The sequence below is a fragment of the Suncus etruscus genome, chromosome 12, assembly GCF_024139225.1.
Source record: "Suncus etruscus isolate mSunEtr1 chromosome 12, mSunEtr1.pri.cur, whole genome shotgun sequence".
Taxonomy (NCBI): Eukaryota; Metazoa; Chordata; class Mammalia; order Eulipotyphla; family Soricidae; genus Suncus; species Suncus etruscus.
In genome coordinates, this window is record NC_064859.1 from 36,564,269 (window position 1) to 36,708,447 (window position 144,179).

A 144,179-nucleotide genomic window follows, 5' to 3' on the forward strand; every position below is an offset into this window, starting at 1 on the left:
AACATCTGGCAGAAAACATAAAAACTCTCTTTAGACACAAATGTACACCTGAGATCAACCAGGTTACTCAAGATAGTTTCATATTAGTGATGAGAATTCATAAATTGAAATTATAAAATAAGAAAACAAAAGTTTAACAACTCAGAGTTAAAAGACATAACTAAAATCTTGGTTACCCTACTGAAAACTTTAGATGACTTAATTGATACACGAAATCAAACCAAAAGTATTATTTATGTGTTGAGTAAAATGGGATCATTCATTGACATTTTTATTAGTAAAATAATCAGTAATTTTATAATTTAGCATGGAAGAACATATTGTTTGGATTTATTAACTATATCAATTCTGGTTTGTGATGTCAGGCTGGGAATATATACACCCACCCAGTGGTTCCCGACTGTGAGAAACTGTGTTACCTGTGTGTGTTTTTCCATTGTCCTATCTCCTGAACCTCTTGGGAGTGGGCCGAAAAGGGCCCAGAAAAATAGCTCTCCCAGAAGCTCCAGAAAAGCCCCGCCGCTGAGCTTCACATAGCAGTGAAGCACTCTTTCTAACCAATGAACCCCACCACAACACGCAGAAAAAAATCACACTACAAGCGTGACAATGGGGAAACCTCGCAGGCAAACACCATGCACAGAGAAAGAAGATGATAGTGTGGATGAACTAAAAAATTCCAACGATCTGATTAACCTCTCGAATAAGGAGTTTAGAATAGAAATATGGAAGATGTTTGTAGAACTCAAAGAAAGCATAGATCGATCTGAACAGAACACAAAGAAAGAAATCAGAAAACTTCAAACTGAAATAACAGATCTGAAAAACATGGTAGCTCAACTGAAAACCTCAGTTGATGGCCTTGCCAGCAGGGTAACAGCAGCAGAGGACAGAATCGGCGTGCTGGAAGATGAGATGCAGAAAAACTCAACACAGCAGAAGAAATTGGAAAATATCCTTAAGTCAAACAAACAGGCAATGTAAAAAGTATTTAAGGAATGTGAACAGATGAAAATAGAAGTCTTTGATAAACTCAACAAAAACAACATAAGAATCGTTGGAGTCGCAGAGGCCCAGGTAGGAGTTCTCCAGAAAGAATCAACTGTCAAAGACATCATCAAAGAGATACTCCCAGAGTTAAAGACCACATGCAATCCAATCCTGCATGCCCAAAGAGTACCAGCTAAAAGAGACCCAAAGAAAAACAGCCCAAGATACATCCTCATTATGATGACAAATATCACAGATAGAGATAGAATACTAAAAGCAGCAATATCAAAAAAGAAAATTACATTCAAAGGAGCATCCTTGAGACTTACAGCAGACATGTCACAAGAAACTTTCAAGGCCAGAAGACAGTGGTGGGATACTGTGACAAGACTGAATAAAATGAATGCCTCACCAAGAATACTGCACCCAGCCTGACTCACGTTCAGGTTTGAAGGAAGGATACATAGTTTCATGGATAAACAACAGCTCAGAAATTTCACAGATGAAAACACACACTTAAAGGAAAAACTGAAAAGTCTACTTTAAGACAAGAGAGACCAACAAACAGCAAATTTATCTACAAAGATGACATTAAATCCTATGTCAACCATCTCCCTCAATGTCAATGGACTAAATTCACCAACTAAAAGACACAGAGTGGCAAAATGGATCAAAAAGATGTATCTAACCTTCTGCTGCCTACAAGAAATACACCTGAATAGTCAGAACAAACATAGACTCAAAATCAAAGGCTGGAGGAAAATCATCCAAGCAAACAACACCCTTAAAAAAGCTGGGGTGGCCATATTAATATCTGATGACACCAACTTTATACTCAGAAAAGTGGTAAGGGACATAGATGGACATTACATACTAATCAAGGGATATGTGCAACAGGAAGAAATCAGACTATTAAACATATATGCACCAAAGAAAGACCAGCAAATTATCTAATACAATTACTGAAAAATCTGAAAGCAGACATCAATAATAACACAATAATTGTGGGAGACTCAACAAGGCCCTGTCAACACTTGATAGGTCAACCAGACTGAAACCTAACAAAAACATACTAGCCCTGAAAAGAGTAATGGAAGAAAGAGGACTAGTAGATATATATAGGACACTCCACCCAAAAAAACCTGGATACACATTCTTCTCCAATGTGCATGGGTCATTCTCCAGGATAGACTGCATGCTGACACATAAAACATACCTCCATAAAATCAAGAGGATAGAAATCTTGCAGGCTACCCTCCCTAACACAAGGCTCTGAAGTTAGATGTGAACTACAAAGGGACACAGAAGAAAAACTTTAACAATTGGAAATTAAACAGCTTGCTACTGAACAACCAGTGGGTCCAAGATGAAATCAAGAAAAAATCAAAACTTTCCTGAAAACAAATGATAATGAAGACACAAACTGCCAGAATCTATGGGACACAGCAAAAGCAGTACAGAGAGGAAAATTTATAGCTTTGCAAGCACACATCAGGAAGGAAGAACGGGCCTACCTGAATAGCTAAATGATGCAGCACATAGAATAAGAAAGTGCTCAACAAAAGGACCCGAAAATAGGGAGACAGAAGAAAATAACAAAGCTGAAAGCAGAAATCAATGAAGTGGAAACCCAATGAACAAACCGAAAGATCGATGAAAGCAGAAGTTGTTTCTTTGAAAAAATAAACAAGATTGATAGACCATTGGCAAAACTCACAAAGAAAGAGAGAAACCTGATAACCCGTATTAGAAATGAAAAGGGGGATATCACGATAGATATTGCAGAGATCCAAAGGGTAATCAGAGACTATTTTAAGAAACTTTATGCTACTAAACATGAGAACCTGGAAGAAATGGATAAATTATTGGACACTTATAATCTTCCACAGTTAAGTAAGGAGGATGTAGCATATCTAAACACCCCCATAACTATTGAGGAAATTGAAACTGTAATAAAACATCTGCCCAAAAAGAAAAGCCCAGGCCCAGATAGATTTACTAATGAATCCTTTCAAACCTTTCAAGAGAAGCTACTATCAATCCTAAAATTAACACACAGAAATCAATGGCCTTTTTATACACCAATAAAGATAGGGAAGAGATTGACATCAAGAAAGCAATCCCATTCAAATTAGTGCCACACAAACTCAAATATCTTGGAGTCAACTTGACCAAAGACGTGAAGGACCTATACCAAGAAAACTATAAAGCCCTACTCTAAGAAATAAGAGAGGACACACGGAAATGGAAACACATACCATGCTCATGATTTGGTAGGGTTAACATCATTAGAATGGCAATAATCCCCAAAGCATTGTACAGATTTAATGCAATTCCTCTAAAAATACCCATGACATTTCTCAAAGAAGTGGATCAAACACTTAGGAAGTTCATCTGGAACAATAGACACCCTCGAATAACTAAAGCACTTCTAGGGAAAAGGAAAAAGGGAGGCATTACTTTCCCCAACTTTAAACTATACTACAAAGCAAGAGTTATCAAAACAGTATGGTATTGGAATAAAGACAGACCCTCAGATTAGTGGAATAGGCTTGAGTTCTCAGACAATGTTCCCCAGACATACAATCACCTAATCTTTGACAAAGGAGCAAGAAATCCTAAGTGGAGCAGGGAAAACCTATTCAACAAGTGGTGCTGGCAGAACTGGTTAGCCACTTGCAAAAAAGCTAACATAGACCCCCAGTTATCATCATGTACAAAGGTAAAATTAAAGATTAAAGACCTTGATATCAGACCTGATACCATAAGGTATATAGAACAACACGGAGGTAAAACACTCCATGACAATGAGACTACAGGCATCTTTAAGGAGGAAACTGTACTTTCCAAACAATGGAAGCAGAGATAAACAGATGAGAATATATTAAGCTGAGAATCTTCTGCACCTCAAAAGAAATAGTGCCCAGGATACAAGAGCCACCCACTGAGTGGGAGAAACTATTCACCCAATACCCATCAGAAGGGGCTAATCTCCAAAATATACAGGGCACTGACAGAAGTTTATAAGAAAAAAAAATCTAATCCCATCAAAAAATGGGGAGAAGAAATGAACAGACACTTTGATAAAAAAAAAAGTAATACAAATGGCCAAAAGGCACATGAAAAAATGCTCCTCATCACTAATCATTAGGGAGATGCAAATCAAAACAACAATGAGATACCATCTCACATCACAGAGACTGGCATACATCACAAAGAAAGAGAACAATCAGTGCTGGCAGGGATGTGGAGAGAAAGGAGTCCACTGCTGGTGGGAATGCCATCTAGTCCAACCTCTATGGAAAGCGATATGGAGATTCCTCCAAAATCTGGAAATTGAGTTCCCATTTGAACCAGCTATTCCACTCCTAGGGATATATGCTGGGAACACAAAAATACAATACAAAAACCCCTTCCCCACATCTATATTTATTGCAGCACTATTTACAATAGTCAGGCTCTGGAAAAACTAAGATGCCCTTCAAAAGACGAATGGCTAAAGAAACTGTGGTACATATACACAATGGAATATTATGCAGTCGTCAGGAGAGATGAAGTCATGAAATTTTTATATACATGGATGTACATGGAGTCTATCATGCTGAGTGAAATAAGTCAGAGGGAGAGAGAGAGATGCAGAATAGTGTCACTCATCTATGATTTTTAAGAAAAACAAAAGTCATTTTTGCAACAATCCTTAGAGACAATGAGAGGAGGGCTGGAACTTCAAGCTCACTTCATCAAGCTCACCACAAAGAGTGGTGAGTGCAGTTATAGAAATAACTACACTGAGAACTACCATAACCATGTGAATGAATGAGGGAACTGGAAAGCCTGTCTGGAGTACAGGTGGGGGTGGGGTGGAATGGAGGGAGATTTGAGACATTGGTGGTGGGAATGTTGCACTGGTGAAGGGGGATGTTCTTTACAAGACTAAAACCTAATCACAATCATATTTGTAATCAAGATGTTTAAATAAAGAAAAAAACTATACCAATTCTAAAAATTTGAGTCAAAGATGGTCAAGCAGGTTATTTCAAAAATGTCATAAAGATTTTAGAAACTTTAAATCCAAATCCTGGTAATTATATTTTTATAAAACAATATTCAAAATAGATAAGATTAAAATATCAATAGTAAAACAAAGTGACTCCTATAACTTATTAATTAAAATATAACAGTAATATTTGCCAATCAAGCAGTTCTAAAATTTTTATAAAAGAATATCTAAATGCATTCTATATGGGGTTGAAGAAAACAGGTAAAATTTTAATTTGTTATTACTTAGTAGAAGTAATTTCAGATAATCTTGACTTTAATTAATGAATACTCACAGAACTATAAAGGAACAGTCCATAATGAATCAAAGGTAAATTTATTAAGAAACCATAATATGATAATATTTGTATTACCTAATACTAGAACTTCAAAATAGTTAAAATAAATCCTGACAGAATTAGAGAAATAAGCATTTCTTTGGGCAGATTTTGACAAGTTCATTTCTTTTAGTAACTTAGAGAATAGTCAAAATTCAATAAAACATAGAAAACTACAGTTGATTTAACTGCCATTTCAGATTAGAACATAGAAAAACTATAAAATACATATTAGACCATAAGTAGATAATTGAATTTAAAATACAGAATATTTTAGATTTTCTTTATAAATACATAAACAAAATATAGAATTGATAAAAATGGATAGTTAAAATATCCACAAATACCTGAAAAGTAACGATACATTTAATACTATGTTTTATTAAGAACACAAAATTAAATTAATACAAGAAAGAAAAAAGAAAATAATAAATAGAAAAGGTAATCAGTGAAACAGAAAATACACAATAAATAAGGAAGTAAAAAAGAATTATTGGATGATGTAATTCAAGTAGAATATAATTCCTAAAGCAAATTAGCTTGCAAAGAAAAAGAAAATGAATTCCTTGAGTTGGTGGTAAACCTATAATTATTTCATCATATGGTGGCTATCAGAGGGCTTGGGGAGATGGCCGGGGACAAAGAATAAAGGGAGCTTCTTGCTGCTTGGATGACACAAGAATTTTAGTGGTTAGAGTGAAGGTAATTACGTATTTATGGGATCTAAATTAAGCCCCTGAAATCCCATAATATTTGTGCATAAATTTGTTAATAAAAATAATAAAAGCAATTAGAGTGTCAGACACACATTGATTTTCAAGAGTAATGTACTGATATGTTTTAACATTGGGGTCGGAATAATACTGTAGTGGATAGGGCACTTGCTTTGCACAAGGAGAATCCAGGTTAATTCCCAGCACCAGATTTGGTTCCCCAAGTACTGACAGAAGTGATCCCTGACACAGCTAGGAATAAGCCTTGCATATTAACTACCTGCTATAATCCAAACTTCTCCCAAATTAAACATTAAAACCAATTTAATAAGTAAAACCACAAAAGTAGCAAAAATTAAAATCATAAAACTGCAGATTTTAAAGATAATTAAAGAACATTAAGAAAATAAATATTAATCATAAATTTAACTATTTTAAATTTTTCTTCTATTTTTTTGTTCGATTTTTGTTTTGATCTCACGCGATGATGCTCAGGCTTACTCTTGGCTCAAGGATCACTCCTCATGATGCTCAGGGGACCATGTGGATGCTGGAAATTGAGTTCAAGTCAACTTTGAGCAAGGTAAGAGTCCTGCCAGCTAGACTATTGCTCTAGCTACTACAAAATAAATTTCTTATAAAACACAATTTGCCAAAAGTGACACTAAAGAAATATAAAATGTGTTGCTCCACAGTTCCACTAAAACAGAGGTTTATTGAAATCTTTCCCACAAAGAAAATTCCAGAAACAACTGGTTTTACTTGTAAAGTCTACCAAATACTTTAAAAATAAATTATAATGCTCTTACAAATTTTTTTCTAAAATTAAAGAAAGGAAAGTTATTTTTAATCTTATTTTTAATCCAATATAATTTAAATTTAAAATTTGTAAGAATAAAATTAGGGAGTGAATTACCCCATTTGAGATATAACGATTTTCACAAATTTTTTGTTTGTTTTGTTTTTGGTTTGGCATTTTGGGGGTCACACCAGCAGTACTCAAGGGTTACTCCTAGCTATATGCTCAGAAATTGCTCCTGGCAGGCCCATTGATCCATATGGATCTATATGGGATGCCGGGACTCAAACCACTGTCCTTCTGCGTGCAAGGCAAACACACTCCCTCCATGCTAACTCTCTGGCCCCAATTTTCACAAAATATCTATTAGTGAAGGGTTTTTGGCAATTCCATTACCATTTAGCTGTAACAAATGATATAAAGTAAATGATTTTGTGCCTGCCAAAGGGGCAGGTTTAGGAGGGTGGGAAACTGGGAACAAAGGTGGAGATAATGTTACACTGGTGGTAGTATTGGTATTAGAATATTAAATGTCAGAAGCTATGCTGTGAACAGTTTTATAAACACTGATATTTAAATAAAGTAATAAAACTTTAAAAATTGCAATATTGTAGCAAAAAAAATAAATTAAATATAGGGCCGGAGTGGTGGTGGAAGCAGTGAAGGGTTTGTTTGCCTTGCATGTGCTAACCTAGGACAAACCTCTGTTCAATCCCCAGTGTCCCATATGGTCCCCCAACCCAGGAGCAATTTCTGAGTGCATACATAGCCAGGTGTAATCTCTGAGTGTTATCGTACATGGCGCAAAAACCAATAAATAAATAAATATAAATAAATATAAATCTGTAAAATTTATTATGGTAAACAAATAGTAAAGAAGGCAATGTTCTCTTCCCAATAAATTCACATGGAAAAATGACAATAAAATATTCATTTCCAATAGAAATTAAAATTCCCAATAGAAATTCCCAATAGAAAGATAAGTGAAATATCTCAATCTGATAGAAAATTTCCACTGTAAACTCAAAACAGGCACAAGATGATTAGATTATATTAAAATGTAGGACTGAAAATATTGTACAGAAGAAAGGACTTGCATGCAAGAGACACAACTTTGAACCCTAGCACCTCAAATAGTCCCCTAAGCTCCAACAAGTGAGAACCCTGAGCATAGAGTTATAACTAAGCCTTGATCACTGCCAGGTATGGCCCCCAAACAAACAAACAAAAGAACATATTGCAATTTTTCTATCCAATACTGTAATTAAGGCAAATACTTTTCTTACTTCATTTTACTGGAGATTCAATAGAGTGAAATAGCTTAAGAGAATGAAATAATAGGCATAGAATTGGAAAGAAGTTGGTAAAATGGTCTTTACTCACACAATAAAATAAAAGCAATAGAAAAATTGTCAGGAATATATTACATGTCATGCTACTTATATACTGCATACTTAGTAGGGCCACAGACCAGTATATATCCATTATTGATCAAGAATGCCATTGACTCATAATTGATTGGTCAGTATATTAAAAATTCTACAAAGAAGCTACTAAGCAAGTTTAACAAGGCCTGAAGATATAATTTTAAAAATCAATTGCAGTTTTATATATATATATATATATGCAGTAAATAATGAAAAATTCAATTTAAAAAAAGCAATGCATTTTACAATAACAATACAAGTAATCTCCATGGATTGCTTCCAAAATGAACTATCTTCCACAAGCCTTTGTTTCAGTCTAACACAGAAAGCTAATATCTAACGAAGTCTGCCTAATGTTACACAAGAAAGTCTGGAAGTACAAATATAAATAAAACATGTAATATGAAATAAGAGGTTATTTTTAAAATTTTGCTCAATGTATTTTCTGATTTCTATAAACAGCCTTTAACATATTATTATAAAAATGATCAAGAAATTTTAGTATTTACAAAGGAGCTAATTTGCCACACACACACACACACACACACACACACACACACACACAAACTCTAAAGATTTTGTACCTCAGCTTAGAAATTCAAATATCTCTTAGGCCAAGGGAATTCCCTTTCTAATATCCCCAATATTTACTATGCCTATGCAAAAAAATTACGAATTAATTTTTTGTTATTATTGTTTTTCTGTGCTTTTTGTGTGCTTTATTTTGTTTTTATTTTGGACCATTGTTATTGTTTGGTTGTTGTCTTTATTACTGTGGTGCTTTTTGAGTTCTTTAGTTTGATATTTTTCGTATGTTTTTTGTTTTACTTCCTTTTTCCCTTTCTTCTCTTAAATTGTTATTTATAACCTCTAGAAGGACTCCTCCTATTTCTTTCTTGTTTGATTTTTACCCTCCCTCTATTTTCTTTCTTTTTTCTTCCCTCCAAATAGAATCACATAACGTGAACCATCGTGTTCTGCCTCACAAAATGAGGGGAAAATAATGGAGGATACCAAGACCAAACAGGTGTATGAATATTGAGTAGAAATAAAATATGATCATACTTAAACACCAAATCCAAAGCTAACAACAGAATCGAAACCCAAACTACAACAAAGCAGTGAGTGTCAGAGACAGTGTCCAGATCCTGTGAATTTGACCACAGGATTAAAAAATAAGTTGCACACAATGCTAAGAAATAGACACCATTAAAAAGTTTGTATTCCCATGAAAATTTCATGTTAGTAGTAGACTATAGAAATTTAGAAAATAAATCAAGGAAAACATGATCAAATAATCATAAATTCTAAAGAAAACAAAATACAGATTGGGGGTTGAGGGTTAGTTAAAGGCTAGCGGAGATGCATGTAATTCAAAATCTAATGACATGAATAAGCTGGTAATTTAAGAAACTTGGAAATGAGTCCATAAGATAGTAAAAAGACTATGGGCCATGCCTTGCATAAATCTAACCAGATTGGATCCTTCAGCATCACAGGGGACCCCTGAATCAAATTGGGAGGTCCAAATTTTGCCAGTGCGGCCCTGGTATTTTTCCAAAGTCATTTCTTTGTTCCCATTCTTGTACTTTAGGCTTATCAAAGTTGAACTTACTTAGGACCTTTGAAGATATTTTCACTTGAAATCCTCATTTTCAAGATTCTTTGGGGGTATGTAGTTTGACAAGAAGACCCAAAGTTTTGGGGGTTCTTCTTTGTGGTGCTCAGATGGTCTTGGGGACCTACCTAGATTTTTCTGTCTGTTGAGCTAAAAGTTCAATGATAAGTCTTAAGCTGCTCAGTAACTATGGTGCTGGAAAAATAAAGCCACTATAGCAATCCCACCATGTTTCCAAGCCTGGGTGAACAGGTCTGAAGCAGGGTAGCTGCAAAGAATTAATAAACCAAGCCAGTCATGAGAGAATCATGAAGTCAGTTGGCTTCTTCTAGTCTTCCCACTCACATGTCAAGCCAAACCGAAACCTCTCTTTATTCTACCAGTACCAATTCAACTGGGAGGAGGGATGTTAAGTGAGTGACAAAAGTACCTATCCAGTTGACTTTTACAAGTCTAAGGACTTGGCAAAAAGAAAAAACTTGGGAAGGCCTTTGCCCTGGAAAAAGGAAGAGTGTAAACTAACACTGACATGTAGCTTAGCCACAGTGGTTATGAAATGTAACTATAAAATTTAATATATATATATATATATATGGAAGTGGGGTCAGAAGTAGAAAGAATCAATATGATCCAGAGGCTGAGAGCTAGCAGAAATATAAATAAGTGTAGCAAGACAGGAAAAGGGAAATATAAAGAATAAGTAAGCTTTTGGCTTGTGTGCTCTGAGATCACAGTGATAAAAATGACGATGTAAGAAAATGGTGACTTTAGAATAGAATCAAATGAAATTTAAGATGCCTCTTATACATCAAAGGTAGATAAGAGACAAACACTTTATAGATGAGAATTTGGCAACCATAAATGTATTAATGGTAAATAAAGTCTGGATTTGGGCAGGAATAATAATACACAGAGTAATCTGCTTTGCCTTAACTTCCCTCACATGCAGTTGATCCCAGTTTAATCCCCAGCAACATATATGGTATGATCCCCTTTGCACTGTCTTGAGAACAGAGCAAAAAGGAAACTTGTACTGCTGGATATGCTTGCACACACACACATACACACACACACACACACACACACACACAAATCAAAACAAAGCATCCAACTTGGTTAAAAGCTCAAATGAGAGTTGTGTGGATAATATAAGCAAGGAGTGCAAAGTCAAGCTCTTGCATCCTAACATACAATACTACACTAGGACAGATATAGCAGAGAAACATGGGGAAAGAGCAGTCCTGGGAGCCAGAGGAGGTTATAAGTACAATCAAAATCAAAAGATCCGCAAAAGTTTTTGAGATTTAGAAGGAGTGAAGATTATCTGGGCCAAACTCTTTTTTCAAGTATTGAATAAAGGGAATGATGTCTTACTTGAAATAAACAATATGCTGTGATAAGTCTCATATAAACCTAAATCAAAATGGCTATTTTTCCTCTTTCTCTCTTCATCTTCTCTCATTTTCCTTCATCCATCCTATCCTCCTTCCCAACTCGGGATCTCAAATCAAATATCTCTGAATCAGATCCTTAGACTTAAACTGACTCATTCTATAGAAACAAGAAAATACTAAAGAAGAAATAGAATATATTCTATCAGTATTAAAAACTCAGCTTATAAAAAAAAAAAACTAAAAGATTTTAGCTTCCTGGCAGCAGAAAAGATGGACATATTTGGGTTAAAGTCATCCTATCCAGTCCCCTATGAGTCCCACCAAGGCCAATACCTGAGAACAGACTCAAGTATAAGCCTGAAGAAATACTTATATGACCCATAAAATGAAAAAGACCTAATGGATTGCAAAATATGTTATTTTCTAAAAGAAAACATACCAGTTATTCAAGAGCTCTTTTGATGTTGTTGTTGCAATCCTTAAGTCCAACAGTATTATTTACATGTGCTTATTTTAGAGAAAGTAAATCAAATAATTGTAAGAGACTTCAAGATTAATTTCTCTAATGGTAAAACAAATATTGTTCATCTAGTTGAAAATTTAGAATATTTTATCTAAAATGTGACCAAAAGTTCTGTGTTTTCTGGTATAAGATTGTAATAAAGTTTATAGTCAGTTCAACTTTTTAAAATAATTTTAGTAGATGTACAATGACCTGAACTCATGTATTTGTCACATACAGAACATAGAACTCTGCACAAATAATGCATCTCCCACAGAAACAGTTTCTTTGTGAAAGGAAATCTTGCAAACAAATGTAAACATATTGCTTACCTTCCAGTTCCAATTTATTTCCCTTAACAAGTAAATTGCCATTGGTTTTAACTAATGGAAAACTGGTTTGTTTTTAAAAAACATCCTCATTACCAGCTAATATAACAGAAATGACCAGGAAGAACATGATTTAATACAGATTAAATGTGAATACAACTCAGAAGCATTCTTCTTGTTGAATTAGATAATCAAAACTATTAAACAGTATTTCAAAATGCTTTTCATAATCCTGGGACCATTAATGTCATGTTCAAATCAATGTAGATTATTTTTGTTGTTGTTGTTGCTTTTACTATTCATAGGGATACAATGAGTCACTGGCTTATTTCTAGTGCAAGATGCATTTGAATAATACATGACATGCCCTTTAGCTAGAATCATGATGCCAGATTTAAAACAAGGTAAGAAGTTTCCTCCATGTACACTTGCAGTGTTCAGCTGTTCATAATCTATAGCGTTAACAATTTATCATCAAACCAGCGACTTGCTGCCAACTTATCAAAGTGGCCACTGGATGCATATGATCAAGTCTGAGCATCTGGCTCTCCTCTGTTCCTGACATTAGCACAGACAACAGAATCAGTGGACTATTGAATGCAATTACAGTAAGCGAGACAGACAATAAAGATTGATAGTGCCTTCTCTTTTTATCACACACAAAACTACTGGGGGTTAAAGCTTTGCCTTGAGCTGCCTTCATTTAACAATGATTGAAAATATGCAATTGTGTTGGTAAAACACTGTAGCCTGTACCACTTCATTTACTGGACACATTATCAAATTAAATGAAAAGTGAACAGCCAAAAGCAACAGTTATTATATATTAATGATGAATATTTACTTAGCATTGTTCACAAATCATACAGAGAACAGAATCCCTCTTGTTATCTTCTTTGCAGGTTACAGTTGAGTAGGTTTAACATTTCTATGTTTATGTTAAGTCTTCTGTCAACAAATCTCTAAATACAGACTTGCACGATTGGTTTTGTGACTATCCATGTGATTACAATGTGTAATTAATAAAAAGCTCTAGTTGTAGATGAATCCTAATTATTGAAGCACTCCCCCACCACCACCTTATAGCAATTTGCGTACTCTAGCTATTTTAATATCAGGGGAATTTAGCACAGGGTGTGTATTGTGAGCTGAAGGTTAGGACCTTTGGCTACATTGAACCTTTCAAGTATGGAATATGAATATAGAGACAAAGAATCTACTTACATTTTGTATTTTTTCTCCAAAGAATATTAATGACTTAGTAATCAGTTGGGTGATAAAATCTGGCCTCCAAAATAAGAAATACATAACAGACAGAAGGCAAAGAAGGGCAGTATAAAATTATTAAGCAGACAAGGAAAATAGATCCTGTTCTATATTTTATATGAAAGGAAACCACATTACAAGCAATATATTACAAGCAAATATCAATAGATCTATAAGTAAAAGTAACTAATTGTTAACTGGACCAACATTTTGTATGCACAATACCTTATCAGAAAGATAAGCCATAAGTTACAGCAAGCCAAGTTGATTTTTCAAAGTTACCTAGATTAATTTAAAGTTCAATAAAAGGCACAGATCTGGCCTTTCCTTTCCAAAATAGATACAGGGAAAGAAGGTGCTCTTTTTCTTAGAAGGAGGGTGGACACATGGATTACTCCTGGCTCTGAACTCAGGGATCAATCCTGGCAGTATATGGAGTGTTGGGATTACACCTGGGTTTCAGACTCCCCCTCCACTATACTATTAACTCAAGGACCAAATGTGTTCTTATATAATAACTAATCACATCTCTTTTCTAATTGTTTAGTAACATAAAAAACTCTATGTATAGTCCCACCTAAATGAAATATCGGAACTGGAGCCATAGCACAGTAAGTAGGACTTTGCCTTGCAAGCAGCCAACCTGGGTTCGATCCCCAGCATCCCATATGGTAACATGAGCCTGACAGGAGTAATTTCTGAGTGCAGAGCCAGGAGTAACCCCTGATCCCAGCCAGATGTGGCCCCAAAACAAACAAACAAAAAGCAATATAAAGAGAAAAAGGGGTGGAAAACAAACCATGAGTTTTCTCAAACAAACTGATGTTATACTATATGCAATTAAAATCACACTCAAAAATGTTGAGTTCAGAATTTTGTCTCCTTTCACATGAAGTTAATAAAAATAGAAGCATAAGGATGAATCTCAAGTGTGGAAAACTCACCAAAGAATAAGCAAATTCAAATGAGACTCTGGAAGTCAAAGGGGGGTATTAATATCAGTGTATATCAAGTGTAAAGGAAATAATTGTGTTCTTTATGATTTACCTTGAAACAAAATCTAACTGAAAATACTATTTCTGGAAAATCCCAATTATATGATATATGTTGCCTTTATATCCTTTAAAGATATATTTCTAAAGCTCCTAGAAACAATAAACCAAGACAGCAAAGTGGTCAGCTACAGATTCCTATACAGAAGACAATTGCATTCCTTTATACAAATAATAACTCAGAGGAAAAAGAGATCAGAGTCTATCATGGGGCTGGAATAATAGCACAATGGTAGAGTGCCTTGCACACTGCCGATCCAGGATGTACCCAGGTCTAACCTCAGCATCCCATATGGTCTTCAGAGCCTGCCAGGAGCAATTTCTTTTTCTTTTATTTTTTTCATATTTTATTTTATTTTATTTTTATTTATTTATTTTTGGTTTTTGGGCCACACCCGGCGATGCTCAGGGGTTACTCCTGGCTATCTGCTCAGAAATAGCTCCTGGCAGGCACGGGGAACCATATGGGACACCGGGATTCGAACCAAGCACCTTTGGTCCTGGATCGGCTGCTTGCAAGGCAAACACCTCTGTGCTATCTCTCCGACAAAGATGCAAAGAAAGAGGACAAGGTGAAGTTACAGTAGAAGACAATAACCCATAAACAGAATCTCAAAAGAAATACCCTTGCTGACACCTTAATTCTGAATTTTCAGTCAAAAACATTAAGAAAAACAAAACATAAACCCATTCACAATTACTTTGTCTCTCAAGTCCCCAGACTGTAGTACATTACCTTTCTTAGTAGTACACAAAGCAATCCAAAGCCACAAAATTTATGTAACTCCTTTCACATTGAAGGCTATAGTATTGTTGACACAGTTGATCATAATACATTATTTCATTAAGGATGAGTCAAAGGATCACAGCAAAGATGATGTTAGAATGACAGTTGTCTGCATAGGCCCAGCAAAATATAGGGGACATGGAAAGGAAAAGCCTTGGCCTAAATACAAGGAGACCTTACCCCTGAAGTTCTCCAGCATAAGATCAACTCCAGGCTCCAGTCATTGTCTGTAGTGCCAACACATCCCTATCCTCCACATAGTTACTGCTGTTGGTGTTAGGCCTCTGTAAACAAAGATCCCGGAATATATCCACATCCCACATCGAAGCCAGGAAGATGTGAAGTGTCCTCCACTTTCAAACTACAATTAGGGTGATGCAGAGAGCTCAGTCCTGAAAGCAGATCCTGAAATTGCCAGGAACAATTTCTGAGCACACAGCCAGGAGTAACTCCTGAGGGTTACTATTTAAGTTAATGTCCATACTAACTTAGTACCTAACAAGAGATGTAAGAAATCTATAACAAGAAAACATAAAAAAAAAACTTTAAAAGTATTGGAAAAAAGATATTTAAGACCTAAGGATATGGAAAAATATTTTTTATAAACTAGAAGTATCAATAATATCAAAATGACCATCTTGCCTAAACTATTACATAGATTCAATGCAATGGCTATCCAAATTCAGAAAACATTCCTCAAGAAATTAGAACAATCAATTATAAAGATTGTGTGGAACTATAAAAGACCTACAATGGTCAAATACATTTTGGATAAAACAATGGAAGCTATCTCTTTACCTAATTTGAAACTGCTATAAAGCCATAGTGATCAAAAGAGTAGAATGAGTCAGAATAGAATTTCCAGTCCCCACGTATATGGTCAACTAATCTTTGACAAATAAGCCAAGAATTTGAAATGGAATAAAGACAGTATCTTCAACAAATGCTATTGGAAAAATTGGATCACCATGTGTAAGAATTTAAGATTGATCCATATCTCATACCTTACACAAAAGTCAATTCAAAGTGGATCAAAGACCTTCAGAGATTAAATCTGAATCCATAAAGTTCAGGAGAAAAATATAAGCAGAATATTCCAAGAGTTGAACCTCAAAGAAGCCTTTGATAATAGGATTCCAATGGCATGAACTATAAAATAAAATCTGAATAAATTGGCTAAATCCAAATAAAATGTTTCTGTATGGTAAATGAAACATGGGATAAAATTAGGAAACAACTGATTAGGAGAAAATATTTTCATTCAACACATCAAATAAAGATTTGATATATAAGATATACAATGTACTCACAAAGTTTAACCTTGCAAAACCTAAAAAGAAATAAATCAAAAAATGGTGAGAGGATATGAGGAAGACTAACAGATAGCCAACATACACATGAAAAAATGCTCATCATAAGTTATCATTAGGGAAATCTAAATCAAGACAACAATGAGATATCATGTTATATGAGTGAGGATAGCACACATCAAAAATAAGGGGAACAATCTCTGTTGGCAGGGATGCGGTAAGAAAGAAACTCTCATTGACTGGTGGTGGGAATGCTGCCTGGTCCTACCTCTGAAAAACAGTTTGGAGGGTTCTCAGTAAACTCATAATTAAGTAGCCGTAAGACTCAGCAAACACACTTTAGGGTATCTATCCTCAGGACAAAAAAACACCTGTATAAAAGGGTATGTGCACATCATCAGTCATTGCAACACAATAGCTAAGAGTTGGAATCAACCTAGGTTTTCAAAAACTGGTGAGTGGATCATAATAATATGGCACATATCTACAGTGGATTACTATATAGCTATAAATAATGATGCAATCATGAAATTTGCTGCAACTTGGATGGAACTGGAAAATATTATGTTAAATGAAGTAAGCCAGAAGAAGGATAAATACAGAATGATAACACTTATGTATTGTATTTAGAATAACTGCATGAAGAGATGCAATGGTTTGGGAGTTGTCTTGAACACAGAATATAGCAAAGAAAAGGAAAGAAATTTAGTGGAGGAGGAGAAACACAAATATGAAAAGATCGGGGTCAGGAGCCAATTGAAATCAGGTATATTAGGGGTGTTAAAAATGGACAGAACTAAATATCCTAAACGAAGTCAACACAATAAAATCAAGATATTCAAATTCTAACGATAAAGACTTAAAATGGGCCTATTATCCTGGCAGGCTGGGGAACAGAGTGTGATGGTATGCGATGCACTCAGGGTATATTGGTGGAGGGAGTTCGACACTGATGGTGGGATTGGCCCTGACTCATAGTATGTCTGAACGACTTTTAAATAACAACGGTTGCAATAAAATTAAAAAATACTTTCTCAGTGTCTATTTCTCTTTTTTTCTCTATTTCTCTATCTCTATATCTCTCTCAATCTCTTTCCTTTTTAGCTAATTTCAAACTAAAGCAGTTACAACATCTACTTTGTCAACCTTGTAAAATTCTGCTCTCTGGATTCTATGATTATGAAGAAGCTTAAATCAAAAAAGTATAAAAATCCTAGGGAGCTGAGCACTACTCATGACTAGGGTGGTTGGTTGCCTTACAAGAGCTGATGTGCCTTCAATTCTAGAATCCTTTATGGCAGGGGTCTCAAACTCGCGGCCCACAGGCCGTTTGCCGCCCTCTGTACAACGTTTTGTGGCCCGCTGCCGGCCTTCAACTATTGCAGTATTCGTGATTATTCGCTTACCGAATAATCGCAATAAAAATCGCATTAGTAAGAAAAAATCGCATTAAACATTCGCATACCCTGAGCAGTTCCGTTCGGGGTATGCGAATGTTTAATGCGATTTTTTGCCTTTTTTTTTTTCTTACTAATGCGATTTTTTATTGTGAATATTCGGTAAGCGAAATTCCTTATGCGGCCCTGCCTCACCCCGACTTTACCTCCTGCAGCCCCAAGGTAAATTGAGTTTGAGATCCCTGCTTTATGGTCTTTTGAGCATCACCAGAAGTAACCCGTGGTTGCAGATCTAGGAAAAACCCTTTAACAATGCTAGGTGTGCCTCCCATAGTGTAAAAATCTTCGCATGGTAAATAAAATATAAAAATATATAGAAAACAAAAAGTGTTCATGGAACATCAACTGTTAATACTACATTAGTATGTTTAAACAATTCAAACACTGTACTTTTGCACTTATTTCAGTTTTCTCTATCCCAAACATCTCTCATAATAAAGTATTGAATTTTTATATAGATATTCATAGACAGACCTTTCATGGAAGATTCCTTAAGACTCCTTAAAGAAAATCCAACTTTGTTATGCTAAAAACTTCTATTCCAAGTAATTGAATCTTGAGCATCTTAAGAATAAAATTCAAGCCAAAGTAGCTGGATTTTATTATTTTGAGTATCTGACACTTTGCTTAAAAAAGGAAACTATTAGTAATAATTATGATTTTTTTTAAAGATGTGAGTAATCTGTCTGGTCCAGTGACCCCTACTGTGTCATTTAAAATAATAATCATAAGAATAAAAAATTAAATGTCTCCAGCTCATCTCTAAAAGCAGGAAGCACCTGTATCTAGTATTACAATCTATAAAAACCTCTGATTACTATGAATATTAAATAAATATGATATAATAAATACTGTCTTAGTCTGCATGGTTGCTAGAGCAAGATACTAGATAGACAGGGTAACTTATTCAACATGAATTCATTGCTAACAATTCTGGAGTTCGGACACACATAGAGGATGGTGAACACATTTGATATCTGAAAAAGCCTCCCCTCCTCAGAGACAAAATTCATACACTCAAGTTTTTGCTAGGTCTTCTTGGTGGTACTTGAAAAATATTAAATTACTTTTGAGTACTTAAATTAAATTAAAATTCTAATGAGTGACTTACTCAATGGCAGATTTATTAAACCCAATATTGAGCCTAATTCAAAAACTTGTTCTTCTAACCCTCAGGATAAAAGTGTTTACCTTGATATCATGCAGGAAAGTTGACGAATTCTGAATATTTTTCTTTAAGGTCAGGAGAGAAATGATGAGATAGTACAGTAAGTAAGGCACTTGCTTTGCATGCAGATCATCACTGTATCCCTTGTAGTCCCCAAGTCTGCTAGAAGTGATTCCCTGAGTGCAGAATCAGAATTAAGTCCTGGGCACAGCTAGCAAAGTTAAGAAACAAAAATAAATGCATAAAAACAAAATGTTAGGCAAGATTTGTCAGTTGATTCAAATAACTATATTTTCTTTCTCCCATACCTCTTACAACACAGCCACCTATGATAATAAATTACTTACATCAATGACAATAAAATGCAGAAAAGAATGAAACTTGATGAAACAAATATTTTCATAAGCAAAACAAAAAGCATTTAAATTGGTACTACAGTGTAGGGTCTGGTGTTGGCATGCTATATTTGTAAGGCACTGCTATTGACAGTATTGCAAGTAACTAAAAATTTAAAAATCACTAAAAATTATTTGATAAGAAGTTTAAGAAAACAATTGCATTATGATGAGGTACTTAAAGTGAGTACTAATGCAATATGACTGGCATCTTTAGAAACAACTATGAGGTACCACCTCACACCACAGAGACTGGCACACGTCACAAAGAATGGAAACAAGCATTGCTGACAGGGATGTGGAGAGAAAGAACTCTTATCCACTGCTGGTGGAAATGCCGTCTAGTTCAACCTTTATGGAAAGCAATATGGAGAATCCTCCAAAAACTGGAAATTGAGCTCCCATACGATCCACATATACCACTCCTAGGAATATATCCTAGGAACACAAATATACAATACAAAAATACCTCCCTTACACCTATATTCATTACAGCACTATTTACCATACAAACTCTGGAAACAACCAAGATGCCCTTTAACTGATGAATGTTTAAAGAAACTGTGATACATATACACAATGAAGTATTTTGCAGCCGTCAGGAGAGATGAAGTCATGAAATTTTCCTATACATGGATGTACATGGAATCTATTATGCTGAGTGAAATAAGTCAGAGAGAGAGAGAGAAAAAATGCAGAATGGTTTCACTCATCTTTGGGTTCTTGCATTAATTTTCAGAGACAAAAGAGAGGAGGGCTGGAAGTTACAGCTCACTTCGTGAACCTCACCACAAAGAGTGATGAGTTTAGTTAGAGAAATAACTGCATTGCAAATTATCCTAACAACAAGAATGTATGAGGGTAATAGAAAGTCTGTCTGGAGTACAGGCGGGGGTATGGGGTGGGGAGGAGATATATTTGGGAAATTGGTGATGGGAATGTTGCACTGGTGATGGGGGATGTTCTCTTACATGACTGAAACCCAACCACAATTATGTTTGTAATCAAGGTTATTTAAAATAAAACAATAATTAAAATAATTTGGAAAAAGGTGCATCCAAAAATAAATAAAAAAAGAAAATTGGACAGTCTGAGTACACGGAGGCATAGTCAAGAAAATTGGCATCTGCAAGCCCAGGAAAAACACCATAGAAGAAATCAACCCTGTCAACACTTTGATCTCAGAATTCTAGCTTCTAGAACTGTGATATAATAACTGTCTCTGGTTTATACTACCCAAGTCTACAGATGTTTCCTATGAGATTTTTAGTAAACTGAAAGAGCAATGTCTGGTAAAAGCAAAACAAAACAAAAGAACAAAACAAAACAAAGCTAAACCTAAAACAAAAACAAACAAAACAGAGAAAAAACAGGGAAGGACAGAATATAGAATTCCTTGACATTATTATCACAACTCATTGCTTCTATACTAACTTCTGATAAATCACACAATTTTAATTAGATATTAAAAAGTTGTTTAATAAATATAAAGATAATTCTGGATCAAAAATATTTTATATTTTCACTTGAAAGTATTTTAATTGATGTAACCAGATGTTTTTCTAAAATCACTTGATTTAAACATTGTGTGGTACAAGGTTGATCATAATAGTTGTTGTTTTTTTTTTTCACAGAAATAAAGTTGTTCATGTTTGAATTTCAATGAATTTCAATGATACAATGTACAAAATCCTTCACCAGTGCATATTCCCAGACACCAATGTCCTGTTTACCCTCTACCTACACCCCACCTGCCTCTGGGGCAGACATTTTTCTCTGTCTTTGTTTCTCTCTGTCTTTCTCTGTTTCTCTCCTCCTTTTTATTTTTCTTTCAGACACTATGGCTTATTTAAGGGTTATCATGCATATCACTTTATCTCCTTTCAGCATCCAGTTCTTGTCCAGATTGATCATTTCCAACGATCATTGTTATAGTGGTCCCTTCTCTGTCTTAAATGCACTCCCCTGATATTTGGGGCAGACTTCCTACCATGGGCTGGTCTCTCTTGTCTATGAACATTATTAAGCAGGCACAAATAAATTACTTTTATATTTTTATTACAAAAATGGTAAATAAAATGATCAAAAAGTAGATCAATTAAAGAATAGATCAACACAAATAGATCAATTAAAATATAACAGTAAAGTCAATTTGTAATCATTGTTATATCTTATAACTGTGTCACTAAAGTCACTGAAGATTTATTGAGTTGGGTGGTGCTAATTGAGCCTTCTGTGTTAGTGTTTTTGTTCACTGAGCTTTGGTGACCTTCTCTATATATTTACCCAGCAAATTTGCTAGGCTGTTTGTTAAAATTGAAATTTTGAAAACTTTTTATATTTCCTATTCATAGGCAAAATTCTGTCTCCCCCTTCTCTATTCCTCCTCTTTATATTTTATTTACCATCTCTATTATAATTGACCTCTTCTTTGAAGCTAGATGAGACAAACAATATACTCAATTTTATATAAATGAATTAAGTATAAAAATGGCACAAAGATATTACTAGAAAGATTCTGCTTCATGTCAATTCAGGTTAGATATGTTTGGGTAGTACAAATAGTTTCAGTTACCCACCCACTCACATTACCTCTTCATAGCAAAGACATGCCATCAATGGACTGGGAACAAAACCAAACACTGACCAGAGATGGAAGGAAGGCATTAGGATCATAGTCACACTCCTCTAGGAGTTGAAGATAATGGTTTTAAAAATAGGAGGGAACAGCCTTCCCTTAGGTTTTATTAGAAACCTCTCTCTTCTGTTTGGATCTTAATGACCTGAACCCTTCACTAGACTTTTGCCATCACTTTTGGTCTAACATGAAGACAAAATGGCAAATAATACAAAAAATACGTATAATTTCAACATAAAATAAAATCTATCTAGTAGTTTGTGTATGCATGTCTGTGTATCAATTTGGCATGCACAGATTGGACTAAATGGCAGAAATTTCCCAAGGGATGATAACCTCCAGATACGGTATAAAAGCTTTATTCCCCACACTCTGAAAATTATTTAATTTACACAGTGTTTGATATGACTCTCTGAGGAGAAGGGTTTTTTCCAAGTCCCCTAATTTGTTGGTATGTACACGCATGTGAAGGTATAGAGCCTGCATGAACAAATGCACATGACATTGTTAAGAATCTAAGCATAAGCTTCTAAATGCGAAATCAGGCTTGCAAATTGTCTAAGGCTAAGGAAAATGATGAAATGCCCATATAATTTCTTGTTAAAGAAAAATAGACAGAGGCTTGGTTGTTCAACTCTATAGTCCCCAACCCCCAAATGCTTTTCATTTCCTCAAGGAATAGAACTCTTTCATTTGTGTAGCAAGTACGTTCATTTCTCAAAGCAGAAGATGGTCATAATTATTGATGCAATTTATTTAAGCAGGAGAAGTCATGCAATGATTATGAATCATCTTCACCAACATTGGGTAATGCTGTATTATTATGAGCCAAAGAGATCATTTCTAGCATTCTTTTAATCCTCTATTTCTTCCACTGGCTTAACTTCTGCTTTTCTACTACACGGTACTCAAAACAGAATCACAGTGAAACAGAACTGTGAGTCTTTAATTTGTATTTTGCCGAATTTAATCATAAAAAGTCTTGGCTTTAAAAAATAATTTGTAGGTCTCATTAAAGTCTTCATACAAATTCCCCCTAGACAGAATTTCTTTGCAGAAGGCTCCACAGAAGGGCTAACTCCACCATTAATGCAAACCTTGATACATACAGGGCCTACACTGGAGATAGTCTTATCTTGGCTAAATCAATTTAAGACCAATTAAGTATAAGACAATAATTTCAATATTAACTTACGCTTCTTGCTTCTTTAACAGAGTAAGACAAAAGTACATGAACTTTCTTTCACCCTTCACTTAGGTTCCCTCTAGTTCTCTCCCTATGAGGTGCCCTCCACACAGGTAAAGGGACCTCTTTCCTCTTACCAGCTTAGTTATATATTGACATAAACTTGCATTCTTGGGCATTGTTAGCTAATGCATAATTCAAAATCTTTTGCAAGTGGCCTGCACTTTTACCTTATCCTATGCCTTCTGAGTGAAAGATAAGAGGAAATGTTTCATAAGTAAACAGACAAAAGGATCTCTGAACATTAACACAGCCTTAGCGTATGCACCCATATTAGCACTGTCTTTTTTTTCCAATCTCAGATAGGAAGTCTTGTGGCACCTACACATTCCTAGAAGGATGTTCAGTGGCATCATCACAGAGATGGTTTGAGAGTTTGCACTGAAGGGGAACTGGAATACCTTTGGGATAGGAAACTTTCTAAAAGTTAAAATTAAAAAATATATATATTATTTGTTAAGAGCCACATTCTAGAAAAGTAGCCAGGTGTTTTCAGCAAAGTAATAGTTTCATTTTTCTGTAATTCAATTTTTTTAAAAAAGAGAAAGAGAGAAAAAATATCAGCTATAGAGGCCGGAGCAGTGGTGCAAGCCATAAGGTGTCTACCTTGCTCGCGCTAGCCTACTATGGACCACAGTTCGATCCCTTGACGTCCCATATGGTCCCCCAAGTCAGGAGCTATTTCTGAGCACATAGCCAGGAGTAACCCCTGAACATCACCAGGTGTGGCCCAAAAACAAAAATTAAAAAAAAATCAGCTATAGAACATTTTTTCCCAGTGGGGCAAGGAAAGCAAAGTGAGTGTGGTGAAAAAGGATAAAGGACAGTGAATGGGAAGAAGGAAAAGACTTCCTTTCATGTGGAGGCAAGAGTCAAAAGGAATGGAAAGGGAATATAGGGAAAAGAGAAAGAGCATGCAAGGTTAGGGTGCTACTAACTGGGCAATAGGAAGGAATAATGGAGTCTGGGAATCTTCAGGTTCTACTGCACTGGATTAATTCAGTTAGAATCAAATCAGTAAAAATTACTCTATTGCTTTTTTCTCAAACTGAATTGACTGCCTTCTGACTGAACTGATTATATTAATTACTATTTTTAAATGATGTATGAAAAGAAATAATGAGTAGATAAACCCACCTGCAAATATAAAGATCCAGGTAAACTGTATGATCTAATCTGAGCACATTTATGTATAAGCATAAATACACATACTTATATACATATAAATGCATATGTATTTCTGTGCTGCAATGCTGCCTTTTGTCAAAATTTGTCAACACTGTTCCCTCTGGATATTTACAAGCACACTGTGCATATATATATATATATAAATTTTATGTATATGCTATATGTACTTGTGTATATAGGCAATATGTATGTAATCATATGATTAAATACATATATGTACATATAAGCACACACATAGTATATGTTGTCTTGTTTTTATCTGGTCCAAAAATCAATTGTCCCTTTTGGAAAACAGATTATCATTGGTAGAGTAAACACATGTCACATAAATGCACTGGTGTCATTTTCTAGCAACCTTTTTAAAAGTAAAGTCCATCTCAAGGCATATTAATGCAGCATACATTCTCCAATTTTTATTATTAAACATGGGGTACTAGTAAAAATGTTTTTACATGCATTTTAAGTCAACCAAGCAATAATCTTTCTTTTGTTCTAAACATAAGGGCATAAATAATTAAAAAATTAGAGACATTTAGAATAATGGTTGTCCATACACAAAGTATTTATTTCAACTTTCATCACTCATGGTTTATTGCATTGATTTTCTTCATCAGTTTACATAGTATTAGACTTTCACTGAAGTCATCAATAAGAAATGAATTTTGGTAACTTTCAAATCCACTATATTATTTTCTCTTTTATTCGTAGTGAATTTTTCTTCTCTCAATGGTATTACTGCAATAATTCAGTCATTATTTCTTTATGTTTTCCTTTCTTTCTTTAGTATTTTATTTCCCTTTACAGCACATCTTATGATCACAAAGAAAACAGAGACACTTATTTCTTTTAACAGTTGAAATTGCTGCAAATGATTTAGCTGTCATTTAATTTGATTCCTCTCTTCTGTCTGTGGAGAAATATGTTTAATGTACTGGAAATTATGTTAATAAGAAAAAGCATTATCTCATTTAATGAAATAAATATACAAATATTTCAAAATAAAATAAAGAGGCAATCTTCACGAGAAATGTCTCTTATGGTTTTCATAAAATAAAGGGATGAAGAAAAATTATGAATACATTAAAATACTGACAAAAGTTGTATCTATTTTCAAAAGGGAAAGGGAAACTTGGTAACTGAATTATCCACAATTTAATAATAAAAGATTTTAAATACAGACATATAACAAAGATCAAATTATTAATTTAATTTCCAAATGCCACAAAATACATTTTGTTTAGAAATAGACGTCACATATTTTTAAAAAATATATCTTATATTTCCACCATTATTCAATTGGTCTTTCAATGATTGCTATTGCTGAAATTAATAATTATCAGCAATCTCATTGAAAATATGACCCAGCCCATGTAACTGTAAGAAAGGTTAAAATTCCTTTGATTTTGCTAATCAAAACAGTCAATGAACTCATTCCAAAGCTTTTATATATTTAATTTTATCTGATACACAAAAAGGTTAAATAAATATTGCTAGTAATCTGAGCAAAACTTGAAGCAATTATGTAATAAAAGCATGACCACAGTAACAGAAACACATAATTAGCAATTTAATTACTGGCATGAAGACAAGCTAAAGATGTCAATAAAAAAAATTCTTTAGTGACAAGCTGGTTTTATTCTTTACTGCAATTTGTGAGACATAGTCACCACCTGATGAGTAAAACCGTTTTTATACAAAATATCTACCTCGCCACAAACTGAAATACCCAATTTAAAATATTTCTGATTTCATACTATTGTACAGTGAATCATTACACTTTCTCCAATTTAGATGAGCACTTTCTCTTCTCTGAAAATATAATATTCCCAGTCAGCACATAAAGAACATTCATTTTTTAAATGAGTTAAAGTAGCAGGTGTTCTTTGTTTCAATTTCAGTTTTTCCAGCTTCACTGTGTTTGACAGAAATGCTTGCCTGTCGATGACATTCCCAAAATCTTATCTTTTCACATCTTCTAAGCTTTAGCTGAAGAACATACATAAAACAGGCATTGTTTTAAAAGGAAATAAACACAAATTATATGGAAATAGCTAAACTAAGTGGACCATTCTAGAATAGTTTTCACGGTATCTTTTTATCCCCATCTTTGCCATTTAAAGTGAGAAGTGGGAGGTTAAGAAGGCAGAATATTAAATTCAGCTTATTGTGTAATGATCCACTTGATTTTTTTTTTAGGATAGTCCCAAGTTTCATGTTTTAAGCTGTCCTGAACTACTTATCATTAAGTATTCAATGAATGCTTACTATCTTATATGTCACTGGTATTTAGACCAGTAGCAGAAAACAGATAACTCAGATAGACCCATATTGAAAATTTTCCTTCTTGTGTTTAAAAAAAGTGAATCATCTTGGCTGCTGTTCAACAGTCACTTGTATAAGCTGAATGTATGGGGTGAAACATGAAAGTCGGACTTGCTAGGAAGTGTGATCTATAAATACCATTAAAGCATAAAGGAATACACTTGAAAAATAAACTCCAGCTGCTATAAAATAAAAAAAAATAGTAACCCTGATATTGATTTTTTAATTAGCCTACTGATTCAAATTGCTTTGATAAAATATTCAAATCAGACAGTCCAGTCATGAGAAAAGTGTATATAATAAACACTCAAAGTTGCTAAGGAAATTGATAATGTTCTGAAATGAGTAACTTACTTGCCATAATGCATTGCAGAAAAGAAGCAAATAGTTAAGAAGTGACTTTTAGAAACCATCTGGGTGCTATTTTGACACCAGAATCTTTAATTGCATACACATATTTAGATTATTTGTCCTTCACCTCCATAAGAAGTTTCCTTTCCAGTGATCACTATTCATTATGTATTACAATAAGCTGCTGTTCCTTTTTAAACCATAAAGCTAAAGTTACTTGGAGTTTTAAATTGCAAGCATCTAAGCTTGAAAGTTTCTTTCCTTTTAGTTCTTAATAGTCCAGATGCAAGTTGCCATTAAAAAAAAAAAACCACAATAATTAGGCTCACACTCCATACCCATGTTCTCCTTGAACAATATCTCACTTATTTCTCTGTTTCTTTGCTTGTTCTCTCTCTTAGACATGTACTTCTTTCTATCTATCCTCTCACAATTTTTCTAAATAAGTATCGAGAAAGACTATATTGTTTTGTACACACACTAAAAAAACCCACAATAATTTACAAACTCCTATAGGTGGCTTTTTATGTGAGTCATTGTGTAAAATGGTTAAGAAATGGTAGCTACACTCGGGATGCTTAAATTCTCATTATGAAGATGTGCTCAAAGAAAATAATGCCTTATAATTTAAGTGTCATTATAATAAATGTCAAAAAGCTGATACAATAAAAAAAAAGTTTCATTGAATAGAGAGTGCAAAATATCTCTGTGGGTGGTCTCCTTATAGGTAAAAATTATGGGAAAAATTATGTAATTGTAATTATAGAAAGCTTTAAAAATGCAGCATCTCATTTTAAATTAGGAGCTAAGTTGATCTTTGTGTAAGTGAATAAGCCAATACACAAAAGATCAAATAATATACCAGGCAAAATGTATTAGAATGGGGACTAAATTATAGTTCTGTTGCCTCTTAAATTCAAAGCATAAAGAAAAAAAGCATCTGAGAAGAAACAATTTTGGATATATGTCAAGTATGGTGGAAGGGAAGATAGTCATAAAAGGGGTCAGATGTAGTTGGGTTAGCCATAGCTTTGGTAAATGCAAACTAGTCTTTGAACCATATTTATGAGTAATTCCTAATTTCCCTGTATTAACCTCTTTTTTTTATTTATTTAAACACCTTAATTACATACATGATTGTGTTTGGGTTTCAGTCATGTAAAGAACACCACCCATCACCAGTGCAACATTCCCATCACCAATGTCCCAAGTCTCCCTTCGCCCCACCCGACCCCCGCCTGTACTCTAGACAGGCTCTCCATTTTCCTCATACATTCTCATTATTAGGACAGTTCAAAATGTAGTTATTTCCCTAACTAAACTCATCACTCTTTGTGGTGAGCTTCCTGAGGTGAGCTGGAACTTCCAGCTCTTTTCTCTTTTGTGTCTGAAAATTATTATTACAAGGGTGTCTTTCAATTTTCTTAAAACCCATAGATGAGTGAGACCATTCTGCGTTTTTCTCTCTCTCTCTGACTTATTTCACTCAGCATAATAGATTCCGTGTACATCCATGTATAGGAAAATTTCATGACTTCATCTCTCCTGACAGCTGCATAATATTCCATTGTGTATATGTACCACAGTTTCTTTAGCCATTCGTCTGTTGAAGGGCATCTTGGTTGTTTCCAGAGTCTTGCTATGGTAAATAGTGCTGCAATGAATATAGGTGTAAGGAAGGGGTTTTTGTATTGTATTTTTGTGTTCCTAGGGTATATTCCTAAATCCTAAATGGAGCAGGGAAAGCCTCTTCAACAAGTGGTGTTGGCACAATTGGATAGCCACTTGCAAAAAATTGAACTTAGACCCCCAGCTAACATCATGTACGAGGTAAAATCCAAATGGATTAAAGACCTCAATATCAGCCCCAAAACCATAAGATATATAGAACAGCACATAGGCAAAACACTCCAGGACATTACAGGCATCTTCAAGGAGGAAACTGCACTCTCCAAGCAAGTGAAAGCAGAGATTAACAGATGGGAATATATTAAGCTGAGAAGCTTCTGCACCTCAAAGGAAATAGTGCCCAGGATACAAGAGCCCCCCACTGAGTGGGAGAAACTATTCACCCAATACCCATCAGATAAGGGGCTAATCTCCAAAATATACAAGGCACTGACAGAACTTTACAAGAAAAAAAAACATCTAACCCCATCAAAAAATGGGGAGAAGAAATGAACAGACACTTTGACAAAGAAGAAATACACATGGCCAAAAGACACATGAAAAAATGTTCCACATCACTAATCATCAGGGAGATGCAAATCAAAACAACGATGAGATACCACCTCACACCCCAGAGAATGGCACACATCACAAAGAATGAGAATAAACAGTGTTGGCGGGGATGTGGAGAGAAAGGAACTATTATCCACTGCTGGTGGGAATGCCGTCTAGTTCAACCTTTATGGAAAGCGATATGGAGATTCCTCCAAAAACTGGAAATCGAGCTCCCATAAGATCCAACTATACCACTCCTAGGAATATAACCTCTTTTTTTAGCCTTGATGGCTGAATTATGTGAAGGCCACTAGGGGAGAAACAGGATATATAATTGGAAATATGGTGTGTTTGGTTAGGGAAAGAGAGATGGAGATAATAAATTTATGCTTAAAATGTATTGTTTTAACTACTATATACTTGCTTGACTCACAGATAAAAAAATTTTTGTGGGAAACATTGATATCTATATTCAAATAGACTTCTAAAAGTAAAGAGAATATCACTGCTCATCTGAATATAAGGAAACATCGAGTATTAATACTAAAATAGAGCCACCAAATTTCCTGATTTTTAAATCACTTTTTTCCTTTGGAAATTAAGTTGTTTTGAAAATGAACTTTCAACATTTATAGCAATGTATTTACAACTTGAGTAACATTTGAGAATGGAGAGTTAAAACTGGGCAGGCACTTGCCTTGCGTGCAGCCAACCCAGGTTCAATCCCAGATAGCTCATAAGGCTTCCAGAGCTGCCCAAGGAAATATCCTAGAAAGGAGAACTAGGAGCAAGATCTACCCATGGCTGCATAAGGCTCAAAAACAAAATGAAACAAAAAGATATTAGTCACTTCACCTAAAAACATAATAAATGTAAAATAATGTGTTGCTATTTTTCTCCTTCAGCTCATAATAGATATTCAAACAAGACATATCACTTTCATTTTTGATAAACTAATCTTTCTTCAGCTGAATCAAGGACACATTTTTGTGTACCAACTAAAGTGAGCCAAACTCAGTATCCCTTATTTCTGACATTTTTTTTAAAAAAGTAGGATTATTAAGATTAACCTCAATAGTAATATCAAAGACAAAAATGAAAGATGCAAACTTGACACATTTAAATGTAGGGGAAAAGTAATATAGTTGCTTCTTTAAAACACTATTTTGGAAGTAAAATATAGATAAAATAAAAAGGGCTTGCATACTTGTGGGTTGTGTGAAAAGAGGTGCTATGGAGAAAGGTGTTTTATATATTTATATATATACATACATATGTATGTATATATAATTGAATATAATCCAACAAAGATTTGGCATGCTACATATTTAAAAGGTTGGGAATACTTGCAGAAATTGATTCATTCACACTGTTATGAATCACGTAGCATACCCTGCAAAAAGTTTAGCATCTTAGTTACTGCCTTACACTTCCTAAGAAAGGCTGTTAATCAAAGTGAAGATTCATAGATCAGCCTTGGAAATAGAACAAACAGAAGAGAACAGCACATGGAGTGACTCTTAGCGAAGTTTGGAACTTTTTTTTTATGTTTTTATTTGAGGGGAAATTGGTTTAATGATTGTATATAAGGTTCTCAAACTGAAGACATTATTATAGTCACACACAAAAAGCAAGTCCTAATACTAAAAAAAAAAAAAATGATTTTGACTATGCCTATTCAAACAGGATACTACTCAGGTCATTTAAATTCCAAATGATAAGATTATAGAATAAAGGGGGCATTACACTAAATAATCAATGTTAAACTATTTAAGCATTTCTACTTGCACAAATATTGAAAATATAAAAATGGAAATGACTTTCTTTAAATAAAAACATTATGCAACAACTTAATTTATTTTTAAAAATACATTCTTCCAATTTCATAGTAGACATGTTTTTAAAGTGGCTGAAACCGCCAATGAAGAAGAAGTGAAAAAGATGTGCATGTATAAGTATCCTGGAATGAAGAAAAAGATGGGAGAGTTTGAGCTCGCCATTGTGGCTGGAGAGTTTACAGATTCTGAAATCATTTTTTAAAAAAAGAAACAAGAAAAAAAATAAAAATATGTGAAAACCGCACATATATAAACACAAAACTTAAAAATAAATTTAGTATAATTTGTTATTTTTCTTTTTTTTTTTTTTGTTTTTGTTTTTTGGGCCACACCCGATGACGCCCAGGGGTTACTCCTGGATATGCACTCAGAAATCGCTCCTGGTTTGGGGGACAATATGGGACGCCGGGAGATTGAACCCAGGTCCGTCCTGGTCAGCTGTGTGCAAGGCAGTCGTCGCCCTACCCCTGCGCTATCGCTCTGACCCCGTAATTTGCTATTTTTCTTAAATTTTTCAAGCGATGGCAATTGTACAAGTACTTTCAAATTTAAAAAAATATATATACACTTATCAGTTAAGCAAAATGTGCAAGTGAAATATATTATCCATTGTTATATTGATAAATTATATTTGGGTTTTTTGCTTTGTTTTGTTTGGCAAATCCTGTGACGCACAGGGCTTACTCCTGGCTATGCTCTCAGAAATCGCTCCTGGCTTGGGAGACCATATGGGAAACCGGGGGATCAAACCACGGTTCATTGTAGGCTAGCACCGCAAGGCAGACATACGCCTTACCACTCTGTGTCATTGCTCCAGTCCCAATAAATTATATTTGAGAGTTTTTTAAATAAACACATAAGTATCTTTTTAAAATACACGAAATAATTATGTATTTAGTTTGTAGGAGATGGACAGATACAAATATAAAGGCTTATAAAATCCCAGCCAATAATACTGTTTGAGCCCACTAATTATACCTTACACATAATTCCACGTTTGCAGCCCCTATTCATAAAGTTAAACTTTCTGTTATGGTACCCAATTGCCAAAAATATTCTCCCACTATTGTTGTCTTGTAACAATGAGTCATATTAACATTATAATCTTTTAGGAAAAGTAAGACGGGGAAAGAAAGTAAAGAGGAGTTCATTTCCAAGTATCTGCAATGTTAAAGAGTATACAAATAATCCTAGCAATTAATTTAGAAGTCATGTGCAGAGGGTTTTTAAATGTAAAATATACTTGCAGATATAGTACCTAATCTATTCCTTTGGTAGATGTAAGCAAAAGTAAAGAGAAACAAATCTTTGTTTTGTCATTTGCTCTAAAGCAGGAATTTTTAGATTAATTCTTTATCTTAAAACAAATTAATTCATGAATTCAATATGTTGATATATTTTCTATTTATTTTTCCTAACCACCCTAGCCTACCAATATCACTATTTTATAGCTAATACTAGGGAAGAAGTTAGGTAAGAAACTTGCTAACTTTATGCATTTCAACTCACAGTGTTCTTATTATCTACTAAAGCAAAGGAAGAGGAAGACTCCAGGAGACATGGACAAATAATCCTTGGCCAGAGTTTTGCTCTCAAGCCTCAGTCAAGTGATTTCTCTTTCTTTATAAAGGTTACAGTAGAGAAGTTCATAGCACAGATTCTCTTTTTCTCCATATGTATAATTTATTTTCATTTGTTATCTGTGGTTATTTGTGACTAGAGATGTGGCTGCAAAATGCTTCCAGTAGTCTGAGGATAAACTTGTATTTGATTTTAAACAGTGGCTCTCAACCCAGATGCACAATCAAAAATCAACTAGGGAGCTTTAAAAAAAAATCCTTGCCCAGTCCCTGTCCCCAGAGATGCTGACTTAATGGGGTGGGGTGGGGCCCAGCACTGGTATTTTTTCAAATGCTCCCCAAGTGACTCTAATGTGCAGTCAGGGTTGAGACTCACTGATTTTACAGTCATGGGTACTGCAGCCAAGGTAGATTTGAACAGGAAGGAGCATGAATTTCTAACCTACTATGGATTTATGTACTTAGGCAAATGGATCTTAGTTGTAAGCAATAAAATGGGGATAATAAGATGCTACATACCAAAGGTAAGTAATTAAATTAGAAGTTTTTCTTTCCCTTCCAGATCTAGGTTGACCTGATGCTCAAACACTCATTTTGGTATCTTTGAAGAGAAGAACTAGGACATGAATGCAAAAATCAAGTTGGATATTGTTAACACCAATTTTTTAAATATAAAAGAAGCAATAAAAGGTTCCTAATATAGACAGGGAATAAATTTATTTGATATATTCATATTAAAACCTGACTAAGAATAATTTTTGAATCAGTTTCTCAACTTCAAGTTGATGTTTATTTTAATACAATTTAAGACCATCAATGGAAATGGGTATTGTTAAAAAATGGATAGATTCATCTTCCAACAGATTAGGATGATCAAGCTGCCCCACACTCAGGTTTCAGCCTTTACCTGAGAAATTGCTGTTATTGAAAACAAACAACCCTGAGAGACATATGTCACAACTTGATCATTTGACATCTCAAGAAAACATTACCAAAACATGATATCAAACCATCATTTTCTTTTAATTTTCAAAGAAAATTATTTCAAATAGAATGATATTCCAAAGGCTTTTAACCTTGCTGAAACTTTTCAGACTACTGGTGGATATAGTTTATGTGTAGCATTGTGGATGCCTTAAAAGAAAATAAATTAGAGCAAAATTTTATTAAAAATTGAGGTTCTTTTTTAACTTCACTGATAGGACTGGGTTACATGATAATTAAATTACATGAAAGTTTATTATAGCCAGATATTAAGTATACCTTGGTCCATATCTATATCTTTGATATACCTGAGGTTTTCACCAAAAAAAAAAGACTACATTAAAAATGATGAGGAGCACAAACACAATATATGTAGTTTTAAAAATCTGTTAAATAGATCATTCTGGTCTTCAAAAGTTTTTTTTTTTTTTGGTTTTTGGGTCACACCTGGCGTTGCTCAGGGGTTACTCCTGGCTGTCTGCTCAGAAATAGCTCCTGGCAGGCACGGGGGACCATATGGGACACCGGGATTCGAACCACCCACCTTTGGTCCTGGATCGGCTGCTTGCAAGACAAACGCCGCTGTGCTATCTCTCTGGGCCCATGGTCTTCAAAAGTTTTACAGTACTTGTTTCTATCACATAAAAAACATATCACTAGTCAATCATAAATATCAGTTTTCTAGTTAAAAAGAAAATGCTGCTCACCATAGTGAGGAGGTAATGGTAGGAGAAACTCTTTACTATGCATAAAATATCTTACATTCTATACACTTGCCATATGTCTTTTCAATGGAAAATGATAAAAACAATAATGTTGATAAAATGCTAACAATTCTGGGATACTGTGAAGTGGATGTGAATTCTCTAAACACTACTCTAGAAATTCTTGTTCTCGGACACCAGGCGGGGAAAATCCGCGAAAGTACACCGGCCCAGTGGGGCTCAGCTGTGAAAGACTGTGAGTGTGACCTGTCTATGTCTGTCTACTGTCCTCTTGCGTGAAACTCTTGCGAGTGGGGCAAAAAGAGCCTCCAGAAACCTCGCTCGCCCAGACGCCATTTTCAGGGAGGGACTTCAGAGCATAAAAGCCGGCTATCCTTTGCAAAAGCTGGCTCCCTGTGTGTGACACCAGGCGGGGAAAATCCGCGAAAGTACACCGGCCCAGTGGGGCTCAGCTGTGAAAGACTGTGAGTGTGACCTGTCTATGTCTGTCTACTGTCCTCTTGCGTGAAACTCTTGCGAGTGGGGCAAAAAGAGCCTCCAGAAACCTCGCTCGCCCAGACGCCATTTTCAGGGAGGGACTTCAGAGCATAAAAACCGGCTATCCTTTGCAAAAGCTGGCTCCCTGTGTGTGACACCAGGCGGGGAAAATCCGCGAAAGTACACCGGCCCAGTGGGGCTCAGCTGTGAAAGACTATGAGTGTGACCTGTCTATGTCTGTCTACTGTCCTCTTGCGTGAAACTCTTGCGAGTGGGGCAAAAAGAGCCTCCAGAAACCTCGCTCGCCCAGACGCCATTTTCAGGGAGGGACTTCAGAGCATAAAAGCCGGCTATCCTTTGCAAAAGCTGGCTCCCTGTGTGTGACACCAGGCGGGGAAAATCCGCGAAAGTACACCGGCCCAGTGGGGCTCAGCTGTGAAAGACTGTGAGTGTGACCTGTCTATGTCTGTCTACTGTCCTCTTGCGTGAAACTCTTGCGAGTGGGGCAAAAAGAGCCTCCAGAAACCTCGCTCGCCCAGACGCCATTTTCAGGGAGGGACTTCAGAGCATAAAAACCGGCTATCCTTTGCAAAAGCTGGCTCCCTGTGTGTGACACCAGGCGGGGAAAATCCGCGAAAGTACACCGGCCCAGTGGGGCTCAGCTGTGAAAGACTGTGAGTGTGACCTGTCTATGTCTGTCTACTGTCCTCTTGCGTGAAACTCTTGCGAGTGGGGCAAAAAGAGCCTCCAGAAACCTCGCTCGCCCAGACGCCATTTTCAGGGAGGGACTTCAGAGCATAAAAGCCGGCTATCCTTTGCAAAAGCTGGCTCCCTGTGTGTGACACCAGGCGGGGAAAATCCGCGAAAGTACACCGGCCCAGTGGGGCTCAGCTGTGAAAGACTGTGAGTGTGACCTGTCTATGTCTGTCTACTGTCCTCTTGCGTGAAACTCTTGCGAGTGGGGCAAAAAGAGCCTCCAGAAACCTCGCTCGCCCAGACGCCATTTTCAGGGAGGGACTTCAGAGCATAAAAACCGGCTATCCTTTGCAAAAGCTGGCTCCCTGTGTGTGACACCAGGCGGGGAAAATCCGCGAAAGTACACCGGCCCAGTGGGGCTCAGCTGTGAAAGACTGTGAGTGTGACCTGTCTATGTCTGTCTACTGTCCTCTTGCGTGAAACTCTTGCGAGTGGGGCAAAAAGAGCCTCCAGAAACCTCGCTCGCCCAGACGCCATTTTCAGGGAGGGACTTCAGAGCATAAAAACCGGCTATCCTTTGCAAAAGCTGGCTCCCTGTGTGTGACACCAGGCGGGGAAAATCCGCGAAAGTACACCGGCCCAGTGGGGCTCAGCTGTGAAAGACTGTGAGTGTGACCTGTCTATGTCTGTCTACTGTCCTCTTGCGTGAAACTCTTGCGAGTGGGGCAAAAAGAGCCTCCAGAAACCTCGCTCGCCCAGACGCCATTTTCAGGGAGGGACTTCAGAGCATAAAAACCGGCTATCCTTTGCAAAAGCTGGCTCCCTGTGTGTGACACCAGGCGGGGAAAATCCGCGAAAGTACACCGGCCCAGTGGGGCTCAGCTGTGAAAGACTGTGAGTGTGACCTGTCTATGTCTGTCTACTGTCCTCTTGCGTGAAACTCTTGCGAGTGGGGCAAAAAGAGCCTCCAGAAACCTCGCTCGCCCAGACGCCATTTTCAGGGAGGGACTTCAGAGCATAAAAGCCGGCTATCCTTTGCAAAAGCTGGCTCCCTGTGTGTGACACCAGGCGGGGAAAATCCGCGAAAGTACACCGGCCCAGTGGGGCTCAGCTGTGAAAGACTGTGAGTGTGACCTGTCTATGTCTGTCTACTGTCCTCTTGCGTGAAACTCTTGCGAGTGGGGCAAAAAGAGCCTCCAGAAACCTCGCTCGCCCAGACGCCATTTTCAGGGAGGGACTTCAGAGCATAAAAACCGGCTATCCTTTGCAAAAGCTGGCTCCCTGTGTGTGACACCAGGCGGGGAAAATCCGCGAAAGTACACCGGCCCAGTGGGGCTCAGCTGTGAAAGACTGTGAGTGTGACCTGTCTATGTCTGTCTACTGTCCTCTTGCGTGAAACTCTTGCGAGTGGGGCAAAAAGAGGCTCAGAGGAGCACGGCCGCTCCGCTTCGCTACGCGGCCGTGCACTCTTTCTAAGGAAAGAACTCCATTGCAACAAGAAGGAAAAATCACACTAAGAACGGCGCTATATCACAGAAGCAAACATTTCTCTCTGGACTGTCTTCTCTGTTACATGCTCGGGCCTAAGATTTGACCCAGTGTGAGGCTTCATCCATGGAGGACTCCCCTCCCTTAGAGGCAAGTCAGCCCATCCAGAAAGGGAGGAGCCAGAGGAGTGTGCTGCCTACATCATATAGACAATGAATACCACTACAACACGTAGAAAAACCCACAATACAAATGTGACAATGGGGAAACAGCGCAGGCCAGCATCAGACATAGAGAATGAAGATGACAATTCTGAGGACCAGATAATGACTGAACAACTAATCAACCTCTCAGATAAGGACTTTAGACTAGCAATATGGAAGGTGCTCAACAGACTCCAAGAAACCATGGATCGAGTTGAACAGAACACTAATAAGAACCAAGAAAATATGAAGGCAGAAATGACAAAACTCCAAACTGAAATAACATGTCAACTAACAGGCCTGAAAAACTCAGTAAACGAAGTGAATGACAAAATGGATAAGCTCTGGGACAGGGTATCAGAAGCTGAGAATAGACTTGGTGCTGTGGAAGATGAGATACATAACAATTCCATACAGCAGGAGAGATTGGACAAAAAACTTAAAGCAAATGAGCAGACAATGGAAAAATTAGTCAAAGAATGGGAACAGACGAAAATAGAAGTCTATGATAAGATCAACAGAAACAACTTAAGAATCATTGGAGTCCCAGAGACCCAGGAAAAAAATTTCCAGGAAGAATCAATGGTCAAGAACATCATTAAAGAGAAACTTCCAGAGCTAAAGAATATATGTGATCAAATCCTGCATGCCCGAAGAGTACCAACCAAAAGAGACCCCAGAAAAACCACCCCAAGACACATCCTAGTCACAATGACAAATCCCACAGATAGAGACAGAATTCTGAAAACAGCAAGATCAAAAGGGGAAATCATGTTCAAGCAAGCTTCCCTGAGATTTACAGCAGACCTGTCACCAGAAACGCTCAATGCCAGAAAGCAGTGGTGGGATATTGTGACAAGACTGAATGAAATGAATGCTTCACCCAGAATACTATACCCAGCAAAACTCACTTTCCGGTTTGATGGAAGAATACATGGTTTCACAGACAAAAAACAGCTCAGAAACTTCACAGACACAAAACCAGTCTTAAGAGAAAAACTGAAAGACCTAATCTAAGACAAGACTACCCAAAAGACACACCAAATTTTGAAATAAAGATGGCGTTAAATCCCAGGACAATTCTTTCTCTCAACGTCAATGGACTAAATGCACCAGTTAAGAGACACAGAGTGGCTAAATGGATCAAAAAACTCAATCCAACCTTCTGCTGCCTACAAGAAACGCACCTGAATAGTCAGAACAAACATAGACTCAAAATAAAAGGCTGGAGAAAAGTTATCCAAGCAAACAACACCCATAAAAAAGCTGGAGTGGCCATACTAATATCAGATAATGCAAACTTTATACTCAGGAAGGTTGTAAGGGACAAAGACGGACATTTTATATTAATCAAGGGGTACGTAGAGCAGGAAGAATTCACTCTCCTAAACATATATGCACCGAATGAGGGGCCCGCAAAATATTTAATACAACTGCTGACAAATCTGAAAAATAATATCAACAACAACACAATAATTGTGGGGGACCTAAACACGGCTTTGTCAACACTGGACAGGTCAACCAGACTGAAACCCAACAAGAATATACTAGACCTGAGGAGAGAAATGGAAGAAAGAGGCCTAGTGGATATATATAGGACACTCCATCTCCAGAAACCTGGATACACATTCTTCTCCAATGTACATGGGACATTCTCCAGGATAGACTACATGCTGGCACATAAAACATACCTCCATAAGATCAAGAGGATAGAAATTTTGCAGACTACCTTCGCTGACCACAAGGCTCTGAAATTATTTGTGAACTCCAAAGGGACTCAGAAGAAACACTTTAACACCTGGAAGTTAAACAGCCTCATGCTCAATAACCAGTGGGTCCGAGATGAAATCAAGGAGGAAATAAAAAGGTTCCTGGAAACAAATGACAATAAAGACACAAACTCTCAGAACTTATGGGACACAGCAAAAGCAGTACTGAGAGGAAAATTTATAGCTTTGCAAGCACACATCAGGAAGGAAGAAGGAGCTTACCTGAGTAGCTTAATGACACAGCTAATAGAACTAGAAAATGCTCAACAAAAGGACCCAAGAACAGGAAGACAGAAGGAAATAACAAAGCTGAGAGCAGAAATCAACGAAGTGGAAACTCAAAAAACAATCCGAAAGATCAACGAAAGCAGAAGTTGGTTCTTTGAAAAAATAAACAAGATTGATAGACCACTGGCAAACCTAACAAAGAAAGAGAGAGAGAGAAACTTGATAACTCGTATCAGGAATGAAAAAGGAGAGATCACTACTGATATGACAGAGATTCAAAGGGTAATCAGAAACTACTTTGAAAAACTCTACGCCACTAAAAATGAGAACCTGGAAGAAATGGATAAATTCTTGGACTCTTATAATCTTCCACGGTTGAAGGAAGAGGATGTAGCATATCTAAACACCCCCATCACCATTGATGAAATTAAAACAGTAATCAAATGTCTACCGAAAAACAAAAGCCCAGGTCCAGATGGATTCACTAATGAATTCTATCAAACTTTCCAAGAGGAACTACTGCCAATCTTGGCAAGACTCTTTCATGAAATTGAACAAACAGAAACACTTCCAAATAGCTTTTATGAAGCCAACATCACCTTGATACCTAAACCAGACAGAGACGCTACCAAAAAAGAAAATTACAGACCAATATCACTGATGAATGCAGATGCAAAGATCCTCAACAAAATCCTGGCAAATAGGATTCAATGCCTCATTAAGAAGATCATCCACTACGATCAAGTAGGTTTCATCCCAGGAATGCAAGGCTGGTTTAACATCCGTAAATCTATCAACATAATACACAACATCAATAACAAGAAAAATAAAAACCACATGATCATATCAATAGATGCAGAGAAAGCATTTGATAAGGTCCAACACCCATTCTTGATCAAAACTCTCAGCAAGATGGGAATGGAGGGAACCTTTCTCAATATAGTGAAGGCCATCTACCACAAGCCAGTGGCAAATATTATCCTCAATGGAGAAAAACTGAAAGCCTTCCCTCTAAATTCTGGCACAAGACAAGGCTGTCCTCTCTCACCACTCCTATTCAACATAGCACTGGAAGTACTTGCTATAGCGATTAGGCAAGAAAAGGATATCAAGGGAATCCAGATAGGAAAGGAAGAAGTCAAGCTCTCACTGTTTGCAGATGACATGATACTCTACTTAGAAAACCCTAAAGACTCTATCAAAAAGCTTCTAGAAACAATAGACTCATATAGCAAGGTGGCAGGCTACAAAATTAACACACAAAAATCAATGGCCTTTCTATACACCAACAGTAATAAAGAAGAAATGGACATTAAGAAAACAACCCCATTCACAATAGTACCACACAAACTCAAATATCTTGGAATCAACTTGACTAAATATGTGAAGGACCTATACAAAGAAAACTATAAAACTCTGCTCCAAGAAATAAGAGAGGACACACGGAAATGGAAACACATACCCTGCTCATGGATTGGCAGGATTAACATCATCAAAATGTCAACACTCCCCAAGGCATTATACAGATTTAATGCCATCCCTCTAAAGATACCCATGACATTCTTCAAAGAAGTGGATCAGACACTTTTGAAATTCATTTGGAACAATAAACACCCTCGAATAGCTAAAGCAATCATTGGGAAAAAGAATATGGGAGGAATTACTTTTCCCAACTTTAAACTGTACTACAAAGCAACAGTTATCAAAACAGCATGGTATTGGAATAAGGATAGGTCCTCAGATCAGTGGAATAGGCTTGAATACTCAGAAAATGTTCCCCAGAGATACAACCATCTAATTTTTGATAAAGGAGCAGGAAATCCTAAATGGAGCAGGGAAAGCCTCTTCAACAAGTGGTGTTGGCACAATTGGATAGCCACTTGCAAAAAATTAAACTTAGACCCCCAGCTAACATCATGTACAAAGGTAAAATCCAAATGGATTAAAGACCTCGACATCAGCCCCAAAACCATAAGATATATAGAACAGCACATAGGCAAAACACTACAGGACATTACAGGCATCTTCAAGGAGGAAACTGCACTCTCCAAGCAAGTGAAAGCAGAGATTAACAGATGGGAATATATTAAGCTGAGAAGCTTCTGCACCTCAAAGGAAATAGTGCCCAGGATACAAGAGCCACCCACTGAGTGGGAGAAACTATTCACCCAATACCCATCAGATAAGGGGCTAATCTCCAAAATATACAAGGCACTGACAGAACTTTACAAGAAAAAAACATCTAACCCCATCAAAAAATGGGGAGAAGAAATGAACAGACACTTTGACAAAGAAGAAATACGCATGGCCAAAAGACACATGAAAAAATGTTCCACATCACTAATCATCAGGGAGATGCAAATCAAAACAACGATGAGATACCACCTCACACCCCAGAGAATGGCACACATCACAAAGAATGAGAATAAACAGTGTTGGCGGGGATGTGGAGAGAAAGGAACTCTTATCCACTGCTGGTGGGAATGCTGTCTAGTTCAACCTTTATGGAAAGCGATATGGAGATTCCTCCAAAAACTGGAAATCGAGCTCCCATATGATCCAGCTATACCACTCCTAGGAATATACCCTAGGAACACAAAAATACAATACAAAAACCCCTTCCTTACACCTATATTCATTGCAGCTCTATTTACCATAGCAAGACTCTGGAAACAACCAAGATGCCCTTCAACAGATGAATGGCTAAAGAAACTGTGGTACATATACACAATGGAATATTATGCAGCTGTCAGGAGAGATGAAGTCATGAAATTTTCCTATACATGGATGTACATGGAATCTATTATGCTGAGTGAAATAAGTCAGAGAGAGAGAGAAAAACGCAGAATGGTCTCACTCATCTATGGGTTTTAAGAAAAATGAAAGACACCCTTGTAATAATAATTTTCAGACACAAAAGAGAAAAGAGCTGGAAGTTCCAGCTCACCTCAGGAAGCTCACCACAAAGAGTGATGAGTTTAGTTAGAGAAATAACTACATTTTGAACTGTCCTAATATTGAGAATGTATGAGGGAAATGTAGAGCCTGTTTAGGGTACAGGCGGGGGTTGGGTGGGGAGGAGGGTGATTTGGGACTTGGGTGATGGGAATGTTGCACTGGTGATGGGTGGTGTTCCTTTTATGACTGAAACCCAAACACAATCATGTATGTAATCAAGGTGTTTAAATAAAAAAAAAATTAAAAAAAAAAAAAAAAAAAGAAATTCTTGTTCTCCAAACAAAAGAATATATATTTTGAAGGTACACATTTCTCAGCTAAAACAAAGATGGGTCTATTTTCACAAGATTCAGACCTTGTTGACTACTTAAATCTGTGATGTCACATGACCAGTTACATCTCATCAAAGTATAAGGTGCTCCCCTCTACCACCACTCTTAGAGTAAAACTGACTTATTCTAGGGGCTGGAGTGATAGCATAGTTTGCCTGCAACGCGGCTGACCTGGGATGGACTGCTATTCAATCCCCCAGCTTCCCATATGGTCACCGAATACTGGAGCAGTTTCTGAGTGCATAGACAGGATTTACCTGTCACCAGGTTGGCCTTAAAAACACAAACAAACACAAAACTGACTTATTCTTGTTAATGTGACTTTATGAACTACTTTTGTTATATAAGATATTGTTTTAAAAACATCGGAGAAGTTAAGTTTAAAAATATCATGCTCAAAAATAATGAATGAATAAATATATATCATGCTCTAATCAAGAGTTTTTCATGAACTTGTCCACAATACCCTAAAAACATTACCAGTGATTCTCAAAACTAATAGTTACATGCACCAGAAGTATCACCTCAACTAGTAAGTTGTTAGAAATTCAATTTAATACCACCACATAGAATTCTATTTAATCAAAAATTGGGGGCTGGGGAACAGAGATGTATGTTTTCACTGGTCCTCCAGTTTAAGAACCTTGAAACCAAGCTAGCAAATGAATGAACATTACTGTTCCACTTTAACAGTCTCAAGTATTCTTTAAAGGACATTAAAGGTAAACATCAACGAGCAAGAACAATGTAAAGCGATCCAAAGTCTTTACCAATTTGAGTGTACAAACCCTCACAGAACTTTCTGCTTGTGGAAATAGGTAATAAAGAAGTATTTATCTACAACTAGTATTTATGTAGCATTTATCAAAAACAAACGGATTTAAAACATAAAAATACAGCATTTCAGAGGCTAGAAATATAGTAAAGAAGATAAGGCACTTGTCTTGAACAGTATCAACCTAGGTTTGATTCCTGGAATCCCATATAGAACCACAACAATGTTAGGAGTAATTTCTTTTTTTAACGATTTTATTTAAACACCTTGATTTCAAATATGATTGTAGTTGGGGTTCAGTCATACAGAGAACACCCGCCTTCACCAGTGCAACATTTTTATCATCAATGTGCCAAATCTCCCTCCTCCCCACCCACCCCCCAACCTGTATTTGAGACAGGCTTTCTACTTCCCTCATTCATTCACATTGTTATGATAGGTGTCATTGTGGTTATTTCTCTAGCTGCACTCACCACTCTTTGTGGTGAGGTTCATATCAGACCTTATCAAATGCTTTCTCTGCATCTATTGATATGATCATATGGTTTTTATTTTTCTTGTTGTTGATGTTGTGTATTATATTGATGATTTACGAATGTTAAACCATGCTTGCATTCCTGGGATGAAACCTATTTGATTATAGTGAATGATCATATTGATGAGGCATTGGATCCTATATGCCAATATTTTGTTGAGGATCTTTGCATCTGTGTTCATCAGGGATATTGGTCTGTAGTTTTCCTTTTTAGCATCATCTCTGTTTGGTTTTGGTATCAAGGTGATGTTGGCTTCATAAAAACTGTTTGGAAGTGTTCCTGTTTCTCAATTTCATGCAAGAGCCTGGCCAGGCTTGGTAGTAGTTTATTAGTAAATCCTTCTGGGCCTGGGCTTTTGTTTTTGGGCAGACATTTGATTACCATTTTAATTTCCTCAATAATAATAGGGTGTTTTTATATGCTACATCTTCCTTGTTCAACCATGGAAGATTATAAGAGTCCAAGAATTCATCCATTTCTTCCATGTTCTCATATTTCGTGGCATAGTTTCTCAAAGTAGTCTCTGATTACCCTTTGAATGTCTGCAATATCTGTAGTGATCTCCTCCTTTTCATTTCTAATATGGGTTATCTAGTTTCTCTCTCTTTGTGAGTTTTGCCAATGGTCTATCAATCTTGTTTATTTTTTTAAAGAACCAACTTCTGCTTTTGTTGATCTTTCAGATTGTTTTTTTTTTTTTGATTTCCACTTCATTGATTTCTGCTCTAAGCTTTGTTATTTCCTTCTATCTACTTATTTTTGGTTTCCATTGTTGATCATTTTCTAATTTTATAAGCTGTGTCATTAAGCTATTCAGGTATGCTCCTTCTTCCTTCCTGATGTGTGCTTGCAAAACTATAAATTTTCCTCTCAGTACTGCTTTGCTTTACTATGTCCCATGGATTCTGATAGTTTGTGTCGTTATTGTCATTTGTTTCCAGGAAACTTTTTATTTCCTCTTTGATTTCATCTAAGATCCACTGATTGTTCAGTAGTAGGTTGTTTAATTTCCAGGTGTTAAAGTTTTTCCTCTGCGTCCCTTTGGATTGCAGAGACAGGAGTGACCTCTAGCAGTGCCAGGTGTGACTTAAGAACAAATAAATAAAAAATAACATATCAGACTAATCACTAATCCTATATTTAATGTTAAGAAGTAGAAAATATTATAGAGTTTAATATGGAAGTCAATATAAAGCAAATTGTCATATGTTTGTAATTATTAAGCCTGAGAGAGAGTTGAATGCACTAGAGGGCAGATTTCTTGTACGGGAGGCCCAGGTTTAATCCCCATCACTGAGGCCTCTTAAGCACAGCAGTGAGTGACTCTGAGTACAGAGCTAGGAGTTCTCCCAAATATTGCTAACTGTGGGTGCCCAAAAAAGTCATATAAGATGCCATTTAAAGATCTTAAAATGCACAGACACATACACACATATCTCACAAAAATTGACCTTTCCTAGGTAGGCACTAGAAAATATAAACTGATAGAATCCAGGGATTTGTTTACTTATTTTACATATTTGATCCTTATCTGAAGTGCTTCCATACTAAAATTAGAAGAATTTAATTTCTCACCTTAAAACTAACTTTTTCAACTTTCATCTCATTACCCTCCAAAGACACTAAGGAGGTTTATTTTAATATTTTTGAGTTTCTTTTCTGAGAGCCTGAACTCCAATAATTTTACAATAATTGAAATCTACTTATTACAAATATAAAATGAGGGGGCCGGCGAGGTGGCGCTAGAGGTGGGTGTCTGCCTTGAAAACACTAGCCAAGGAAGGACCGCGGTTCGATCCCCCGGCGTCCCATATGGTCCCACCAAGCCAGGGGTGATTTCTGAGTGCTTAACCAGGAGTAATTCCTGAGCATCAAATGGGTGTGGCCCGAAAAACAAAAAAAAAAAAAATGAGGCAGGTGTATGCAAATGTGAAGCAAGCTAATAAAATAAATTTTAATGAGAAAAATCTCTCTGTTTCCCACTAACATATAAAAACCGAAACTCTGAGCTAAACAGACCACAGCCGCTCAACTAAAGTGTAACACACTCTGGGAAATGGCATCCACTTTATCCCATACACCTGTTTGCCAACAGTGAAGACAGCAAAATCTGCACAAGAAAATTTAAAGGCAAAAACTAAACAAGCTTCTTCATTTTGCATCATCACACTAGAATCTCAAACATGTTTTAACTGCTCTCTTATTGCTGATATACTGAACTTCATGGAGGTAAACTCACATATTGTAGGTAACTTTTGAATCAAATTCATTCCTCTGGGACATTTCACTCTCTCTGACCTAGTGAATGCAGCAATGTTCCACACATAGGGAATTTTTGCCTTAAAGGCATCTATGTCCCACACCTTCCCTCCTAATGCTCATAATAATGCTAGGCAAAGTGACAAAAAAAAAAAAGAAGTCTGCCCTAGGTTTGCATATTGAAAACAAAACAAAAAAAATACAATACTGCTGCTTTTATTGCTTTGTTATTTCATCATTATTCACCACAGTTCTTGCCTTCATTTGCAGAGTTTGGGTTTTAATGTAATGGCCATTCAATAAAAATGTTGCTTTTAAGGGTTTACATATCATCCCATTTTCTCTTCAACCCTTCAGCAACCATATGGCAAGCAATCAGGTCTGCAATCACTAGGTCCATATTATGTAGAGCATGATTTCGGCATTATGCTATTACCCATCTGTTTCTGTAGAAAAAGACATGAACCCATGTATAAGAGGTCAGTGGTTTCATTGCACACCGTATTCTAGAAATCTATCTCTGTTCACTTGAGATCACTTTTGTGATTTACTCTAGTCTCCAAGCCAGACTTTGTCTCCCTCTCCCCCACCCCTTTTTTTAAAGAAATACAGTCAGCACAATTTGCCTGTCTACCTATTATATAAAATTATTTGTAACTGCCAGAGCTGACACTTAAACTTTCTTACTTAGAATATTTATACAGAAATTTTGCACTTTATAAAAAGTATACTGTGGAAATAGGAAAAATCAATCTCACCTCATTTTACATTTTTAACTGTCTACACAATAGAGATGATATAATTCTAAGGTAGAAACAGACATGGAATAAAAGAAAGAAATTTCTAGTTCCTGACTCCAATTTGCATGTTCTTAGCACCAACTTAGACTTACCAATTCTTTTGGGCTCTAAGAAAGATTGCCATATAAAGGACATACTACTTATTGAAAAACTGTGTTTTTACCCAAAACAAAGGCGTTCATCAACTTCCACTCCTGTCACCCATCCCTCTGACATGTAGAAGTCCACTTAGAATAGCTAGATCAGCTTGATAGGTACTTTTGGGATTTGAGTGGTGAATAAATAGAGGTTTGATTTGGCAGGCCTAGAGATCACAGGCTAGAAGCCAACCAACCTCATACTTTTCTCTCTCATGACTGTTAGTTTATTCACATTGCAGCTCTGCCTCAGACCCACTCACCCAGGGTTAAAAATATGGCATGTGGGGCATTTACACTATGTATATTTACCTACATACCACAAACACATATATAGTTTCATTGTCACATAATTTTTGAGTAGCAGACCTAATTTTAGTATTGAGCATTAGGTAAGTAGAGTGCTTACTCTAGTATTTTATAAACAGGGCACATATGATAAATTTCAGAAGTAATTAAATATGCCATGGAAATTTCTTGTTTGAAGTAAGCCTATGACTATTTTAGCTAAAACTTGTAAATATCTTCCAATATATTCTATACAGATTCATGCTATATTGGCTTAAAAATGGTGTAGGAAGCAGGACTTGGATTCACCAAATGGATACTAAGCCAGAGATATTGAATCTTTTGACAAATCTATTGAAACTATCAAAAGTGGCTCAGATCTAATGTAGTTTTCTTACCCATACATTGGCTTGCAAACCTGTTTGCATATTGGTATCAGTTAGGAATATATATATATATACATATATATATATATATATATAAATGTATGCATGCATTTATAAATTTAAAATATATACATATATATTTTTCTTTTGGGCCACACCAAGTAGTGCTCATGAGTTACTCCTGGCTCTACACTCAGAAATTATTCCTGGCAGGCCTGGGGGACTGTATGGGATCCCAGAAATTGAACCCAGATCAGCAGCATGCAAGGCAAACACCCTACCCTCTGTGCTATTGTTCTGGCCCCAGCTAGGAATACTTTTTAACAAATCAATCCTGTCCATATTACAGAGATTCTAGCTTGATTAATCTAGTGTATGGACATTTGGATTTTTAAAAAATTTTCAATTAGTGACTATTAACCCAGACTGAATTTCTGGTCCTATGTGATATAAGATAATTTTAATTCATTTTATTATTTAAAAATGCAATTGTAGGGGCTGTAGGGATGGCATGGAGGTAGGGCATTTTCCTTGCATGCAGAAGGATGGTGGTTCGAGTCCCAGCATCCCATGTGGTCCCCCATGCCTGCCAGAAATGATTTCTGAGTGTAGAGCCAGGATTAAGCCCTGAGAACTACCAGTGTGACCCAAAAAACAAAAAAAAGAATGCAATTGTGGGAGATAAATATAAAATTTAATAAAAACTGTGTTGGCCTCAATGTATAATAGGGAAAATATGTATAGGCTGACAATCATCAGCCTATAATGTTTTCTTCTTTTAGAAGCAAATGTTTATTTCAAACTTTAGAATGAGTTTGGTATTCCAATGGAAAAGGAGTAGTGCAATATACATCTCCCTTTTAACTCTACTTTTATTGTGTTTGTCCAATCATATTTAAGATTGTGAGAATGGTATTTTGTCCAATCATACTTAAGATTGTGAGAACAGCATTTACATATTGGCATGATACAGAAATGGGGCAGATGGAGTTCTATCAAGGAGCAAAGTAACCACATTAAAAGCCGCTATTGCTCTTCTACCATTCCCATTTGCAACTCTAACTATCTGTGCTTCTTTTATTTATTTTGAATCATCATGAGAGAGTCACAAAGTTGTTCATGATTGAGCTTCAGTTATATAATACCCAACATTTATATCTTACCCAGTACACATTTTCCCTCATTAATATCCCAGTTTGCTTCCTGCCCTCCCTGCTGGCCTCCCCCACTACCTGATTCTAAGGCAGATGCAGACATTTTTCTTTACTCTCTCCTTTCTCTCACCCTCATTCTCTCTTCATATAGAGAGACATAGTTATCTCTCTATATATCAACATATCTATAAATATATATATATATGTTAATAAATATATACATATATCTTTAGGTAGATATCTCTATATATTTATAGATATGTTGATGTATATAGATATTTCTCACTAGCTCTCTTGCTCTCACTCTTCTCTTTTCTCTCTTTTAAAAACAAGTTTGCAATGTATTTATTTATTTATTAAAGGGTGTCAGGCATATCACTTTACCACCATTCAGCACTCATTTTTTGTTCAGAATGATAATTTCTACCATTGTCATAGTGGTCCCTTCTCTGCCCTAACTTCACTCTCCAGCTCTTGTGACAAGCTTCCTACAATGAATCCATCCTGCTGGTCCTCATCTCTATTTTTTTGGTGTATTATTACCATACTATATTTTTATAACCACAAGTGATGAATCTTACATATAAATTTGACCCATAATTTTATTTTTACTTTAAAGAAATGTAAATGTCATAGAACATAATAAACTATCAAAGCTAGAACTCTAGTAAAATATATCCAAACCAATAATTACATATAGAGAAATAACCTAATAGACTAAGATACTTAGCATGCAGGTGGTCCAGGTTTGATCCCTGGAACCACATGGTACCCTGGACAACACAAGGAGGGAGCCCCAGTATTGCCCACAGCATCACCAGATGTGTCCCCCACCAAAAAATTTACAAGAACTCATGTTAAAATAATATAAGAGAAACTATATACATATATATCACAGATATGTGATATGACTATAAACTCTTTAAAGTTTTGAGCTCTGATTTATTTTTCAATACATAGCAATATATTTCAGGGGCCTGAGAGATAGCATGGAGGTAGGGCATTTGCTGGGGGCAATTTCTGAGCGTAGAGCCAGGAGTAACCCCTGAGCTCTGCTGGGTGTGATCCCCCCCCCAAAAAAAAAACAAAAATATGAATTAAAAAATACATAGCAATGATTAAGAACAAATATTTTGTGAAATAAAAGTATATTACTTGTAAGTTTAAATGACAATGGTTTGATTTATACATATTAAAAATAATTGGCTTAAAGCAAGAAAATAGTATATTAATGCTAATTTACAGAAATAGGTGGTATATATCAATAGAAAGTAATTCTATATGAAAGCTTATGAAAACATTCTGACCACCTCCAGATCCAGCTGATAGAAAATAGTCAGATAGGCAGGCAAGAGCTTACTAACCCTATTGATCTGATAAGGCGTCCAAGTGAAAAAATTGAAGTTTCTCTTCCTCCCCTTCTTGCCTTCTATCACAACATTCTTTATCACTGTGCTTTTTCTTCCATACCTTCATACAATCCAGCTTTTATTATTTGTACATTGAGGTCTGTTACAAACATTTATCCAATGAGAAAATGGGAGATAATAGCTTAAAATATTTTTCAGACCATCTGTATTACCACAATTTAAAGGCTCAAGTGAATGGAACTTTAATGGCGATGTTAAGCTATTAAAGTGCTTTTATGGTACTGCTGCTTCATGGCACAGAGAAAAAAATTACTTGTGCCATGATAGTCTGGCCCTATTTCCCCATGTTCATACCACCATCCTCTGCAAGAATACATCTTTATATAAGGGAAAAAAAATCTTCCTTTTGGATGTGTGAACCTACATACAAAATGCCTTCTCAGTTGTCTTACTTTCATGGATTGGATAACAGCCCCTTGATTCACAAAGACTGGTTCTAATAGGACAGTATATACAGTTTTATAAGTACCTTTGAATTCTGTTCAATGCCACTTCTTCATTTGCTTTAAGCATAGCTTTCAATATAATTTTTAAATCGATTATTTACTCTCTGCTAGAATCCATCTTCTACTTGGCATATGCCAAATACTCAAACTCACTGAATCAGAGTTTGAACAAGAGGAAACAAATAAATAGCCTAGTTTTCATAGAAGTGCAAAAAAGGTATTTATAAATTTCCAGATCACAAAATGTGTCTGTGATTTTTTTATTAGTAAAGTAGTCACTATTTATTACAAAAGAATACTCTCCAAAACTTGAGCTGGATAACAATGCTGTTGTGCTTTATATCTAAATGATAATATGTCTAGTAAAAATAGATTAATTAAATAGCCAAGCCAAAGTCAATAGCACTATAATTAAGAAACTCCAACTATAAAAATCTAAACACAAAATGGACTTGTTACACTAGCAGTCCAGTGGGCTAAGTCTGGGATGTGGGATGCATGCTAGGAGCTCTGATGGAGGAAGATCAACACTGAAGGTGGGAATGGCTTTATATCACCATCACTATATGTCTGAAATATAACTGTGAAATACTTAGAATTCACAATGGCCTCAATAAAAAATAAAAAATAGAACAACTATAAAAACAGAAAAAAAGGAAATTTGCTATTGTACAGTAGGCAGGACATTTTCCTTGCAAGCAATTGCTCCTGGTTTGATCCTTAGCATCCCATAAGGTCCCCCGACCCTGTGTAATTCATGAGTGCAGAGCCAGGAGTAAATCCTAAGCATCATCAAGTATGGCCTAAAACCAAAATAAAAACAGATAATAAAAATATTCCAATTGTGACAGTTAAGGCATGGTCATAAATTTTGGCTTTGGACTCCAATAGTTAAGAAAAAGGAGAAAAAGTAGTTTATATGTTTCCCTGTCATAAGGAATGGTGCCCAAAAGTTCCTCAAATTAAGATATGAATTTTCTGACAGAAAATTTTTGAAGATTCTCTCATGTTATATTTCAAAGGTAGTATTACTAAAATAAAGCTCACTCTTCTCAATAATCAATAATTTTGGAGCCATTGCACAGTGATAGGGAATTTATCTTGCATGAGCTGCCCAGGACAAACCTGGGTTCTATCCCCGGTGTCCCATATGGTCCCCCAAGTCAGGAGTGATTTCTGAGCACATATCGAGGAGTAATACCTGAGCATCACCAGATGTGACCCAAAATTCAAAATAATAATAATAATAATAATAATAATAATAATAATAATAATAATTTTTTAGTGCCAAATAAAACACAGTGGCCAGTAATGAGCCTCAGTGGTAGAACTTTGCATGTGTGAGGCTCTTACCTACAGTTTTTCTTAACCGTTACTTCCAACAATATCATTATTTTCATTGTTGCTATTGTGACATTACTTTTAAAGTATTTACATATATTTCATAAGTCATCTTAAATAATTTTTGGTGATACTAGGGAGATAGTTCAAGAAGCAAAGCCATTGCTTCTTATAAGTATGTTGGCAAGTTTAATCTTTCGCATTCTCCACACCACCTGGTCTCCCCAAGCACCACTAGTTCTAACAGTCATATCCTTGGTGGATCCTAATTACAACTGGGCTAGAGAATTGGGAAAGGCCCAGTTCATAGAACATTAACATTAGCTCATAAGACGACTGCTATATATTCCATATATACTTACAGATTTTATATATAAAATATCTTGAGATATTGTAACTATCTTAAGATATTTTATATATGACCATGATTTAAGGTATAGAAAATAAACAAGTAAACTTTAAGAGTCAGTGAAGCATTATTTGAAATGCTTGCAGGAGGAGATGTTCATAGCTCAGGCAAGATTCCTAGTATTTCCTACTATATTGCCCCTGATCTACCTCTTATTAAAACAACACTGTCAATAGTCTAAGCATTAGACTCCAAGGTTTTGTTTTTCAAATTTTAGTGTGCATTGATGAAACCCATCATAAAACAAAATTATAGACCAGACAAATAGTAAGAAGTTAAGGTATTTGTCTTACAAACTATATAGCTGCTGCAAACCTAGTCAAATCCTGGCAATATATATGGTTCTACTATCACTGCCATGAGTGATTCCTGAGGACAGAAGCAAGATTAATCCCTGAGCATTGCTGGGTGTGGCCCAAAATCCTCCTAATTTGAGAAGACTTAGAATCATAAATCTGATTTAGAGAAAAACATTAGCATGCATAAAAAATAAGATTTTGTTCTGGGATTAGATGTGAGGTTCTGCTTTTATTACAAAGCCTCAAATTATAATTGATTCAACAATTCTCTTTGACATAAAAAAGTAGTTAATGATTGAGGTGGCTCTATTAGATATATGTACTCCACATTGCTAGCTAGATGTTCACAAGGCTAGCAAACCAATGTCTGTTTAATTGCTAATTGTTATTGTTTGCAATTTTCCCCCTCTGGCCAACTAAATAAGATTTTTGAAGAAAAATCCTATGTTTATACGTTTGGTTACCCTCTCCTTAACAATAAGTAGTAGTTACAGGTATTTCATAAATATGTTTTTAGTAAATAAATAACCAGTCTACCACGAAAACATCATGATACTGTAAAATAAAAATCCACGAGTGGAGTGATGAAACCACCCACACGCCATAATTTTAACCCCTTAGGAAGACGGGTCTGATGAAGCAGGGTAGCAGTGTAGAAATAATAAACCAAGCAGTCATGAAATGATTCATTGGAGTCAGTATGCTTTTTGCCTCATGACTCTCTCTGCCATGGGCTGCCTCTGCCTGAGCCAAAAACAGAACTGCTCTTTTTCTATTGAAAACTAATTTTCAATACCAGAAAGGGGAAGATTGAGAAAAACTAAAGTATTCTCTGGTGGGCTTTTATGTTTCAAAGGAAGAGGTTTCCAGGAAGAGGAAGATGGGGGAACACCTTTGTTTAGGGTTGTAGTCTCTCCTTAAATGATACAAATCAATATATGGTAAATCACAGTTGTATTTAAGTTTGAAAATCATTAAAACCTGAATCACCAAAACATTTTAAGAATATGGATGTAGTAAAACTGGGAATATGTAGTTGGCAAAAAAAATCCAACAACATAATCTTTCAATGGAATTAATCTATGAACATGTTTAAAAGAGTTATACAATCATTTACAAATTCATCAAACATGTATTGAGTACCTTGTTGCCTTCAGTTTACTGGATTTGTTTTCTTTATAAAGATTACAAATAACTAATTTTTTTTTTGGTTTTTGGGTCACACCTGGCAGCACTCAGGGGTTCCTTCTAGCTCTACACTCAGAAATCGCTCCTGGCAAGCATGGGGGACCATATGGGATGCCAGGATTCGAACCATTGTCCTTCTGCATTCAAGGCAAACGCCCTATCTTCATGCTATCTCTCCGATCCCATTAACTAAAATTTTTTTAAAAATCATAAACTAAAAGTATTATTTTAGTCTCAGTCCTCTGAGATGCATAAAAAAGGACAGATTTATAGGTCCTAGAGATCCAACCCTAACATAAGGAAAGGAAATGACCTTCCATAAAAGGTCTAAGCCTCAAAAATATTAATGTTAATCTGAGTAGATAAATTTTACTTAAGATTACATATTAGTTAAATTTACATATTACATGTGATTATATATTAATTAATTTACTTAAGATTGCATATTACATACATCAGTTTTATTTAAGATTACATCTGATTACATATAATTTTATTTGGGAAAATCCACATGAAAACAGTATAACATTACAATGCAATTGGTAATACTGATAGGGAAGAATGGTGTGAGCATTAAAGGAGGTCAGGAGTGGCTGGAGAAAGAGTATAGAGAGTAAAGTGCTTGCTTTGCACTACCAGAACAAGGTTCAGTCTCCATAAATTCCACACAAGAACTTGATTACGCCAAGATTACACCAAGACTAATCACTGAGCAGAGAATTAGGAGTAAACTCAAAAGCATCATGTGTGTCTCTCCAAGAGAGACAGATAGACAGACAGAGTTCCATGCCATTTGCCCTAGCTATGTATAAATGTCGTTATAAATAAGTGGTAGATGTCAGTCTATCATAGTTGCCTCCACCTGAATATCTATAGATCAGTCATGTTCTTAAAAATGCCAAAACAAATAAAAGATGGTTGAATAGAAGCCTACTTTTCTGCTAGGAATTCCCAAAAAGCCAAAGAGGGTCTTTGTATTAAAGCCAATTATTAGAGGACATATATATGCATCCCAGGAACAGCCTTTGATTTAATGTGATGCCAAGCTCAGCAGCTAATGAATTCAGGGAGCAAATCAAAAAGTGAAATTTGGCAAGACTTTGGGGACCTTAACTATACAATAGATATTTTACAGATACTGCTATGTAAGGTTCCACTCATTGTAACACAAGCCCAAGAGAATAGGTCTGAAGCAGGATCACTGCAAGAATTAAACCAAGAAACTCGTCTTAGATAATAAGCATGTAGATTGGGTGTTTCCAGGCTCATGGTCCCCAGTCTGCAGAACCATCCTCTTTGTTGACCAACTTAGTCCACCACCTGGAAGGTAAATGCTCAGTAAGAGACAAAAGTATCTATTTTAATCTAATCTCCTCTAGGTGGGCATTATACATGTAAAATGGAGTGGCTGAAAGGAAAAAGGAAGCTAGAGAAAGACTTTGTTTGGGTAAATACAGAGAATAATCCAAGACTCCTCATTTTCTTTTTGCAAACCACACAAATTTGAGAAGGCCTAGAAAAGTCCTATTCTATTGTTCTCCATGAGAGGTTGGGACCCCAGGTCAGATCTTAAAGCAAAGTAATAAAAGTGGCTGCTACTTCGCAAAGACACAATAAAAGCTGAGAAAAAAACCAAAAACTTTTAATCTAGATAGATTTAGAGCAGAGTAGCATTTCCCAGGAAAAATTTTGTCATACCTTTCTACTACAGGCTTCAGGCCAATTTTTAATTAATCTCACTCCAGAAGATCCTTCTTCTATGTATAGTTGGTGGCTTTTCTTGTAAGACATGAGACTTGAGCTCTTAGGTTCTCTCAAGTATTAAGTATTAAGCCAGGGTGGCAAAAAGTCTACCTCAGTTCCATTTAAGACAGTTGGTGGGTCCATATTTTTGGGGTGTATAAGCAATCTCAGAGCAACTGAAACTGAAGTCAAGTCAATATGACAAATTTTCAGGGTTTAGAACCCACCTGCAACATTTGAATTTTTGAGTTCTTATATCTAATATGTTGGAACTCCTTTCTTCCAGTAAGACATCCCAGTTTACTGGATCTCTGTAAAAAAGGAAAAAGGATATTGCCACAAAGTATTTTTGGGCATGAGGAGACTATCTTTAGGTCGTAGTATCTCTCCCTCTGTTGGAAATCATTTTTCACTATTCTTGATACATAGGTATAATAACATTGTTCCACAAGAAATACACATAAAGAAATACACATATACCCTTTAGTCTGTTGATCAAGTTCAAGGTACACTGGTTCTGGAGCCTTATTTCAGCTAAGTAGGTAATCTGTCAGTCATGGAGGCAATGGAAGTGTCAATGATTTCCTGCAGCTGCTAAACTAAGTCATAGGCCAAGATCACTCCTGAACCAAGACCTATTGAAAAAGCCAATCAAAGATCCAACACTAATTGATATACATATGAGGTTATTAACATACATTTGGTATATTTAGATAAGTAAATAGATATAAAGAATGTTCTAATTTGGCATTCCAACATAAAATAGTAGCAGTATAGTCTTTAAATTTGTCTTTATTAGTTATTATACTCAATAAATTCACATATACTGTGTATGCATATACAGGAATGTGGATACATGGAAGGGTCTTGTGTAAGATGAGATAACTACACACCATGACCATGTCAATATCATTTCTAAGCAAATCATGGTATCAATAATATATCATTAAAATCATATATATTAGTATGCAGATATGTTTTAACTGACTTTTATGATAAATGCAATCATATAAATTAAGATCCATGAGTCTTTACAGGAATAAATAGGTATATAGCAAAATAAATGCAAATACACCTTAAATCAATGTGAATACTTTATTCTGTCTTTGTTTTCCTTTATTTATTCTTTTAGCTATAAAGTCAATGATATGATGATCTTTATGTTTATCTTCTTAAAGTGGTATTTCATTTGTACTTACCTATGATTAAAAATGTCCAATATGTTTCATCTATAGACTTTAAATATATTTAAGCCAGGAGAAATTAAAATATTTTCTTTTCTTTTCTTCCTTTTTTATCTTCTTTGTTTTTGGAACATAGCTGATGGTACTTAGGTGTTACTCCTAGCTATGTGCTCAAGAATTATAATTGGGATGTGCAAAGCAAAGGTCCAACTCACTATACTATTGATCCATCTTATTTTTTACATATTTATGTGTGTATATATTATGTTTGTTAGTTAATATCTAGTAAATATTGATAGTTTTCATTTTATTCTAAAATTCTTTTGTGTATGAGTTAATGTTCTAATTTTTGGCAAAATAAAAGATACTAATTTCACATTCTCTAATCTCTATTTCCCAGTTTATTATTAAATGCAGTAGGAGACATTTTAACTTCGATTTGTCATACCAATCAAATTTTATAACCCATTTCATTTGGTTGCCTGCATTGCCATTCTATGACTAACTATGAATAAACTTTCTTTTAAAACAGATATAATAATCAAGTTTGTTGTACAACAGTATAGATGAGCACATGTTAAGCCCCTGGATTGTCCGTTTTTACACTCAAGGAGTGCATGCTACATTAGAAAGTCACTGTCATAGCTAAACTTTTTATCTCTGCTATTGTTTCCCAAAGACACAAAATAAAAGATACTTGTGGTTCCTTTACGAATATATTGTATCTTGTCTTAAAGGTTGCCCAGCCTTTCACACAAGTTACAGGAAACTTTGAATTCTTCAGAAATAGTTTTAAAATATTCATCTCAGAATTTGTTAACAATCTAAAATTACTTTATTACAGACTTTAATGTATATTTATAAAATAAAAAATAAATTTATAAAAGCTTTTTTCTTCAAGCAGAATAAGATTTCAGAAGAAAAAAGTCTCAAATAAATCCCAAGATATTAGAGCGAAAAAGGCAAAAACATTTGTCAAAATCTAATGTTTATGGAAAGAAATTTTGACACCTTTTTAATGATTGGATCACATGAGGACACTAGCAATAAGAGCAATAGAGGAAAGTTACATCCGTTCTATTAGTAATACTTGTCACATTTATAAACATATACACACAAATAAGCACACATATATGTATCATTCAGATATGGTTGTATGTAATTATATATATATATATATGTGTGTGTGTTATCTCTTTTATAATAATCACATTTAAAGGGCAGGAAATTAGTACAGCTGGTAGGGTGGTTGCTTTGTATGAGTTAGACCCAGGTTTAATCCATGGAAATTCCATCAAGCACCAACAAGCAAGGTCTCTATGTGCAGAGCCAGGAGAAATCTCTGAGAAATCACTGCCAAATGAGGCCCAAACAACAACAAACAAACAAACAAACAAACACAATTATGGGGATGTTTTAAAAGTCACATTCTGAAAATGTGTTTTATAACCTCCTGTGCTCATTGTAATTAAGCATTTCCGAAGATAAATTAAGAAGTGAAACAATTTTAACATTAAGATTATAAATTATTCTTTTCAAATACAGCAAAAAAACAAACAGAACTCCTAAAATAAAATGGCAGAGAGATAAAGAAACAGAAGGCATTACTCAGGGTAACAATGCAAACCCTAAAATGTATTGTTTCTTGAAATATGTTCATATTTAATTAATATTGACATATTTTATCTTACTCTGAATCTAAACAAAATTAAGGAACAATAACAAAAACATTATGCTTAAGATTTTCTCAACTAATAATTGATATGATTTTAATTGAACTCCTACATTAAATTTTGTTGTTGCTTACATGAATAAAATTACCACTTTAGAATTTTGGATAAAGAAGAAAGATTTGCTTAAATTTTCTTTAAATTAAAACCACCTAATTTATGAAACTGCTTTTAAGGTATAAAAATAAATAACTTGCATGGGTTATTTTTAAAATGACATAGAATGATTAAGTAGAAATAATATAATAACTGTAATAGCAAAGAGACCTTTTGAGAAAATGTTTTCCTGGACTTTGACTATCTGTATGGCAAATATATGTCATTTCTATTGTCATTCCAGTCTCCTACTACCATGGCATACTTTGATAATCAATAAAAAGACTATTGCGGCTAATCTCAGATTTATTTAGAAACTTCAATATAGTAACAGAAGTTACTTTCAATCAATAGGATTTGGGAGGTGACTTGAAACTTATTTTCCATCAGGGATTTAAAGCATGTATTCCTCAGAATATTGTTTATATACCTTTTAATATTATTCTTTGTGTGTGCAAGTATATGATTCTGTGTATGTATGTACTATATGTATGAGGGAAAGAGAGACAAAAAAGAGAAAATACAGGGAAATATACCTAAAATTATTAAATTTTCTATAAGGGCAAAGAACCTGGTTCTACTTATTTACCATAACCCTGGGTACCTAGCACAGTAACTGGCACATAGTTATTGATCAATAAACATCTAGCTGATTTTTTTTCTTTATAAATAAATTGGACCAAACAAAACATTGGATTTACTAATAAGTCGCACTTTATCCCTAATTATTTATGAAATATACATAGGAAATATGGCCTATCTTGAAGAAAAAATAAAATTAAAATATACCAAAATACGTGAGTTTTCTAGTGAGTGTAGTAATAGTTGGAGAGCAAAGTTTGCAATACCACCTACAACTCTGAAAACAAAATACTTTCAAAAATTTAATCCTATAAAAAAAAGAACCTGAATCAACTTCAAGAAAATAACTTCTACTATTTATTCTTTCTATTTAATATGAATATTCATGTAATGAAATGCAGAAACATGAATAACATTGATTGCTAGGTGCTACCCTAGACCCAGCTGAAAGTATTGTATAATTTGTTGCATATATATATATATATATATACACATATCTATATTATATTACCTCTCTAAAATAGAATAGTTCTGAATGCAGAAATGTATCTGACAGGGATTTTAGAGAAGAGACTGTATACCTACTTGCAGGATTGCAACTTGGTCTCATACCTATGTGACAAATAAGTTATATTACTTTGTCTAATTAAACAATTTGGAAAAGAATACTGAACAGAGGCCGGAGTGGTGGCACAAGTGGTAAGACATTTGCCTTGCACATGCTGATCTAGGACAGACCATGGTACAATCCCCTGGTGTCCCATATGGTCCCCCTAGCCCAGAGCGATTTCTGAGTGCAAAGCCAGGATTAACCATGAATGTCACCGGTTGTGGCCCCAAAACAAACAAACAAACAAACAAAGAATCCTGAACAAATGTGTATGCCCTTTTTATCAACTCCCTACTTTTTATTATGACATATCGAGTTGATGAATTTGAGCTGTTTATTCTCTTACATTGGGAACATAGTTCTCAGCATTTCTGTTAAAGGCATCTTTAGTCTATATACAGTCAGTAGGAATTTCACACTCTCTACTAGATTTCAGAATAAATCCCATATTAAAATTTAATTGAATTATATTTCATTTGATCCATGGTATTTCTAAACACTAGGTTTCCCGACTTTACTGAAAAGTATCATAGAGACATAAGAAAGATATTAATTTACATGAATTTTTCTCTATACTACAAATACTAATGCAAATACTAAATGCAAAATTAACTGAGCCTAAAAACTGCTCTAAAAGAAAAATCATCAAAAGTGTGATTTTTTGGTCTTGAGAAACAGAAGTTGTATAATACTAACAAAGGCATTTAACAAAGACCCTTTAAGCTTGCAGCATTACTCACTCAGCCTTAGCCAAATGCTCTTTTTTGCATGAGTTTGCCACCTTCCAGCAACGCTTTTTATTGTTGAGTGTGATGGGAAACAGACCTGTTTGTATTGTCACAATGGCCAATAAAAAGGAGCTAGAGACTCTTCATTTTAAATCTAAAATAAATAATTAGATTTCACTTAAACCACCCTGTGTGAAGTGCTGCAATCTTCCCATAGTCTTCACTAGAGCTGCTTTTAATGCCCAACTACTTAGGAATCACCAGAGTGCTGGAGTGTTTAGTGACTGATCCTCCCATCAGTAAACTGATCCAGTGATAAAATTGAAAGGGCTTTATACTATTTGCATTTTTACTCAGTTTAGTCACAGATCGCAAAATAAATTAGTAAATTGAGCAACAACGTTTCCCATTTGCAAAATCCCAGCGTTGGATGTAATCATCTATGCTTAAATTCACAATCATCTAAAAATGTAATAATTTCCCTGTCAACTAAAGAAAATAACAGTGTTAGAGCATCCATTTAGATCCCCCTCTATGCCAATGGAATGTCTTCAAATTTGAAATTCACACACAGACATACAAAGGAAACAAATAAGTCACACAGGTGAATTTTCTGACATCTTTCCCTCCTGCAAATACACAGTATATATGTAAAGTCAGGATTTGAAAAAAAAAAAAAAACTGATAGATAACTCAAGGGACTCATTGTAGCTAAATACACTCAAAATCAAATAGTCACTGAAGTAATGGCACATGTAAGGTCTCTCAGAGAAATTGGTTAGGCATAGATTCTTGGACCAATGTAACAGAGCCAAAAAGTTTCTTCTCTAGCATCCATGACAAAGAATTCCAATGCTTAGATATAACTAGCTCATATTTATATCCAGGCTCACCTACCCTACCATGAAGTTCAAGAGTCTTTTTCAGTGGTACTCTATTTAAGCTACTCTCTTCTATGCTGCCTTAAAATATCCAAATAGCCCAATGGTGTTAGAGCAATATTTTTATTACTGAGAAATATGCAAAAATCTTTCTTTTCCACACACTGCTCCTTCCTCTCAAGGTCTAATTTCTTAAGGCCTATTCCAAGGAAATTTCTTTCTCTTAAGGATTAAAAAAAAATATAACCACCACTAAGATTTTTAACTGGTATTCTGAGATTTTTTAATTAATTAATTAATTTATTTATTTATTTTTGTAGATCCTGAAACCTGATTCCCAGAATTTTGGTTCTTGAATAGAATCAAATTCTTACATCAGCAGTAAGAAAATCCTTGCCAGAACTTTGGACTACTTTAGATAAATTAATACACACCAGCAACAAGTATAAAAATCCCTGAGTTTTCCCCCAGGCTAGTCACTATCTTTATCAACATCGCTGAAGAGAGGACAGAGTGATAGTACAGAGGGTAGGGCATTTGCTTTGCACTTAGCCAATCTTGAATTCTACTCTGGTTTTCCCATAGAGTCAATCCCTTGGGTGAAGCCAGGAATGAATGATCTCTAATTGCAGAGCCAGAAGTAAGCCCTGAGCACAGGCTGGTGTGGGCACTCCCCCCCCCACTATATATATAAAAATACATGTATTTACATATATACAGACATATATATATGAACATCACTGATGTATAGAGTGATAGTACATAATACAGCAGTTAGTGTACTTGCCTCATATGCAAATGTCTCCATTTAATCTCCAGTATCCCATAAAGATTCCCCTTGAAGGGATCACTAAGCCAGGGTTAAACCCTGAGCACAACTGGGTATAGCTCAAAAACAAAAAAAAAAAAAAAATCACTGTAGAAAGAAAGGCACAACTTTGAGTTATTTTAACAATGATTTCAAAAACCCATTAATGGTATCAAAAAACAAAGCTAAATTGCAAGGCCTAGTACTGGCATATACCTAAACTGCTTGACCCTGAAATATCCATGTTATTCTGTTTCAACATAAAACAGGAAGGATACAAAATACCAATAAATTTCATCAACTTGAAAAAAAAAGAAAAAAAACAACAATTTTCTTAATATGCACAATTTGTTCTGATAATTTGTGGGTATTATCAAACATGCCATAGAGCATAGGTACATGATCTAATAAACATAGCACAAAGGCTCTAAATAGCTAATGGTTTTTTTAGTAACTACTTTGTTTTTAATAACTACAGGTTTACAATGAAAAATTTTAATGGAGTTCTCAGAGCTATAATAAATGAATAAGTGAATGAATAAATAATAGCAGAATGAAAAACTACGGTTCCTTGTTCTTGAAACATGTTGTTCTGAAAATGTAAGACTTCTCATTACATCTATCAAAGGATGCAAAAAAAAAAAAAAAAAAAAAAAAGAACAAAATCTTATCTGATTAATCCTAACACATTTCTTCCTGATGCTAATCTTGTTTCTTCACTGTGCTACTCCTCAATAATAGTGGTCATCTAAGAACTGTTAATCCTTTTAGCAAGCACTAATAATTATACATTAGTACAAATAACATTAAAGTCTTTTTTTTCCCAAATAATTACATATATAATGGATGTGTCTTTTAAAAGTTGTTTACAGCTAATTAACCAATGAATAATTGTTTTTTCTTCCTGAAACAAGGAGAGCTTATCTTGGAGTCACAGTTAAAAATGCTTTTTTTCCCCCAGTTTTACAGATGTTGTTAGCAATTAAAACTGTTAAAACACTATTAAAAAGAAATTTTTGTATTAAAGGGCTTACTCATCCCAGTTGTTCTGGTTTCGTAGCTACTGAATCTTTTTAAAATCATTTCCAGTTTGAAAAGGCACCGGTGGCCCAAACACAACGGACCCCTTTCTAAACAGTTCAGACCCTTTAGTATCTCAGCACCATGTGCTTGTTGCTATATGACTAGTTTAATTGTGGTCTGTAATAAAGGTCATAATTAATATCCCAACACAGACACTAACAAACAATTTTAAATTGCCAGCATAATCAAATGATGCAAACATCTATGAGCTACAAAAGTTCATTGCCGCAACTGACAATTTCTTAATTGTATTCAGTCATTCATGGAAATTTTATTAACATCGAACTGATGTATCCTGCCCTTACTCTGTCACAACACCAGGGATCTAATTTCATTATTTTCCACAAGATTTGCTTGACTACTGCCATGATTCTAATATTGCTTTAGTCCAGATGTTTATGCTATTTAAATTAGGAAGAAAAGGCTTTTGGGTAAACACAATTAAAGAAGTTTTTTTTTAAATTTAGTTTAACAAACTTCTTTTAATTAATGCATATTGCTGCAGTGGTGAGGCATTTTCAGTGGTTTTATGTTTATTTCCTACTGTGTGCAACATATATTGAGTGTATAGAGCTATAACTAAATATGACCACATTTTAATTTTTTCACTTATATCCGAGTGTTTGTTCATTAAAGTGAAAAATATAAAGCATAATAATGCCCTTATAGCTTTAATCAATCTCATGTTTCCTGTGTGTGTATTATTGCATGTGAACCCAGACACAACTTGAATACTCAGAAACACAAGTAGAAAAGACTGGAAAAATTTCTCTGATGTGTCCACCTTTAGAATCCTTTTGTTTTGATCAAATAAATCTACAGTGGTAAATGTATTTACCCAACACTCCATCTACCCAATATCCTTTAAAAAAATTAGATTGTCAAATTTTGAAAAGTATTTAAAAATAATAAAAGCAACATTAAAAACTATTAATTACTGGTGCAATTTAATTACATCGGTGTTAACTTCTAGAACTCATAAGACTACTCATTGGATCTGATGTCGAATAAATAAGCTAGATCTTTGTACTCTAAGATAATAACATTATGCGCATTACTCATTATTTAATTACTATGACAAGGTATTGGCATGTTGGTTAATACTCAAAAGCTCATAAATTTACGTAACTTGAAAAGTTATTATGGTAAATGTAAATATATAGCTAATGTATATTTTAGATGTCAATTCAGGAAAATATTTTCACTAATTTGATTTCTGAGAAAATCCAACACCCATATTATAACATTTTCTGATGTTATAGAACATACCATGAAAAATCTCAGTCCTTTCAATTTTTTAAAGTAAAAATTGAGTCTTCAGCTCAGACAATACCAGCATTTCATGAAAAACAGAATCTCAGAGATATATTTAAATTATCTAAGTGTATTCCAGGGACAAGAATTTCAAGTTTACCTCGTTTAAATATCTTATTTCAATTCTTATATAAGCACAATCAATTATATAACTTCAAATGACTGATGAAATTTCCCCAAGTATATCTGAGCAAACCAAAAAAATGTTTTCTCCTAAGATCTAGGCTTGAAATGCTTCAATATTTCATAAGCAGAGATGTATTTACAAACAACTGCAACATCTGCTATCAGTCTAAAATCATGCCTGCTTTCATTTATCTGGAAGAGGTTAGAATTTTCTCAATCCATAAAATCTCTTCCCTGCCAGGAGTTTGGAAAAAGCATAATATCATTTTATTGATGAGTCTCTCTTACACTATTATTTCCCTGTAACTGTATTGATTAGAAACAGCTATTTCTTGAACAACTCATATTACTTCAAAAATTCTCTTGCTTAGAAACACCCATTGTATCAAACCTTTCCCTTCACTTTAATAAGTTTGTAATAAAACAAACATTTCTCTATTTCCTGTCCCATTCAGAAATCAGGTGAAAATATAAGTTTATATTTGTTTAGAGGTGTTGATTTTATTTTTAATTGATTTATTATGCTATGAATATTATCTGGAAGAGAAAAATAGCAGTCAACTATATGATTATTCTATCTACCAAATAATCAGAAAACAAATATACAAAAAAATTTATTCTCTAATTTTAAAAAAATTCTATAAAAAATAAAACATAACATGAAGGGGTATGTGGGTTTGTGTGAAAACAGCATATTATGTACAATAAAGGAAGAGACAGAGAAAAATCAAGAGAGAGAAATAGTTCTTGACAGGCATAATTCATCTGGATTACTAATAAAATAATTGCCCAGGGAAGTTTCTATACCTTTAAATGTTAGTTTATTTCCCTTATGAGCTCTCTATTTTAGAGAGTTACGTTTGGCAAAGCTTCCAAGTATACAATGTCAATTTTATAAAAACTAAAAATATTGTTGAAAAAATATTATCCCAAGAACATACGTAAAATTATAAATATTCAGCACATCAAGCTTTTGATATACTTTAGTGCACATGAACTGAGTAGCTGTCAAAATTACAACAGGCAACTCAAGTAATTATGCAGATTTATGCAAAACATTAACAAGAAGAATTAAATGCACAAATGAGGTGGCTACACTTGAATTGTTAAGATTATGAATAATTACCATGAATCTTTTTGCTCTTAATATAACTTGTTTTTGATAAACAAAGCCTTAATTATCAGAATACTTTTGAGAATTTTGGTGACCTTCATTAATCTTACCAAACAAGTCTCTTGTGTTCTGCATTGTAAAAGGCACATGCTCAGAATAAGTACATGAAACCTTGGGAAAAGCATATGTTAATGGCTACTACAAACCAGTAAAGGATACCTCTGGTTTCAGGTACACAACATTCTGCACACATAGCCAAAATAACACAGAGCACCAGAAGGCAATTTCAGCTGAAAAACAAACAAACAAATAAGCAACAAGCTAACAAACCTGTGACAGAACTGTGGAGAGAGAGGCAGAAATAATAGAAGACATTCTGAAAAGTACTTCAATTTTGCAAAATAATGGGTTAATTTGGAAACAGAAATAAAACAGCAGTATATTGTCTCTCCTTTTCTAAGATGCAATGAGTTCAATAGATCATTTCTAAAATAACCAAGTACTGAAAACATTCCATCGTAACTTTTACATGTCTTTTTCAGTTGACTGTTCTTCTTAAGCAAATGCCTCTCCCAAAGTCTATAACATCACCTGCCGCCTTGATTGCTAAGCACATTTTTGAATATGTTCCTCGCACAGTTCTACTGGAAATTTTTACCCTGCCCTCCTTCTCTCCAATAAGCAGTGGGACCTCTTCATGTCCCTTCAGTTAATTTCAGAATTAATTTGCAACGCTGTCATCAACACTGTAACAATTCACTGATCAACAGTTGCAATTCTTCATAACACTGTCAAACTCCCAGCTGCCACCGTGGCAAGCTGCATTGCCCCTGCTCCAGACACACTGCTTTGGGACTGGTAGTAGAAAAGGACTTTGGAAGCATTAAGGCTTTAAAGCTACCCACAATATCTCTTCCCTGGAGAGCAAGCTGTCAGATCAACGGTGTTTTTGTCATTAAAAAAAAAAACCCCACTCTCCAAGAGACTTGAATTTGTTTGGGTAAATGTCAAATAGCTTTGATGCATAAAAATTAACTTAAAGAGGTCACACTCCAACAGAGTACAAGCTTGCACTTTAAGAATGGTTGTATCTTTATATATCATTACATGACAAAATAGACCAGGCCAGGAAGGTCTAAATATCCCAGGGACAGTACAGATTGTGCAATGACTCAGAGGAACAGACAGTAAATACTGCTAAATTATGCCCAGACGAGTTAATAATTCTCAAGCATATTTCTGAAGACCATCCTGGCTAAAACACATTACTAACACATTGCCAAGTCCCTGCCTGCTGTCCCAGAAACTTTTAAGATTTAAAAGGGGAACTTACTTTAAATGATTTCTCCCCTTAGGATTGTGTCCAAGTCAACAGAAAAGTAGCCGCCTGGGACAATCTGCTTTCATGTCTGTCCTTGAGCTCATCACGTGTGCCTGTGCTACTGCAGTCATATTGGTGGCTTAACATGGCAGACACCAGAAGGGTTGACCAACAAAAGAATGGAAGCGAAAAAGCTTCTCACACTTAGAATAGAGACATTAAATAAGGCAGAAGAAATATGTCTAAGAACGTGCCCTAAATTTTTCGATCACATATTTCATAAGAAAAACAGAACGTGCCATCATCTACAGAAAGAAAAATTTTTCTTTCTACTCATTCATAACTCAGGAGCAATCCTTCCCATCATTGCAGTGATAGACAATAGCCAATTGTGTATTCCAACACACACACACACACACACACACACACACACACACACACACACACACACACACACACACACACACCACTCACATATGTAAACCATATAGGGCCCAAGCCTTTGTCAGCCATAATGAGGTAAAAATGCAGACAGGACTTAACAGTCTTTATGCCTATTTCTATTTTATTATCTAGTGATAGAAAATGTATGCAATGTCCCCAAATACTGTTCAATGAAACAGAATCGATACAGAAAGCACTATCTATACTCCTTGTCACAAAGTCCACAAAACATGTCCAATAACAGAGACTCTGTAAAGAGTGATTCCAAAAGTGAAAATGTTCCATGGTGAATGAGGTCAGAACCTTCAGTACAAAGGTGGGGTGGGGTTGAGGTGAGAGTCAGACCATAACTGCAAGGAGCACTGACTGGCTTTGCTTTGTTTTGTTTTGTTTTGTTTTGCATTGTTTTTCTGAAAAGTGGCAGAAGTCAAATCAGTTTGGGAACCTCTGTGCTTAGGTTAAAACTTCATCTTTTTTTCATCTCCACCACCACCAAAGTTACAAAACACAAACTTCTTATTCAATGAAGTGCCATATGTGTTTTACCTTCAAAATTATAATATACAGTTATAAATTTCCTAAATTTTAGGTGCATGAATCAAACTGTGGAAAACAATACTGAAATACAACACTTCAAAGTTTCTTTTTTGTTTGTTTGTTTTTGGGTCACACCCAGTGGTCCTAAGGATTATTCCTGGCTCTGTACTCAGAAATCACTCCTGGAAAGCTGGAGGAACAGATGGGATGTGGGGGGAATGAATCAGGGTTGACTTTGTGTAAGGCAAACACACTACCCACTGTGCCCCTAAAATTTCAACTTTTAAAGAGAAAGCATAATAGATTTGTTATCAATTAACTGAGAAAAAAAGCTGTGACATCTTGTAAGGACACAGTATCCCATAAACAACTCCATCTCTCCTAAAAGATGGTTTTTCTTTCTGTTTTGTTCATGATCCTGCCTGGAAACACCCTCAGGGAATATTTGACCTGGAGAATGAAGAGGGTATTTTCAGTTACCTATTTTCATATTTTATCTTGATTGTTAAAAATTAATATAGAGCAGATGTTCAAGTCACTAAAAATTATATCCAGTTGCCAGGCCTGAACTTGAAGGACATTTTCCAAGAATCCCCTCATCCTTCCAGTCATTCAGGGTTTTATATAAAAAAAAGTTACTCCACAATTGATTTCGTCATTCTCAAAAAATCACATTTAAGTGACATACTAATTGTTCCAGTTTATGCTATTCATGTCCCTCCTACTCTATCTCATGACCGATCACAATAAGATTTGTCAAGAAGTAAAATTATTTGGTTATAACTTCAGATTCATAGGACCTCAAATTTTAACAAAAATGGAGAAAAATATGGAACAATTGTGTTCATATTGTCTCATTAGTATTGTCTCATTAGTAAACTAAAGCAAATATCCACCTCTTTTCAGAAATTTAGAAAATTCACTTTATAGCTTCTTTGGAGTATAAGCAATCCATATGATTAGATCTATAGATCAAAAAGGGCCTAATATGATATGTATTATCTTTGAGTTCTCTAGTATCTTTTAATCCAATATCGGTGACAATGGAATAATGGAAGAGTAAAATACTGGTCAATCCTGACTACTAAAATATTGGTTCTCCCTGAAAATCATAAAAAAACTGAAGTGGACTTTTTTATTAGGAAAAAAAATATTTGTTTTAAACAAATGGAAAGAAAGTACTACTTTTTGGGTTCAAAATAACAACCTATTGGAGCCAGAGTGGTAGCACAGCAATAAGGTGTCTTCCTTGCATGCAGATAACCCAGGATGGACACAGGTTTGATCCCAGGCATCCCAAATGGTCCCCCAAGCCAGGGGTGACTTCTGAGTGCAGAGCCAGGAGTAACCCCTGAGTGATGCCAGGCGTGACCAAAAGCAAAAGCAAAAACAAAAACAAAGCAAAACAAAAAAAACTATTCTAACACACTGACTACGTATTTTCAATTAAGTTTTCAACTAATGGTCTGTTTCTGACTTATACTCAAAACTTTTTTTTTTTTTTTGGTTTTTGGGCCACACCTAGTGACGCTCAGGGATTACTCCTGGCTATGTGCTCAGAAATCGCTCCTGGCTTGGGAGGCCGGATGGGATGCCGGGGACCGAACCGTGGTCTGTTCTAGGCTAGTGTGGGCTAAACAGATGCCTTACTGCTTGTGCCACCGCTCCGGCCAACTTTGTTGGCTTATTGAGGGTATTTGATCTGTTTCTTCTGGAGGTGAAGAATTTGTTTGTGAAAATTAATATTTACTTCTAACACTTAAAATGTATCTTTTCAAAGGTGATGTTTAAAAAGTTACAATTTGGGAGCCTTGATCTGTTATCTTTTTTATTTGTTTTTGGGCCACACTCAGCGGCACTCAGGGGATTACCCCTGGCTCTGCACTAAGAAGTCACTCCTGGTAGGCTCAGGGGATCATATGGGGTGCCAGGGATCGAACCTGGGATGGCCCCAGGTCAGCAGCATGTGAGGCTAACACCCAGCACTGTGCTACTGCTCCAGCTTCTGTGTTATTTTATTTAATGATGTTTTCTTACCATACAAAGAATCTTCATTCTTGAGACTCTCTATTGACATAATTATCTGAAAAAGTAAGGAAAAGATATGAGATAGAATATCTAAGCAGACATCCTATCAACTAAGATCCAGAATTAAAAAAAAAAATGTCAATTTTGGGGCCGGAGTGGTGGCACAAGCAGTAAGGCAGAGTTTGCCTTGCCCACTCTAGCCTAGAAAGGATCACAGTTTGTTCCCCCGGTATCCCATATGGTCCCCCCAAGCAGAAGCGATTTCTGAGCACATAGCAGGGAGTATCCCCTGAATATCACTGGATGTGGCCAAAAAAAATAAATTGTCAATTTCATAAAGATGACTATAAAAATACATCCTAATTCACTTAATAAATTTTTAGTACTTATGTCAGAGTAGATGCTCAACATCTACTTTGAACTAGAAATAAATTAGGTAAACTTTATGGTAAGAAATGCATCAGAGTATATGAACTGCCTATTTATTATCTATTCTCCCCTTCTTTTTTGCAATAGTCACATATTTACTTCATAAAGCAATTTCTCAACTAACATTTTATCTCCTTTGTATTGAAATTGATTATAAAATTAACTTAGTTCATCATCAATCAATGCTTTTTTATGGGTTTATGATCTCTGAAGAACTTTTTTTTTTGCTTCCTTCTTTATCCTATTTACTTGACTGGAGATTCAATATTTCTACTGACTATTGGTAGTGATGGTAGAACATAATAATAGGTATAGGTCTTTTTCATTGGGACAAGATGTATTTTCTACAGAAGTCTGCCTACCTCCCCTCAACTGCCCTTTTATAGATTTACTTAACTTGAGAAAAAAACTTTTGACTTATTAGGCCATAGACTTTTCCATCTTAGTTTTTATCAGCAGAACACCATTCCTGACTGATTGAATAATGATACTGCTGGCCCAACAGATAGGGCTCAGAGGGTCTGGAATTAAGATAACAGCCCTAGTGCTGTCAAGTTTCCAGGAGACTGTCAGAGGAATTTCTGACTAAATCTCTTCTCTTAACATGTGCTGGAAAGTTTAAGAGACTCTACTGAAGAGAAGGTGTGAGCATCCCTGGTTAAACTCAACTCTGTCAATTACTATTGATAGTCTTAGCAAGTGATAAAATACTCTGAATTACAATTTTCTCATGTATGAAGTAAGACTAATAGGAGATATTCCTCTATCTCTTTGCTCTGAATATTAGTCAAATAATAGAGAAAGAGAATGGACACATTGCCCAGAACATTACTGTATCAACATGGACTCTTAAAATTCTATATTCTAGACAGAATTCTAACTATCAAATTGGTATTGTAGGTTTTACTTCTAGTTCCCTGAAATGTATCATGTGTGTACCATGTCTCTGAGAGTCCATATCAAGACAAGTATATTTTCTAAAATCTGAAATAATTATTTAAGAATAAATTATTTAAAATTTAAAAAGACTTAGAAAAAGTAGCAACTATCATTGAAAAAGTGACCGTTCAAAGGTCGTGAGGAACTGCAGATCAGCTTCCTGGATCCATAGCCCCATGTCAATGTCCATAGGGTTCAAGAGAGCGCTTGGAAAACCACTGGCTAAAACACTAAAATGTAACTCCCTGATCTTTATCACTCAGCACTTAAGAGTCCTTGCTCTCAAATATACAAAGCTGATGTACAAACTGTGACGAACTGATCAGTTTCTTTTGCTTCACGGTGTGCTTGTTTCATTCTCTTTACAAAGACTTTTGTTTTCCATCTTGCTACCTGGTAAAATCCAAACTGAAATTGCTACACATTGAAATTCCTACTCTTCACCTGTAAAATGTTTCTGAAAGATACCATATACTGTGGTCTCCATTTCCTTTGGGCTCTTATAGTGATTTGTGTATACACATTTCTAGTTTTTCATTGTATCATATTATAATCAGAATTTGTCTTCCTCATTACTTCCTTTGGCTTGCATTCCTCAAGGAGATACCCTGTGCTTTGTCATACTAGTTTTCCAGGTACATATTTAAGAGTAAAGAAAGAAGCACCACCAGAATCCTTCCCAAAGAATTACTAGTCTATAGATAATTGTTCATTGTTTCATCATCTTAGGACATTCAGTTTACAAAAGATTTGCTAGGAATACTTTTCTAAATAATATATAAAATCTGGATACAGTAGATTCTTAGCAAGTCATAGTTAAGTGAATAGCTTAAGAAATGGTGTATTGGGCCCGGGGAGATAGCACAGAGGTGTTTGCCTTGCAAGCAGCTGATCCAGGACCAAAGGTGGTTGGTTCGAATCCCGGTGTCCCATATGGTCCCCCTTGCCTGCCAGGAGCTATTTCTGAGCAGACAGCCAGGAGTAACCCCTGAGGACTGCCTGGTGTGACCCAAAAACCAAAAAAAAAAAAAAAAAAAAAAAAGGTGTATTATTGTAATGATTATTTTATATTTACTTTTGGTTTTGTCACTATCCCTTTCCTTCAGAGGAATATAATACAAATAATAATAAACATCATGCTTTTTATTTTGATTTTTATTGAGGGGTTGGGCCACACCCAGTGGCACTCAGAGGTTACTCCTGGCTCTGTGCTCAGAAATCACTGCTGATAGGCTCAGGAGACTATATGGGATGCCGGATACCGAACCAGGGACTGTCCTGTGACACCTGCATGTAAGGCAAACACCCTACCACCATGCTATTGTTCTGCCCCCAGTAAGGATCATGTTTTACATTTTTAGTTTAACCTAAATATAATTTTAAGTATTGTAAATAATAATTTTTAAATAATAAAATGCTCTTTTTAAAATAGAGTACATATGAAAGTGTTAGTTACTATGCTATCAAATACATATAATGCATCAAACACATGAGAAAGTAAAACTATCATCATATAAGCATGTAATGGAAATAAAGCATTTACATTCTATCTTAGAAGCAAGACAAATATATTTTTGGTAACAAGAAGTCAATTTTGAAAATATAAGTGGCATTTAAATGTCATAAAAATGTAAGAACTTAGAGTTTGGGAACATTAGATGTTTTTAAAGTGACTTATTCAAAGTTCAAGAAGTCAAAACAACGAAGAACTAAGCATAGTCACACTGGTACTGCTAACTTTAGAGATGGTGATTTGAAAGTGTTATTTGAAAGATAATTACGGTCTTATATCACAGTCTGATAAAAGCAAAGTCAGCTCAAAACAATAGGATCATCATTTTAAATTTTTAGAATTTAAAATTCTGACAAGGTAGAAGGAAAACTATCTACACAATTTCAGGAAGCACCTCTATTTTAGGTCTTGTAAAATTTCATACAGTGGATCAAAGGAGGTTAATTTTCCAAAGATGAAGAGAGTAACAAGAGTACCCTCCAAACAGGAACAGTATTATTTGTGGAGAATGCCCAAAGTACGTGCAAATTTGTGAGCACTCCTAAATGAAACACAGTCTTAGAAATCTACCTCCAGCAAAAGGGAGCTGAAAATGTCAACAGGAAGATTCAAATAACTGAAGGGAGAAAGTAAAATCACTCTACTCTTTATTTCTTTGATAAATATATGTACATATATATAGAGAGAGAATTGCATTGGTCTACTAAACATGTACTTTATTATCAAATATATATTATATAATATATCATATGTAATATAATGTGTACCAATTTGACATACATGATACATATATGCCATATATTTATGGTTATAAATAGTGTACAAGGGACATATTAAGAGCCAAAGTTATAGTACTTAGTCTCTTGGGTAGGGCATTTACCTTACACAGCTAACCCAGGTTTGATCTCTGGTACCTCATATGGTCTCCTGAGCCTTACCAATATTGACCCCTCCCTGTGCATAAAGCCAAGTGTAAGCCCTAAGCATCATCAGGTGTGGGTCTAAAATAAAACTAATAATAAAATAAAAAAAACTAAAGGTACACATTAAGTGTAGAGTAGGTAGAAAGATGAGTAACTAAAATTTCATGGTATATAGAGGTTGTAAGCAAATTTTGGTTCATTAGAGGAATCTAGCTAGGAATACTGAGAAAATTCACCTTTGATAGAGAATTGCCATCTTATGGAAAAATCACTGATGGATCTGAAATAGAAAAATATCTTCAACATAAAAGAAGTTCTGCAATGCCAGATATTATAGACAATAAGGTGCTTGCATTACATAAGACTAACCCAGGTTAAAAACCTGATAGCACATAAGGTCCTCCATAGCACATAAGGTCACTCCCCTCATCCCCAACAAGTTCTACAATGATGGACCTTATGGAATTTCCTTTCAGTTTGTCAAGCATCAGTGATTGAATTCAACATTATCTATGTTATGTTTATTGAAAAATTTAAATGACTCAAAGCTTAAGAAACTAATATACTAATTAGATGATACCATGGGGTTGCAAGATATCAAGAAAATATTCCAGCCTATTATAATAAATTGATACATATTCAATTTAAGGAAAGTAAAATCTTCCATCAGATAAAAAGAAAATTATTTCAAAAATACAAAGGAGAAATGAAGCAAAAAAGTTATGATATGACTGAAAAGTATTTACAAGTCTTAGCTATATACTCTGTGTGCATCAAAAATCATTGTAGGGCTGCCAAAATGTTGATTTAATCTTAAGCAGCATAAAGCAGCAGCAGTTTCAATAATAAAGATTATGGTTCTACTCTATTAAAAATATGACCTAAAATATTTTACTTATATTTGAGAACTATAGTCAAGATATCTATTGCTAAATTACATTCAAGAAAGAGCTTCAAATAATGTGAATACTCAAAATCATCTATGATAACTGAAGAAACTCAAGGTCCTTTATTTTCAAAAGAGAGACTTAATGAGATTAATATGCTGACATAAAGTTATTTTAGGTTCTCTGATCAAATTTGTATTGAACAGATCACACATTCATGTAGAATCTATGGGTAAAAGTGAATGGAAGTAGTTGTTGAGCAGCTATAGTAATTCTCTAACGTTAATTTTTTACTTCAGGAGTTCTTTATATATGTATATACTTATTTATAAACACATATATGGCTTTATATATATATACTTTTATATAGGGTTATAATATAGGATCTGATCTAAACCACTGGGTTTTATGTTCAGCTAGTCACTCCTGGCTATCCTTAGTGGATTATTCATTAATGGGGTTTGAGGTGGGGTCACTTGCCTGACAAAGCAAAGTACTTAAACCCTGTACTATCTCTCTGACACTCAATACATATTAAAAATGCCTCTTGCTAGACCAGTGATATATTAGAGTGGGTAATACACTTGTCTTATGCACAGCTCACCTGAGTTCTATCCCTAGCACCACATATGATCCTCTGAGCTCTGCCAAGACTGTTCCCTGACCAGGTAGGAGTAAGCTCTCAAAACAACCAAATATGACCCAAATAGAAAAAAAGGAAAAGAAAGAAAAGATCAGTTTGTTTTATAGTTATAATAATAAAATGTTAGCAGAAATAGCTTTTTTTTTTTTTTTTTTTTTTTTTTTTTTTTTTTTTTTTTTTTTGCTTTTTGAGCCACCCAGGTGATGCTCAGTGGTTTCAGTGGTTACTCCTGGCTATAAGCTCAGAAATCACTCCTGGCTTGGGGGATCATATGGGATGCTGAGGGATTAAACTGCTGTCTGAACTAGGTTAGCGCATGCCAGGAAAACGCCCTACTGCTTGTGCCACCACTTCGGCCCCTACACAAATAGCTTTTTGAATTAAAAAAAATGTTTAAGACAAATATAATTTAATAGAAATAACCTCACGGTCTTTCATATGTCTCAGATTTATTTCATATCTGGTTCAATGAAGAGCAAATCAATTTTTATTTCTACTCTTGCTTTCATTCTGTTACCATGTCACATTTCATGTAGCTACTGAAAACCCAAACTCCACTATCTATTTATGAGAGAGTAAGAAAGAGAAAATTAAATAATACCTTCTTATTTTTATGCACAATATTATGAGCAGTTTAGACTGTGAGGAGACACAAGATTTTAGGGATTCCTCAGGCATTCTACAGGATAACTCAAAAACTATTAATCAAGTATAGTCATGAATTATTAATAATTACAATAATACAAAGCTAAGATGGTTCACATCGTGTAAAATGCATTCCCTTTTTTTGGTGAGGCACCATAATCAGCTGTACTCGGGGATTACTCCATAAAAATACATTTTAAGTTCCAGAAACTATTAAAGGAAACATTGAGTTATCACTTGTCAGGACTTTCAGTTCTTATAAAGGAAGAGTTCTGTTGTTGTTGTTGTTGTTGTTGTTGTTTTTATTGTCATTGTTGTTGTTTGGGTCACAACTGATGGCACTCAGGGGTTACTCCTAGCTCTGTGCACAGAAATTGCTCCTGGCTTGGGGGAGCATACGAGATGCAGGGAATCAAATCTGCATTAGTCCTGGATCAGTCATGTGCAAGGAAAATGCTCTACTGTTGTACTAGCAATCCAGCCCAAAGGAAGAGTTCTAAAGCATCCACCCTTTTAAAACTATACTAGTGTCATTATTCTATTTCAATATTAAAAATCAGTTTCTTAAGAAACCACTAGTAAAATCATCTGGAACTGCACTTTTGTTTTTGTTTAGTTTCAATTTCCATTCTTGAATATGTCTGTTGGTGTTTTTTGCTATTTGTTCCATTAAGTCTTGAATGGCTGTGAGATTCTAAAACTATGTTTATTTCCTCTGGAGGATTCAATTTAGTTATATAAAATTGTGCATACTAATCTATTATGGTTATTATATCACTTGTACATTATCCCTTTTCATTTATGATTCAATTTATTAAATCTTTCTTAATAAAAAAAGAAATCAGTTCTTAACGGATACCTACTTCTTTAAAGAAGTATGATATTAAAAACTCATGTTCTTATTAATTTAGATTTAATCCTCCAATTGCAGAGAACATAAAAATCAACAGACTGTATTCATTGTGTACTGCAGAATTCCTATGCAAAATTTCTGAGAGGTCATCAAACACAAGAAAGTAGAACTCTTTGGTGACAAACATCTATTTCAGGAGATTCAATTACTTTACATATCACAAATTATTATATTTACCTGGAAATTCCCCTCTATTTTACCATTTGAAATGACTGTCAAGTGGAATAATCAAGAATGATAATTTGCCTTCTTCTACATGACTGGCCTTCAAGTACATGGAAAGGATGATTTTATTTTTAAAACCCTCTTTAATAAATAGGTTAGACTTCATTTGAGATGAATGGTTTGCTGGTAGTTGAAGCTGTCATCTTAAAATAAGTGAGCCACAAGCTATTCCACTAATAAAAACATTTTAAATAAAAATAAGACATATTACCAAAAAGTTATTGCATCTTTCTCTCTACAAAAGTTTTTTTTTAATGGTTCCTTTAAAATACAATGCTATGTTTCAAAGGAACTTTATAAATCATACAGCTTCTCCCTTTACATGAACAATTAATTTACTAGTGTGGAGATGACTTGTTGAAGGTATTTTTTAATCTACATCAAAATGGAGATTTCAGCCTGATTTATAGTATTTTAATCAAGATAGAATACAAAGTAATTTTGTTTTTTGTGAAGTTATATTAGATAAGATCTTATTCAGGTTACTGCACTGATTATTAATGAAAGAAATATGTGTTATGTATCATAACAGAGAGTCAAAATTTGTTTTATGTTTGATATGATCCATCAGTTACAAATGAACTTTCCCACCCACTTCCCACCCTAATAATAAGGGAACAGCAGCATAGATGCTTAAAAAAAAAGTAACTGTTCTGAAACAGCTATGCTAATCTGCATTCACTTTCATAGATTACAATTAAAACACCGAGCTCTATATCTACTCTCAAAAAATTGCACAATAAAGGAATAAATAATTAATTTCTGTGGTAGCCAAGGTTTGGAAACACATATAAATTATGATCTCACTAAAAAGCAAAACTTTCAACCTCTTATTTAGTCTAACAATTTTTAGTGTAAGATGTAGAAATTCTGATATTAAGTGGGACTGATTACAATATATAAATAGTCTGGGATAGAAAATAACAATATTTTTTTCATTTTATTTTATTTTATTTTTGGTTCACACCCAATGGCGCTCATGTCACTATTCCGGCAACAATACTTTTTTAAACTGCAAGATGCAGTTACATTATATGGAATTCTAAAATGACAAAAAAAAATAAAAGACAGAAAGAAGAATATTTTTATATTGTTGATTTTTTGTGTCAATATAAAGAACAAACTATTGTTTTGTTTAAATTTGGAATATTCTCAACTTGGGAATTAAGTGAGTATTTATCTCTTCTAATAATTGATGCAAATAATTTTATTTTCCTCTCTATAAAACACTCAGATCCTATTGTTTTAGATAGGTCTTTAATCTTGCAAACTTTTTGATTTAGCTTAAAGTACCCCTTTATTAATATGAAAGTAAAATTTACATGTGCTTAAAAGCACAGAACTAAGAGTAAAAGTTTATTTGCTTTGATAAATACACATATTTGTATTTATGGTTATATATAACAATACATATATTAAGAAATAGTATAGTGGGTATGATATATGTAGTTCTCCATCACATAGAATGTTCAGTCATATCTCCAGCAAATTACCACTCACCCATACTTTTGTCTATTCTTTTAATTTCATGTATAAATTAATAAATAATCAACACAGGATATTTGTATGCTATATGTGTTTTATTTGTTTCCATTTCACTCATAAAATTTAATGTCTCAGTATTTCTATATTTTTATATTTTAATTACTATTCATATAAGGGTATCACAATTACCTATTCTAGTATTTGGGACTACTATGAAATGCCATTATAACTTTCCTGGACAAATATTTTATTATAGATATAACTAGGAATTTTTTCTAATTACCAAAAAGTAGTTTTTCTAGACCAAGGAGCATATGTCTATGTTTAACTTTTACAATAAAGTTTGTCTGAAAGTTTCAACTTTTTTCACAACACAAAGATTTTTGTGTTTTGTTGCTCTCATCCATATTCTAGGTCATTTTATTTAAATATAATTTCATATATTAAGATATTTTTACATTTTTAATCCTCAATATTCATTTTAAAGAAATGTTTTGACATTGTTAGCAGTTTTCCAAAATAGGTTTTACAGTTTTAACCAGAAATAGATGAGAGTTGTACCTATATATAATCTTATCAAATAACTTTCCCAACTATGTTTTATTAAAAGGTGGTTCTTAATTATATCAAGTTTTTTACATTATTACTAAAATTTTTAATCATCTTTTACAATGTAAAGGAATGTCAAATAAATTTTCCCAATGGGAAGAAATTATGATTCATGCTATGGAGCAAATTTTAAAAGTGGGTCTCTGCTATAATCTACCCAATGCCAAAATTTACAAAAGGAATTTGAGAGATAGGATTTTAAAAAGGTTCTAAGGAGACACCAGTTATGTGGGACAGAAACCAAATTAGGATCTTCTCATCACCCTGTCTGACAACCTTGAGATATTTCCACATTGATTTTTATTTTTGGTTTAAACAAAGGCTGAGATCTGTCTCAGAGAGCCAATTTAACTCTAAATTTCTTTACATGGAAACTATTCACTAAGCTTCCATTATTTTAATGTGTATAGTTGTGTTGGTTTATAAAAATATAAAACTGAACCAATATTAAACTGTTTACCACAGTACATTTGTTACTGGAGAGTTGTCCCATGGAAAATTATTAATGTAAAGGAAACATGATTTAAAACATGTTCTTTAATTAAACCACTCCAGATACCCTAACACCCCAGCCTGCCCTGAGGTCTTCACAATCCAGATCACTGAGAAGATGGCCTTATCTTAAATTTTCTGTGTTTTTTATGTGTGGTGTGGTGGTTCTAATCAAATGGGGAAAAGGATAGATTCATTACAGATACATGTTTAAATCAATCATGTTTCAAAGTTGAAAAATCAGTTTTTAAGGCTTCTGAAACATTAAAAACAATTGATTTAGTATAGATGAAAGAATCGAACAAACTTCAGAAGTATAAGATCTATAGAAAAAGGGGCCGGGCGGTGGCGCTGGAGGTAAGGTGCCTGCCTTGCCTGCGCTAGCCTAGGACGGACCGCGTTTCGATCCCCCCGGCGTCCCATATGGTCCCCCAAGAAGCCAGGAGCAACTTCTGAGGGCATAGCCAGGAGTAATCCCTGAGCGTCACAGGGTGTGGCCCAAAAACCAAAAAAAAAAAAAATGATCTATAGAAAAATGGAAGACAAGAAAACTTAACAACTCTAGTAATAAATCCAGAAGATTCTTTTAGAATAAGTAGACAGGATTTATTTTTGATATTAAAATAAGTTAGTTGAAAATCCAGTTTGTTACACTACATTATTTCTCAAATATTATCTTTTCACATGCATTTTTTTTATCAACATCCAACATTTTTCAACAATATTCTACACTATTTGGGACAGTTTAAGATAAGAACAATTATATTTACCTTGGGAAACTATGGATGTTTAGCTCAGGTATTCAAGCTACTTTGTAAAGCTCCTATCACAGCAAGTAAAAAAGAAAATCTATTATTTAGTTTAGCTGATATTTAAATTTGTGCGAATAAAACCATCAGCCAACAGCAGATGTGTGTTGTGTGTTAAATCTAGAGTAGGCCTTAGTCTATCAAATATGCAAATATTTATATCCTCATTGGCTAAGTAAACTGTTCAGCTTTGCAGAAATGATAGGTTTGTTTTGGAATACTTAAGTGACTCCCTCTCCTACTTAGTTATGAAATACACATTTCTAGAATGAATCAGCCAAAACTTTTCTCAATAAATACTATCAAAGATTCTTATGTGCTTCCAGACAAAGAAAACAGATCAATAGATATCAGAGGATATAAATGTGTAGAAAACAGAAAGTAATTGTACATTTGGGACTTCAGTTTTTAAATATTAACAGAAAAAAATTTTAAAAAAGCAAATATAGTTTGATGTCAGTATTGATTAGTAAAAAAAAAGTTTGTTTTTGTTAGTAAGTCATACTAAATGTCAATGACTATGGGAAAATTAAGGAAGTTTTTCCTAATTACATTTAAATAGTAAATATTCAAATAACATCATTTTATATGTCCCCTGATTTTATTTCTTTAGGTTGATTCCATATATCTGCAATTGCTAAGCAAAGTATTAAATAATAAAAAGAAACTTGCAAGGTGAGAGCAATAATACAGTGAGTAGGACATTTTTCTTGCATGCAGCCAACCTGGGTTTGATCCCTAGGACCACATATGGTCCCCAAGCTCTACCATGCATGATTCTTGACTACAGCCATGATTAAACCCTGAAAATCACTGGATGTGGTACCATAAAAAGAAAAATAATAGCAAAATTAAATTTACAAACATAATGCTGACAATTAGAAAATATATCAGTTTTCACAAATAATTTTATGATTTTCCCTTCTGAATTTAATTTTTAATTATCTTAAATTTTAAATTTGGGGCTGGAGACACAGTAGTAGGGCATTTACTTTGGAAAAAGCTGATCCAGGATAGCCGGTGGTTCAAATCCCAACACCCCATATGGTCCCCTGTGCCAGGAGCAATTTCTGAGCACAGAGCAAGCAGTAACCCCTGAGCGCAGCCAGGTATGACCCAAAAACCAAAATAAATAAATAAATAAATAAATAAATAAATAAATAAATAAATAAATAAATAAATAAATAGAAAGATAAATAAATAAATTTGGTACTAATCATATTCTCTGAAAGATTATAATGGAAGATCATATTTTTTATACGGAGGACTGATATAGATTTAGTGAGAGTTTAGAGTAGATTTTCCATAGTAATGGGTTAATGTCGAAATGCGAAGAAAATAAGAGGAATAATGACCTCTGGGAATTATTTTTGTAATCATTGAATAAGTATTAGTATGAGTGCTGGCATGTATAAAATTAGAGGTATTCTAAGCTGTGGAGTCAACAATGCATTTTTAGAGCTATACATATTTAGAAGGGAGAATAATGATAGGATTAAATTATCTACTTATGCTACAAATAGAAAGATGGACAAAGATATGATCATATTTCAAATACAAAGTAAATGGACATTTCAATGAGGAGAGCATGGTTTTTGTGTTGGTCCAATTACACTCTTAGCGCCTCATTTTCATATTCAGATCCCATCATCTGAATGCAAGAGAGCTATCTATAATCAAATGCCATATCATAATATTAGAAGAGAGAAAAGAAATTGATAGGCGTGATGAATCAAATTACAGGTCTTCTAAACAAATGTAGACCTCCTTCATAGACTTATATTAAATTTCTAGTTTAAATAAAATTTTCTCTTTATGCCTTTTAAAAAGCCAAGGAATTAACAAAAAATTAATTGATGTTTTTAAGAAGTGATTGACTCCCACTTGAGACTATAACTGCTGATATGTTGAAAATTAATTCTGTAGACTGAAAAAAATATGACAGAGAATCTCAGCTTTACTGAAGCTGAGAAGGAGGAAGGTTTCTACCATAAATATCACCTTTTAAAGTGATATAATGGGTTAGAGACCATTTCCACAATTACATCTAATGCTATTACTGCTGGAGAAATAATACACAAGATGCTCTTGGCTGATGTGTTAGCCCCACATTCTTAATATACAATTCTACTAAGGTGAGATGTTTAAGGCTCTTCAACTCATAAAGCAATACACTTACAACTTGTTGACGGAAACCCAAGTATATATAAATATAAAACAATACTTATGATGCTATATAAACATTTTTTCTATGTTAGAGCAGAAGTACTGTATAGAGATAGTAATCAGCTGTAATTATTGCTTTTGAAAACTCGAGCTTTAAAATCCACAAAATACTTTAAAAATAAATGCAGGAAGCTTCATAAAATACATTTTTCTCAATTCAACAAAGAAAAAAATCAAACCAGTTAGGACACTCAAGTGTTATTTGCAGCAATCATGATAAGTCAATTTTGGCTTAAACCATGATTGTTATAAACACTCACAAAACATATTATTTACCAGATGGCAATCTTACTCAAGCAAACACATAAAACTTATGTTTCATTATTATCAAATAAGGATGAACTTGCCACTGGGATAACCTCCAGTAGTTAAACAAACACATCTCTACAAAATGAGTGTTGTGCTTTCTATCATTGGGTAAGTAGAGTGAAGGAGCCATTTTAATATATAGGAGCACTAGTTATATTTAAGATGAAAGCAACCAAGAGAATATACATATGTAAATTACCATATTCTTAACTGCCTTTCTACTTGTATTTTCACCTCTTTAGTATAAAAGATTTTTATATTAAATTTTAATTCAGACCTAAGCTAAAAACATACATTTTAAATATTATTAGCTGATATTTTCAAATGTATAAAAGTAAATTTTATCATTTCCTCCTGTACCAAATGCAATTTAAGAGTCTTTAACCCGTAGAATGTAAACTACAATAAGTGTATTTGATAAATCTATATCACATTTTGAATATGATGAATAATGACAACATAATAAAAATTTTGTTTATAACTAACATTATGTTGAGATGTCTGTGTACGTGAGCCACAAAGACTGGCACACATCACAAAGAACAAGAACAATAGTATTGGTGTGGATGCAGGGAAAAAGGAACTATCATTCAAAGCTGGTGGGAAATCCAGTTTTTCTGGAAAACAATATAGATATTCTACACAAAAACTGGAAATTGAGCTCCCATATGATCCAGTAATACCACTTCTAGGGATATACCCTAAGAACACAAAAACACAATACAAAAATGCCCTCGGCATTCCTATGTTCAATGCAGCACTATTTACAATAGCCAGATACTGGAAACAACCTGGGTACCCAACAACAGATGAGTGGATAAAGAAACAATGGTACATCTATACTATGAAGCTATTGGGAAAAATGAAGTCATGAAATTTACCTATAAATGAATGGACATGGAGACTATTATGCTGAGTGAAATGAGTCAGAGGGAGAGAGATAGACATAGAACAGTCTCACTCAACTGTAGGATTTAAGAAAAATAAAATATAGTATGGTAATAATACCCAGAGACAATAGAAATGTGGGTTGAAAGGACTAGTCCATGATATGAAGCTACCACAAAGAGTGATGAGTGCAGTTAAAGTAGTAACTACACTGACAACTATCATGACAATAATAGTGAGAGAGAGAGAAATAGAATGCCTCTCCCAAAGACAGGCAGAGAGTGGGGAGAAGGGAAATGACTATAGTTGACAGGAAAGCTAGACTGGTAAATGGTAGTATATATTCAATGACTGATACCCAGCTACAAACATTTCAAAATCAGTTTTTTATTTCTGTAAAAAATTTGAATAACACGGGCATTAAGAGCCTCTTTTGCATATATTTCTTTCCTAGCCACAATCAGTTCTCATAAATGATCTGTCATTCAGAAGTTCCACTGTAAAAGGAAACAGAAACCTTGAACCCATACCAGTAGCATGTCTGCTCAGAGAGTCACAGAATAGACAATGGAAAAAATAGGCAACTGAAACTGGAGGAAAGCTTCCAGGAGTGTCTCTTTACTTTTTTTAAGTACTTTTTTAAGTACTCCAAGACCAGAATGTAAGAATTATGGAAAGAAATTCTATACAACATTTATATTCAACAGGACACAACCACAAAAGTGTCTATGATCTCTCTCTCTCTCTCTCTCTCTCTCTCTCTCTCTCTCTCTCTCTCTCTCTCTCTCTCCCCCTTTCTTACTGCAAACACAGTTCTTTATATAGGTAACAGAAATTTTAAAATGCTTGTCTTTGACAAGCTAAGTGGATATGTTAAATTTAAAAAGAAAATATTAAAGAATTCTCTTCTTTTCTAAAGTGTTCTCTACTAAAATTGATAACTTGGGACAGGAAATTCTTTCTTATTGGAATGTGTCTAGAGGCAAGATAATCTCTTCCCAGAAAAGAACAGGCAGACACTTCACTTTGAAAGAACATTTTGCCTTTAAAACAGGTATTTTTTTTTCTCTTTGCTTTCTCCTCTTTCCATTCAGAGCTCTCTCTGTCCCTATCTTCATCTCTCTCTCTCTCTGTCTCTCTCTCTTACACACACACACACACACACACACAATGTACTACACATAGATGAGTACTTTCAAAGCATACCAATTTCTGAGAGACAAAGTACATCACCTACGTAAGTATAATTTCCAAAATCTTGAATGAATTCAAGAAATATTTTATAGTTACCAAGGAACCAAAGAAAGAAAACCAGAGAGAAAGGAGAGAAAGAAAGAAAAAATTTGACAGTTGTTCTTTGATTAATGTGAACAAAATTAAATAAAAATTTAAAATATACACATTGTGTTCATAACTTCTAATACCCCAGTTCATTTACTTGGCATATATATTCCTCTAGCAGGGGTCTCAAACTCAATTTACCTGGGGGCCGCAGGAGGCAAAGTCGGGGTGATTCTTGAGTGCAAAGTCAGTAGTAAGCATTGAACACTTGGGGGTGTGACCCAAACAAATAAAACAAAATAAAACAAAAAAAGATTTCTCTAGGGCAGGGCCACAAAATGTTGTACGGAGGGCTGCAAACGGCCCGCTGGGAGTAAGTTTGAGACCCCTGCTCTAAGGTGTGTATTGCACAGCTTTTACTGCCTAGGGAAAAAAGACTAACATGTACATCAAAAAAAATATTCCTAACATATTTAGAGAATAAAATAGGACAATAATCATAAAACATAGTCTCTAAATCTTGATATTATAATACCTAGATCATGGTACCTAGATTTATTAAAGAACTAATTTATATGTTCCCAATCTACTAGGTCATAAGTTCTCACCTGTGAATACATGTCAAAATCAATCCACACATTTAAATGCACCAACTATGTCAGAATAATTCATAAGACTTTTATAAAAATGTTAGCCTTTTTTATATTTAAAGCTATTTAAGCATATTTAATCTTCAAAACTAACTATGCATGTAAGAAAATTATGAAAAGAGAAAATAAGGTGAGCTTTCAAATAGACAGACAGACAGACAGACTCAGTGGAAGCTTTCAACCTGAATGGGTAGTTGATTCATTGTTGAAAAAATCAGTTAAAATGAGAAATAACATATTAAAACATACCTCAAACATCTAAATTGAAATCACACAGACTCACATGCATTCAATAATGTTTTGAAATGGAACACTTTCCTTTAGTATAGATTATTTGTGCCTAATTGCAGTCTTATTATATAAACAAAACTTACGATAAGCTTCCTGCCAAAAATAACCTAGGTAAAGCACATGGCCAAACATCCAAATGTCCACATTTTTAAATTGATCTAAAGTTATTTAATTTTCATTTATTTAAAGTCTTTTCTCCCAATCCTGCTCCTTTACTGTTGCTATTGATGACGATTAAGCTTATTACAGTGATGGACTTCGCACACAGGACTGTTGTTTTGTATGTATGTACATAGCATATACTCAGCTGTGGTACTCACAGAGATGCCCATCAAGTTGCCATGCTTCCACAGAATTGTGGTGCCTTTTTATACTTACATTATTTACTTGTGATACTTGCCTGTTTGCTCAGCATGGGCCACATATTTAGTTCAGATATATAAGTTATGGTTGAGGTGCTTGACATGGGTCATGACAGTGCTCACACATATGCTTCCCAGAACTTTCTGGCTATATTCGTTGAACATAACTTTAATTGAGGTTCTTGCCCATGGAATGAACACTATCTGTTGTACTCCACATACCTAGCTGAGCGAGGTGCAGCTGCAAATAGCTTGTACACTGGTGATACTGACAGCAGAGATGTCAAGCTTAAATCTCACAGCTGCCAGGATTATGCTCAGGGAATGTGGGACACCATAGGATTGAAATTCATGGACATATATTTTTGCAAGGTAAGCACCCTAAAGCCCTGTGTTATCCCTTTGGATTGCCAAATGCTAATATTTTTTTTCTTTCTTTTCATGTTATTTTTTTTTTGTTTGGTTTTTGGATTTCACCCAGCACTGCTTATGGTTTACTATTGACTTGCTTAGAAATCAATCACATTTGGTGATGTCACTATATCATCTTTCCAGCCCTGCAAATCCTAAATTTTAAAGTGGATTCTACTTATATATTGTTTCAAATGTATATTTTTACTTGTCTTTCTTATTGTTATCAAATGCTTTGGAAACTATAAAACTGATAAAACACATATAGATTCTAAAAAAGAAATTTTATTATTTAGTTATAAACATGTTTTCTTCATATAAATTTATTACAAAATAGTTTGGAAAGCTTGCTCACAGGGTTTTCCCACCCTACCATGACCCCTCTCAACACATTTTCTTTTTCTGTCACCGGTGAACATATTCAAGGAGGAAACAGATTTAGACCTCAGTTAAGAGCCACCAGTCACGGAGCCACTCTCATTCTAGTACTAGGGAGACAGAAATTCTCTTTGAAATAAACACTAGAAGATCTGTTTTTAAATGAGCCATCTTCACATAATTGCCCAACAAGTGCAATCATTTCAATAATTCTAACTGAATTTTCTCAGTTGCAAAGACAGATATGCTTTATCAAAATGGAAAAAATTATTTATGATGATAGAGAAAAAAGAAATTGAACTTCTTTCCCTATACACTTTCTTCCTTTCAATGTGAAAGGAATACAGTGAACAGCATTTCTCTGTTAATGTGGCTAAAAATTTCACAATACAACTGGAATGGGCCCTCTGTTGCAGACCACTGGGAAATATCATCTATATACATTTGTGCCACTAGTTCCCATGCACATCCCTCAGTGCTCCTGCTTAATAATGTGATATTTCCCTAGATAATGAAAGGCATAGAGCCATGACCCTCTTAAGCAAAAGGGCATGATGACAATATCAGTTTTGATCCGCTATGCAAGTATGGTACAGTAGCCTTTCCTCTGCAACCAGAGAGAAGCTAGTGGTTAGAGAGGCCTCTGCTAATCAGAATCCTAGTGTTCCCCCTTGAATTTTGTCAGGGGCTTCTCAACAAGTGTCCAAAATCTTTGAGGTTCTAAAAAATACAACTAAAGGAAGTTCTTTGCTCTTTCCTTGCTCTTTTCAGTGAATAAGGAATACATGGGAATTTGAGTTCTAGGATCTACACTCTAATCTCATTCTGTTACTTCATGGCAAATCACTTTATCTTGCTAAACCTCAATTTTCACATAGAGAAATGGAGACTCTACTCTTTAGATTTTTAAGACTCAAGGAAGACAGTGTATTTTAAGTGTAAAAACTGTTGAAAAGGGCTGGAGAGAGTACAAAAGGTAAGGCCCTTGCCTTGTATACTGCCCATCTGGTTAGTTCTTCGTCAGCACCTAGGATCCCACAGATAGAGCTACACTCAAATATAGTCAGAGATAGCTCCTCAGCATCACTGGGCATGACATCAAGAAATTGCTAATATAGATGCTTAATATTAAGGCTATCTTCATTATTAATGCTAGCACACTAAATTAAAAAAAATATTTTCTTTTCAGAAAAGTAAAAACAGAGAAAGAGAGAAAATAATTCGTGTTGATCTCAAAAATAGTATTGAAATATAAAGCTTAAAAATTGGCCATTTATAAGTAAGAGATTCTGTTCTTACTATTTTGGGTATAAAATATAATATAATAACTATTTCTATTACAATCAGAATCAATCGCATAGCCAATTTTCCATGAGACTCTGGAATGTAAAGGATATTTTTTTATTGTTAGATATCCAGATGTAGTTTCATCTATATGCATGCACTTCAGAGGCATTATTTAAACTGTCGTAAATATAATGAACGAGCTGTAATCATATCATTGTTCCAACTCAATTATAAAATAAGACTCATAACTTTGAAACCCACAATAAATATCTATTTTCAATTTTAGCTGATCATTAAACATGGTTCACACTAGAAATTCTGTTAAATGAAAGAATGTTAAAATTCACTTACATTTAAAATATGTCGATTCTAATGACTATTAATCCACATAAAACAAGTATTACAACTACAGAAACAATAGCTTTTCAGAAAAACTCTAATCAACTTCCTTAAGTTGCTGGTTATATTTTCTTATTCTGTGCATTATCTTTTTCTCTCTCTCTTTCTCTATTTCCTTTATATGCATGCTTTGCCTTCTCTACTATTGTCCTGTTTATATGCCTTGTCACCTTTTTTTAAACCACTAATACTTTTTATCATTCTTCTTCTGCCTAAAACATCCTATTATAGAGGTAGGCTGAGTAGAACAAAGTATTCAAAAAATATGCTTAGTGACAGGCTTTGAAGATGCCAAACCCCAGGGCTAACTCCATTTTAATAAGCAATGTTTTGGTTGGGGGAGTTTGGTGTGTTTTGTTTTTGTTTTTGTTTTTGTTTTTCGGCCACACTCGGTGACACTCAGGGGTTACTTCTGGCTATGCGCTCAGAAATCGTTCCTGGCTTTGGGGACCATATGGGACACCGGGGGATCGAACCGTGGTCTGTCCTAGGCTGGCGTGTGCAAGGCAGACGCCTTAAAGCTCATGCCACCGCTCCTGCTTCAATAAGCAATATTTTTAAGACTAGTCAGATTATCCTTTACCAAAGCCCCTAAAAAGAAATAACAATTTGAGATATTGTTTGTTTTGTTTCAGGGCCACTACCATTACTCCTGGGAGATCAGGGACCAGATGGGATGCAGGAGATACAACAGGTTGGCTGTATGTGAGGAAAGTGTATTGCTTGCTGTATTTTCACTATTGCCCTGGAGCTCACTTTTTAAAAAATAGTAATTCTTTGGATCACTCTCTTTTAACTATAATATAAGAAAATTGTAATATATAACATTTGTACTAGTCAACCACCTTTACACCTACAATAGCACTTTCATCACTTTCATATGATTTAAGCCAATAAATTAGAGATTGTAAACAAATGTTTTGTTGAGATAGGTAAGGAGTACAAATGTGGTAAGTGAATAGAGGTGATAATACAGAGTATTATGGTCTATAGCAATCCAAAGAATACATGCATCATTTAAATGGATATAGAGTAAAAAAAAATCAACATGCCAGTCAATCTCAACAATTTTGAGGGGAGGACTGGTGGATATCAAACATATGAATGCCACTCTAGATTATTATGGAAAGCCCCACCAAGCAAATTTTTGTAACTTATTGTGAAACACATCCAGCTAGCAAATAGGAGTTCTTAGAACATATTAACTCAACTATTCCAGACCCTGAAGAATTCATTATGAGCAATGTATTAAAAGACAATAATGTTACAAACAATATTCTGTTACTGATCCTTTAGCAATAACCCCTTAAACAAGATCCATCATGACTAGGATACCAGAAAGCAAGAAAAAGACAGGACCATGCAAATTAGAAAAAGAAAGCAAGAAACTGTCAAATGTTCATCAGGACACAATTTTTGAAACTCTGCTTTGAACCTTCTTTGTGCTAGAAATGGACACACTTCTCATCAACAATCATAAAAAATGTGATATACCTCTGAAACACCTTATTTACAATTATTTATAGGTTGTCTACATTTTAAAAATAGAAAAAAAAACAAAGGCTTTCTTGTACTATTTAGAATGTGTCTTTATAGATCTTTTGCACATCATCTAAAATAAACTCCACTTTCCAATTCTTTAGTAATTGCTAGAATGCAGACAGAAAATTCAAGCCACACAAGATCTCACATGCTACCCTGTGGACTTGGTTTTGTTAAATGCACACTCATAATGAGTTATAGGTTTGAAAAATCAATATTCCCCACTTGAATCACATGAGAAAGTCTTAATATTGGCCACAATTACTTATCTGTCATCTACATATTTCTTGTGCCTCTTTAGGGTTTGTTTATTAGTACTATGTATGTAGTATGTTGTCTCCTTAAAGCAATGCTTTAAAAATAACTTTGGCTTTTCTCCGTTTTTAAATGGGTAAATGTCATCAGATCTCAATATCTACATACTAAGAAGCTTTTGAACCTTACAGGAAACAGAAACTAGAATACAAATACTGCCCACAGAATGAAAAAAACTATTAACATGATATCCATTTGATAAAGAATTGATATCTAAGATATATAAGACAACTGTAACAAACAAATAAACCCCATTCAAAAATGGAAAGAAGAGATAAAAAGAAATTTTTTCAAATAAGAATACAGATGGCCAAAATGCACATGAAAAATTGCTCCACATCATTAATCATCAGGGTAATGCAAATCAGAACAATGAGATATCATAATACCACAGAGACTGGCACACATCACAAAGAACAAGAACAATCAGTACTGGTTTAGCTATGGTAAAAAGGGACTCTCATTCATTCTGGTGGGAAAGTTGACTGGTCCAACTTTTCTAGAAAATAATATAGGTATACCTCAAAAAACTAGAGCTTCTATGTAACTCAGCATATGAAAGCTGGAAGCTGGAAACACTCCTAAGAACATAATTCAAGGGATAAAATAACATAATACAGAAAATCTCTTTGTATTCCTGGGCCAGGAAGACCAGTTCATGGTAGAAATCTTGTCATAAATAGCAGGTGAGTGCTATTAGAGAAGAGAAGGTACCACTATGACAGTGATAGCTGAAAATAATAGCTGGACAAAAACTAAGTGACGGGAGGAGATGAAGTGATATGCATGATATCCCTTTAATAATAGTATTGTAAACCACAATGTCCAAAAGAAAAAAATGGAGAGAGAGAAGAAATAAGCCTGACACACAGGAAAGAAGGGTGAGTATGTGGGGTGGCAGGAGGGAAACTGGGGACATTGACAACAGAAAATATGCCATGGTAAGAGCATTGTACATTGTATGACTGAAATTCAATAATGAACACCTTTGTAACTGTGTATCTCAAAGGGATTTAATTAAATAATTTATTAACTAAATAAAAGTCTTTTACTCATAAACATAGAGAAATACATGGATAAAATTTTGATAGTAGTGGGAGATTTCAAGAAGCAATTCTCAACACTGAAGATATCCACTAGACAGAACATCAGTAATTAATTAAGAGTCCTAAATAAGAAATTAGAATATCTGAGATTAATGATTTATACTGGGCCTTCCATCCTCAAAAAGCTGAATATACAACCTTCTCTAGTGCAAACAGAACATTCTCTAGAATAGATCACATTTTAAGACATAAGTTTAACATAGAAAAACTTCATAAACATCAGAAATTATACCAAAACATCCTATCAAACTATAATATCACAAAGATAAAGACTGATTATAAAAAAAGAAAAGATGAGGAGAAACTAGTACCTGGAGACAAACCAACATGCTGATTAGTAACAGCTGGATCAATGAGGAAAACAAGGAAGAAATAGAGATTTCTTGAGACTAATGATAATGAAAAAAATAGTTACCAAAATCTATGGGCACAGCAAAATCAGTCATGAGGAGAAACTCATAGTGATACAGGCTTACATAAGTAATAAAAAAAAATAAAATTTACAACATAAAGGCACACCTTTAATATCTAGGAAACCAACACCAAAGAAACCCAATCACAAATAGAAAAATTTATAAAACCATAGCAGAAATCAATAAAATAAAAGCCAAGAAGACAACATAAAACATCAATGAAAACAAGAAATTTTTGGGAGGGAGGGGAATAAAAATAGACAAACCTCTGGCATGACTCACAAGGAAAAAAGAGAGTGCTCAAATATCAAAAATAAAAGGGGAGAAAGTATAACAATTACCCAGAAATCCAAGACATCATGAGAGCTTACAGCAAACAACTGCACTCTATTAAGCTAAAGAACCTAGAAGAAATGGACAGATTTCTGGAAATTTATAATCTCCCAAGACTTAATGACAAGGAAGTAGATGGCCTAAACAAGCCATCACATGCAAGAAAATGTAAACAACAATTAAGATTCTTCCCAAAAATAAAAGTCCAGGAAGAGCAATCAGATAGGTTTACAGGTGAATTTTATGAAACATTCAGAGAAGAATTACTACCATTGATCCTTAAACTCTTCCAAAATATCAAAGTAATATAAATCTACCCTAATATCTTCTATGAAGATAACATTTTGCTGATTCCCAAAGCTGATAGAGATACTATCAAAACTATAGACCAATCTAACTGATACACACTGATGAAAATAATCCTCAAAAAATTTTTAGCAAATTGAATCCAGCAGCACATCAAAACAATTATACATCATATTCAAGTGGGTTTCATTCCAAGGATTCAAGTATATTTAAATATATTTAAATAAAACCATAACATACCCCCAAATCAGTGAAAGGAAGATAAAAATGATATAATCATAACAATTGATATAGAAAGAAAAAACTTTTGACAAGATTCAGCACCCATGCATGATTAAAATCTTCAGTGAAATAAGAGTGGAAAAAACCTTACTCAAGATAATAACAACTTTCTATAAAAAGAACATAACAAATATTATTATAATGCTCAAAACTGAAAGCATCCCCACTGAGGGAATCCTACCCACAAATCAAGTATGTCCAGTATGTTCATTGCCTTCACTCTTATTCAGCATTGTATTAGAATCCTAGCAACAGAGAAGAAAATTAAAGGGATCAAAATTAGAATTAGGAAGCTAAAATATCTCTCTTTGCATATTACATAATGATATACTCTGAATAGCCTAGTGGTCCTCAAACTATGGCCCGTGAGCCACATATTGTATTTGTGTCTGTTTTGTTTCTTCATTGCAAAATAAGATATATGCAGTGTGCATAAGAATTCGTTCATAAGTTTTGTTTTTACTATAGTCAGACCTCCAATGGTCTGAGGGACAGTGAACTGGCCCCCTCTTTAAAAAGTTTGAGGACCCCTGAACAATCCACAAAAGAAAAACACCTAGAAACAATAAACCAAGATAGCAAAATAGCCTCCATAAAAATACACAAATATTGGTTGCACTTCTTTATAAAAATGATGACTCAGAGGAGAAAGAGATCAAAGAGTCTATCCCAATTAAAATAGTCTCACAAAACATCAGGTACCTAGGGATCAATTTTTTTAAAGAGTTGAAAGCCCTGAGGAGAGAGTTTTGGGACATTGGTGAAGGGAATGTTGGACTGGTGATGGGGGGTGTTCTTTACATGACAGAAACCCAACCATAATCATGTTTGTAATCAAGGTTTTTAAATAAAATATTATTTAAAAAAAGAAATATCTATGTTATGTAAAATTTTAAATGTTGTATCACAGAATTTTTATAATACTGATTAAAAAGTATATGCCATTAAAAATAAAAAAGCAAGACCTGTACTATGAAAACTTCAAAAAATTTATGAAAGATATTGAAGACCTAATGAAATGGAAGAATATTCCATGCTCATGGATGGGAAGAATCAATATTTATCAAAATGATCATTGTGCCTAAACTATGATGTAGAGTCAATGCAATCCCTGCCCAAATTTAGACAACATTCTTCAAGGACTTATAACAGTCAATTATAAAGATCGTATAAAATTATAAAAGACCAAAGATAGCCAAAATCATATTGAAAACAAAAAAAGTGGGAGGTATCTCTTTACTAAACTTGAAGCTCTACTACAAAGCCATAGTTATGATCACATCAGCATGGTATTGGAACAGACAGACTTTCAGACCAATAAGTCAGGATAGAATATGCCCCAAAAAAACTCCTTATTATATTGTCAACTAATTTTTGACAAAGGAGCCAAGACATAAAATGGAATAAAGACAGCCTCTTTAATAATGGTGTTGGGACAATTGGATAAATATAGGTAAGAAATTAAAGCTGGATCCCTGTCTCACACCAGTCATAAATTTCAATTCAAAGTGGATCAAAGACCTTGAGATCAGACCTGAATCCATAAAGCACATTGAAGAAAACATGGGCACAATGTTCCAAGACCTATACCTTAAATTTAAATTTGTCTTCAATGATATGATGTCAATGGTAAGGGCTATAGAATCAAATCCGAATATGACAACATCAGTTATCTAGAATATACAAAAAACTCACAAAGGTTAACTTCACAAAACCTAAAATCCTGATCAACAATGGGGAGAGGAGATAAATAGACACTTCTCTGAGGAAGAACAACAGATGGCCAACAAGCACATGAGAAAATGCTCACCATCTTTTCTCATTAAAGAAACCCAAATCAAGATAACAGAGATACCATTTTGCACCAATGAGGATGGCACATAAAAGTATTTGGTAAAGATTTGTGTTTGTGGGACTGGTCAATAAGGAACTCACATCCACTGCTAGTAGGAAAGCTGTCTGGTCCAACCCCAAAAGAGAAAAGTATGTAGGGTTCACAGTAAACTCAGAATCAAATTGTTATATGATTCAGTAATCACTTTTGGGTTTTATTCCCAGGAGAAAAAACATTCAAATAAAAGAATGTATGCACATTGTTTTCATTACAGCACTCAGTACAATAGCTAAGACTTGGAATCAAGCTATATGTTCAACAGACAAGTGGATCATAAAGAATGTGGTCCATAAATACAATGGAATACTATGTAGCTGTAACTATGGATGCAATCATTTAATTCTCTGTAACATGTATGGAACTGAAAGATAATTGTGCTAAGTGAAGTAAATCAGAAGAAGAAAGACACGATGATATTATTTATATGTATTTAGAATAACTACATGAAGGAATGCAATCGTTGAAATGGAGGTTTCCAATAACACTACAGGCTTCAGAGTATAATAAAAGGAAATAAATTGAGTTGGAAGGGGAAAGACAAATATGAAATATCAGGGGACAGGGGCAAAGGGGACTCAGGTTCATTGGTGATGTTAAGAATGGGAAAAACCGGGGCCGGGCGGTGGCGCTAAAGGTAAGGTGCCTGCCTTGCCTGCGCTAGCCTAGGAGACGGACCGCGGTTCGATCCCCCGGCGTCCCATATGGTCCCCCAAGCCAGGAGCGACTTCTGAGCGCATAGCCAGGAGTAACCCCTGAGCGTCACCGGGTGTGGCCCAAAAACAAAAACAAAAACAAAAACAAAAAAAAAAAAAAAAAAAAAAAGAATGGGAAAAACCAGAGTCAACAATGAAATCATGAAACCCAAGCTTTAACAACCAAACTTTAAAAGGGGGTGTTTATGATGGCAGGATGGGGTGAGGGTTGGTGACAAGGGATGAACTCTGGGAATATTGGTGAAAGGAGGTTGAAATTAGTGATGGAATTAGTGCTGAAATGATGTATGTCTAAAATTCAACTATTAATAACTTTGTAAATCACAATGGTTTAAATAAAAAGATTTATAAAGTCTATATATAGTACACAAATCCTTAAGAGAATATTTATTGATTATAGGTAGAGACACACTATAAGCAGTATAGAGAAAATAGAGTTCATTTCTTACAGTAAAATGCTTTATGAAATAGAAATACATTCTTTGTCTACTGCTTCCCTAAGACTTTGTATATGTCATATTTGGGATCTAACTCTTTTTCAAAAACTATATAATTTGAGGAATTTGACTTAAAAAGACGATCAGAGGCCTGAGCAGTGGCATAGAACGGTAAGGCATCTGTCTTGCCAGCGCTAACCTAGGACGGATCTCGTTCGATCCCCTGGTGTCCCATATGGTCCTCCAAGCCAGGAGCGATTTCTGAGCGCATAGCGAGGGGTAATCCCTGAGCGTCATCGGGTGTGGCAAGAAAAAAAAAAGATTTGATCACTGGAATTAATCAAATATTGTACATAATTTTGCTACTGAGAAACACAAAAGAGATGCTTTTAAAATGCCTTGGAAAATTTAAAGACTTAAATAATCTGATTCTTTAAGTATTAAAGGACATAAAATTCACAAAAATGAAATATTTGTTTGGTTCTTTTTGATGTTAAACATAGGTACATATAAAATATTAATGTCTAGAATGTATAAGCTTTTTGCCATAATCACTGCAATCTAATTCACAACATTCTAGGAAAAAGTATAAGACTTATCATAGTAGTTCACTGCTGTCTTACAATTTAAAGAATAATCCTGTACAAAGTAAAGCATATAATAATCATAAAAATAATATATATGTATTTATAGTATGTATGTGTTTATATGTTTATATATGAGTCACAGTGTAAGGAAATCATTTTTAGATATCTGGCTTTATTTTATTTGGCCTACTAATAAAAATTAAAATAGGAATAACATTACCTCAGGTGTGAGAAAACATAAAGCATCTTACAGAGCACTTGTCAATGACCTAGAAAATGAGAAGAGAAGGAGCTTATTAGGGACTCAGGCAATATTACTCCACCTCTTCTCATTTCTGGACCACGATGAGATCATGTCTTTACTCAAGTCAGTGCATAAATGCTTTTGAAGAGTGACCCATCCATTTCCTCACATTTAAAATTATGAATTATTATATTCCACTCCCTTATCCTCAATCAATTCCTCTCCTATCAATGTCCAATTCAAAATTCCACTTCTGGTTTTCAATCCTCCATGGACCAGCAGCAGTCTTCTCCACTTCCTTTCATTCTTGCTACTCTCTTTAAACCACAGTCACCTCCTGATTTTTCCACAGAAATTTGTTGTTACTTTTTTTACCTTTTGAATAGTCTCCCAGTAAGTCTTTATTCAGGCAACTCTCAATTTATTATCATTTCTCAGCTGCCCCACTCTCCAGATACCACCCCCACAAGCGATGTCCAGTGATAATTGTTGATCATTTAGAAAACAGTGTGCAAGAACATTCATTTGCCACCTGTATTTAGCTGCTGAAAAATCCATATTGGAAGAGAATAGCATTGTGCTTTCATTTTTTTTAATTCTCAGATATGTGCAAATGTGATTTTGTGAGTTTTGTTAGGGGTGAGAATTTTGTCTTTTTTTTCTCTTTCCTGCAATGGTCTCCAGTGTCAAATTTCCTATAAAGTAAGTAAAGGCCTGTGAGTTACAATAGTTCTATCACTTATTTTTATTAAGGAAAGAAAGAAGCAAGCATAAGATGGAATTTCCCACAGGTGCTAAAAAGATAGTCATTCAAAGAAATGATTTATAATCCTTACTAATTATTTAGTTACATTCAAAATAATATCACTGCAAGAACTTATACTCTTCAACTTCTCTAATATGTCCTTAAATTAAATGTATAAAGAAATTTGGTTTAAATCATAAATGTACTCTAGAAGTTGAAAATATAATTTCAACTATCTCACATTTTTAAAAGAAGAAAAAAGAAATCTTCCTTAAATGCAAATAATATTCATGCAACTGGGCATATATTTCCATCATAAAAATGGCATAACAACTCTTACTTGATTGAAGTTTTGTAGAGAAAATTATTTTGCAATTCTTTCTATTTTACTAAGTGTAACAGGCTATTACAGGAAATATATTAAGACATCCAACCAGTTTAAAGAAAGAACTTTAAATTAGTGGGCATAAAGACAGTGCAGGGGTTAGGAACATGCTTTGTACATGGCCAAGGTATCATAGGGCTGACCAAGGTATTCCCAGTACCTAAGAACCCAAGAAGATTTCATCTTTGGATGTCTACATTGAAACTCTGGCTGGGTAAAAATTATTCTTTCTTTATCCTGTAGTAAATTTTATTTTCTCTAAATTTTTCTCACTTTTTTTAAATATAATTTTTATTTTAATTATAGTGGCTTACATATCGTTCACAGTAATACTTCAGGTACATATTTACATTGAATCAGGGGAATTCCCACCACCGAATTGTCCTCCCACAACCCAAAAGACATTTCTTTATTTTTTTTATTCAACTAATATATTTTCTGAGAAATATATTAGACATTACAAAGAAAGAAGAGAACTGGAACCAGGACCTTTATCTTCATGAATATTACCATCCAATTAGAATAGTAAAAATATATATATATATGATTATTTCTTCAGTTCTTTAGTTAAATTACATAATAAAGTGGTTAAATAAAGAAACATGGTAGAATATAATAAGGGACCATAGTAAAAAAAACCCACAATACAAGTAGCAAATTTTCTTTAAGAATCAGCTGGGAATCAGCATTTCAGGAGCAAGGAGAGAGAGCATGTGAACATTCTATCAGCCAGGACAGGTCATAGGCACTAACATATCTGCAATTCATAGAGTAGATAGGAGAGACATTAAAGATGGTAAGAGAGTTCACTGTTCAAGGCTTGAGATTGGTTTACAGAGTTTATTGTTGTTCTTTTAAAATTGTTGTTGCTTAGTAAAATTGTTCAGTAAAAATTATTGTTGTTCAGTAAAATTCTAATTAGGAAAACAGAAAATAAGCATCTATATTAAAATATAAAGGTATATGAAAACATCAGCTAAGAGGTTCTGTGGTCAAGGGTAACCTCAATTAAAACACTTGACACTATAGCAGAAGGAAAAATGGTCAAAATAAAAAGAAAATCTCAAATTTAAAAGAAATAATACCAGAGGAATTTGAAGATAGTAGATGAGAAAAATGTGCATTTTTATAGGGAAAAGCAGAGATAGTGTTTGGAGTGGCAGAGATGATGAATCCTGTTTTTGAGAGACCAAGTTTGCCTTGAATCAGGGATGAACAGGCAGATGGGGCTGTGGGAGTGAAGAGTTAGGAGGGTAGCTTAACCGAGTTTTAGGAGGCATCCATGCTAGAGATAGACAATTATAAGTGATGACTATAGTGTTCCATAATGCAGAACATATCAAAAGTCATGGCATAAATTTCTTTGGGGGAAAAATAACCTGCAAAGAGAAGAGGGTGAGCAACAAAGCTCTGAAACACATAAATAGTAAATATTTGGTAAAAAAAAAAAAAAATTGATCAAGGCAGATGGAAACATATAATTGGATTCACCAAAGAACAACCTGAAGACATGGTTTCATGAACCAAGGGACAAAAATGCATTTATACTTAGGATGGAGCAAAGCAATGGCAAGTAGTGTTGAGGGAATCACAAAGTTGAAAGACACTGTATTCATGCTGCAAACAAATTTTTTTAAGAATTTTTAATTTGAAATAAAGACAGCATAGAAAAATATAGCTGTGTGACAAATCTACACTAATTATTTGATCATGTTTGGGAGTGCCCTAAGCTCTAACTATTCAGTGGAAAACCCGAGTTGCACAAGCCTTAATCGTCACACAGTTGCTCAGTTTTTGGACTGCTTATCTCATTCAGCAATAAATCCATATTCCAATTTTCCTTTCCAATTTTGTGCCTACTCAGTTTGCTGTCCTTTGACTTGGAACATAGTAAGCAAGAGTTGGGTCTGTTGGAAACCTCTTTGGCAGGGAACATTTTATGTGATTGTTCAGACATATTCTGAAGACACGTTTAACTCATGAGCTCCACAGTTCAAAAGACTGATGGCTGATAATTTCTTAAGAAAAGGCAGAAGGACTTGATTTTTTAATGTAATGGGGAGTTAAATAAAAAATGTCACCGTTCACTTGTGCTACCTCAACCATAACTGTACTGCATTGAAATTGTCCTTATCTATTCAATAACTAACTGTATCTTGTCATGTAAAAGCTCTGACATGACAATTAACATCTCTGTTATTCTGCAAGTAAAATTAAATCATTCACTAGTAAAATAGAATAAAGACACCAGAAAAGGCAGATATGCCACCTATCTTCTTACCCCCTTTCTCTCCTTGTGTGCCTTTTTCTTCATAACTTACAAAGGAAGAAAAGGATAAGAGATTTAAGATATGTATTCCATGACATAATAATAAATTCAAACTTATTAACTCACCCTGCTTCTTGGAGGGAGGCAATTCTCAAAAATGTTTTATTCTAAGCCCAGCACTGGTCATTATTTCAAAAGAGTCCCCTGTGTTTCACAATGTATTTGAGGATGAACTCAAGTGTTCAAGGCTAAAAATGACAGGCACTTTAACAGATGTATCACAGACATTTTTACCATGAGTGATCAACTGATTTTTCTATTCCCATTTTTCAGATGGCTAAATGACATAACTTAAACAATTGGCCCAAGGCCAGTCAGTGAATTTAGCAGATAATGGCTAAATGTTTCCAAAAGTGACATTCTTTCCACTATGACATACCAATTTTCTAAGTGAAAAGTTATTTTCGAACCAGAGGACTAAATCAGTATAAAAATTAACATATATATAAATATTATATTCATATAACATATCATCCTAGAAACCACAATTAATAATTGAGGCCAGTGAATTCACCTGTAGGGACTATAAAATTCCATCTTGACTTTTTACCCATATTAGATCCATTCCCTATGTTCAACTGTTTCTTCAAGTCTGTACTACTAAGCCCTTCATGCCCTTCATGTCTCTAGTGTGAATGTGTTACTCAGAAAACAGTACTAGCACTAACCATATGACCCTGACCTTTCATCTCAGGTGTATATAACAGATTGCAAATTCTGTCTGTTCCTGCTTCCTGTTCTCTAAAGAAAATAAAGACAGATTGGCTTAGCCTGGTTTTGTAGAAGACTGGACTGCTCCGGCCAGAGGTTAGTTATGTTCTAGTCAGCTGTGGCACTGGTGAGTCTTTTAAAGAAACATTTGTGTGTGTCAGTCAAAGAATCCTGCCTAATTTTTATTTATAACATGATCATGGTTTTTCAGAATGTGCAAAAAGATCTACTGGGCCCACCAGGTATGTAAATGCATAGTATGCCATTGGTCACCATCTGTTTTTGTCTGAAGGGATACATATGTGCTGTAAGGGGGGATTTTGGGATTCAAGGGGCTTGTATAGAAAAGTTAAAAAAAAAAAAAACAACCTCGGAGTACTAAAAAGTTCCCTTACCAGAGTTTAAACCAAATTTCCTCTATCCAGATGGCTTCCAAGGCCAAGAGGGAGGGAAGTCCTGCTGCCTTTTTATGTTGGTCTTGATTGTTGTTAATGATCCCCAGCTGTAAGGCTCCCAAATCTCTTTAACCTCTCTCTGGTTGGCCTCACATCTCTGCATCTCTTGCAGGGGAAATGGAACACTAAACGCAGCACCCATTCCCCAGCACAGCATTTGCTTCATGACACAGGGAGGTCAGTCTCCAAATGGACCAAAAGACTTGCTCAGTTAGCATTGCCAAGATCCTTCATTCATCCTGGAAAAAGCTGGCCTCAGAACACACTCTCTCTCTCTCTCTCTCTCTCTCTCTCTCTCTCTCTCTCTCTCTCTCTCTCTCTCTCTCTCTCTCATTCATCCTGGAAAAAGCTGGCCTCAGCACACACTCACTCTCTCTCTCTCTCTGTCTCTCTCTCTGTGTCTCTGTCTCTCTCTCTCTCTCTCTCTCACTCTCTCTTTCTCTCTCTCCCAGTGGCAAATGGAGCTATGCCAGAGCCAGCAGGGGAGCCGGGGCACATCATCACCTGTGGCTAAAATGCTTCCTCTTCTGGATGTAGGGGAATCACTGCCAGGCAAGGGCATAATTTTCAGTGATGAGATATGCATTAGGGATTTTGATTCTGAAATGGGATGACTTTTTGCCACATAAATTTTCTTCCCAGGAGTGTGCAGCTAAAGTAGCAATAAGATTTCATGACTAGCTTTTGGATATTCTTTTACTCACACATATCAAGAAAAAAAATAACCTTTTCTTCAGTTGACTCTAGATTGTCAACACTGTAGAGACAGAGAGCACAAAGCTCAAACAAATCTGTGCTGAAGAAGTTCAGAATCCTGTCAGGCAAACAATATCCAGATCTACATGAATGTATATAAAGGTGCTAATGGTAGGTGAAGGAGAAACACTGTGAGCAGGCCAGCAACAGATGGAGTAGCTCTCTGAGAAGACTTCCTGTAGGAGGAAGCAGATGGCATTTGTTTGGAAATATAAGTAGGGAATTCACTTCAAACCTAAGTTTGAAGTGAATGGACAATCAATGAAATAAATGGAGAGAGAGAGAGAGAGAGAGAGAGAGAGAGGAGAGAGAGAGAATAAACGTATATAAAATATGTAGGACATGAAGGAATGTGTCTTAGAAGGATATGTATGAGGGTTTGATAAGGAATATAGAAAGGCAGCTAGATAGTCCATTCTATTTGCAGAGAAGAAAGAATCTTTTCTATTGTATCTACTTCCAAGAGTTGTTCTACCTAATGCTGGACATGCACCTTTCTGATTACATTGTGCCACAGATAACTTATTGAAGCTTAATAGCTATTAATTAGAACTCAGAATTTTTTTTTACTGGTTATGAATATTTTCTGTGATTAGAGACAAACAGGAGATGAGGAACATGTTCTGCAAGCCAATCTCAATTAGATCTTAACATCACTTACAGCCATCCAAATGCCACTCACTAGGGGTCACTCCTAAGCACTGCTGAGTGTGACCCTCAAACCCAAAAATACTAAAGAAAATTGAATACAATTCTTTCCTATGTAAACTGCTCTGTCTAAAGATAATTCCAGGCCCAAATAAGCAAGATAGTCTTTGCTTCCACCATCCTGAAAATAGGCAATCAACAGACTTGCTGAAATGAATTGAAAATGTCCCTGAGAGAATATTGTTGCCTCACTAGTAATGATTAGCTAAAGTTTTAACCTGCTTTATTGAATAGGTTTCCTTAATCTCACCCCTCCACATACATAGTTGGTAATATTGCCACCAAGTTTGCACAGAGCATTATAACTGTCTGTCCTAAGGTCTGAAGCCAAGTCCAAATGAAATGCCCCCAAGTCCAGGTGAATCTTCAATTCTGGTATTTTAAAAGTGGACCCAATAAAGAAAATTTAATTTGTAGGCATACAATCAAGTTTTCTTTGTTTCCCTTTTTTTTTTCATCATATTCTGGGCCAGAGGGACTAAGACCTTCCTGGTGCCTTTTATTATAGTTTTAAGGAGGAAAAGAAAAGAAATTTTAATCTTAACTCTTAAAACCCCAACCAGGAGATCCTAGCCATGGTGGCTTCCAGATTCTGAAAAAAAGTAGACTGTGAGCAAAGCACAGTATTTCAGTATTTCCACAGTATTTCCACCTCATCACACAGAGTGTTCCTAGTGCTTGCTTTCCCAGCCCTCATTTATCTGATTCCCTCACTCTTTACTCATCCCTCTTCCAAATCCTAATTACTCCCTTACTTTTCTCTGTCCTGATCCCTCTCAGATATTCTTTTTTACTCTAGTCATCTGTTAGAGCCAAAAAAAATCACCTTTAATCCAAAAACAATAGAAAGATAGGCAATCTGATTGTAGAGACCAGGTCAGTAATTAGCTAATGCCTCCTACTTAAAGCAGTGTTATGTAAAGTCTTATTTCACTTGGCGCATCCTTAATTGAAAGAATGAGTTGATGTTTCTCCAAGGTCTGTATTCTTCCTTCTTTTTCACACAGAATATATGAAAAATTACCAAGTTCATTTAAAAAGTGTAAACAGTTTACTCTGTATTTCATCTCAGAGAATCTAATATTTACAACAAGAAAAAAAACATCAAAATAGGAAAGAAAATGAACTATTTTAGGAATGTATTACACGTTAGCATTGTACACCTACAGCTCTTCCTTCTTTCCTTCCTTCCTCCCTTCATCCCTTTCTCCATTCCTTCCTCTTCCCTTCCTTACTTCTTTCCTTTCTTCCTTACTCCCTTCCTTTCTCATAAAACTCAGAAACCAAGTATCTCATATACACAACTCATGCATGCTACCACTTAACTATATCTCTGGTTCCAAAGGTTTTATCCCCACAATAAATGATGACACTGAGATCAAATTAGTAACTGACATTCCCAATTGAGGCTCTAGTCCTGTGTCCTAAAGCCTCCTTCTTTTCTCCATAAAAAATGGAAATAAGAGGCAGAACACATCCATATATAAATATCTATCTTCTTTTTATTGGAGGTATTTTATTTACTCCAACTTACCAGTCACCATGTTAAAGATCACAGATACAAAAGTGGGGGAAGGACAAGGAAGGAAGTAAGCAAGGAGGGAATTCCCACTTCCAAAATCAGGAAACAAAAGCATTTGAATACAAAAGCCAGAACATATAAAATAAAATAGAAGTACTATTTCAAGTCACATATCAACCCTGCCAAATGGATAGTTATAAAAATTCTATCCAGAGAGTTGTTGAGATTTTCATCAATTGCCAAAAGTCAGTCTGTTAAAATAATTGCTCACTTGGGACAGAGCTACAATTGCTCCCTGACTTTATGTCATGCTTCCTCAGTTTACTTCTAGACAAAAATACATATTTTTCCCACTGTCTCAAGGGCTGGTGGGTTAGTCTAGCTAATGGAAATCAAGCTCTCTCTTTCATTCTCTCTATCTATGTCTCCCTCCCTTTTTCTCTCTTTCTCTCTCTTTTTTCTCTCTCTCTTGCTCTCTCTCCCTGCATCAACAATGGGCTGACAACACAATGCAGGTTCTGATAGTGACATATTTAGTGTTGTTGATGATGTAGAAGTGGATGGCCAAGAGCTTTATTTTCTTTAAGCTGGGAAGGCCCTGCTGGGAGAAATGGGGAGAAAGAAAAAAAAAAAAAACTTCTGATTTTGACTAGCAGTAAAACAGTTGGATAAACATGACATGACATGGATGTCAGAGTGCATAATGAACCCAGATGGGACTAGAGAATATACGGACATGGCTAGAATACATGCAATGAAAAGTCAAGAATGGGTTTATTACACTCTGTCATCTTACAGTATTGTGAAATATTAGAACAGGGTTTTAACTTAAAGGCAAAATGGGACAGGACCTTAAAAGGAGGCACAATCTTTCAGACTTTATGTGTTACTGCAAACTAAAACCAACAACAAAAAAATCACTAAGTAATTTCATTTTAAATGCATATGGCAAGAGCAGGCAATGATCCAGGTCTTACAAAAGATATATAGCTGAAATAGAAAACTTGGATTAGAGTACCTTTTCAAGAATGGCAGTTGAATTCAAAAATTGGGTGACATGTAGCTATACACTAAATTAAGTGTAAGGATAGCCTTTCATTCTCCCTTAAACAAAATGCATAGGGACAGTGTCCAAAACTGTTCCAGACGTGAGTTTCCTTTTATGGTAAACACTCCCTCTTCATTCTCACCTCTTGAATGCACCTAGCCTCACTCTATTTATCCTCCAGCAAACAGAACCAAGTCTTTCTCCTAATTAAGGAAGAGCAGCTCAGTTTCATCTTTTCCTAAGTTTATTGCAAAGATTTTAAGATGAAATTTGGAATACAGAATGAAGTAGCAGGTAGCACAGAGTAGAAACAAATGTCCTTGTCTCCATTACTCCTTTGAGTTTTTTATTTGGCCCTTACAAGTTGTAAACAAATTTGATATCCTGTTAAAGGGAAGTTATTCCAGAAAAATAAATATACAAATACACAAAATTAATTTTGTACATAAGCAGAGAAAATTCACTGGGTTTTATTAAGGTCACCAGCTTAGTAAAATCTTACCTTCTCCTTAATCACAATTCCAGCTATCAAACTTATTTCCATATTTCTTACAACCACAGCTTGACTATAAGTCCACCACTAGAGTGGTTTTTCTGCAGCTTCTACTAGATATAAATAATGAGAAAGGTTCCTTTCTGCTCCAATTTTATAAGTTCTCTGTTACTACTATCAAAAGCCTTTCTACAACTATGTGGAGATGCATATATTATAAGAGGTTTTGAACATTTCCAAGTTCTCAGATGATGAGTTTCCTGTGTTTGATCTGTTCACCACAGATAACAGTTTTCATGCTCTGACCAAGAATGCTGGTCCCATTTGCCTTGGTCTAGAGCCTTTTCAATATCCATATCACACCTGCTTCTTATGTAGAAGTTTCAGTACTTTGGCTGGTAGCATCTCTGAAGATAGAAAAGAAACAAGAAAGGACCATCGCATCCCTGCACGAGTCTCTCCCTCAGGAATCTGGGAAATTGTGGCTAGTGGGATTGTTTGAAACCAATTAAATCAATGTTGCTTTGGCTCCAAGACAGCATTTATTGCTAGAAGAAACTGTCAACTTAATTTGTGGATGAGCTCAGCTGGCTGAAAGCCTGAAATACTAGCTCCCCAAGTAGAGGGTCAGTACAGACAGGGATAAAATTAATCCATTTCATTGGGTACTTTTTCCTGTAGTTGTGGTTCAGGGTTCAGGATGTGCTAAAGTCTTTTATTTGAGGATGAAGTCTGACCCTTCCAAGATGGTTAGATCAATAATGAAGTTCAGAACTCATTAATAGAACTAAGACACATCCTACAGTATACAGTCTTGTAACTAGAAATTGCACAATCCTAAATGCATAGCACTATCTTCAGCAACTGAGACAGGGACAGATTCTCTGAAGGCACACATTTCAGTGAATTCCATTTAGAAATTTACTCTTCAAAGTGTTGCCAGAGTATTGCGGTTTTTTAGAAATGTAGAAATATATTAAAAAACTACCCTGCCACTGTGACAATGCTGATACAATTTTTTAAAAGAAAATATAAGATAGAGCAATAGGTAGGTAAGGCTTTTGCCTCATATACAACCACCATAGGTTCAATTCCCAGAATCCCATAAGATTCTCCAAGCTGCTAAGAGTCATTTCTGAGCACATAGCCAAGAGTAAACCCTGAGTACTTGCTATGTAATCCCAAAATAAACAAAAAATAGATAAAATAAAATAAAAATAAATACCAATGATTGTTACACATATGTAGGGACTATATTATAAAATGTGAATTACAATGTAAAAATTCTTCTAAAATGTCTTATAACTCTACTATTTTATAAATATCAGCTGTAAGACTCAATATTCAGGCTCCCCTAGAAATTCAGAATTCTTTCATTATTTTAAGTGTAACATTTATGTGAGGATTTCAAAATTAAGTCATTTTTAAGTCCTCATATAGGTTAATCATTACAAATGCATGTCAAGTCAGTGGTAAAATTAAACATTGGGTTTTCAAAGTCATGAGTAACATGAAGGAGAGCAACATAAGGTATAAAACAATAACGCACTAAGTGTTAACCTCAAATAAGAGTAAAGCGTCAAAATAAAGAGCAGAACAAGTCTCACAATTATACATTTTAAGACCAAATTAAGTTGCTTAAATTTCAACTACTCAGCCTATTTGAAGAACCAGCAGTCTTTAATGGCTCAGAATGGTCAAGAGTAGAAAGTTGAACTCTGAATCCCAGATCCCAACCGTAAAACCAACACAGTTCCCTGCAACAGCACCAGGAATCAAAATTCCCTCCCCAGGAGTACCTAATAACTCTATGACACCAGGTTGCACCATGTTGATACTACATCCTGATGATTAGGAAACAGCAACAACTTGATCTAAGAGCAGGTTGCCCTACTTCATCACCTATCAGTAAGATGAAATCAAAAGACACCCCATCCTTTGATCTGTGCGAAAACAAATATCACTAATTACAGAAGACTGACTTTGACAACTGTGACTGAGCTGAACTTTTTCTGGGACCAATAAGAAAGACCCTAGCCAAGGCTTTGGCTAGGATTTATACAAAAACCAAGGTTTCTAATTCCAGAAGTCTGACTTTGACAATCATGACTGAGCAGAACTTCTGGAACCATAAGTAAAGACCACATCCTAGACTTCATCCTAGGACAGGGATCTCAAATTTGCGGCCCGCAGGCCATTTGCGGACCTCCATACAACATTTTGTGGCCTGTGGCTAGCCTTCAAATATCGCAGTATTCGCGAAAAACCAAATAATCGCAATAAAAATCGCATTAGTAAGAAAAATAATCGCATTAAACATTCGCATACCCCGAGCAGTTCCTTTCGGGGTATGCAAATGTTTAATGCGATATTTTGCGATTTTTTATTGTGAATATTCGGTAAGCGAATAATTGTGAATACTTTGCGCCTAGCGCAGACATCATTTTCGCTGCTCCTGCCTGCTATCCTTGCATTATCGAAAGCCTAAGGGAGAGAAGGAAGAGAAGTTTATTACAGAATTAGATTTTGTCATACCTTCATCATGACTTCATCAAAGCCTGCAGTGAAGAGAAAGATTGATGACGAGCACAGACAATTTCAGGAAAAGTGGGCAATGGCAGTATTTCTTTGTTGAGCACAGGGGCATCCCCACATGTCTTATTTGCTCAGCGAAAGTTGCAGTGCACAAGGAATACAACTTGAAACGCCATTATTCAACTAACCATTCTGAGGAATGTGCAAAATATTAAGTAAATGAGAGAGCCAAGCGGGTTGCCAGTCTTAAAGCATGTCTAATGAGGCAACAAGATTTCTTCAAGAAGTAACCAAAGAGAATGTTGCATCAGTCGAAGCTAGTTACATGGTTAGTGAGATGATTGCTAATGCAAGGAAACCATTCACAGAAGGATAGTTTGTTTAAAAAAAAAATGCATGTAACAGGATGTCCAGAAAAGAAAGGTCAGTTTAGCAAAATCAGCCTTTCTGCCAACACTGAGGCAGAGCACATTTCTGACATGTCAAGTGACATTTATCATCAACTGTGTGAGAAAGCCAAATGTTTTGATGCATACTCAGTTGCTCTTGACGAGGGCACAGATATGACAGACACTGCGCAGCTCACAATTTATGTCTGTGGTGTTGATTGCAATTTTGAATTGACTGAGGAGCTGCTCACAATAATTCCAATGCATGGCCAGACCACCACTAATGAGATATTTTAGCATCTGTGTGATGCCATTGAGAATGTAGGTTTGCCATGGAAGAGGTTTGTTGAAATAGTAACCAATGGAGCGCCATCGATGACAGGGAGGAAAAATGGACTTGTGGCACTTGTTCAAAAAAAACTTGAAGAGGAGTGTGTAGAGAAGGCCATTGCTCTTCACTGCATTATCCATTAGCAAGCTCTTTGCAATAAATGCCTGCCATGTGACAATGTGATGTCTGTTGTTGTGAAATGCATCAACCAAATCAGATCCAGGGGCTTAAAGCACAGGAGGGTCCATGTTTTTTTAGAGGAAATGGAGTCAGAATATGGAGATGTGCTCTATTTCACCTAGGTACGTTGGCTCAGCAGGGGAAATGTCCTGAAAAGATTTTTTTGAGTTGAGAGAAGAAGTGAAAGCCTTCATGGAGAAGAAAGGGAATGCTGTTTCTGAGTTGAGTGACCACAAATGGCTCATGGACTTAGCTTTTCTTGTTGAATTCACACACAAGCTTTTCTTGTTGAATTCACACATTTCTTGTTGAATGTACTAAACAAGATGTTACAAGGCCCGGGGCAGCTTATCAGTGCTGCCTATGACAACGTAAGACCATTCTCCACAAAACTTGTGTTATGGATATCCCAGCTCTCTCAGACAAAACTTTGCCATTTCCCAGCATGCAAGGAACTTATGGATGCAGGCATACCATTCGGTGGTGAAAAATATGTTGATGCTATTTTAAAGCTAGAGAAGGAATTTGATCAAAGATTTGAAGACTTCAAAAAGCACAGAGCCACTTTCCAAATTTTTCCTTTGATGTGCAAGATGCCCCTCCTGTGCTTCAAATGGAGCTCATTGACCTGAAATGCAACTCTGATCTCAAAGCCAAGTTCAGGGAGATTACTGGAAAAACAGTGGAAAATTGCATGGGCAATTTTTGAGAGAATTGCCCCCCTTCTTCCCTGAGCTTTCCTGAATGTTCAAGCACACCCTGTGCCTTTTGGGAGCACATACTTGTATGAAAAGTTATTCTCCACATTGAACTTCAATAAGTCAAAATACAGGTCTAGACTTAATGATGATCATCTTCAAGCCATACTGAGGGTTTCAACTGCTTCCTCTCTAAAGCCAAATGTGCTTCCGATTGTGAGAAGAAGCACTGTCAAGTCTCTGGCAGCAAGGAATAGGCAAAAGATGCCATGTTCAGATGAACTGTTCATGATCTTCACTCAATGTTCTATTCATGTTCAGAAGAAATAATTAAAACTGTTAATAATGACGTTTGAGGACCTTTTTTTGTGAAATCCCTTATGTAGCCCTGCTTCACCCCAACTTTGCCTCCTGTGGCCCCCAGGTAAATTGAGTTTGAGACCCCTGTCCTAGGATCTGTGCAAAAACCAAGATCCCTAGGAGTGATAGCATAGCAGTAGGACATTTCCCTGCATGCTGCTGACCTAGGATAGACCAGTTTAATCCTCGGGTTCCATATGGTCCCACTAAGCTAGGGATGATTTCTGAATGCATAGCCAGGAGTAACCCCTGAGTATCACTAGGTGTGGTTCAATAAAAACAAAAACAAACACCAAAATTACTAATTACAGAAGACTGACTACAACAACTGTGATGGAGCAGAACTCCTAGAACCAAAAGACTTTATCCTAGACTTCATCCTATGACCTGTGTGAATACCAAGATCTCTAATTACAGAGGACTTATTCTGTCAATCACAATTGAGCAGAACATTTCCTAGCATTAGGATAGGGTTCAACAATGAGCATTTCCAGAGCCTGTAGTCATTCCCAAGACAATATGCTTCAAGGTTGGAGAAACCTGGTATCTTTTAGGCCAAGGGAATTTCCTTTTTAATCTCCCCAATAATTACTGTGCTTATGCAAAAAAAAAAAAAAAAGACACAAACTTTGCTACACCAACCCTCCTCTCCACAACTGTTTTATTTCTTTTCTCTAGTTGTAGTTATTTTAGCTGGTGTTTATTTTGCTGTCTCTTGTATTTCTTCTCATTGCCTGGTTGTTGTGTTGTTGGTTTTTTTCTTTTTTCCCTTTCTCTTTTCTTTTAAATTGATATTGATAGCTCCTATATGGACCTTTCTTTTCATTCTTTCTTTCTTTTTATTCTCTTCTCAACAGAACCTCAGGGCTTGAATCATCTTGTTTTGCCTCATAAATTGGGGTGAAAGTGGGGAAGTGGATGGTACTAGGAGCAAAGAGTCACAGGAACATTGAACGGAAATAAAAAATGATCAGATCCAAACACCTAACCCAAAGTCATCAACAACAGGATCAAGATACCCACTCTACAAGAAGTTATATATTAAAGGGACTGGCTACACTATCAGTTTGAGGTGCAAAGTGAGGAGGTATGGGATGCATGCTGGGATTGGGGGTGGAGGAAGGACAACACTGGTTGTGAGAATGGCATTAATCCACTGTCATTATGTACCTTAAATATAACTGTGAACAACTTGTAATTCACATTGGTCACAAAAAAAAAAAAAAAAAAAAAAAAAAAAGAAAGGAGTAGAGACTTGGAGTTATTCCCTAGAAGTATTTCACTTTAGGTGTTCTGAAAAGTTTCAAACATTTTGCAGCTCACTTATGAATTTTTCAATCATGATGCATTAGAATGCTAAGATTTGTCTAAATACACTAAAATGTATTTAAATACATTAAAATGAAGGGAGGAGCCGGAGAGATAGCACAGTTGGTGGGGTGTTTGCCTTGCATGCAACAACCTGGGAAGAACGCAATTTGATTCCCAGCATCCCATATAGTCCTCCAGCCTGCCAGGGGCGATTTCTGAGAGCAAGAGCCAGGAGTGTGACCCCTTAGCGCTGGATGTGGCCCAGAAACCAATCAATAAATAAAGTTTAAAAAAGGGGGAAGTGGAAAATAGAAAGTGGGGTCACTGTTTGAGGGAAGTGGGCACAGGTGAAAAAAATTGATATTGGAATATTGTATACCTGACATTCTATTATATATAACTTTGTAATACACTGTCTCAATTAAAAATAAACTAAATGAATAAATATAGTAGGTATCAGGAGTCAAATATAGACTAGAGTTGTAACTTAAGTTTTATGTATCTGAAAGAAGGCCAATCACCGTTTTTATCTAAATTTTATCAAACAAGTTCAGGATAATCAGCACTGCAATAATGATAATGATGATAACCATATCATTCTTGTGATAAAATTATTATATTTTATTTCCAAACTGCTTCATGTGAAAAATTTATTAGAGGAGTTTTGTCCCTAAAGAATATTTACTTTTAAGAATTGCCTATTTCTTACTTGCATGCTCTTGTACATATATTGTTGTGTCAAAGCTAAAATAGTGGCCAACATTTGTGTAAGCAATCAATGCAGCCTTCAGATTAGGTTTTACAGTGGTCATTCAAATAGCTAAATTAAGACATAGGAAAGTATGTGTTGCCAAGTCTCCCAATTTCTGTGATTTAAACAATGAGCAGCAACTTTTTGTCTTTGTGGAAGCTAAATAAATTGTTAAAAAAAAAAAGAGGGACAATGGAGGGAAAAGAAAGCAAGGGGAAGAAAAGAACAGAGAAGTAGAAGAAAAGAAAGAAAAGGAGAACGAGAAGTAAAAGAGAATAGGAAGAAGAAAAAGGAGGAAGAAGAAAAGGAGAAAGAAGGGAAGAATATGAAGAAGGAGGAAGAGAAGGTGGAGAAGGAAGAGAAAAATAAAAAGAAGAGAAGAGAAAGAAGGGGAAGAAAAAGAGAGGGAAGGAGAGGAGGGAGGGAGATCTGCTACTGGCTGCCTGAATATCTATCACCATTGTAATAGCATAGAAATCATCTACACAAAATAATTCATGACCAACTAAATTATGACATCAGGGGAAACATATGACTGCCTTAGCAAGGGAAAAAACCTAAGGTATTTTTTATAAATCTATATAAAATATAAAAGGCTACTCAATAAGTTTTGTGTTGTGTTTAAATCCAAACCTTATTTTGGTTGTGGGAAGAAAAATGGTTTTTTGTTTCTTATTTCACCAAAAATATAATGGATTCGAACATAGAAAATGTTCAAGATAAGATCTACAAGAAAAAAAATGCCTCAAGAGTGATACCAATACAATAAAGAATGTAGTAAGTCAAGGGAACTACAAAGGTCAATTTGGTGCCAGAAAAAAAGTAGTAAAGCTTCATAAGTGATTATCTAAGATGATTGTGCAGAATTTTTAACAGAGGAACAATACATTGAAATCATTAATATGAAAAAGAAGCAGAATATGGTCCTGATGCTTGCCTAAGTATAAACACATGCTGCAAGAAGATATAATCATCATCATAATATTTCCAGCTGACTCTGCCTCAGTCAATATTAAAATATTTGGTAAATTTGAAGAAATATTAAAAAAATACTTACCCAATAGAGTATCCAAGAAATGTCAACAGAAATCCAGAAGGTACACTACAATTAATCCTGAACCCCAGTAGTAAGAAAAGACTGGAAATTACTGGAACACTAGAGCAAATATAGCTCCAGTAACAATATTTTCTCACTCTCTTGATTTCCTTTAAGAAGGGTCACAGCAAAAGTTGGCTTTCCTGTATAAATTAAATCAAAAGATTTATTAAATTAATTTCTTTAGTTAGAATTTCAGATTTCTGCTGTACACAAATCTTTCAGAGAAATTATTATTTTTGTAATTGTAACATTAACCTAAATATAAGTAACTACAAAATTGCAGAAAATTATTAAAACTCAATAAATCATTAAAAATAGAAGAAAAGTTGAGGTCAGAGTTCTAGCACAGCAGTAGAGAGTTTGACCTGCAGGCTGTGAATCTGACATGGACCCATGTTTGATCCCCAGCATTCCATATTGTCCCCCATCCTGTCAGAAGCAATTTTTGAGTGCAGAGCCAAGAGTAGCCTCTGAGTGCAGCTGGGTGTGGCAAGGAAAAAAAAGAAAGTATATGAAATTTCGACATGTAAAATAATCCCAGAATCAGGGGCTGGCGAGGTGGCGCTAGAGGTAAGGTGTCTGCCTTGCAAGCACTAGCCAAGGAAGGACAGCGGTTCGATCCCCCGGCATCCCACATAGTCCCCCCCCAAGCCAGGGGCAATTTCTGAGCACTTAGCCAGGAGTAACCCCTGAGCATCAAACAGGTGTGGCCTGAAAACCAAAAAAAAAAATAATAATAATAATAATTCCAGAATCAGTAGTGATCCAATTCAGAACAAGATGATAAGCCATCATGGGTTAGGGAGATAATGTCGAGAGCAAGGCTCTGACCAGGTACACTGCATATGGTTCCCTGTGTACACCTAAAAGTGATCCCTAAACTAAAAGTAGGAATAAACCCTGAGCACAGTTGGGTGTGGCCTATAAAATAAACAAAAAAACATAGTCATCACTGATGACCATTTAATTCAGAATAATCGATTCCAGGGTAATTTTACTATATTCATTTCATACAAAAGTCTACAGTTTGAAGCAACTCATTGATTTCTAAGACAAATTATCAACAGAGATAAAAATTATTAGACATCCTGGATTTCTAGTCATTTAGTCTGCAAACAACTTCTAATTGTCTATATATTTTTTATTTTTGCTCTTAGCCAAAAGGCTGAGAGGTGATCTAATTGTCTATAATATATTAGGCTTGTCACAAGTGCTAATGTAGACATTAGAATATTACTTTAAAAAACTTAATTTAGCCAAAATAATAGTCATATAACAAAGAAAATAAGTACTAAATATTTTCATATAGTTTTCATTAGACAATATGGAAACAGAAGTTTTACCAGCAGTATAGAAGGAGAAATACTTTGAACAGATAGAGCATAAGCATGAGAGAACCAAAAAATATAAAGTAATCAGAAATTGGCAAGCTGCTCAACTGCTCTGAAGCATTTCTTGCTGGAAATAAGAAATTGCAGGTAGGATGGGTAGACTTTTTGAAAAAGCAAGGATAACTTAACCAAAACTTGTTATTATTTTAACTTTGGGGGAACTGGCAGGGAAGGTTAGGGCCACAACCAAAAAGTGTTCAGTGCTTACTCCTGGCACTGTGCTCAGGGATCACTTAGGACAACTTCACAGAAATTAAACAAAGACCAGTTGAATGCAAGGCAAGTGTTTACTAAGTATACTATCTCTCCAGCCCCTAAACAAGAATTTTTTGAGCAGAAAAGCACCATGGTATCATTGAACACCAACAGAAAGTACTGTTTTTGATGCAGTTTATTCCTTTTGAAATTCCTACTGCTGATTTGTTCAAATTATTGAATGGTACATTGATTTTAGGTATTAAAATCAAAGCCTTTTTAGTAGAGCTGTTATTAATAATCATAAATGAAAGGTTTCTACAGAATTACAGAACTTTAGAATGGTATTTCAGATAGTTTTTCTATATTTACTTAACAAAAACATAACTAAAGAGGGTAACTCACTCACAGATAATAAATTTGGAAATTGGTAACAAAAAAAATAATATGTTAAAGACAGGTCTTCCAATCATAGATCTAGATCATTTTCTTCTAGACTTAATATATTTTATATATTTAACTTTTTTTTTAGCTCTTACAGTATTCTGTAATTCTTATCCTTTACAACGCTAAACTCTGAATAACTTGGATGTAAAATAGACATGTTTTAGGAAGTATTTTTAATGTAAAATGCTTTTAACTTCATATATTGATGTTTTGTTAGTGAATCTCTTTACCCAAAAATAATTTGAACTCATGTTCAGGAATAAGAGAAAACATAAATTAAGTTAGTGGGGCCGGAGCAGTGGAGCAAGCGGTAAGGCTTTTCCTTTGCACGTGCTAACCTAGGACTGATAGTGGTTCGATCTCCTGGCATCCCATATGGTCCCCCAAGCCAGGAGTGATTTCTTAGTATATAGCCAGGAGTAACCCCTGAGTGTCACCAGGTGTGGCCCAAAAACAAACAAAAAATATTGTGGTAACAAAACTTATACAGAAGTATCAAATAAGTCAGTAATTCCCAGATTAGCAACTAAGGACAAGCAAAAAAAAAAAATGCACATTTAAAAAAAAATAAAAGTATTTATAGTGTATCCTATATTTTAAGTTGCCCAAATCCGAATGAAAATAAAGAGTGGTCAGACTTCTAAAATAGCAATATGTTAACTCAGACATTTTCTCCACTGCCCAACCCAATCAAAATATTTGAAAACCTCTTGTTTGTATTGAACTTTTACTTAGAATAGAAATAACTCTTACTTTAAAAGCTTTATACTTAAAATATAAAGAATTTTGATTAATCATATATATTCCTTTGGGATTTTTTTTGGAAGAACTGGTTAGAATACAGAGACCTTTTCTTTGTGTGTGTGAGGTCACACCCATTGGTGCTCAGGAGATACTCTCAGCTCTACACTCAGGGATCACACCTAGAGGGGCTCTAGGGACCATATGGGATGCCAAAATTTGAACCCAGGTAAGCTTTATGCAAGGCAAGCATTTTATCTGCTATACTATTGCTCTGGCCTTAACCCAGTGATCTTTTGAGAATATAAAAAATGTAATATGCATGGATCCAAATGAGTCCTCATCAGCTTGGCATCCTACTCCTAGAACTAAATTAAAGAAATATTGAAGCAATATTTTTTTTTACCACAAACACCTCTTTGCTTATATCCCCAGACAAACTGATATTCTCTTACATTTACTCCTTATTTAGAATTACCCCTAAACCTGCCTGGTTGTTGATGTAATCTAAAAATTCATAAAATTAGATCAAACTTCTTAAACTTCCTTTCAAATATACTGTATCTTACGGGCTTATTATCCAGGATATATAAATTACTAGCAAAGATCAACAAAAATAAATTCAAAAGTTCTATCAAAAATGGTAAGGGGAGTGCCAGAGCGGTGGCGCAAGCAGTAAGGCGTCTGCCTTACCCATGCTAGCCTAGGACAAACCTTGGTTGGGTCCCTCTGTGTCCCATATGGTCCCCACGCCAGGAGCAATTCCTCAGTGCATAGCCAGGAGTAAGAGGAGGGGCCTTAGAGATAGCACAGCCTACAGCCGTAAGGCATTTTCCTTGCATGCTGCCAACCCAGGACAGACTAGGTTCAATTCCTGGCATCCCATATGCTCCCCTGAGATGGCCAGGAGCGATTTCTGAATCTATGCAGCTGCAAAGAAAGATAAACATCATTCAATTTGGGGCCAGAGCGGTGGCTAGGCTAGGCTGTGGGGTGTTTGCCTTGCAAGCAGGTAATCTAGAACAGACAACCTCCATGTTTCCCATATGGCCTCCCAAGCCAGGAGCAATTTCTGAGCGCAAAGCCATGAATAACCAGTGAGCGTTACCGGGTGTGCTCCCCACAAAAGAGAAATGATTCAATTTGCTGCAACGTGATTGGAACTGTAAGAGGTCATGTTAAGTAAAGTAAACCATAAGATGAAAGACAAACACAGGATGATCTCACTTATCTAGAGTATATAGAATAATTGAATTGAGAAATGGAATGCAGTAAGGGGGGATGGCTATATCATCCTTAACCTCAGAAACTAGGAAGGGGAAGGACAGAGAAGAAATGAAAGGTGGAAAGGAAGAAGATGAGAAAGGGGAATAATTTAAAAACAGGGATGTGGGTTTTGGGTGTACTGGGGATGTGGGAAAGTGGTACAACTATACAATTCAAAGCACGAACTCAACAATATTGAAAACATAAGATCTAAGTTTATACCACTAAAATTTAATGCGCCTGCCAAGATGACAAGCAATGCCTAAGGGTGATTGGTAGGGGAATGAGGGATGACAGAGTATGGAAGACTAGTGATAGTAGTTGACTCTGGTGGTGGGATTGATGATAAAATATTATATGACTAAAACTCAACTATCATTAACTTTAAATAATGGTTCTTTAATTAAATTTAAAATTAAATATACTATATCTCAAGTTAAAATGCATCATTTCTATAGTTGCTGGAAAAAATAAATTTCAAATATTCATCCCTAAATGTCTTCTCAGCACTCTATAAACTCTCTCCAGATTAAATTCTGGAGAATGAATAAACCCACTTTCTTGAAATTGAGTATGAAGTTTCTCATTCACTACTCATTATGGTTACTCCAAAGTCATCTATTTTATTATAGATGCTTACTAGTATGTAATATGAATAAAAAGAAAATTCTGGGGGCCGGAGAGATAGCATGGAGGTAAGGTGTTTGCCTTTCATGCAGGAGGTCATCGGTTCGAATCCCGGGGAGTCCCATATGGTCCCCCGTGCCTGCCAGGAGCAATTTCTGAGCCTGGAGCCAGGAATAACCCCTGAGCACTGTCGGGTGTGACCCAAAAACCAAAAAAAAAAAAAAAAAAAGAAAGAAAATTCTGTAAAGCTATCACCTTCCCTGATCAAAGACCTAACTTAGGGTATTGTTAAAGTTAAATTCGTTTCTGTCTAAAACACATACATGCCAAAAAATGGGGAGGGAAGTTCATTTAACAAATAATAAACCACCTATAAAGAAAATACACAAGCTAGATCACATAAACTGATAGTTTCTAAAAGGCATAAATAATGGAGACGATCTTAGAAGCAATCATGTCTTTAATCACAACCATTCTTTCCTCTCTTAGTAAAGAAACCCCCAGTTATGTACTAGCACTTCCCAAATATTGCATCATAAAACAAATGAGTATCCCTGAGTGAAATCTTATTGTTCTTTTTCTCATTGTTCAAATAAAAGAAACCAAAATTCAATGTTGTTAAGTAACTTAAGCACATGCCACATGAACAGATTTCTTTGATTTGAAAGTCTGTGTACAGTGTTTGGCTTTATTACCATACCCCAGTAATACTGGGGGATGAACTGGTCACCCCCTAGCACAAAACTCAGGTGTCCACGAGATCAAATCCAGGCCTCCTATATGCAGAGCATGTATTCAGCCATCAGAGTTATTTCTCTGCCTCTGTGTGTATATAACGTTTACTACACCAAAACCTGTTGCTTTCGACCTTAGTTCCAGGACATCCTAATTGTTACCCCTCCCCAGAGCCAAATGCTAATCTTACCTAATGGTCAGACCAGCCACAGTAGGGAAGGGTCTTTGGTTGCTAATTAAATGGCCTGGGGAAGGATGGGAGAGAAGCTCAGCAAGAAAGACACAGCTTGGAGAGATAAGAGAGACAGGATAGATGCAGGAGCAAGAAAAAGGCTGCTTAGCTTAGAAACCTTGTGAGATATGCACTTGGTTGTTAGGACCTAAATAAAGCTGGATGTCTCCTGACTTCTACTGACTGACTGTGGATCATTTCCTCACCATCTCCCTGATACCTACAGACCTGCCGTAGGGGCTGCAGGTGCCAGCCTGGCAGAGAAAGGCCTCACCATTCACCTTCCACGATTACTAGGACTTTATAATTAGTAATTAATACAATACCTAATATCTCAGTTTTTCTCTTTTAGCATAAGCTAGTATCCAATATTCCATAAATTTCTTGGATTCTGCCTTTTGTGATTATGTATGTGGATTATCAGTGAATCTTACAGATATATATGGATCATAAAAGGGGAAATTAATGATGATTTTTAGGAAGCATAATAATCTGGTCTGGTAGGCAAGAGTTCTGTAGTAAACTCTTCTTTCCTTGATGAGTTGGACAAGTTTTGAGAGGAATTTTCAATGAGGAAAAAAATAACTCTGTGTAGGAAACAATTTCAATACAGATAGATTGTTGTTTTGGTGGTGGTGTTTTTACATAAGTTGACAATTTAGCAGTCTAGTTACTTAACTGAATGTTATGGCCTCCATTGTGGACACTGAGAAGAATCACAGAACCTTATGAGACAATTGCTATGTCTAGAATCTAGTCAATTGAATGTCTAGAATCAAATTGAATCTTAGAAAATTCAGTGGTTATGCCAAAGAGTCTCAGATACTAAGTCAAAAGTGGTTGGGACTATACCACACTGTCCCTTTGAAAATACTTGAAACTATGAAACTTGTTCTTTTTTTAATCTCACCAAATTCAGTTTTGCACTTTCAGTTAGATCTTTTTGTGGATTTTATATAACAGGTATTCGGTATTAGTCCTGCAACCTTGTGTCTCCCCTGTCCATTACAACCTCATCTGCCCTATTATCTGCTCTGTTCAATATATCTGTCTACCTCAATCATTCCATCCATAAAATGGGGTTAATAATACTGGCTCTCATTTACCTTGAACAAATTCTACGGGGAAAAATAAGATTAAAAATTAAATTTCTTAGCGCTTTTTATAAGAAAGCTGCCTTAGAAATGTAGGCATGTTATTTCTCCATAGAAAAAGCAAAATATATTAGGGTTTGCACAATGTTGCTGCCTGCGATTTTTGCTCTTTTTAACCCTAGGTAGAAGGACCACATTAATTCCAGTCCCTAGGTGAACCTTTTATTTCACTTTCCACTAGAAGAAAAAAGTTACTTTGCAAAGAAAAGAAAGAAAGAAGAAAATGTAGTATTCCCAAACCTCATTTACGGAACATTCTGTTCTCCAAATTACAGCACAGCAAGCAGGCAAGTGGGAACTTTTAGAATCCTGCATCCAAGCCGGTTCCACACAGCACCCACTAATACAAAATGGCTTTAATTACTTTAATATAAATCCTGGAAATGTGCAGATGGATTGTAATAATTATGCAAAACTGCGATGGTCCTTTATAGAAACACAGATCTTGCTAGCTTAAAAGAGAATGAAAGGAACACAAGTTCAACACAATATGTCAGGAAGCATATCTCCTAGAAGTCCTGTATTTCAAATGCCAAGCTGTACGTTTCATCTGATGTGGCAGTTGTTATGGAAACTATGCTTTTTGATTGAATAGAAGAATAAATACCTACCTAAATCAGCACGATGGTCTAGTGCATAAATTAAGAACTCTAAAACAACAATTTCTTGGAGTTCTTTCTTGAGATAAATTTGAAAAAATATATATACACATATACAAAATCTATTATAAGTTTAAATTGTTCTGAACTGTATACTCTTTTCATCCAGAATAGTTAAATCTCCTTCACTCCTGTGTGTGTGTCTGCGGTGTGTGTGTGTGTGTGTGTGTGTGTGTGTGTGTGTGTGTACGTGTTTGTTTGTGTGTGATTCTCCAAACACATTAACTTAAACACTTATACTCTTAAGGTTTAGTAAATTTTAAAAACCTGGTGTTTTGCAGATAGGACAAACTATTTTTTTAAATCACATTTTTTACTTTATAAATTAGGATAGGAGAATCTTTGAGAAATGAATGTTGAACTATTATCATTGTCATTTTTAAATCAAGTGGGTCAGATATGACTATAGAACAATCCCCAGGCATTAAAGAAAGGTCAGTTAAACACGTTTTTCATATTTTCTTGAGTCAAATATTAGACTGTTATTGATTCCTATTGATATTAACAACCTTTCATAAATCATAATACAAAGAATTGTATCTTCCTGTGTAGATATAATTCACCCATTAACTGATTTAATTAAAAGCGCACAATATAAAGTGTGAAGTAAAACATATTGAGGTCTGTTTTCTTCACTTATATTTTACATGGAGTGATATACCAAAGAAAAAAGTGTGGGTGCAACAGGCACCCATATCACAAACTTCTCCATAATGGGCATGCATTCGCCCATTGGATCAACATCTTTCAATTTATTAACATGACAAAGGATACAATTATTTTGGATATGCCTGAATGCAATTTTCATTAACTTTGCAATGATTTATTAACAAAAGTGTCAGGAATGTAATAAAAGCAGCAGGACTCCTCAAAATGCCAAAATAAAAAAAATGAAGAATACAGCAGAATTTCCCAACACGCCTTACGGCATCAGGTCAATAAGGTTGCCTGATTCCATCAAAAGCATCACCATGGTGAATGAACTCTGCAATTAACAAAGAGTAAGCACAAAAAATGCTAATATCTCATTTGAATGTAATTATGCACAGATTACTGTTCACTGAAACAAGAAAAGGGATTTTAATTGTCATCCAAAGTTACATGCAAACCCTGAATTCTAGTTAACTTTTTTTTTTTTTTGGTTGAGGAGTTTGTATGAGAATAAAGCATACAGTTCACAAATTCTTATGTTCAGGGACATTGTAAAAGGCCCTGCCTTTGTTTAAGGGATACAACTTGCAAAGTTTTAAAATAGCATCATTCCATGAATGTTGGCAAGGTTAGTTTGTAATAAGTTTCATCATCGTTTGCATTTTAATATTATTTGATCTCATTTACATGTTTAAATTTGTTCCTGTAATAAAATTCATTAGTATGTTTATCATAACCACATAATGAATATAGCCCTTATGTAAAATAAAAAATTGAAAGTACATTAGAGACATTACAAGCTGTTTGAAATTACTGTGCTTTGCATATTATACCTTATTAATTAAATTATAAATTATTTATTTATGTATTTCTTTAATCAGGGGCAAGCACTAGAACAATATTATATTAGTCTAAGAAACACAATACAACTCGAAGCTAATTCACACGTGGACCAATTTTACGTAGAGGCATGCAGATCCATTTTGCCGTGGGGTGGTGAATGCTACTCCCCCTGCTGAGCATCAAGGGATGTTGAAATAGCTTTCAAAGGAGGGTGGAGGGCAGAGGGACTAGAAATGTTTCTTGTGCAAGTTAAAAATTTTACTTGATACTATAATATCTCCCCTTGCCTTATTATTTTATTAGTATAATTTGATTGCATATGCAGATGAAAGTGAAAAGAAAATAATTATAGGAGTTGATACAATATCCATTATATTTGGAGGCCACAGAAAAGAAAACGCATCATTCTATTCTTCTGACTTCTTTGTCAGCAGTGATAGAGAATATGAACAATAGCAAAAAAAAAAAAAAGAGAATGAGAAAGATCATATTATACACTCAATGTTTGGGGAACCTGGACTATCTTTTATCATTTAAAATTATAAGATGGTGTATAAACTTCTTTTCTGTTTTTGAGTAATACTGAAGTGCTTAGGAATTTCTTTTGACTCTGTACTGAGGCATCATTCCTGGCAGGACTGGGGGCCATCAGGGAGACCAGGAATTGAGCTCAGTCAGCCACATGTAAATCAAGCTCCCTATTCTCTATTCTATTGCTCTAGCCCATAAATTGGTTTTCTAAGTCCTAGTTTGAATATTTATTTGAATACCTACAACATACATAAAAGATTCAATTGTTGTGATAAGTCAGTACTTTTATCTTCATGTTCAGACATGATGAGCTGCATACATATAGGTTCTTCTATACTAAGGAAGCCTGGAGTACTGGGTAGATGTTGGGATGCAAAAAAAAAAAAAAAGAGGAACATTCAGTAAATCTCTGTGTGTATCAATGGGATGAGTTTTAATCTCAAATAGTATGCAATCTTGTAAATATTGTAGTATTCCCCCTCCAAAAAGATGTCACCCTAGATGCACCAGAGTTTCTTTAGCTACATTTCAGTTCTAGGGAGATTGAGTTGTTTCCAGATTCTGGCTATTAAAGTAGAGCTGCAACAAATTTAGGAATGCAGAGGGCTTCTCTGCATGTTGTTGTTGGGTTCCTAGAGTATATTCCTAGGAGTGGTGTTAATGAATCATATGGTAGCTCAATTTCTCATTCTTTGAGTAATATCTAAATTATTTTCCAAAAGGCAGAACCAATCTACATCCCACCAGCAGTGAATAAAAGTCCCTTTCTCCCTGCATCCACACCAGCACTGGTTGGGTTGTTTGTTTCCTTGAGATGAGTGCCAGTTGCAGTGGTGTGAGATGGTACCTCATTGTTTTGATTTGCATCTCCCTAATGATTAGTGATGTGGAGCATTTTTTCATGTGCCTTCTGGCCATTTGAATTCCTTCTTTGAGGAAATTTCTATTTCTTCTCCCCATTTATTAGATCAGGTTAGATGTGTTTTTCTTGATAAATTCTATCAGTGGCTTGTATTAACCCCTTATTGTGGGCTTAATGAGATTGATCTGATTCTACCTCACTCAAAATATGCCTTGTTACTCATTGGTTGGGAACATCTTTGAATATAGCACCTTGGATTAGTGTTCAGACCACCTGGTCCCACCTCCAGGCGTGGTTATTTCCCTTAGATTAAATACTGAAATTGTGGGGAAGACAGCTCAAGACCTCCAAAAAGCTGGCTGCTTCTAAGGAGCTAAGGACAAACATAGGGGAATTCCTGAAAATCCATTTCTCCCTCTGTGTGTGCATGTGAGTTATTCTCCAGATCGCCATTCACGTCCAGACTAATATCTCTCCAGTGTTTTGGTGTTAGAACCCAAGGATCATTTTATTCTATTGCTTATCTGATGGTTATTGAGTGAATAGTTTCTCCCATTCTGTAGGTTGTCTTTGTATTCCTGTCATGTTTTCTTTTGAGATACAGAAGCTTCTCAGCTTAATGAAGTCTCATTTATTTATCTTTGCTAGAGAGAAATTGGGGACATTGGTGATGGGAAAAGTGCATTGGTGAAGGATGGGGTATATTATTTGACTAAAACTCAATTATGAACAATTTTATAACCTCAGTGCTTGCTAATTCACAGACATGTTTTGAGGACTAATTATATTCATATTCTCCAACTATTTCACATGCTCACATAATGTATATTCAATAAATATTTACTTCACTACTGTTTATGTGAACATTGTGCCAGAATCTCTCAGTCTCAAAATTCTGCAAGTATTCCTGGCATGTTGAAACTGATTTTTGTTGTTGTTGTTGTTGCTGTTGTTTTTGGGCCATACTAGGTGATGCTCAGAGGTTACTCCTGGCTATGCACTCAAAAATATCTCCTGGCTTGGGGGACCGATCATATGGGACACTGGAGGATCTAACCACTGACACAAGCAAGGCAGACACTGTTATTACCATTTGCGCCACCACTCCAGCCCCAAAACTGATTTTTAATAGATATCAACCTTTATACAGGAAAAAGGAAACTAAATACCAAGAAGGGAATTGTTCAAAGTAACTGATAATAGAGACCCATATAGGTTAGTTACAAAATTTTCCCTAAATGATCATTTTAATATTTTTATTTTTCTCTGTTTTATTGTTTGTTTGTTTGTTTGTTTGTTTGGGGAACACACCTAGAGATACTTATGGATTTACTTTTACATCTGCACTGAGGAATTAATTGTATATAGGATGCTGGAGAACCCAGAAAAATCCCAGCCAAACCCAGGTTGACTGTATACAAGTCAAAATGTCTACCCCACTGTATTATTGCTCCAGCTCCTCTTCATTGGTTTTTAATTCAAAATTAAATTCCCTCAGGTCTTATAGTTACCACAACTTGGAAAACACCAGAAAATAATAGATAAATGAAGCAGTACCATTAAAAACTGCAGGACATGAAGAAGTCCACTTCTTAATGTCTGCTATTTTAACAAATACTTTGGCAGATTGCTAAAATTAAGACACATCTGCATTTGTTTCTTATCACCAAGCTAAATCTTTTCCAGTTTTCCTACAGTTAGATAAGATCCATGTAAATAAATTCTGGCTAGATAAATAGATGCAAGCTAGAAGTGATATGAATTATTTCTAACCCTGAACTCTAAAAAGTCCTCAAATCTACCATGCTATTTATTATTACCCTCCTTGTATAGATACAATGGACCAATCAATGGAACTGAATCTTTTGAAAGTAGGATGGGATAGGCCATTGAATGAAAAGAAATGAGGTTTAAATGACTAAAACAACTGTTTCAAAAACAAAAAGTAAAACTTTCTATTCTACCTTTGAGAATTTATAGTGTTTGTTTCAACTGTTATGCATTCTGACCAGAACTTGATCATAATAAAAGGAAATAGCTTTACTTTACCTTAAAAATAAGTCTTAATGTGGGATTATAATTCTAGAATTAGATTTATGTCAGAATGTTAAATGAATTTTATGAAGATGACATAATCATGTGAAATTATATTAATGATGAATGTTCTCAAGTATGATGTTTTCTTTTTAGTATATACATAGCCTTCCTTTTATTAACTAGTTTTTGAGGTATAGTAGGCCTCAATAATATATAAGTTCAATTTTAAGGTTTCTTGTTATTGATTTGATATATTTATATATCGACATACTTTTTAAATTTTTTTCACACATGCCAGGCAAGTGTGACTTACAAATCTGACCTTACAGTATTTTCTTTCTTTTTTTAATAATTTTTTTTTTGTCCTATACCCAGCTATGTTCAGGGTAGCTCTGTGCTCAGAAATCATACCTAGCAAGCTAAGCTAAATCATACCTAGCACATGAGATGCTAGGATTGAGCCCAGGTCAGGTTGACGCAAGGCAAATGTCAACCCACTGTGCTATTGCTCTGGCCCCAACCTACAGTTTTTTTTCTGATTTAATAAATAATAACTAAAAGCACAGGAATAGATATTGTGTTTTTTAGTTTGACTATTATGCCCAAAAGTGCTCAGGACTTAATCCGGGCTCTGTGTTTAGGGATCACTCTGACGAAGTTCAGGGTACCATATGGAGTGATAGGGATTAAATTTGGGTCAACACCCTACTCTCAGTACTCTATCTCCAGCCCAATATATTGCATTTTTAAGAAGCTCTTTATAAATACTACAGAATAGACAAGAAACCATTGGTAAATAATATACTAGTATATATAGAAAAATATTTATTATGTGGAAGTTAGGGTCACTAAATAAGAGTTTTAATGAAGACACATTACTGATCAATGTGCTATATTTTCACGAGGACAACATTTTAGTCAAAAAACTATCTACCCCTACCTATGTACTACATCTGGTTTGAGAGCTATCAGTAGGCTACATGTGAAGAATAGATAAAGGAAGTTAACATGGCTCAACTGGTAAAGCACTGGCCTCACCAGTGTGAGGCCTTGGGTTTAATCCTTGAAATGCCAAAAGTAATGCTAATAGCCTCTGAACCCCACCACATATGGAAAAATTAAAGGAGTGGTGGTGCAGAGTGGTAAGGCATATGCCTAGCTGGGGCTAGCCTAGGACAGACTGCGATTCCATCCCCCTGGGTTCCATATAGTCCCCCAAGCCAGGAATGATTTCTGAGCGCATAGCCAGGAGTAACTCCTGTGCATCACTGGTTGTGCTCCAAAAAAAACCCAAATAAGTAAGTCAATAAAAGGAAACAAAGGCAAATTTTTATATAGACACACTGGTGCTGAGAGAAAAACTCAAAAAGACTTGGTTGGGCACATGCTTTAATTACAAAATGTCCATGATGCAGCATGGGGAAATTGTGTCAATAGAAAGGAGAAACCAAATTAAAGTTTTCTATCTTTTTAATAAAGCAGTAGCTAAAGAATCTCCAGATGGTCTAATATCCAACCAGCACATTATTAAAAAAAAAAAACTTAAAACATCAGTTTACCTATCAATATTGGTTATAAAAATTTTTTCTAAAATGAAATTTTTCTAGTCTGCATGTATTTTTAGTGGATAATTGACTAAAATATTTTATTGGTTATGAACATATTAGCATGAGTTTGGGTGTTTCTAAAGGATAAGGACCTAAAAATAAAAAAAAGCATTCAAATTGCTTTTCAATAGCATCCCACAATTCATATGGTATGAGTATAATTACATAATACTTATCTTCAAGAGATAAGTATTATATAACAATCGCCAGAGAGTATAAATTTATATAACAGTGGAAGTAAGCTATAAATTATTAAGACCAATAAGTAGAGTGGATAGCCAATACATATAGAATTATACATCTTTAGAAGAAGTAAATAAAGCTCACAAAATGCATATAACAAAAAATGTATTGTTTGGCCCTTACTTATTTCAAGGCACATATGAAAATGGCATGACTAGAAGATGATACCTAGTATTTACTGCATCTAATTCTTCATCCCCATGGAAACCCTTTTCAACGGTACAAGTTACTTCTCATGACCAAGTATGAGCTTCTCTACTGAAAGCCAGACCTATACATTTACCCAACCAACTAACAGTTCATAATTTTACTAGGATGTTCTAGGATTCTCAATTTTTAAGGCATGTTGAATTAGGAAGTATATGCCTCCTCAGCACTTGTACCTGCCATAGTTTCCTCTTCCTTAGCAGTAGTAACTTTTTCTTTCTCAGGACAAAAATCAGAGTCCTTCTTGACTTCTCTCTTTTCTCACAATCCACAATTCGAATTTATCTTCAAATTCTGCCTGATGCAGAATCTATATAGTTCCACTGACACCAAACTGCACTGAGAATTTTTTTAAGAAGTTAAGTTGAGCATGTTACTTTCCTGCTTAAAATCTCCAGTCAAACTCAGGTTAAAAGAAAAACTTCTAATAATAATCTATCAGACCCAGTACAACTTTCCATCCCAGCTACTTCCTTCATTCTCTGAACAAAAGAGTATTTATCTTATCTTATCCTATCTTATCTTATTTGTCCATATATCTATCTATCATCTATCATCATCATCTATCTGTCATCTATTATCTATCTATCATCTTTCTATCTATTTTAGCTTTTCCTTTAGTTTGTAATTTACTTCTATTTAATTTTTTTATTTAGCTTTTTTACCTAATTTTCAGAACCAAGAATCTCAAGGGCTGAGAGAACTAAATTATCTTATTCAATTCAAATGAAACCTTTGAGTTTGGAATTCTAAGTACTCTGAATCACTAGATACAAAAACTTAAGCTCAAAAAGAATAAATCATTGTCCAGGATAACAAGGGGCAGGAAAGGAAATGCAGTGCTGGTCTGCCTTTGAGATACATAATTTCCATCACACATTCAATAGTACTATGTTTACTTAAACAGAGAAAAATAAGAATAGGAAAGGAAAACATGGAAGGGACAAAAGTGAGCCAGAGGATGGGCAAAAAATAAAAAAGTTAAAAATAGGAGGAGGGGATGTTAAAAGAGTTTTATTTGGGGCCGGAGAGATGGCATGGAGGTAAGGCATTTGCTTTGCATGCAGAATGTCGGTGGTTCGAATCCCAGCATCCCATATGGTCCCTTGAGCCTGCCAGTGAGTTATTTCTGATCTAAAAATTTAGAGAAAACTTAAATATTTCTTTAAATAGATTTGGGAATTGACCTTCATAAATTATAGTTCAACTCAGAGAATAATTTATAGCTGAAACTACATGCACAAAAGAAACCAAGAACTTTGGGACTTAGATTTCATGCCCACAAAAATAAAATAAACTCTGCTTTGCTGATCTAATTTAGTTACCAAATAACACATATACGTACACACACATATACATATTCACACTTATGCTCCATGTACATTTGTCTTAAGCCTTTGAATATTTACAGATGTCTACCTTTTTGTAATACTACAATTGGCATTCTTAATTATTAATTTATTATATGAATATCATTCTGTGGGAAAAATTTAAAAGTAAAAAACTGAAAACTAAATTTAAAGAGAAAATTAGTCCCTCATGCCTAAATATACCAAAAATTTTGTAACTTTTTAATATTAAATACTAACATAAATATTAACAGCATTAATATGCATGTATAATTATACATAACATACATATGACATACATATTTATATAAAGTTTGAAAGAATGATCTCTTTATTGTTTGGGACATAAAAAGTATCATAAGAGAATAATAGGGGCCAGAGAGATAGCACAGTGGTGTTTGCCTTGCAAGCAGCCAACCTAGGACCTAAGGTGGTTGGTTCAAATCCCGGCATCCCATATGGTCCCCCATGCCTGCCAGGGGCTCTTTCTGAGCAGATAGCTAGGAGTAACCCCTGAGCACCGCCGGTTTGGCCCAAAAACCAAAAGTAAAAAAAAAAGAGAATAATAAATGGCCTAAGGCAGAAACATTTATGAACTTATCTATAGAACAAAAGAACAGAATTTACCAGGCAATTAGAAGTGAGGAGGGGTAGGTGAGGGTAGTATTGGGGAGTATGAGTGGGAAATCCTAAGACCAAGGTGGAGTGTGGTGTTGGAATTCTGTATTTATGTAACCTTATCATTAACAGTAATTTAAAATTGTAAAACAATGCATTTTGTGAATTCAGATCTAATCTTATTGTCTTTAATCCACTTTGTTTTGACTTTTATGTAAGGTACAAGATATGGATCGATCTTTAATTTTTTACACGTGGTTATCCAAGTGTTCCAACACCATTTGTTGAAGAGATTGTCTTTATTCTATTTCAACTTCTTGGCTCCTTTACCAAAGATTAATTGACATGTACTTGGGAATTTGTCACTGGATATTCTATTCTGATCCATTGGTGTGAAAGTCTGTTTTTCTTCCAATGCCATGCTGTTTTGATCACTATGGCTTTGTATTAGAGCTTCAAGTGAGGTAATGTGATATCACCAAGTTTCTTGTTTTTCAATATACATATGGCTAATCTATTTCTATGATTGTTATTCACTGTTATATTAATAGCTACTATGTTGTTTTCAATGTTATATTAACATATAATGATATAGCCAATATTATAATTAAATATGTTTAGCATTTAAAAGCATCGTGCCATGTGAGACTGAAGAAACAGTACAGGAGTTAAGCCTGGCATGTGGCTGACCCTAAAGCCCTATACTCCATATGATCCCTTAACACTACCAGTGTACAGAGTTAAAAATAATTCCTGAGCACCAGTGCTGAATGTGGCTGGACTTCACAAAAATGCATACAGTCATAAATATGTTTGTCAAGAGAGTAATTTGAAATCCTGCATATTCCTCTTACAATGTCAGTTACTTCTAGAGAAGCTAAATAAAGATAAGATCTAAAAAAATAGAAAACTTACAGAATTTTCCAGAAAACAATTGGCACTATTTACTTCAAAATTTGAGAACTCCCCCATGATAATCAAAAAGGCTAGATAAATTAATTTTTGTTCACCCTGTTTGTTTTCTGATCATTGTATAATACAGTGTGTGAAGCATGTGCTCTTCACACACTGTAAGAATGCTTTATTTTGAAGCTTATGAGGAATTCAGAATTCTGTGGCTAATCCAGACTTACTCAGTAGGACTGTATACTAATTTATTAAATTCACCAAGTGTTCTAAATGCACTTTAAAGTTTGAGAAACATTTACATCTATTACTTGTATGATATATATGTATATATATGTGTGTGTGTATATATATATATATATTTGGTCTTGGGGTCACACCATACCCAGTGGTGCTGAGGAGTTACTCCTGGCTCTGTGCTCAGAAATCACTCCTGGCAGGCATGGGGGACCGTGTGGGATGCCCAGATTCGAACCACCATCATTCCTGGATTGGCTGTGTGCAAGGCTTACCTCTTTGCTGGCCCCCTGTACAAAATATTTTTGTTTAGTTTTAAGAACTGAATTATGGGCCCAGAGAGATAGCACAGCGGCGTTTGCCTTGCAAGCAGCCGATCCAGGACCAAAGGTGGTGGTTCGAATCCTGGTGTTCCATATGGTCTCCCGTGCCTGCCAGGAGCTATTTCTGAGCAGACAGCCAGGAGTAACCCCTGAGCACTGCCGGGCGTGACCAAAAAAAAAAACAAAAAAACAAAAACAAAACAAAAACAGAACTGAATTATATTTCAACTACCATAAAAAACAAAATAAACATAAAAATAGGCTAATAATAGCAGAACTAATATATATGGAAGAAGGGATGAGATTCCTTATCTTGGGTATTTTATTTCTCTTGCACCTGGTTTCATATAGGGAATAAATATAAATATAAACTGAAGCTTCTTAAACATGCCAGAAGATGTGCTTTCAGCGCTGCCAAGAGGATTGCCATTTCACCTGAAAAAAGGAATTCCATTCTCAAGTCTAACATTTAAATAATTAATATAAGATTCCATTTTAATGAGGACAACAATGTGAAACCAACACAAATAAAAAGCAGAGACAATTTTCTAATGGATTTAAATTACGAGCTTGTGACAAGCTATGACAAATGACATATTTACTTTTCATAGGAGCTAACTGAATGCCTTAGATAAAATGTAAACTAAAAAAACAGCTTAAATTAGAAATTAAGTAATTCATTAACAATATATTAATAAAAAACATTTTCTCTTGTAACAGAAAATGAATCTGTAAAGCTGAACAGTTAACTGGTAAAATCCAATATACAACTGGAGCTTAGTAACAAGTTTGGAAATTGACCTTGCTCTAGATATTGAGATGTTCCTATTAGAATTAGTCAGGTATACATGGAGGTCAAGCACCATCCTTAAGTCTCACTAAAGAGCTTCTAACTTGCATCTGATCAGAAATACATCAGATTCTGAGGTTTGACATCCCAGTGACTTCGGTATGGTGGTTAGGAAGCTGCCACTTATTTCATTTTCATAGCCTTAACAAGGGGTATTTTGGAAAAATGTTTAATCTAATAAATTCATGACCTAGCATTTTATCTTCCTCATCATGGCCTTCATCTCCTTAAGGAAAAGAGGATTCAAATATGACTGCAGAAACTGAGTGGAAAACGAGAATATAAGTATACACATGCTTGAAGACATCACGGTGAACTAATGACTAATTACTGTGCAATTGAATACTAATGGAGAAGCTCATGAAATCAACATGAACAGGAAATGAACTCAATATGACCAATGGTTCCACAATTAAAATCAAATAAATGCCTCATAATAGGAAGACTTAAAAGATATTACTATCGCCAGTCAATTATTTTTCATGTTGCACTTTACTAAAAAATCAGAATAATGCTAGGTAGAAGTAACTAGCTTGATACCTTTTGAAAAGTTAATGTACAACTGAAATGTGAATTATAGCACTGTAATTATCTTCCAATTAAAGTACATAAAAGTAGTTCAATAGAAAGTCACTTATTAAAGCAAATCAGATAAACATGAGTTCCAGAAAGGAAAACTGAAGAGGTTACTTTTCTAGGATTCCTTAATTAATTAATTATCTCTCCAGTATTTAACTCTTTAAGTCTTAGCAGTTGTAGTCAGAAAACAATCAAGAGAAAGCAAGTTTGGGCACTAGTGTGATAAAGCAACATATAAAATAATTTCTAGAGGTCTTTAGTTCTGATGCCTAATGGAATATTGACAATTATAGAAACTTTTAATAAATATTACTACCTCTTCTAAGAAAACTGCATACACACTTCCTTTAGTTCTATTTCATTTTCTCCTTTTCCACAATCCAGTAACTGAGGAAGGCAGATTGAAATAAATTGCAATATTTTCTCTTGAAAAGCCTACTCACTTACTCACTTATCAGCTGTGGATCTAATCAAGGACCTAATAAGTCCATAATGGTACATTTACTTCCCAGGAGAAGCCACTGTTTCTCATCATTTCAGAAAATACCCCTTGCAAGGTGCAACCAAGAACCACAGACTTACTGAAACAGTCTAATAATTTGATTGGGAGCCCTTAGGCAGGGATAACTTAAATTACAATTAGAAAGTCCTCACACTGGTGCTAACATCTGTGTACTGAACCACTGTATACTGATTAAAGGTTTTTAAAAGAGAACTAAGTACTTCCCACATTAGAGACGAGTCTGATTCTAATGGCCCTCATCCTTAGTATGTAATACTTCGGCATTCCCCGCTGAGCTTCCTCCTCGCGAATTCAAGAATACAAACTGGGTAAAACTATCTTAGAAATGTCCAATAAATGTTCAGGTGTCAGTGGGCAGTAAGGTAGAGGCATAGTGAAAAAAATAAGGCATTTTTTTCTCTCATCACATTTTCTGTGTCAGCTTTCTCCCTGGTTTTGTAGCTTTTTGTAGTTGGGGTGTTTTTGTTTGGGTTTTTCCCTTAATAGACTGATTCTAAGAAGAGGGTCAGAACTCAGCAAAATTGCCATGGAGTCATCAATTAATGAATGTGGGAATGAATGAGTACACGTACACCACATTCTTCCGTGTCCTCATGCTTTATTATTAAATGAATTATGCATGCAAAGAGAAGAGAACCAGAAGAAAACAGCCACAGAGTTCTCCCCTACATTTTAGCCTCCCCTCTCTTTCCCCCTCTATTCATTAGGGCCTTTTTTAAAAAGCACATGGCTACAGCAGATGTCCCTGAGAGAACATTTTGTTTCCCCCCCTGCATCCAGGCACAAACACCTGGGCTCTGACATACGTCCAGTGGAGGCGATTTTTCTTTTTCCTTTTTTAAACTTTCCTTTTATTTGGCTTGCATACGAGGCTAATAATGAGGTTTTAAAAACTGTACACAATCAGTATACAATTACACTCATGGGGAGCCTGACATGTAATTTCTGATAAACCCATATAACTATGAACAGCAAAAGGAACCACAGAGCGCGCACAATGTGTGGGGTCATCAGAAAACAATGCCAACACAATCTCTGCGTCATGTCTTGTTGCATAGTATTAATCAGTACAAACATTGTTTGGGAAATGAGAGGGGAGAGAAAGAGCAGTTCCCCAGCTGCCAGTGCTTTGCCATCAAATCTGATAGCTCCATCTAACTTAAGAGACTTCAGCAATAAAGCTTAGAACCAACTAATGACTCTGGAGGTGTCTACTGAAACTGCTCAAAATCAAATCAAGTAACATCTTTGTAAATAATCCCAGTTCTCGTGAAATTTCTTATTGCACATTATGTTCAGCAATTTTTATATTTTCCTTTGGAAAATGTATTAGCATCCTTAAAATGTACTACTAATAAGAAGGCGGTAATGAGTATCCACATTAACAAACTTATCAATTAGGCTAGTTAACAGCCCATCATTTTAATTGGTGTCCAATCGTCAAATTATATGTGTTAAAATGATTTTCCCTATTGATTGTTACAGGTAAAGAATATGAAATTGTTTCATTATGAAAGGCTTATCCAGGACCATAAGAATGACAGTCCGGGTCACTTGGGAGCACGATGCAATACTACTGTCAATACTATTGATAGATCTCAGGAAAAGTGAGTCTGGAAAAAGCAGAAATGTCTCAAGCTATTTTTTTTCTTTCTTTTTAATAGGTTATAGTATGACCTGTATGGGGGGAATTGGCTGTTTCAATTAGGTTTATGCTATTTTCAATAGAACTTCCAATCAGTGCATTTAGCTGGAAAGCAATTCCTGACTTTATTATTACTGTTGCTATCCTTAAAATGCAGTCTATTTTTTTAATATATCAGGGGGGTTGAAGGGAAAATGGGAACAATGAAGAAAAAGACCCAGTAACATGCCCTTAGGAACCAATAGCAAAAGTAGAATAACACGAAATGGGAGATGAAAATGAAAAACGTATCTTATTAAACCATCATAATTAAGAAGTAATAGGTATTCATAAAGAGACCCATGCCCAAAGGCCTAAAGATGTCTACAGCAGGAAAAGAAAATGTTTTCAAAGAGGTAAAAATCAACAGATAATATATGAGGGGAAAAAAAAAAAAACAGACCCAGTAAAAAACGAAAGACAAAGATCTGCTTCTTGAAGCTACACTTGCAGTTCAATGTGGACAGACCAAAAGGGAAACCAAGTAAAGCAAAGGAAAACCAGCTGGCCTCCTTGCACTTGCACGTAAATTCTGGAAAATGCAGACATAAAAAGTATTTGATAACTAAGTACCTCGTTCCCCATCACCTGTGGCTTATATTATGGGATGGTCCCTGACTCTGAACCCTGAAATTACAATTGCTGCCCGAGATCCAGGGGAATCGGGGCCGGATGATGAAACTGACCCCACATTATTCATTTCAGCACAAGACAGGAATTAATTGGATGGATTTTCCCTTAGCTCCTGTACTCTGAAGTTAGCTGGACCTAGGAGTACTGACGAGACATGTGTGAAGGGAAAAAAATACATTTGGTCCTTGGGCACCCCCTAGTGTCTATATGAACATGAAAACATCTTCGAGGTATCTTTCTCCCTTTCTGGCTCAATGTTCAAGAGGGCAAGAGAGAACTTAAAGCCATTCCAGGACTCCCACCTAGTGAAAACCTGCTTTCTGCTCAATCTAGGAGAAAAGCTGTCATATTCAACTCCCATTTCCTGGAAAGTCCTGGAACTTCTGCTTCCTACTAACTTTGTCTTAACGTGGCTGAATTTGTTTTAAGATAAACGGTGAAAATTCTAATGGATTCAGACAGATCTGTGATTTGATTTAAAAAATAGATGATTTTCACAGGTAAGGCAGCAGCTGCAAAATGGAAGAATATAGAGAGAAAATCTATGTCAGAGAATATATGGCAGTTTGTTCTTACAGAGAAAACTTGTGAGAGTTTGAGTAAGTGCTATGACGTATTTATGTTTGCCAATATGATTGGATGTGAATGCTGTGAAGACTGCTTGCCACTTCTCCCAGTCAGCGGTTCTTCGAGCAGCATTCATTTGTATAATGAAGATATAATTTAAAAGTGGCTTGGAAAAGCTTTAGTGTAAGCACCTTTGAAATTTCCCATATGAATTGTATGTGATTCTCTTTCTGTCTAGATAAATTAATTTCTGTGTCTCAGAGTTACATGTGGAGTAGACTTTACCATAAAAACATTGCAAAAATGTTAAAGGATTAAAAAATGTTTCATCCGTGTTCGTCTTAAAAGTGTAAATGTGGCAGAATGCCTTTACTATAATTGGCTGTGGAACAGGATTTCAGTATGCCCCCAGCATTCACAATTTTAGGGATAACACCTTTCTGTATTTCTCCGTACAGTTCCAAGTGATACTTAAATTTTCCTAGTTTTTCCACCATAATGTGTTTGCTCCAAATTCTGGGGAAAATACTGTCATTCTATTGAACTCTGAAGCATAGATTATGGTAGTACAGGGTACTTTTGCTTACTGCAACTGAGAAACAGTATTTGTAACCCATAGAAGAGAATTTTAAAGGAAAAAGGCCTTTTGAGACCAGCTGAGCCATGCCCTTACTTAGGAAATGAGGAATTAGGAGTGATTTGGGACAATTTTTAGTCATTAATGTATCTTTATACAAAATTACACAGTGTGAGGCTCTGAGATATGGCTCAGTGGTTGATGAGGCCCTGAGTTTGATTACAGTGGCAGCACTGCTGTCTATGATCTTCAGCGCTGTGACAAAGTATGGTAAGTCAGGTGCACACAGCCACATCTGTTTGAATACCCCAACTAAAGCCTACAACCCAGATGAGCAAAGCCAACTATGAGCACCACCATGTATATGGCCCCAGATGATAACTCTAAGGGAAAGGAAAAACTTAAATGACATAATAGGAACTTTATAAATAGAAATCTATGGCAGGAAAAAGAAAGTGGATTGCAAAGTATTGTTAATGCTCCTTTCGTGTCAGTGGCACAGACCCTCAAGTTCAAAGTATCTCTGGCTCTGTCCTGGAGCACCAGCCTCGCAGGAGATACCTATGAGTTTAGCTCTCAGCTTTTGTCCTGTATATCTATGACTCACACATGCCGCTTAAACTGTAAAAGAGGAGAAAAGGGATATGGAATGTGAGAAACCTCTTATCCCACTCTCACCCACACCCCAAGCCTGTGAATGAAACCCTTTTGTTCCTTTTCTGGCAAGAAATGCTATTTTAAAGTCCATATATAGCTTGCTTCTAGTTATAGTCTACAGAAAATAAACTTACTTTTAAAAAGAAATCTTGCATATGGTAACACAATTTATATAATTCTCTTTATCTTTGATCTTTATGCCAATAGCTGCTTTATGGATTATGGCCTCAGTCCCTGACAAATCTGCTTACTGAATTTTTGGCTGACAAAACTGGCAATAAAAACATTGTCTGAAATACATTCAAAAGGCTCAACATTTTCATAATAGCTACTTTACATAGCCTAGTAGGTTTCCCTTTAAGACACCAATTAGATTTTTTTAAGTGACAGTGTTAATTTTTATGATTATACACAGAACTCAGATTTTTATTTAATACACTAGGCCTTCTTTTAAAGCTTTTCAAGGGGACCAACTACTTTGCCAACAGACGGGTATTGCAACAGAGGTGATTATAGTAATTTTTCATGTAATTGGGAGTCACCATTTGGTTGCTATCTTTCACATGCTTGTTGAATCATCATATAATCCTTTTTAATGGGGTTTTGTTGTATGTTACAGGAACAGGCCAAACAGCCAGAAAATAAAAGAGGAACCCCATGGGTGGTGGGAACTACAAGATGTTTTAAACATCTGCCTGGTTCTTTCGACCGCAGAATTTTTTTTTTTTTAAATTTCAAGCAGACTCAATACTGAGAAACAGGTTTTGCGGAAGTTGGAGTAAAGCTTTCCTCTCACAAAAAGATGTCTCAAAAAATAAATGCTATGCATACCCGTAGCAGATTTTTATAAAGAATAAGAATATGTAAGCATTCCTTCAAATGAAATGTCCCTTTCTATAATTTCAAGAATTTAAACTCAATGCAAATGCAGCAGGTTGTCACTGGGGTTCACTTGTTACGCTTTTACTCTCAACTTCTCTTTTAAGTCACAATTAAAACAAAGTGCTTTGATGCAACAAATGTAGAAGAGAGGTGACATGAGAATATTTGATGTTTCAATAAAACATCAGGTAAAGGTCAAAAGTAAAAGTTGAGGTGTGTGTGTTCCTTACTGTGATGTGTCATCTTGGGAGAGTTGTGTAAATACACAGATCCTCAAGTGTCCTTACCACTTATAAAAACACCACTGTGATTCCTGTCTCCCTAACAAAGAAGTAAAAATGAATTAGAGTAGGTAGGAAAATATTTTATGGTTAGAACACTAAATTCTAGGCCTAATAATTTGACTTGGGATCACAATTTCTTTTCCTTCCTTCTGAGAACCACTAAAGTCAGTTTATCTATCTGTAATATGCATGCATTTTATGCTGTGTGAATATTTCCTTTGGAATTTTCTGAGAGTTATTGAAATTAACTGCTCAAATTTATGAAAAGTATATAATACAAAGTCTCCTCACCACTTGAATTAGCAGAGTAACTTATTTTTAATATATTAGTTTTTAATATATTAATATTGCTTTTTCTTCCATATAAAGCTCATTACTACTAACAGTCATGTTACTTAGAGAAAATTTCAGCTGTGCCCAATTCTTACATATTGTTTTGATAAAGAATTTGAATCTGGTTTTAAATTTAGTGCTCCAAATATTGTTTTGTAATCCAAGAACAACACTAAATATGCAAATCATACTCAGTTTCTAATATCTGAGATAAAGATAATTTGCTTGACTAACCATGTGTTAGAATTTGGATATCATATAAATTAGTCTTCAGCAAATCCTATTGTATATTTTACTTTTAAATAGGTAAATGTGAGATACAACTCTAAATAAAAACCAAAAAATACATGTAGCTTACTTATTACCAAGTTTAACTCATAACATTAATAACAAATAGAAGTGGAGATTGTCCTAGTCTGAGTAGAAATGAATATGTCTCATGTACTACTGTTCTACTGATGTTTAGCTGTAAGTACTTTCAACATTTAAGGTCATACATATACTCACTTTTTCAAAAGATGGTAAGTGATTTATGTTTCTTATGGAGTAACAGAAAATCAACAAAGACCATTGGTAAAATTAAAATCAATTTTAATTTTATAATTTTCTCAAGTAATTAAAATGAAATGCAGGATCCATAAGAATGTTGATCTATATATCTAAATCTTAAACAAGCAAACAGATAACAATACACATTCTAGGAGCCCCTAATTTCTCGGATATCTTAATTATTGAGAAGTTCTATCTGTCCAGTAACCCAGAAATTAATGTGACTGATCAGTAAATAAAAAAGCTTTCTAGCATAAATATTTCAAATTCATTTTATAAATTACTTTTAATTTACATAAAGGGAAAAACCCTTTGTGAATATAGTTTTAGAGTGAATATTCTAACAACAATAACATTTACCCCCATATCCCAGTAATGTCTATCACTATAAAATTCAAAACATAAAAATTATAAACCTAGGGGCCAAATAGAACAGTGGATAAGGTTTTTGTCTTGCATGTGGCTGACCTAGGTTCATCCCCAGCATCCCATATGGTTCCCCATGCCTGCCAGGAGTAATTCCTGAATGCAAAGCCATAAGTAACCTCTGAGTTGTGCAGGGTATGGCTCCAAAACCAAATATAAATATACTTATATTTTATGTATAATATATATTAAATATAATTAGAAATATATATAAGCCAAGTTTACAGATAATAATTTCTTCCTCCACAGAAGAAAATATTTTCTCAACTTGATAATATTTTAAAATAATAAACCTGCAAGAATACTTTTTCTTCCCTTAAATGGGTACATGTTTCTACTTGATAAGCTTCTTGTATCCAGGCAAATGGCACTGATAAAATTATAGAGTGAAAAAAGTCTCTCATTTTCCTTCTTAAACAAGTTAACATTTTTTAATTTAATTAATAAGTTTTGTTTAGTAATATCTTTATCACTTTGTTCTTTATAAAATGTACAAAGATGGAAGTACATGAAGACAAGGGTATATTAGAATTAATGTAGCTTATAGTTTTTCTCTTGAGTTTAAAAATCATAAACTATTCACTAATATAAATATTTAAAACAGGCTGTCAGATCCATTATGATAATGAATATAGTGGCATACTATAAATGCTACTGTTGTTAAGATTGCTATTTTGGTGATTGCTGTTGTTTCTGATGATGCTATTCATAACATACTGTGTTGATAAAAATAGTAAAAAAATGTTAAACACAAACACAATGCACTTTATACTATCTATAGACACATGCAATACTGGAATAGATATTTTCCTGACCAAAAGTTGATTATCTAAGTTGTAGGTGACTCCCACAGTACTGTTCTTAAGAGAATATAGTGAATAGGAATTGATGAGGTTTTGCAAAAGAGCTAAGAAACCAGTTTTTACACAACAGCTCTTCTTAAAGTACAAACTAGAAGTTGGAGAAGCATGACAAACCTTGAGGAGAAAGTATCTGTGGTGAATGAAACCAATGTGTATTTAACAGGAAAGTAACAAACTTAGGTTTAGAATGTTTAAATATCAACATATATGATATAAAATGATAAAAAAGTGTGATCACTTTATTTCTCTAATTTTTTTTGATTACAAATGAAATCATTATTTTTTAATGTCTAGAAGACTATGAAGAAGAAAATAAGAATAAATAATACTATTAATACACAGATACTTAAAATTTTGAGCCATTTATTTTGTAATGGAGATAATCCTAATTAGGTCAATAGATTAAATAATTTTCTCAGGTTATATAACAATATGAAAGTACAATCAAGCTTTTGGTTTGATCAGCATTTTTTTTAAAACATACACATACAAACACACACACACACACTACAATGGGAGCTTTTGTGCTGCATGAGTTTTTTCAGTAAAACTTTTGATTATATATATATATTTGTATATATATACAAATTTGTATTTGTATATATATTATATTGTTTGTATATATAAATACTGAACGAACCTAACTGCCAAAAGACTACAATTGTCACAATTTTAGTTGATTTATTCGAAAAAAAATAAATATCATATTGTATTAAAAAATAATTAGATGGGGCCGGGCGGTGGCGCTAGAGGTAAGGTGCCTGCCTTGCCTGCGCTAGCCTAGGACAGACCGCGGTTCGATCCCCCGGCGTCCCATATGGTCCCCCCAAGCCAGGAGTGACTTCTGAGCACATAGCCAGGAGTAACCCCTGAGCGTCACCGGGTGTGGCCCAAAAACAAAAAAAAAAAAAAAAAAAAAAAATAATTAGACATTTCACAATAACCTTAACCCTGGCAAGAAATCATCTTAAAATGCTACTTTATTATAAAACTGGTGGAGTTCTCAATTGCTTTTACCTGATTATACTCATACTCTAGATTCCACTGAGCAAAAGCAGACAGTGTTGTTAACCTTGTGGTGCTCACAAACTAGATATTAATCAAATAACCAAGCAAATAATTGTACAATTTCAGCTGTGATAAATGCCATGAAGCTCAAAGAGTCTATAACAAGTGAATGTAATCTAATTTAACCTAAACAGGAATTCAAAAGAAGATTGCCTTGGAATAGCATCACCTCATTTTAAAGTTAAGTAAAAGGTGAAGGGGAAAGCGTCCAGACAGAAAAGATGCAGATCCAAATATGTGGTCACCAAAGGGGTCACTGGGAGTTCAAAAAGTAAATAGTCTCTCCACTGAAGTATAGCCTCAAAAACTTGTACATATGTATACAGTAGGTAAAGAGGTCTTACTGAAAGAAGGAAGATGGGGTGTGGAGAAATTAGAGATTACTCAGGTATTAGGGACACCGTTTATTATCACAAAGACCAGATTTAAACCCACTGTGACACATGTTTTCATGCCGCACCACTCAGTGTGGCCCTTGTGGGTCCACAGCACATCTGGGTTCAAATAGCACTTGATTCCCAGGGTCTAACATTGAATATTTCAGCTAAATTGACATCACACTTTCTTGGACATTGCTTGAGAATCCCCCCCCCACCCAAGAAGGAATAACTGCTTCAACAAGTTTAAGCAATTCACTGCTTAAAATAAAAACACTGGTGGGTATATTTTTTTATGTAGACTTTTTTTTTTTTTTTTTTTTTTTTTTTTTTGGTTTTTGGGCCACACCCTGTGACGCTCAGGGGTTACTCCTGGCTATGCGCTCAGAAGTTGCTCCTGGCTTCTTGGGGGACCATATGGGACGCCGGGGGATCGAACCGCGGTCCGTCCTAGACTAGCGCAGGCAGGCAAGGCAGGCACCTTACCTCCAGCGCCACCGCCCGGCCCCTATGTAGACTTTTAACTATGATTTTTAAATTTTAAACTGTGTTATTAACCTTCATCAGAAAAGCTGAGAAGATTTAAAATGTAAACAGATATTTCCAGGGCCAATGCTTGTCTTTATATATCAGTAAATATGCATATATCCCTCATAATAATTTGTTTACTAAAATGCCAGCTTATACCTCATAAAATAACACAATAATGTCTCTGCTTAAGGCAAAGGGAAATAGGAAACATTTAAATATATATTTTATATATGTAAAGACAAACAAATAGACTAATAAGCTATAAGTCTGAATTCTAAAAATTGTAAGGTAGAAACTCGTTTGGGATTCTTGATTTCTTCTAAAGTCACTTTAATGCAATTTTATATGCATTAAGTA